The sequence below is a fragment of the Pelmatolapia mariae genome, linkage group LG10_11 (assembly GCF_036321145.2).
Source record: "Pelmatolapia mariae isolate MD_Pm_ZW linkage group LG10_11, Pm_UMD_F_2, whole genome shotgun sequence".
Classification (NCBI taxonomy): domain Eukaryota; kingdom Metazoa; phylum Chordata; class Actinopteri; order Cichliformes; family Cichlidae; genus Pelmatolapia; species Pelmatolapia mariae.
In genome coordinates, this window is record NC_086236.1 from 69,846,623 (window position 1) to 69,990,801 (window position 144,179).

Here is a 144,179-nt window from a genome sequence, read left to right on the forward strand (position 1 = left end):
GCTCAGACCGCAGGGAACATTTGAACTTCAGCTGTGAACCCATACAAACACGACACATCTGTGAGGAAGCACAGGTGTAAATAAGCATGCTTCTTGTATACAGTATGAAGTCCATGCTCAAACACACAGCCACACGCGTGCAAACATGCACATGTATATACAGTTTGTCTTTGTTGGCATGTTTTTACAGCTCAAAAAATTGTTTCCACATGAGTTTAGTGAGGCAAGTAAGTGAAACATATTACCGTAGCAGTAGTCACAAAGTATTTTATAAAGTCAATACCAAGCAACCTCTGGAGCTGGATAATGTAGACAGCACAAATATAGGTTCCTGCGTTACCTGGGTTGACCACTGAAGGTTGTCTCCGACAGTGAGTCAATCAAATTAGCACCACTAAAAAACATGTTTACAGCCTTTAAAAAACAAAACTTCCCATCTGGATTTTGTTAAAGCTTAACGTTAAGGGCATGGTCAACAACTCTGTAACACGTTTGTTATATGTTTTTTGTCTTTTGGAGCATTTAAATGGCAAGTAATATGATTTACCTGCCTTTTCATTTACCACTAATTATCAGCTAATTTCATCTTACATTAGTGTCATGTTTTACCTCACCTACGTGTGGAAGAAAAATAATTTGGCCACATCATAAACAAGTAAAAAATGTGTAAAATATGTTTACAAATTTTGGGGAAATCTGCATCTAAAAGAAAATACAATATTGGCTGATATCACCAGATCAGTAATAGTCTTAAAACTCTTGTACTGATCAGGCTCTAGTGACTTCTGCTGGAGGGAACATTCGCGTATGTGTGCAGGTACACAGGTATAGAAGGATACTCATTGGCAATGAGCGATAACAACAACAACAAAAACAACAATAAAGGCCACTCAAAGAGCTAACAGTATCTGAAGAATGATGAAATATTACTCAGAGCCCTATGACATGCATGAATGAGTCATTTTGTTTGCTCAAACTGCAATCAGCAGTTCTCTTTCTTAATGTTGACATGCTTCACAGATCAGAATTAAGGCAGCTTGTGAAACTAATAACAGAGGCTGAAATTAAGTTGTTTTGCAGATCACATCTCCAATTAGGTGAGACTAAGCTCTGGCTTCCATTGTGATATCACTAAGGTGTAACTGCATCATGTACATTTTTACACACTAGCAAGAAAAAAGGAAGATGAGTCCCACTTTATTCCACTAACACAGGCAGCAAAGCTATAAGTAGCAGCAGAAAGCAAATTAAAAGCGAACAATGTTCATTCACAAAGCTTGCCTCAGCCTGGGAACAGTCGTGTTTGTTAATGTTGGAAAGCCCTGCCTAACTCTTTTACACATTGACATCAGGTGTAAAAGCAGGACCCATGAGTCAGATGTCAGATGCGCCAACCTTTTTCTCTTTTCCCAGCTTCCAAATGAGCTTGGCTCATCTGTGTAGTCTAACACAAACAAGTGGAAGGTTAATTTGCCTGAGGCAGTGCAAAGTGAGTTGTTGACATTGTGGTGTAAAATGAATCTTGGGTTGAGAACAGATGTCTCAGAACCATGTTTCATTTCTGGTGTAACAGTCTGTTGCCACTTCCCCTATGAAGGGCTGCTGACAAAAAGCCTACAACAGACAAATCTATAACATTTTATGACAGTAACCAAAAAAAACAGAAAACACCAAAAACATGGAAAGCAGCAATCACATGTTAAATTTTACCCCAGCCCTCAGCCTGTAGGGTGCACTGATGATTTCATTTGAACCACACCACAAATGCAAGGCAAAATTTTAGAAGCTAGACACTTTGTTTGACAGGACTTACTGTTGTTTAGAAGAGATTTCTCATCACCTAACAGAGCCTTTTATGCTGCTGCTAAAGTAGAACTCTGTTACTTTAACCAAACTGAATGTTACACAGAGTTTGACTGCATGTTGTTTATGTATATTTTGGTCTGTGTGTGATGACAGTTCTTTTGGACACCTGTATATGTGTGTGTATGCATGTGTGTGCCTTACAGTAGCACACCTGGACTGCAGAAAAAAGGTTGTAAAAATGACACATATGAGTGTTTGTAGGTTAGGCTGTAGTAAACGGAGCAGAGTCTGTTCTCAGGTCCACAGGGTCAGATACTCCAGTTTTATTTAAGCTGCTGGCATCTCAGAAATAAGCACAGGGTTTCTGGTGTCGGTGCTGTGCAATCGTAAGATCAACCTTACTCACAGCTTGTCATAAATGGACACTCGGTCGGAACCCCTCTGTGGCACATTTAAGCCAGACTGTATGTGAAAGATGGGTGTAGCCTCTGGGTGTGAAAAGTGGAGCCAAGAAGAACCTTAAAGTTGTTTTCTTTCTAATGGCACCAAGAGGTGACTCCTCGGGTTGTACAAACACTTTCAGTTGTAGAGAAGTCTTTGAGAAAATGACCCTCAGCTCCCTTGATGTGTGACCTCAGTAAATGCTTTCCGTATGAGTTTATGGGCTCAGTCAAAACAGGACTTCATTAACTTTAAGTTAATATAGATATATTAATTGAGCATCCCTTTCAGTGCTCGGGGTTAATACTGTTTTTGTGACTGTCTGTGAAAAGCGCTTAATAAATAATCTTTACATACTCAATGGGCACATTTTAACCTAAACCACAATCTTTTATTAAACCTTACATCAACACAACTGATACTCACAAGTGGATCATCCCAAGTATAAAATCAACCAAATCTGAAAAAGTTCTTAACTGACCCCGTCAAAATTAAAATGATCAGCATTAACATCAACATTATCATGGTTATTTTGTCACTTAAGAAATCAAAACTAGATGATGAATCTGATATCAAAGTGCAGATAAAAGGGAAGCATTTCATATAACTTGTTTTGACTGTCCACCTACCACCATGGTGATATGACTCTTGAAAGCTTACCCAAAAGGCAATTTTTGAAGCTTTCTCAACTGAATCATCATAAAACAGATAAAACAGTCAAAGTATTGATGCTTGTTTCTGTTGTTCTACTTCACAGACTTTAAATTGGTGGAGGTTTGAAACTGATATTGATATTCAAAGTAGTAGGAGTAGCAGTAGCAGTAAAACTATTTGGTTGAGGTTTTCAGCAGGCCTTTAATGCACCTTTTCAGTCCTTTATGTATGTAATCAGTTAACATGGTTCAAAAACAGTGGAAATATAAGGTAGATTAAAAAGTCCAATTTCAACCCCTGACCTCAAAGGGACTTTTACTTGAAATATTGTCATGGTCTGCCTCCAAAAGGAGCCTTGGTTTTCCACTTCTGGGCAAAGCTCTGCAGCTTGACTGCTTGTCACTAAACAAGCGATCAAAATGAGTTTTCTTCGTAGGGTGGCAGGGCTCAGCCTCAAGCTTTATTTAGACTTCTGCAGCAAATGTACGCACTAACTTTCGTAGTACCAGAAACTCCTTTTTTAATGTATTTATTTTTATTGCAACCTTTCACGCCATCAAGTTGTTGTGGTATATATATATATATATATATATATATATATATATATATATATATATATATATACATCATCTGGCCTTGGAAGGACCCTTCAGGAGCAACTGTAGATTTTTGGTTCCCTGCAACTACAGCCATTTCTCTAAAATGAAGTTCAGTTCTAAGGTGCTCTGCAGAGGTACCCCTGCAATGCAAAGTCCGGTGAGAGATCTAAAAATACCAGCAGTGCTGGAAGTGGTCCAACAATACACAAGGAGACGACCTTGAAGGGGACAAACTTAAATCCGGCAGGTTTTCTACTGTATAGGTGGAGACCTGGAACTTTCTGATTGCACCTTCTATATGTCACAGTGAGTCTGTTTTTATATGTGACTGTGGGTAGAGTAATCTATAGATTATTTTGTTCCTGTGTTTCATTTCTAGAGACCCTGTGTGTGGGAGTTTTTTGTGTGTGGAGAGCAAAGAGGAAAGCAGCAGAGCAGCAGCCTCATATTACCTCCTGTTGAGTCTGATTACAACCAGCCAGAGAGAGAGAGAGAAGGGGAGAAGAAGAAAAAGACAAATCATGAAAAAAGTAATCGAGAGAGTGACTAAGTGAAAGGAAAACAAGAGAGAAGTGAGAGAAATGCAACAGAATGACTTTCTAGGAATGAGTGTGTAGGTATTTGAGAGAAAACAAAAGCCTGAGTGTCATCAACAAAGGCTGAAAAGGATGTGTAAAAGAGGAGAGCGAGAAAGACAAACAATAATCAGTCTGGCTACTTAATGCACATAACTGTGATACTGTTGCCTCACTGCAGTAATCGGATTTCTTTAACATAACAAAAATAAACAGCCTGCAATTAAGGCAGGTGATTAGAGAAACCTGAATAACAGGCAATACAGTGGTGGGAAAAAGTCTTTGTCTCTTCCTGCTTTCCTGTGTTTTTATATGTTTGAGGAGCAGCACAGTGGTTATCACTGTTGCCTCACAGCAAGATGGTCCTGAGTTCAATTCCACCATCAGGCTAGGGTCTTTCTGTGTGAGTTTGCATGTTCCCCCACTGTTTATGTGGGTTCTCTCTGGGTACTCTGGCTTTCTCCCACAGTCCAAAGACATGGGGTTTGGTTAATTGGAAACTAAATAGCTGTGAATGTGAGTGAGAATGGTCTAAGACAGCTGGGATGGGCTCCAGTGCCCCCTTGCAACCCTGAGAAGAATACATGGAACAGAATGGATGGATAGATTCATATGTTTGGCACACTTAAATGTTTCAAATCATCAAACAAATTTAAATATTAAACAAAGATAACACAAGTAAACACCAAATGCAGTTTCTAAATGAAGATGTTTATTATTAAGGAAAATCCAAACCTTCATGTCCCTGTTTCAAAAAGTGATTGTCTCCTAAACCCACATTTGGTTGGGCAACCCTTGATTGCAGCAATGACTGCGATCAAGCATTTGCGATAACTGGCAATGAGTCTTTAACACCACTGTGGAGGAATTCTGGCCCTCATTATCTTGGCAGAATAGTTGTAATTTAGCCACGTTGGAGGGTTTTTGAGTGTGATCCACCTGTTTAAGGTCATGCCACAGCATCTCAATTGGATTCCGGTTAGGACTTTGACTAGGTCACTCCAAAGTCTTCATTTTGTTTTTCCTAAGTCATTCAAAGGTGGACTTGCTGGTGTGTTTTGGATCATTGTCCTGCTGCAGAACCCAAGTGTGCTTCAGATTGAGGTCACAAATGGATGGTCAGACATTCTCTTTCAAGATGTTTTGGTAGACAGCAGAATTCGTGGTTCCATTGACCACAGCAAGTCTTCCAAGTGCTGAGGCAGCAAAACAGCCCCAGACCATCACACCATCATATTATACTGGTAGTATGATGTTCCGAAATGTTGTGTTACTTTTATGCTAGATATAACGGGAATCAGACCTTCTGGAAAGTTAAACTTTTGTCTTGTCAACAGGATATTTTCCAGATGTTTTTTTGGCAAATGTGAGACGACCCTTTAGGTTGCTTTTGGTCAGTAGTGGTTTTCTCCTTAAACTCTCCCATTGATGTCATTTTGATGCAATTTTTGCCCAGTCTCTTTCTTATTGTTGAATCATGAACTCTGGCCTTAAGTGAACCATGTGAAGTCTGCGGTTCTTTAATGTTGCTCTAGGTTCTTTTGTGACCTGCTGGTAAGCCACTGATGTGCTCTTTGGGTACTTTTGGTAGGCCGGTCACTCCTGGGAAGCTTCAATACTGTTAGATGTTAGTTAATGTCATAGATGTTTGTTTCTCCAGTGTTTCTTTGGCTCATGGCATGATGTTGAGATCTTTCAGCCTGCTTCACTTTGTCAGACAGGTTCTAGTTAAGTGATTTCTTGATTCAACAGGTCTGCCAGTAATCAGTCCCTAGTGTGTTTAGTGACACTGACCTCCGCTTTCCAAAAAATGTGGTAAATAACAGTTAACTCATGATTTAGCAAGAGGGGCAATTACCAGGTATGTTTGGATAACCTTTATCCCTTAAACACTGAAATCATCATTTAAAAGTTCCATTGTACATTTACTCAGATTATCTTTGTCTAATATTTGTTTGACGATCGTAAACACCTAAGTGTGACATATATGCAGAACACTAGGAAATCAGGAAATCAGACTTTTGGGACTTCAGAGTGGAGACATCATTAGAAGCAAGGCAAAATGTTTCAAAATCATTTATGCTCCATGTGAATAATAATGCTGAAATAGATACAAAGTGAAGTCTTTGAATCTTAGCTGTTTGTAAAATTGAAAACTGAAAGCACTACTTTTGAGCTTTCTGTACCATTAGTCCAAATCATCCAAAAAAAGAAAACAATAGATCTAAGGATATGGAAGAAATCTAATTACTGACCTGCTGCATGCATGTGTGTTTTTAACTAATGGCCTGTCTAACTATGTTACTACAAGGCCTCATATCCTTTGTAAATGAAAATTCAAACTAAAAATAAACACAGCACATGGGAGGTGTTGAGAATCCTAACAGTTACAAAAATACAAACTCTCCAGGTGGTAGCTAATCTTCCTTGGAACTTGGAGAGAAAAAACAAGAAGTGAAAAAAAGTGCAGTGCACTCAGCTTGTGATTAAAATAAATTAGCCACCCATGGCAGCAATGAGCACTGCTGAGCCAGTCAGTGTGAGAGAAAGAAATCCCTTCCCAGTGTCTTTGATTTGATAAGGTCTGACGTTAATGGAAGTCAGAATAAATAATGTTTTTTGCTGCTTTACATCAGCCAAACATTTTTATCCTGGTAATCCTGCATTAATTCATTCTTTCACTTGCGGGTCAAAACAAACAAGCTGTAAACATAGCATCAACATGTTATCACCTCATTAAGTTGCCATGGTAAACATGTTAGCACACAATGGCCTATTTAATATTTGACAGATATGAGGCAACTAAAACCCAGAGAAAAATCTCTGGATATTTAACCACCTGCAATTTTTGTTGTTGTTGTTATTTTACAAAATTTCCAAAAAGTCTGGTACATTTTGACTCTTGAGTGCTGATATGTGTGCGCCTTTAGATCATGTGTCAACCTCAATGACTGGGCAATAAAGTTTAAAACAACTCTTGCCATTGAGTTTGGCTCCAAAAATGAATCCTTCTTGATAGATGTCAATATTATAATTATCGACTTTACAGCAGAAAAACAAAATGTGGTTACTGGTACAAAAGCTGTTTTATTTCGATAGCAAAATTTTATCTTTATAACTGTTCTGGGTATATTTATTTTATACCTTACCTCTTTAAACTGCACAAAGAATTAAAGTTTGCATTGTTAGGTGTTTGGCTGCTTTGAGTGGAAGCTAACCCTATTACTGGCTGTAGCAGTTAGCTGCCTGCTAAACTTAACCACAGCTAACCTGGATCCGCGAACTGGACCCTCGAGCAAGTTTTTTTGGTTTGTTGTGTGTGTTGGTGCCTTTTGAAGCATTTTTAATAATTAATATAATGGCCTGCTGTGCTCTTAACAGCTTGTCCAAGATGGCTGTGCATCAGTCTTGGTGAGTCACATAAAAGCATTTCATTTGCATGTTGCTTATTACTAATTAGCAGATGTCTGTGTTTGTGGCATGCACCCACACAGTTTATGGATGCAGCTTGCTAATGAAGCCTATTAATGTTATCTGATAACTTAGCACTCCATCTTCCCATTAAATGTAATGACTTATGACACCAAAAAACAATGAAATAGTGTTAAAATCAAATCAGCACTTCAATAGGTCACCATGGCTTCATGATTAATAGATTAAAAAACAAAGTAGGAAACTACCACATCTTTATAGAGTTGCAGAAATGAGTCCTAAAACTTGGATATTAATTAGTATTTTTTTCAGTTGTCTGTGGGACTTTAACATAAGCTTTATATGTCTTCATGTTATGTTCGACATCATAATGCACAAGTAACTACTTCTTGCATCGCTCTATATAAAGTATTGTCACGGGAACTTTGTTGTAGTGACTGGTGTGAGTCCATGCACATGCCATCGTGCAGCAGGTGCAGTGCTGGAAAAAAAATACTGCAGAAATCCAGTTCCTTTATTTAGTGTGTATGACGTTTCATGCATGCCTGCACTCTCGTTTAGAGAAAGTGTTTTTTAACTTACATAATTGTACTTACACATCAAGAATTATAAAATTACTTTATCTCTATTCTAGAAAAAAATGTAACTGGGCGCTCCGTCCAGGACACTATGGAAAATCCCACTGGCTGTGATATTGGTATCTTAAAATGGTTTATATACTGAATGTTTTGTGGTTGTTTTTACACATTTTGTATTCTATTATGTTGGTATCTTTCAAAATACAGAAAAGAGTTTGCACTTGGCTCATATTGCTCTGCTGTGGAGTTACTTTGTTCACCAGCAGGGCAAAGAAACCAAAGATAATAAGAAAAAGATGGGAAAAAAACCCAAAACATGAGCTAAAAGATACTAAAATGTTCTGCAGAGCTTTAATTCTGCCTTGACTGAAATATTTCCCATGCATTTTACTGTTGTTTATATGAAAAAAAAATACTGTTGGTTTAACGAAATTTGACTGCCACAATTTAGTTCATATCGCAAAGTTTGTTCTTAATGCTTGAGTGCCTGAAACGCTTCCATGAAATGCTTATCGAGAAGTTTGATGCCTGACATTTTTGTCTGCTTCCGTGTTGCTAAATCTCCTTCATAACCTGATTTCTCCCAAGTTTTTTGTATGCATGCAAATGTGCGGTGTAAGAAAAAGATGTTGATAAAAGACAAAATGTGAAGAAAAGCAACAAGAAAGGGAAATAAAACAAAAAACAAGGGGCAAAGATATTAAAAGAGGTGGAAACACTGAGAAAGATATGAAGAGAAAGACAAAAGAGAGAGATGGGAAAAGTCAGAGTAAAGTAAAAGTAAATGGAGCGAGCTGGAGATGGAAGCATGGAAAGGAGAATACGATCAAATAAAGGAGTGACAGCGGGGGAAACCAGAAGTGAGAAAGCGCAGGAGAGGGAGAGGCTTGGTTGACACATAAAACAAAGATGAGACAACTACAGAGAGCGAAAGAGGCATTTGTGGAGAAGAAGCTGTTGCTGGAAAATGCAGATACACACCTCGGAGAGAGAAAAGAAAGAAGCGCAGGGATTTAGCTTGTGGAGGGGCCAGAGAGGAGAAGGGGGAGGAAGATAAGAGGAGGAGGAGGAGGGAAGGGAAGCGCTAAAGAGGAGGGGAGGGGACGAAAGAGGCAAGGGAGGACCAGTATGAGGAGAGAGGGAGAGAGAGGCAGATACGGAGGTCCACAGACAGCAGCGGCGTGCAGAGTGCAGCATGCAGACTGGCCACTGACGCTGCTGTTGGATTGAACACACATGCAGACACACACACACCCCTGAGGAGTGTATGAGACATGCCCAGGCTGCTGTCCATGGACACACACACACTGGCAGGGCACCAGAGAGGAAATACAGCAAACCCCCGAGCCTGAGGAGCTATGGAGAGCAGCATGTTCTTTGGTGAGTGTCTACATTTATGTGTGGTTGTGGAGTGTTTACACAGAGCACCTCCTCATCGTGTGTGAGAATCAGTGCAAAGTCCTTCCTTTAAAAGCATGGGAGTAAAAGCACAGGTTTCCTTTGCAGGAAAAGAGCGTGAAGTTACAAACCTAAGAGACCTCTTTTTGTCTGCGTGTGTGTTTTCGCTGCTTTATCACAGTCAGATGCAGAGTGAAAGTGTACATTTTCTCCTCTCCAAAATGTAAATATGTTACAGCCTGCTTGTTACTTGTTCTGGAAACTAAAAAAAGGCGGATAGGGGGAGCTGCTCGCTGGAAGCGTGAAGTTGCTCACGGAGGGCTCCTAAAAATGTTGAATGAACCTGCTCATCAGGTAAACGCCTTCCTAAAGCTCATGTATGAGTTTATTGGACTCAATCCTGGGTGGCTGAGAATCCAAGCTTTGGATTTCATTGTGGATGTTTAACCAGCTGACACTCTGGAGGAATCTAAATAAGACTGGAGTCTCCTGGCTTGGGCGCCACTTGATATTCAATGTAGGTTAGTTAGAGAAATTGACGAAAGGCCCCTTCCATTAGTTTTTATGGAGAAGACTGAAGGAGGCTTTGGAAGACTTAATGCGCGAGCGACTTCAAGTCAAGTGCTCTTCTCACGGCTGGCTTACAGTCACATCGGAGGAATAATTACACAGGGATCCGGAGTTCTAAGGGGGCGATTTGTTAAATGAAATACTTTTTTCTATTCAAGGGATTAAAGCGATCTGAAGTTACAGACCGTGGCTTGTAAGCATCAGAAGGATTTTCTCTTGTTATGCCATACACAGAGGAGGAGGAGGAGGGAGGGAGGGAGGAAAGGAGAGCTGGAAGCTTATAAATGAATAAGCTGTCAGGTGCAGAGACAGCTTGAGCTCTTTGAGATCCACAGTCGATGTCGGTCAGGTGTGAAACTGCTGGATAGCGAAGAAAAAATAAAGGTAGTGCAGGTCGGGCTGGATGAGTGGGTTTTAAGTTTGGGCCTGTTTAACCCAAAATCATAAGAAGTGAAAGTGAAAAAGCCAAGAAGAACTCAGAGGTTTCGTCAGAAGGTCACGCTTGTTTTCTCTTCATTCTCATCAGGTGGAATACTAAGAGGCACCTCATCGCCACTGCTCAGTGTAAAACAAATGAAAGGGTAAAGGTCACTGCATACTGGGTGTGCATCGGTTTAGCATTTATGAACGCAATCCTGAGTGCACTGTATGGAGAAAATGGATGGTATATCTTAAAAGATTAATAACGCTGTTTGTACTCTCGCTCTGCATTGCTGCAGTTTTAACTGGAGCTTGTTTTCCATTGAGGTGATTAATATCAAGTGACTTATGCTGACCTCTTCAAAACAAGATTCCAGTAGTGTAGGAATAAAAATAAACAGAGCAGAAACAAACGCTAATCTCTCATACATCACAATCAGTAAATGAACTCTGAGCAGGGTAATAGGTGCTGAGTGTGGGCTGCAATCATACAAGCTATTAGCGCTGTTGAGTCAGAGGCCCAGAAGATATCTAGCCGGTGTGTTTGCCACTGTGGTCGGCGTTTAGCCTCACATAAACGTCTTTTTGGTTAACCTCAGATTACAGAGTGCATGGGAAGTGATTGTTGGAGCCAATTCATAGACAGCTGTGTTTATCAGTGGGCTAAACTCATGACAACTACAGTATGCTAATCTGAAGGGACTAGAGGTAGCATGTGTTATGTAGCTGGAAGCCAGATTTATGCCACACGCCACTGAGATTTATGAAATTTCAAGAGTACAGAGTTTATCCTGTAAAGGTTAATTGGAAAATGGGTGAACGTGTAGCTTTCAAAAAGTAAGAATGTTCTAAATCTACCCTTTGTACTCACTTTGTTCATTTTAATGGGGGTGAAATGATTTTATGCTGCGTGCTTGAAGGGAATTGCTGATCTCACAGCATGTTAAGGGTCACAGAATACAATCAGGAAACTCCGCAAAAACACAAAAGTGTTAATCACATCTGGAACGTCATCAGCATATGAATGAGTTTTTAGAGGAATTCAGATTTATCTAATAATTGGATTTATATTTGCTGAGAGAACTAGATGGCCGCGCGAGAGCGAGCTTGTTATTTTGAGACTCTCTGGCAGCGCTGACTCTCGGTCTCTCTGGGCAGATCTTATCGGAGGAACTGCCAGGTTCAGGACAGTAAGAGGAGGCAGAAGGTGGAGGAGAGCGAGCACGAGATGATTCATTATTAATGCCAGTCGGCGTCCTCCAGACATCATTTTTACTCTCTCCCTCTCTCGATATAGTGCCGCAGGAGTAAAAAAAGCTTGAGCCCCAGATACGCGAATCCTTCAGGAAGGGCAATGCAGAGTCTGAATCACAGTACGATACAGTAACCACACAAACACACACATCTCGTTCAATGAGCTGCTCTTAACATCTCATACTGTGTGTGCTGCAACACGGTCTCAAAAGGAATGGATAAGCAAAGGCCGGTGGGTGAAAACTTGAATCTATTCCGATCTTGTTTCCAGAAGTCAGATCTCATCTCAGCTCTACATCCTTACGCTTATGGGCCAAGCGGGCAAAAAAGCTTCTCCAAAAGCCCGAGGTTGAATGCGTATCAGCTCGATTGTGCCTAATTTGATTCATTAGAATTATGTTTTAATAAAATAAGCCCTAAAGCATGCCTTCAGCTGACATTAAAATGTTATCAAGCTGCATTATGCTGATGTGTTTGCATGTCTTGCAGACACAGAGCATCATTAGCATTGGATTGCACTCATGATGTGTGGAAAAAATGACAGCTGTGATATTATTTTTCTTTTAGCTCAGCTTTGGTCACCGCCTACTCTTCAGGGAAATCTTTGGGTTTTTTAATTGTTATGTTCCCGTACAAATCGTTGACTTTGTTTGCTTGGATTTTGGCACTGGGCAGCATCGAGTGTTTTTGTCACAGCCTTCTGTGGTGAACACAACTGTCTGTTGTGGCTGGAAATGATTTGATGAGACCCAGTGAATCCAAACAGTAAAGCAATGGGCAAAAACAATGAACACTTTGTTGAGCTCGAGGAAGCAAGGTCAAGTGCCAAATCTCTATGAGATTATCACTATACAGTAAGTGACACTTATCCATTTACATACAGTTAATTTAAAATATAAATTAGAAAAGAACGTAGTTCTTGGATTCAGTTTTTTCTCTTTGGACTGGAAAAAAATCCAAGTCCAATGGCTGTACTGTGATTTCAGCTACATTCACATGTAAAATGATCTCTCATGCATAAGATAAGATAGCCGTTATTTGTCCCATAGACCAGAATAAATAAATAATAAAACATAGGAATAAAAAAATCTCAGTAATAAGCAGGAGCTGCTGTAACAGGCTGCCACTCCCCCGGCGCCAGATGTTGAAGCAACACTGAGAGAGCAAGAAGTGGCAAAGGATGAGCAGCGGCTAAATCTAGTGATAGAGATACTAAATTAACAACAATCAAGTGAACTGAAGCGTGACGGTCACTGCTGAGAGCGAGAGCGACGTCAGGTGGACAATCTGAGAAAGCTAAACGTTTCCATTTTAATATCGCAAAATCAAAAATCCAGCGCACCAATAGTTGGGTACAAATAAAGAAAGTAGTATTGGTCTAATTAAAGCAAAATTGCACAGAAACACTGTAAATGTAGCCTATTATCAGATCTTTGCTGAGACTTCATATTATTTTATATTTTATTTGATTGATTTCATTAGTTTCAGATTTTGCAGAGGGGGACAGTAAGCTCTCTTTGCAGTTTTCTGTGTGGCATGAAGTACAAATTTGTGGTTACATTTCATAAACAAACATTTTGCAACCTCAACAACTCATAAATCTTACATTTAGGTCTCGCATACTTGGTGCCATTGCCTGCACGAGAAGCTCACAGAGAGGTCTTCATTCAGCTCCAGCACTTTCCTCACTATGTAAACAGATCAGTACCAGAGAGATTGTTTGGAGGCCACTGTCCTGACATATAACCAGGCTTCTTATTCCAGTGACCTTTACTGTTCTGTTTGTTTGGCTTTTGCTTGTTTACTTTAGTTGTGATGATTTCAGCAGATACTCCTGACAGAAAAATAGACGACTAGGCCCGGGCTGAGGAGAGAACTCAAAGTTCGTCATTTCTGACTTGCAGGCTTTTCAGGCAGTCTTCTACTTCAATATAATGAGTGTGACCCGATGACCTTCCAGAGTGGAGTGACTCTCCGGAGAAAGTCTTGATGCACAGTAGATGACACTGTCACCTGGATTTACTCAGTCACTAAGTCAGGCACACATAAGTTCTCTGACATGTATGAAACATGTATCCCATTTGTGCTTTTACAGCCTCCTGTACCTGACTTTTTCTGTCACTATGTTAAAGTATCATGAAATTTGTATGGTGCTCAGTAGCTGGGGTCAAAGTTTACTTTCCTTGTTGCCTTTTATTGTGACCTTTTCCTGGTGGTGACAGAAGATCAGGTTTAAGAAGGAATGCAGGCATGTTTACATGTGTTTGGGCATGTTGGCCAGGTTGCGATTGTTCCATTACCTTTTACCTTTTTACACCTCAGGCTTAGGAAACTATGGAAGACCTTAATTCTTTACTCTCAGAGCTCTTTAGATTATTAGCCATACAAGTCGCATTGATCTACAATATGTGTGGGAATAAGGCTGGAAACCAATCCAATGCTGTGGACCAGATAAAAAGTTTATTTAATTTATTGGCATGAAATTTTGCACAAAAAAACCCAGGGAATTTGTCCAGTGACCTTGGTGAGCCTGTGACTGTTCATATTGCACCACAGTGAGAAATATCTCAGAATAATTGCATCAGTTCCTGTAAAATTTACAGATATTCAACAGCGGGACAAGTACTCATGTCTGATTCTCTAAAATCACCATACACACACGTTAAAGACGTTTTACATTTACATGTAATGTGAGCTCTCAGAGAGCAGCAGGAGGTCTCTACTTTTTATGTCTCACTCTGTGCACCGCTGCTCTCTGTCACTTGCTCCTCCCCATGAGCACATCAGACGGGGAGAGAGCGAGAGCGCATCGTTACTGTGCCCGGAGAGCATGATGATGTGCAGCTTTAGAGCTGTTGCTAGGCCTTGGTTGAAAAGACGTGATCTGCCAAAGGTGTATGAAAAAGTGACGAAATCTTGTGACAAAGTTGCTAAGACAGCAACAAACAGGTGAAGTGAAGCGTGATTATTACTGCTGTGAACCAGATGGATGTCAGGTGAAGAAGCTGAGAGAGTTTATATTTCCAAAATATCTGAATCCCAGATTTGGAAACGGAATCCTACACAATAAGTGAAAGTCCAGAAAAATGAATACTTGCCTATATGCTAGCATGCTAAAGGGAGATTGTGAATATTACAGAAATTAAATTAAATGGTTTGGACCCTGATGTCAGTATTTAGCTGAAAGCACTGCAATGTTAAGTTATAGACTAGCCATGGCTGGACCCATATTGTTCCTCATGTCCAGCAGGCAGTGACCCCAGCGGTTATGAAGAGAAGTCTGATTCTGTAAATGTTTAACAGAAAATAACTACTTTTTAATGTTTATGATGTCATTTGTCACTTTCATGATGTGTTATTTCTTTGAAAAATAAAGCAGTCTATGATGTAAGAATCAGTATATTCTTTTAGGTGACTGAATATCAAATGCCCTTGATTTTATAGTTAAACCCCTCACTCTTGTTTTCAAATAACAAGAAACTGAAACCTAAAAATTGCCTTTAAATGCCTTTAAATGTCTTTACTACTTCTACTACTACTAACAATAATGATTCAGTTTTATTAATATAGTGCCAAAATTAGTGCTGTCAGCGTTAATCTCGTTAAAATGACGTTAACGCCATAACTGCATTAACGCGGCAAATCTCAGTTAGCGAGTTACCGCGGATCCCTCCGCGCGTGAGGCTGCACAGCGTCAACGCATTAGCGCGGTTAGCTCGTTAATAGGTTGACACCACCTAGCCATCCACGGCCCAGAATACGTGTTGCCTTATTTGTAAGGCAAACACCCCACAGTAATACTGAGAAAATTCCAGCTACACCCTACATCCAAAAAAAGGGAGGGTTAAAAGGGAGTTTTTCCTTCCCACTGTCGCCAAGTGCTTGTTCACAGAGAGTTGTTTAAATGTCGGGGTTTCTCTCTTTTATTGTAGTGTCTTGACCTTACAATTTAAAAAGTATTGAGGAGACTGTTGTGATTTATAAAAATAAAACTGAATTGAATTGAACTGAACTGAATCTGGTCAACCAGTTGAGGCTGAGGAGAGGGGTAATAATAATAATAATAATAATAATAATAAAAACCAGTAGAGTACTAGAGATTGTTGGCAAAAATAAAACAGAAAAAATTTAAGAAAACTAAAGAGATTGAAAAATACTGCATGAAAAATAAATATTGTTTTTATTGTGAGGAATGTGAATACTGTGGATTAAAGATGCTTTATTTATAAGCAACAGATCATATCTCGAATGGTGGAAAGAAAGCTAAGTACAGTTACTCACCTTTGAAAGTATTTCGCTTTTATCCATTTCAGTCATTTTTTCCCCTTCAACATTTAAGGTCGAGCAATAGAAGGCACTGCCACTGATTTAATTTCACAACAGTGCATAAAGCTACAGTTCAAAATATTAAAGCTGTTACTCTTAATTAAGTAATAATAATTCAAAAATCTTGAGCTATAAAACACTCTAAAAGTGACCACTTACGAAAGGCTTTTAATGGAGATGTTTTATGTGTCTCGAAATAAAATTGCTATTTTTTTCCCACTAGTAACTGTGTCAATAAAATAACACAACTTTATTGCGATTTCCTGTTCAGTGATGGAACAAATCAGTTACTTGTATATAAAAAATCTCAGACTTCAACCATGGTGGGAAGTCAGATTTCATTTCCTATCACTCAGCAAACCAAACGTGACCCTATCAAACAAATTCACTTTTCAGTTTGTCACTCCTCATCTCACTGCAGACTAATCTGACACATCATCCCCGGTGTCTTTGAGCGGGCTGTTTTGACTGTGCGCGTCAAGCTGATGAATGGCGGATTTTGGTTGAGAGAGAGGTGAAGCGAGCCTGCAGGCTGACGTCAGGCCGGCATGTTGAGAGATGGCACGGTTGAATGATCCCTACAGAAGGACATGCTTTGTTAAAGTTGGGACTAGGACGTGCCTCCACATGAGAGACGGCATGTGCTCTTTTTTCCAACAGATGGCAGCGCTCCGGCGACTGGAGGGAAAAGACAGAAGACAGAGTGGGAGAAGAGGGGGACAAATTGTGGGTTTTTTTCCCCCCACTTCTCCTCTCATCTTTATGACTTTTGCTTTTTATTTACCCCTAACCACTGCCTGGGGACTGAAACGTGGCAAAACTTGTTTTTATTTGTCTCAAGACAGTGGTTTGATATCGTATCTGCCAGCGCTTTAGAGCCATGCTGGCCCGGAGTTCCACTGTTGTTAAATGTGCAGTGATTTAAAAAAAATCATCCCTCTGGTTTTCATTATAGCTTTACGGAATAGCTTCTTTAATTCCTAATGTTTTGGAAGCTTGTGACCGTTTTTTCTGCTCTTTTTCGTTCGGTCCTGGCCGTACTGAAATCAGTCCTGTGCTGTTTCTAATTGGTGGTTTTAAAAGCACTCTGCTGGCGTGGCGCGCTCACATGACAATAAAAATGAAATATTTACTTTTGTTTTTCCTAGAGATGTGTGGGCCAGACCTCACTTGCCATTGACTCATTGAAACGTTGCGCTCGCTGCAGTCATTCCACGTCAGCTATTTGCGGTGACGATTTCAGAACGAGAACATCTGTTTTGAAGAGATAAACATCATTGTAGAATCACACGGCGGTTATCTGCATATAAAGCTTGCTCTCGGTAGACAGTTTGGGTCTTATTGTGATTACAAGAAAGAAGAATTCAGGGAATTCACAAGACTGCAACCTGAATGAGTAAAGTGAAACACTGAAACAACTCACAGAGTGTTCTCTTAACCGTGTAGTAATGCACATTAATGACTGCACTTGCAAGATTAGAGTAAGTAAAACAGTTAGAATGCACCCTTCTATAATGATATAACTTGTAATGGTTATTGGCAAATTGTAGATATGATATTGATCATGGAGGTGAGTTCTTGACTCTGAAATCAACAGCCATATACCTAATGGTAAGTTTCCACAGGATCCATCATTTCCACGCTGAGTTTATTATCTGTGCAACTAGCTGAGCAATTGTGGTGCAGCTGCATTTTATTTCTGAACAATAGAGCAAAGAGTTGCATAATGTTGAGGTTTAAACTACTTGACTTGCCTCTGAAAACTACATAACTTGATCAGCATGGATTATTTCTCATGTTGAAGATTTTCAAGAACACTTTCTTTGCAGTGACAAAGAAAATCTGTGAAACAGCCATGGTGTTAGTTTAAGTTTGAAATTCAGGAGCAGAGAGTCTATCAGATGTATTCATCCAATCAGGTGCAATTGTAGAAGAGGCTGTAGGGCATGTCATATGACGTTAAACTATTTAGTGGCTCACTGATCAAGCATCCAAGGAGCATGACCCCTCTTGTGCAAAAACGGCTGGGACATGTAGTAACAGTTTCATCAGCTTTGGCTGAAAGCGAAAGAAAAATGCTGACTTAAGATTTAAAACAAACTGATACAGAGAAGGATGACGTATATATTTATAAACAATTTAAAACTGAATGTGTGGTATGAATGACCGATCTCACATAGTTTGTTCTTTTTTTATTCTGGTTGCTGTTCCTCTAACACACGGCCACAGCTTTTCAGCTGTGTCCACACACAACAACAACAACAACCCCAACCTCAGGTCCCGGCACGTTTTGTACAAGGGAGGCGTGGTGAGCTGATGGAGCTCTGGTGTGTCAGCCTCCCCTGCAGCCGTGCAACAAACCACGCCCTGCCAAAGAATGAAATTGTAAATCTTATTAGTTTGTTTTTCTTTAAAAAATTGTTCAGTCTTCACTATTGACAATATATGAAATCCAACAGCGATGTTGGATTTCTTTACCTAGACGATACCATGTTTAGATGAGAAGGTGGAGTTCTACTGTAAGTCATCATCATTCCCAGGCGTTGGTTACAGATCTGTGTGTTGAGCAACCAACCAACAAAAACAGCCCTAACTTTAAAGTTTATCAGCATTTAGATGGATAAGTTCTAAAAACAAACTTTCCTACGAACTCCTGGCACACTTTCTCGTTTCGGTCGCTCTGTCTAGCTCTCTCTGGATTCTGTCGTTAGCCGCCAAACACAAAAGTTTCTGCACCTCATCGCTGGACCACAGTTTTTATTTGTGTGTAGGCTTTTCAGTTAGTGACAGTTTTCAAAAATGATTCTTGTGAAGGAGTTCCTCTCATGACCCCATCCAGTGTTGTCATTCCCTGGCTAATTAGTGGCAGTTTGTTGATTTTTGGCTCAAATCAGCTCACTTGGAACGCTGACAAAAGGGTACTAAAAAAGTACCTGGTACCAGGTAGTACAACCTAATGGAAAACCCTATAGACCAAGGGTAAGTTGAGTCAAGTCGAGTCCATTGCATGCTAGTGGAAAAGAGGCTATAGAGTACCAGGCTCAAAACATCTTTTGCCTCAATAGCCATCAGAAGTACCGCACTGTTTAGAACTTTTGGACTGTCTTCATTTTTCCCCCCGGAGGTTAAAAAATGTGTGTTCTTCAGCACAGAACAGCAGAAGACTTTCATATTCTTCTTCAGTTGAGATGTGATTAAAAGTTCCAGAAGAAGGTTGCAATTGGACCTGAAGTTGAAACAATGTAATCACAGTTCAGTGTTAAAATATAAAAATCTTCAAAACTGGAGAGAGGAAATTAGATTATGATGAGTTTGCACTACCATAATAAAACCATTGCTAGAAAATGATGAAAAAAATTACTTTGAAATAATGGAAATCCCCCAAAGGGCATCAAGGTTTTTCCAGCTTTAAAACATTAAAACCAACCCAAGTGGAGATTTGGGGGGGATTTCCATGCCATCAGATGAATTACAATGTATTTCACAAGCTGCCAAAAATACTTTTTTACTTCTGGCATTAATTTAAGTTCAATCAATTTTCACTGTAAGCTCTGGAGCCGATGTAAGGAATGTCTTGCCTTGGCAGTTGTGGTGGCTGAGGTGCTTAAGTGGTAGATTAAATGATTTGTACAAACTGAAAGCAGGGACATCGTGATGTCGTAGACCTGAATAAAACAAGCACTGAAGGTTAATTTAAATGTACGCTTCCAGATTTCGGCTTGTGCATCTTGCCCTGTTGCTGTCTGTAGTTCAACATGTTGCCTTTGCTCTCCCTCCTGCAGGTAACACATGTCAAAATGGCCTCATGCCTGCATTGGTGCGTCCCACCCTGCCTGCTGTCCAGACCTCGCTGGCCATGAAGCAGTTTCTACCTATTCCTTTGGATACAGCCTCAGCGGTCAGCCTCTTTCCAGGATTCAACACAGTGAGTGGCATCCTTATCTCCTTGTGTCATGTGATCGGCTTGCTGGTTTTCAGATTCTCTTTGACTCCTGCTAAGGTCACAGTGAAGGACACCCTCTGTGATCTCAGCAGCAGAGACAGATTTTGTATTTCAGTGGTGTTTTTGCCATATTTGTCAGCATGTTTGTTTAAGCTGTTATTACTGCCTCAAAAAGATACAATGAGGAGCTTTTAGCTTTGAGGCAGTAAGGTCCAACCTTTTTTTCCATGTCTTTTTATCAAACGCTCTTTCACACAGTTGGGCATAAACCATTTAATTAGGATGATTCTTTCAAAGCTTGAATGTGAGTTTGAAAGGGAAGGAGTATGTATAATGTGGCTGACACTTCTCTGAAAAGGCCTATGTCTTTCTGTGGATTAATGAATGCTTTCTTATGCAAACATTTAGATAGAAGCCATTTACGTTGATCTCCAACCATTTCGTTGTATATCTATTATAGAACCACACATTTTGTCTTTTCTCAGTGCTCCACTAATGTGTTTCTGCATTTCTATATGTGTGATTATTGTGATTATTGTGCACTTACTCTGCAAAGAGTTAACCTAATCCGTTTTATCTTTATGTGATTTATAGACAGCTCTGCCTTTAAGCTCCAAGTTCAAAACTCATAAAAACAGAGCAGGTTACTTCTCTTGGAAGAATTTGTCTGCAGAGGACAACTCATCTCCTTGTTAACATTCACATCTGTTTTTATTTTTAACCCAGACGCAGAAGACGATGTAGCTTACTGTAGAAAACTGTAGCTTACTGTAGAAAATGCTGAAAACTAGTGTTCATCCAAGCAGTGTAAAATGGCACAATCCAAAATGTGTCTTCAAAACCAGCCATTGTTTCTTTTAAAAATATGGCTTCTTAAGTAATTCTTAGAGCAAAGTGAGCCTGCGCAAGCATGCTTCAAGATGCACTCATGATGGTAGCAAAGGTCCGGCTGCAGAAATGTTGCAAATAATTTGGCTTCATTTTATGTATCTGTCTTTGTCCAAACAGTTTGCTGATAATCACCAAGATGTTTCCTGGAAAGAACTGTGTTGTTCGCTATTAATTATAGGAAAACAGACGCAGTGTTCAGAGGTTACTTTTTCAGACTTGTATTTGTGAGTAATTGCTGTCAGATCGAGAGTCAATGCACAGCTGGTCAGCTGAACATCAAAAACTGTTAAATTTGTTTAGAAGCAGACAAACATGAAATTTCTCTCTAATTAGTAACTTCTTACAGAATCACTCGCAGAAAACTTCAGAGAAAATATTAAGACTTTACACTCAAAGGGTTTCCAATCGTTTTTCACATTGTCCATTTTTCACTAATGTGTTTGGCTCACATTCTTTCTTTGTTGTTCTTAATCAGTGCTGGCTACATCCATAACACCCCTTTGAAAGCTTCTAAAACTTCAAAGCATCTAACATTTTTGACCAATGTTATATACTTGTAGACTTGTATACTGTACCTCTTTTCCAAGAAATGTTTTCAACAGTGATGAAAACAAGATAAATCTGTACTTTCATTCATTGTATGGTTTGCAGCATTATTTTGAAGCCAGATAACAGTGGTGGGCTGCAACACCACTGAAATACCACAAATTGTTACGTAGATATGTATGCATGTAGTGGACTTACCGAATGCATAAGTTAATAGGAGGGATACAACCTGAGTATATGACAAAATCGCAAATAATTAAAATTTAAATCGAGCACCTCTTCTGTGAACATGATTTCTACTTGAGTTAAATACGGTTTTTATTGCATAAGTGGTAAAAAAAACCCAGTTCAGATCCCACAATGCAGTCTCATGGCAGTTTGTCAAACACTCACAACCTATAATCTATTTTCCATCCTTATTTTCATGTAGCTGAATGTGATTTTTCATCTGTCCAGTCTCACATGTACTATTTTGAGTCCATGAACAGCACTATGAATAAATCAAAAACAGAGTTTGTAGAATTGTAACGATCTTGGAAGTCAATATTTGGTATGACATCCTTTACTCTTCAACATAGCCTGAACTCTGTGGCTATGTTGTAATTTCTTTAAGACGTCTTCAAAAATAGTTCTCCAGGCTTCTTGAAGAGCATTCCAAAACCCTTCTTTAGCATTAGCTGCCTTTTGTTCTATTATTTTGGCAAAATGATCCCACACTGCTTCAATAATATTGATGTCCGGGCTCTGGGGAGGCCAGTCCATGACTGATAGTCTTCCATTGCGTGCTTTTCTGTCTAGGTATGCTTTTACTTCACTGGCAGTGTGTTTGGGATCATTGTCATGCTGAAAAATGAAGCTATTGCCAGATACTTTCCAGATGGTATTGCATTGTTGATACTTTTTTAATGTTCATAATTCAGTCGGTTTTGGCAAGATTTCCAAACCATGACAGGCCCTTCACCATGTTTTACAGATGCTATAGACACTTGCTGTTGATGACTTGAATGAAAAATTTGATTCATCATTCTATAAGATCTGTTGCCACAGATTTTTGGCCCAGTTCTTGTGTAACTTAGCATACCTCAACCTTTTCTCCCCATTTCTTTTCTTAAAAAACAGCTTCTTGACAGCCATCCTTCTTCTGAAACCATTTCTGATGATGCTTTGGTGAGCAGCAGATGGATCAGCTGCAGGGCCAGAAGCATCTCCCAGATCCTGTGTCGGGTCTTTGCTGGATTCTTTACGATTTCTTAAAGATGTGACTTTCACATACAGTTGGTAAATGGCCTGTATTTATATAGCGCTTTACTGGTCCCTAAGGACCCCAAAGCGCTTTACATATCCAGTCATCCACCCATTCACACACTGGTAATGGCAAGCTACATTGTAGCCACAGCCACCCTGGGGCGCACTGACAGAGGCGAGGCTGCCAAACACTGGCGCCACCGGGCCCTCTGACCACCACCAGTAGGCAACGGGTGAAGTGTCTTGCCCAAGGACACAACGACCGAGACTGTCCAAGCTGGGGCTCGAACCGGCAACCTTCCGATTACAAGGCAAATGCCCAACTCTTGAGCCATGATCGCCCCCAGTTCATCTGCCGTAGATGTGTTTTTAGTCTTGCCATGTCGTTTGTCCTGTACCTGTTCCACAAATTTTATTAAGGACAGATACGAAGAGATGTTAAAATAAAGAATGAAGCCACTAATGTCCAAAGATAAACTTTGAAAGACCTTCAGAGAGCCTGGAGAACTATTGCAAGCTGCTTGGAGGCAAAATATAAAGACATGACAGCACAGTACTGTACAAGACATTAATGTTTTCTAAAAAGTAGGAAAGAAAATCTAGATTTGGAAACTGGAGGGTTGCTGGTGGGGTGAACCAATGTACTTTTAACACCAGATAACAAAGTTAAAACACAGTAGTTTCCACTTCCTTGTAAAGCTGTGGTTTCCCGGTTGCCATGGTGACACATCCCTACAAACTATATACTGCAGACACAAAATGTACTTCATGGCTCTAAATTGAAAAAAGTGGAGGAAAATGGATGAATGGATGGCAAAGCAATGCCGACTGTTACAAAAACATGTTATTTTGTGTCAGTAGCTCCATGGAGTTGTGGCGCTAACTAGCTGATACAACAGCGAACTCTGGCAAGAGCAATGGTGGAGGGCTCTACGTTTATTTAAATATTGAGTAGTACACAAACCAAGTCACTATAGGAACTTACTGCTCCCCAGATTTGGTATACGTAATTCCCAGATACAGGCGATTTTACTTCCTGAGGGAGTTGTCTGTTCTTGTCTACATTCTCACTCAAGCTAATGCTAAGCTAGCACAGACTTACATGGACTTCCACTATATCAGTTGTTGAGCCTTGGTCATACGTTTTTTCCCCACCAGTTGCAATACCTCACCAGGGGATCAAACACGCTTAGCAAATACAAAAATATTACAGCCACAGATAGTGACAGGTGGTCACTATTTCTGCTGCCTGCATGTACACCACAGAAACAAATCTGTCCCAGACCTGGAGTAAGGGTCTGTATCCACACGTGGCTCTTTGGAGAAGTTGCACATTGAATCTCATTGTACTGTGTACAGTGAAAATGAATCAGAATCAGAAGACTTTATTTATCCCCAAGGGGCAATTAACAAACAACAGAGCAGCATAACGTTGAAGATAAGGACAATAAGAACAGGCAATAAGAGTGAAATAATAAATACACAGAATATACAGTATATACAGTTTTAAAATTACACAGTGAATACATTCATTTCAGTTAAATTCACAAAGGAATATAATCCTTTGGTAATGTCTCTCCTTTGTCGTTGTTGCCCATACTTCTGATTGAAAGAGCCCCAGAGGCAGAAATTACGTACTGTGCCTTTAAACCAGCCTGTCTTTCACTTAGTTTGAAAGTGAAACACAGGCTCCTGATGTGAAAGGAATTGTGTAGCCTCTTGTTTTATGAGAATGAATCTAGTAGCTTGTGTACAGACTTCCTACTATCTGCTAGGAATAATTCTTATCTGAATTATTATTACATCAACATAAGAAAATGCAAGAACAACTATTTCAACAATATATTGGTTCTGAAGTCAATTTTCAAGCAGAAATCCTAAAAACAAGTCATAATTTGAAATTCTATTATGATGTTAAACTGATTATCTCTGGGTTTAGGATCGCTATTCATCAGTAATGTTTTTTGTTGCGGTTGTAGGTTTAGTTTTGACAAACTAAAGCACATCAAAACCTAAACTCAATATATAATTTATGCCCAGGTACTCAAAGCACTTTCTAATTTCTTCAGTGATTGTTTTGCTGTATACCTATTCTCTATATTTATCTGTTAATACTTTTCCTTTTAAACAGTAACAGTAGTAAACAGCTTTCTGTAATGCAGTGATAGCATGTGGCTGCACAGACCTTATTAGATTTGTGACCTGTGAGGAGCCACCTTCTAAATGGAGCACTCACCCGATGTGCACTTACTGTAGCAGGATGTGTACACCCGTATGGATCTATTGATTTTTCTTTTTGAAAGTAGAAAGTAATTATGAGAAAAAAAAATGTGGCCTCACCAGCTCAAGTCAACGAGGACATCACAAAAATACATTGACTTCTGGAAGAAAAGAAAAAACTCAAATAGATAACCTATCCTAATTTCTTTCTTTTCTTTTTTCTCCTTGCTGCCCTTTTGAAACACTGGGATAGCTCAATTCAAAATGTGCTCAAACGAAAAGGGCTGAAATATGGAGCACAGCTGGATAAGAGTGAGGAAAAAAAAACATGAAGGGTGAAAAAAGTGGGACATCACAGAGAAAAGCCCAGATAACCCATGGGAAGACAGATTGTTTCTGCAAGGAGAGTTTCATGAGAAAGTTCAGGAATACTGTGTCCCTTTACTCGCCCTGTCTAATCTGTATTTAACAGACTTGTCTGCAGATAATGAGTAATACACTGGGAAGCCTCCAAATGGTGGAAAGCTGATACTAGATTAACACAAAGTAATCACCTCTTGCACTCTGTCGCACAGACACACTAACACACACCATCTCAGTCTTTCAACCTTCTTCTTTTCTTTTGCGAGCTTTTGTTTCCCTCCTTGTCTCATGTTCTTTCAGACTTTGCTTTGAGCTCCTGATTTCTTAATCACCAGAAGAATGTGGTGCGCTTTTAAAAGTTTGTGCACAAGTAGAAAGTTCATGCATATACTGTTCTGCATGCTGTTGTTCTGCCTATACAATCCCTTTGTAGTGCTTTCAGCACCGGTGTAAGTTTGGATTCAAAGGTGCAACAAAGGAGCCTGTTTGCCAGCTCACAGGTCTGATCAGATTTCTTTATGTGTCACACAGCAGGTGGTGTGCTGAGTGGGAAGAGATATTTTTCAACTTATGCAAACAGTGCTGGAAATATCGAAGAAGAAGAAGGAAAATTCTGAATTCAAGTAGTTTCTAAAATCACAAGCACAAACAGTTTTCTATAATGCTTGCCTTTATTTTTCTTGTGTTTACTGTGAAATTAGGAGTAAAAATACAACATTTCCGCCTAAAGTCATAGACTTTAAGTACTAAGCTGCACAAGTGGAAATTTAAAAAGAAGTAAATCACATAAGCAACTTTGTTAGGATTAACTAAGAAGTTACTTTCCCCCTTCTGCACATGTACGATATGTCTTCACTCAAGCAGATTATTAGAGGAGCTCTGATTTTAATTGTGCACAGAAACCAAACAGCTGTTTGATTCGGCGGAGCAGATTTAGTGAGTTACGGATCAAGCTGAAGCTAGTTTCCATCTGTACTCCCACTGAAAGCAGACGCTTTATATCTGCCCAGATGAGGTCAGATCTTCTTATGCGCCACCGGGGCTCAATAAACATTTAAGCTCCCCTTTTCAAAAAAAAAAAAAAAAAGCCACATGATCCTATAGGTGATGATGACAGTTCTTCCATTAACGCACTGCAGCAGTAGGAACACACTCATTCTTGGTAGGATTTGTATTATTGGATGGATTGTGGTAGAGTACAAAAAGAAATTGTGTAAGTGTTTGCATGTCCACACCTGCATGCAGAGGGAATAATACCAAAGTCTCTTGTTGGGGCTTTGTATATTCTTGTTCTAGGATGAGTGACACATTCAGGAAGTCCTTAGCCAGAGGGGAAGAAACAGCGTTTGTTTTCTCTCTCTCGTCTACTTTCTTTTCCCCCAGTGGGGCGCCTTGATACAATAAAATGTAACAGGAAATATGTGGCTTCAAGCCATAGAAGAAGACTTCATGCATGCAACTACATGTGCTCAGAAACGCACGGGGGAGAAATTCTATTAGGACAAGTTTTCCAGTTCATAAGGAGCTTTAAGACACACACAGTGATGTTAGTAGTTCAGAAAAGGGTGAAAATGAGAATGTTGTTATGGTGTAATAATATACGGCACCTTACATAATATTTTACTATACTATTCCCACTTAGGTAAAGCTGCTATTTTTTTGAATATTTGTACCATTGTGAGCAAAGTTGCAACAACAATTAATATGTATTACTGATTTTGCATATGGATTTTTTCATTTATTCTATACAGATGTGATTTACTTGATTATCCAAAAACTGCAAAAAATGTACACAAGTAGTAGAGTTCTTTATTGATTTTGCTCTTGAAATATAAGTTTTTCAACATTGTTTTGCTGCAATTATTAATACAGCATGATAATTCAAATATATCCAAGATTATTCTGAATACAATCGCGTGTGAGATTGTTTAATTGTTCAGTATATTGATGCATTTCACAGTGAAGATTCGTTTTTCTTTCTATCATGAGAGTTTTCTTGCTATATAACAAAATTGTTTTACCTTCATGGGGCTGTCCAGATCTGTGCCTGTATGTACGTGTGTGTGTGTTTTAAAAAATGTGGTTCTGCAGACCCCCTACTATACCGGTACCTAACAAAGAGATGGTTTTGAATCGTCTGAGAGGTATTTCTGTCTGCCTGTCTGCAGACAAAATTGTGAAAGATGCAGTCACTCTTTGAGGTTTTAGCTGGTGCATTGTCATTACACGCTCCAAAAAATTAAAGGAAGACTTTGAAAACATCAGATATTAATGGGGAACATATTGTGCGTGATATCTATACTGATATGGTTTGGATAATGTGTAAGGAATGAAAGGACGCCACACTGGTTGATGGAAATGAAAATTATTAACAATCAGAGGGCTGAATTTAAAAGAAAGTGGAAAAAATATGCAGCAGACTAGTCCATCCTACTCAAAATGGTACTCAGCAGTTCATATGGTCCCTACATACTTGTGTGTGTCTGATATTCTCATAATGAGATGACAGATGGTGTCCTGGGGAATCTCCTCCCAGATCGGGACCAGAGCATCCTTGAGCTCCTGGAAACTCTGAGGTGCAACCTGGCGGCGTCAGATGGACTGAAACACAACGTCCCAGAGGTGTTCTATTGGATTTAGGTCAGGGAAGACGTGGGGGACAGTCAGTGATATCAATTCTTTCATCCTCCAGGAACTGCCTGCATACTCTCGCCACATGAGGCCACACATTGTCATGCATTAGGAGGATCCTAGGATCCACTGCACCAGTGTAGGCTCCAAGGATTTCATCCCATTGTCTTTTTTGAGCAGTGTAGTTACTACTCAGGATATTATGTGAATGATCCAGTTTGTCTTTTGTCTGATCCTTACCAGTGGTAAGACTTGGTCCAAAATCCATCAGTCAATCCATGATTGGGAACCCAAAGTCACTGGTGCATGTCTGTGTACAGTAGGAGGAAATAACAGAACATGCGAACTCCACACAGAAAGACCCTAACCAGCCTGTAAGGACTGAAGTCAGAATCATCTCGCTGTGAGGCCACAGTCCTAAGTACTCTACCACCATGCTCACCTTGGCCCAGATTAAAAGGAGGAAAACGACTTTGGGAGGATTCTTGGCACCTCTGTGTTTTTTAATAGAACAAAGCTACACTTTAGAATTTCATTGCATCCAATTGTCACTGAAATATATCAACCATTCTTACTGATATGAAACTTTAGAAATGTCACCCAAATTGAAAAAACAAACACATTTTTTGCTCCACAAATGTACATTTGTTATGTTTGTTTGTTACAGCTGACACCTCACAATACTTGAAACACACACACAGAAATGTGTTGAAGATAACACACAGTTCCTTTTCAGCAAAAAGGCCAGTTTGCAAACAGCTTTGAAGAAGTTTTTGGAATTGCTCTGCAACTTTCAATTGATTCAATCACAGAGAAGTTATTGAAATTGCTACCTTGAAAGAAATGGAGCAAACCAGAGAAGAAAAGGGGGGAAAAGGAGGGAGCGCGTGACAGAAACGGGAGAGTTTTGGAGTGTAATGAAAGAGAAAAGTGAAAGGGGGAGAAGCAGTTTTCGGTTTAACAGAGTGGAAGGCCCTGTCGAAGAGGAGGTGTGTGTGTGCCAGTGTGTGTGCCTTTAGGTTGTCTTTCTTTGGCTCTGGAAATAAGATCTATCTTGCCTGGAGCTTACATTTGTCTTGGAGAAACAATACAAACTCTATTTCCCCCTGCAGAGTAATCAGGAATGTGATTTATCGATTCTGGGCACAGATCTGCACGCTGGGAAATTGCTTTGTAGTCCTGCAGCTGCAGTGACACACCGGCCTCCGTCTGCATTCAAGACAACATCACAGTCCATTTCAATGTGTACCTACCCTCGCTAAGTCAATGTTAGCATCAGTGACTGTAATGGAAATGTGCTCTTTGACAAAGCACATAACACAGTGAGCAGTAAAGCTGGAGGAGTTCTTTTGTTTATTTGGGCAAAAGTCCTCTTTATTTTCTGCATAGTTTTTTGGTGACTGACAAGTGGAAGACTTCCAAACCAGCCCGAGCTCCAAATCTCTGCACATATTTCAGATTTGCAAATTGCATTTTATCAGCTTATTCATAATCTCCATCTTTGCTGACCTTTTCACCTTGCTGCAGTGTTGTACAGGTGCACTCCAGGAACCTGTGACATCACTGCTGGGTGCATCTGTAGATTGTAAAAAAAACACCCACTTCTGAACACATGTAATGACAACCAGCAGCAAAACTGTATTTCAGCCTGGTGTAATTTACTCTTTTTAACTGATGATTGTGGAGCAACTGCACAGACAATGTCATTAAAAAACAATCCTGTGCAGATATACATATTAGGAAAGAATGTTTAAGACATGTTAAAGCTTTCTCTCTATCTAATACTGGCAAAAGAAACCTTGTGATATGCACAAAGCATCTGACATTAAAAAAGCGTCTGCCTGCAATTTCACCAAGGACCCCGAACTTACACAGAATGAGAATTTTACTCCTGATGTTTGCTCACCCTCGAATTTGTTGGAACAGAAGCTCCTTAGTTGGTATGATAAGAGCAAGTACAGGTGATGTCCATGTGCACATCTGCAAAAAAGCCTTAGCTAGAACAACTTCTAAGGTCATAATATTGTGGTGTTTACAGCTACTTATGCTCTCCCTGAGCAATTTAACAACAATGTTCTGCTTTGAGATACAAATAATTTCAAAAATAACAATTATGTTATTTCTTAGGTTAGATTATAAGGGTTAGGTTATAATCTACCCTAATCTAAACTGTGGTATTGTTCTATATGGAACTCTAAGACAAAAAAAAAAGGAATTATAGGGATAAAACACACTTAACGATCCAGCATCCACTCCAACTCTGCAACTTTCATTAAAATTGTTGCCTCATAAATGACAAACGATTGTTCAAAGCAGGCTTTGTATGATGATAAAAAATAAAAAGAACAAAGGGTGAGTTAAGCCTGCTTTGCAGACTCTCATTTGATTTATACATGTCCTATAAACATCTAATGGACTCTATAAATTGTATTCCTGGGGGAAGCATGCAAGGCCGCAAAACAACAGCGAATGATCAAAGGTAGAGAGAGTGAGCGGACCACCACAGTGCCAGCCGCTGCCTTCCAGCCAGTCACACCTGGAGCAGAGTGGAGTGCATATCTGTTTAATGCGTGGCGCAGCGGTCCTTATCATTTAGCTCGTGCTCTGGGGCTTTTTAACCCCCTGAACTGAGTGGAAGCTTTATGTTGGCAGAGCTTGTCTCGATGTGTTCTCCCACGATAATATTTCACTCTTTTTGGGTAGCTGCCAGCTCACCGCTCTCTCTGGTGGAATGCAAAGAGCTCAAGATGATTTTTTATGGAGGTGTTTAGTGCCAGCTTCCCAGGAGAGCTGATGCTATAGTGCAGCGTCTCCTCGTTGTCTGAGTGACCTGCTCGTACTGTACACTACAGTCGGGCTAACAGCTCTCAACGCTCATCCGAGTGTTTAAATTCCGAGTGTTTAAATTCTGGGAAGTATCAACTGTTTAACAACTGAATGCCAGGGTTTGAGAAGAAGGACAGTTTCTCCTCCTGTGTTTTAGAGTTCAGGATATAAATGGAAAGAAATGGAAGACGGGTACAATCTGTTTCTGATTTGATGGTGGTGCCATGTGCCTGGGCTCTTTGAGGTGATAACAAAAATATGTCAACTTTAACTGCCCATCTGGTCATCTTAAAAAGCAGGAATACTACTCAATTTGAGAATTCAAGACCGTATGTAGCAGTTAAAAAAGGCAGAGTGTGTTTCTGATTTGGATTTTAGAGGAAGTTGGTCACAGAGAGTATCTGGCTTTCTGTAAACAACAGTAAAAGCAATAGACATATAGAGATTTGAGGTTCATTGAAACTGTCATCTCATAGCCTGACTAGTTTTAAAGAGCTCATGTTTGTGCAACAAAAGCACCTGAAAATGCCGCAGTCCTTTCCAAAGTCTGTATTTCTAGTTATTGCACGCATGACCACAAATCTAGACCAGATTATCACGATGCTGACGCGGCTGTTTTGGGAGGCGGGAATGCTTACAGTTTCGGATCATTATTGCAGCAGTATGCTTACCCAACCCTTTTCTTGACTCGGGGGATGTAGTTAAAATTTAATCATGATTAGCTTCAACTAACTAAGTTACATTAAACTTTACTGTCTTAACTATGTGACCATGCTATGGTTCAGTTAATGGCTAAACTAGTTCTCACAAAGGCACACAACCACCCAACTACACCAAAGACAAAAAGCAGCTGAAGTCAAAGAATTTCATTTTACAGAATTAGGCTGTTATAATCAGCAGAAAGAATGTTTGGCCAATGCTTAACTGATTCATATATAAAATAAATGATCATATAAGCAATCTGACATCCACTGACAATTTAAAACCACCAGTTAACCTAACATTAAGATTGTGGGAGGAAGTTGGAGCACCCAGAGGGGCTACAGGGATAATATGCAGGCCCCACTAAGGGCTCAATCCCAGACCCTCTTGCTGTGAGACAGCAATCCTAACCACTACACCACCACTTTGAGTTTTGTGTCACTGATTGGTGAAAGTCCTGATTCTTTTCACCAGGTTTCATGCACTTTCAGCTCTTCATGGAATGAGTGGCTTGGTGAAATTGCTGGGGAATTCAGGTGGTACTGAATGAAGTCTATAACTGACATTTTTGATCTTCCCCCATATTAGAATTTATAAAACATTTAAACATTTTCACAGTACTTTTTTCATCTAATCTTTAATAAAACTGGCACCAACAATCTTCCGACAGATGCTTTCCTGAAACAAATAATTCCTGTTTGGTAGCCTCAGAGGAGTTCCCGAGGTCATTAAGTCAGTTTCATGGACTGTATACCAACTGCTTTTCTACTCGAGTATTTATAATGGTATATATACCATTATAAATTCAACTAATCATACAAGCATTTTTTTCTATACTTTTGCAATAGATGCATCAGCGATCAGCTTGTGCTCACGCAGGCTCGAGCAGCAAAAGATCAAACCATCAACCTTCGTACTAGAAAACTACCTGTGCTATCTCCTGAGCTGCAGTCACTCCTAATCACAAAACTAAAGGCTGCACCTTAAATCTGCATTCGTCCTAATAATCAGCAGGGGGTCAAACCTCTGGATGGAAAAAGATGTCAGATTGTACAGGAAAATAAAAAGACTCTTTGGCTCCCTTTCTCTGTCACTTTATGGACTCTTGTTTTACTCACTGCAAGAAAAAATTCATTTTTTAAAATTATTTTGGTCCTTTTTTGATCCTGATTAGAGTCAAAAAGAATAATGAAGATTTAAGGCAGTCCTTTGTTATGATTATAAAGTCACCACTGTATGAGCATGCAGTGTCAGATTTACCCCTTATGTCAAGAAAGCCAAAACACTCAGTTTAAGTCTTTACAGTTAACTAACCAGTGGGTGATGTCATAATGTCTACATTTATCTAGATCAGTCCAGATCTAGAACAGTTGTCCACTGGGAGGCACTACAGAACCCCCCCCCCCCCCCCCCCCTTTTTTTTTTTTTTCTTGTCTACTGTTATCTTAGGAAATCCAGATTGGGCCTGACAGCCTCTCATGTGGACGAGATTTATGTGGCCACTCTGTTGCACTTAGTCTGAAACCATAAATACTTTAAACATAGCCAGAGCTTCATCAAATTTGGCACTGATCATCTTTTTTTCCTCTTTTAAAGTTTTCAGAATAATTTGGCAGTAACAGCAACTGAAATCTGTGGCAAAGTGAAAAAAAAGTACATGAACTTTATGAATCGACTGGGGATGTCTTACTATCGATACCTACAGCCACGTTTTTCACATTATCAGATCAAGTTGCCATAGTGACTATGGCCCGCTCATCTGCTGGGGCTCCTCTTCACAGCGTGAGCTATTTTTAACGGTGACATTATAAAATGAAAACTGACAGGAACTAATGGTGTCACTGGGGAAAATACTACTGAGGAACAACAACTGGATTTTTGTAGTTAACAAAAAGTAAAACTTTTTTTTTTTTTTCATCACAGTAAGCTGGCTAAATAATTTATATCAATAACTTATTTGATTTGAAGACTTTTTTAAATATTTCAACTCTTTATGTAGGTAGTTCTGTGTTTTATCGTTTGCTTATCGAATATGATATTTTTTAATTTATTCAAAATATTCAAATAGATACATAATTGGTTTAACTTCTCACAGCTCTCAGTGCAACCTGCTCCTTTCGATCTAAAAAGATTTGAAACCACTGACCTGCAGTGGATGACTGATTCAGCACAGCTGTATTAAATGTGGAAAATACCAAACGATTGGATACAGCCCGATTAAATTTTATCAGCTTATAAGGAAGAGCATTTGTGTCACAGTATTATTCTCTCTCACGTTAACAGTGGTTCTCCCTGCAGACCTAAATCTGATGTTAATTAGCCAGAAAACTTGAGTTTTTTTCTTTGCTTTCTGAGCTCAAACTTAACCAGAGATTCTGCCTCACAGAAGTGTTTGCATCATTGAAACGTTATTAATTCAAACACTGCAAACACAGCGTTGGTAAATCAAGTGCTGCTGCTCTTAAAGACAGCTGTTTTTCAGTTTCCAAGAACTGAACATCCTCTCAGATTCAGTCATTCAAACATCCGTCCCTTAGTAATCTCCTCCACAGTGTGTGTTAGCGTTAGCTTCGTGCTTTACCGTGTTTCATCGTCAAAGCAGAACCAGCTGGAGCGCTAGTGGGAACAGTTTGCACCTGCAACACCATCGTTCCTTTAATGAAAAGCACACGAGTTCCAGAGGGAGAATTCAGCGGTGTCTTTTTTTGCACGCAGACAAGGTTGACTGGGGATTTACGAGTGTGACGGACTCCCAGGACTAAATCATAATTTTGATGAGGGAGCCTGCGGCTCGCACAGCCTCGTGCCAACAACACGAGGTCTTCGAACACACCCTGTTCGTCTGTAGCGATAGTTCCCCTCCGTTCTCATACATAAATTTTGAGTACTGTTTTTCTCTCCATGAGCTCACAAAAATGTGTCCCCTGCGGACCCAGAGAACTCAAACAAGGGCCAACAATAAATCATTCATACTGCTCCTATCAGAGGGTGGCAGTCGCTGTGGAGTTAAAGAAACTGGGCTGAGACACTCAGTGGTTTAAATTCCTGCTTTGCCTGGGAAAATACAATACTCAGCTGACATTGTGTGCAGTTTGAGAAGAACACATAACCACAGGGGAGGCCCCCAAATTTCAACTTCTGAGCGAACACAGTCCATATTTAATAGCACCAGGCTTTACTGTAACAGATAACATGTAGACCTGGATAAATGAGAAGCAGGGAGGCTTTGATAAAGAGCATGCTTGCTCAGCAAATGTTCCCAGCATTAAGCAACGCTAAAGAATACCAACATCGGTGAAAGTAGGATTAGAAAGTTGAATCCCTACAGGCCCTTTGAGGAGTTACAGGGAATACGGCGTATTGTTGCGTTGTTAAGATTCAGTGTCTGCAGGTGGCTCATGTATTTTTATATTGGAGGGCATCGATTTTGGAAATCCAATAGATGGCCACACTCCTCGGGCTCCTCTCTCATTACCACAGAATCCGCCTTGTTTGATATTCATGGTGGAATATTATGAGAAGATAAATCGTTTAATCTTAGATTTTATTGAACGCTGTTGTGAGTGAGACACTCCCCTTCATTCTGTGGGAGTAGCTGAAGCAGTTTGACAGAATGACGGATTAGAAATTAGCCTGCAAGGGAATTTAGCAAAAACACAATCGAACAGCAGTTCCAGTTTGGTCATTTATATGCAAAAAAGACTTTCATTGTCCTGACGCTGCACTTTTCTTTAGCTTAATAAAATGCATATTACAAGGTAAATACATGCAGTTTTTGAGTACGCACTTATTCTACTTTGTCTTCATACAGTTTTTTCAGTGACAGTCTTAATGCAACACTTTTTCAATAAAGCATGTCTAGTGTATCCATAGCTGATGATTCTGGACGATAATTTTCCATCGCTGACTTTTTAGTATTAGCATATATGTTAGCTGATATGGACCAATAAGGTTTTCATTTTTTTTATTTAAAAATTGCATCTGGACTGAAATTGTATTCCCCTAAAATTTACAGCTTTACTCAAAAAAAAGACACATTTACAGGCAGGGTTTATAAAACGACGTCGACAGAGAAAAAGCCAAACTCAAGACTTTAAAATGTGCGTACATAAACCGAGAGTCGTGTCACGGTGTCTATAAAGTCTGTGCTTTTGCTTTTTTATTAGGGTCATTTAGTAGTAGTAGTAAGTGCTTTGAGGTGATCGTTGTTGTGAATCTGGTCTACATAAATAAAATTGACTTGAACTGAATAGTAACATAGTTTGTTGAAGAGTGGCTCTAACTGTTTATGATACTGTCAGCTCTGAAGCAAATGTGCTAAAGAAGCACCACAGCTGAGGACAGTGCAGAGTAAGTGGTATCTTCATGTAAGCTGCTTACTAGCTTGTAGACAGTTCACTGTTCTTTGAGAATGAAACCTTTCCTTATATATATATATATATATATATATATATATATATATATATATATATATATATATATATATATATATATATATATATATATGTGTGTGTGTGTCCGTGCAGTACTATATGTGATGAATTTGTATTTGAAGATTCTTGGTCTCGCTTTCAGCCCCAAAATACAGTGCAGTGTTAGTCAGGCTCCAAAATTGAAATGGCAGCTAGCCCTGCCCACATATTTTAACAGATGTTTCATATTTACACATCGGTACTGTGGTGGTACTGAATAAATATATCTCAGTGATAAATACTGAACATTTTATGTTTGTAGTTTTCTTCACATTGGCTGTCTGAGATGCCATTGCTATTAAATCCAGAATTTTACTCATGATACAGGTGTGTTTATGTCTAATGGTAAAAAAGCAAAAACTGGTGAAAAAGATTTAAATGACAACAATTTTGGAATTTGTCTGGTCTTCTTAAAAAAAGGTCTGCAGTCAATCTAGTAGCCCTATATGACGTTTCAGTGATTTGAGCTAAAATCCATCAGCTGACAATGAATGATAAACACAATCACAATATATTTTTTGTAGGTATTTAAATACTAAACATGCAATTAAATTAAATCTGGCTACAGTGGAGGCTTCTGTGCAAAGAAATTATGATATTTGCAGACATGTAGTTAAAGGCAGTACAACAAAGCCTTAAAGAAGAGGTGGAGCCATGCCATGAGTATTTCTTGAAAGTACGTTGGGGCATTTAATATTTTTCTACAAAAACTCAAATCTGTGAACAATCAAAATGCCAACATGTTAGCCCACCCAATTGTGTGACCCGTAAAGCTCAGTGCTGAAAGATTATAGGTTTAAAAACTCATGTGCAGATGAAAGTAGGACCTTCATTGATTCAAGGACCAAGATTAAGTATTGATCCTGCAGAACCTGCACAGACACAAAGGTTTTTGTTTTCTCATAATGCAATAATGTTGCCCAAAAATTAGAAAAAAAAAATTACACTTATATTGTTTACATGGAAATCTTTTTTAAAAGCTTTGATTTAAAAGACAGGGAGGCTCGTCGGCTTGTTGGCCAAAGAGAAATACAAATAAAGCTCTAATAAAACCAAATTCAAACATAATTACTTTAAATAGCCACAAGAGCCGAAATCTAGAATGTTGTAATAATACTGAATGGGATGTAATGGCTGAAGGCTGTGGGAGGACCTGGCGCAGATGGGGGTTACGGTGTTACATTTTTATATTTCATCTCACCTGGACTCACGAGTGAGTGTGAGGCCGCCAAATGCCTGCTAAGAGCTTGCCCAGTTCAATATTTCATCCTGATGGTGGCCAGTGGTTTGAGAGGGGTCAGTGGGGAAGAGCAATGGGAAAATGTGAAGGGAACATACATACCTGCTGAATAACACCATGTCTGTCAGAGAAAACTGCAAAGAGAATGCAGGGAGGAAGAGTGCAGAAAAAAACGAGGTTCGGGGTTAGCGAAAAATGGAGAAAAAAGCTGAAGTAATGGAAGGTGGAGATATGTTCAAGCAGAAGCAAAGAAAAAGCAACAATATGTCTTAGAGAGTGAAACCAAAGAGAATGCAGTGTTCGGCCTTCACTGTAAAACTCATCCACTCACAGGGAGCCTTTCTTTTCCATAATTGCACTGCTTAAATCCCATCAATAAGGAACTTTGCTTTAAAAACTGTGATGAGTTCATTGGAAGAAGTGAACCTTTAGTTACTTGTACTTCTGTTAATCCATTTTAATCAATTTGACTTGCAGAATAAATGTGGAAAATTACAGTTTACTCACTTTGTTGAGATTTTACCATCTGAAGAGCCTCCACTCAAATGAAAAGCAGGTAAACAAATATAATCACCAAGTGGAAACAGACTTTCCCCAAAGGCTTTAAAGAGGGAAGCTTAAAGTTTTAACAAGGTCAAATAGATTTTTAGTAACCCGTTTAATCCCATCAGAATATGTACAAAGAGTATCAAGGCAGAAAGTGGCTTTTATGAATATTATTCAAAGTGTGAATTTTCCTGCTCAGTGAAGCCCTCAACAATGAAATTGTTCTTCCCCCCCCTTTTATCTATCTACAGTGAATGTATGTTGGAGTCATTATATTCATTAGACTTCACATAATTGCTCGCATAAGTAAATGGAGCATGTGTACAGCAGAAACATGCAGGCAGAAACATTACAGCCACCCGGCCTTCCACATAATTGGGAGGAATAAAGATAACTTTAATCTAAAGAATGAAAGCATGCAAAACTCTCTGCTTTTTCGTTATTAAATTATAAATAAGATCGTTTTAATAGTGCTCTTTTTACTTCATTTAACAAGTCGTGGAAGTTAATGGAACATAGTGCAGTGGGCAAGCGACATCTTTAACAGAAACACTACGGTGCCACTGGGCAAAGTCAAACTGCCAAAGTCAGTCTCTGTAGGGAGCCATGTAAACGTATGCAAACAGTAGCTTATTAAACGAATGACCACCAGCCAGTGGGCACAGATCTACTTTATAGTAAATGCTCTGATAATTAAACATAGTAACACAGATGCTATCTGATGAAAGGCAAGTAAGGGATGACTTTAGTTTGGAATGGCTGATTATACTTAGATGCAATTTTGTCCATGTGTCCAGACCAAGTGTCTGTATTATTTGAGAGAAAACCCAAGCTGGCTCTGGTCAGTACAAACAGTACTGCAGGTCTGCAGTGTGGCCTGGCTTGTGCGTACATTGGTGCAAAGTCCTTTAGATACCAGGCACGTAAAATGCTGTGATTTTAGCCATTCCCCAACTCTCTGTGAATGGTTCTCATGGCCATTGATCAGTGGTTGCTGATCAATGGTCATGAGAATTTGCATATTAATGATGAAGGAACTGACCTGCCAGCTCATTGTTCCTTCAGTGGTGCTAGTTTCGGTCATTATGCAAAAATGTACTGTTTATAAGATTGTGGAATCCTGCAGTCATCTGAGACTGAAGAAGTCACTTGGATGAGTGACGAAACGTTTCTCCCACTGAAAACGTTACGTCCAGATGAACAGAATCAAACTTTGGGGATATATGTTTTTTTTCCACCAAGCTCGATTTTTCCAATGTATCGCATCTAAATAAAAAGATCTGACCAATCAGATCACTGCATTTGGCAACAAGCCTGCCCATACCTCAAAACGCGCACTGGTACTAAACACACATAGATGCTGCTCTGAGCAAATGATTTCTCTGCCTGGATTAAACCATGAAATTCTTCCTGCTGCTGTTTTCCTTTGAGAAGAGGATGAACCCAGATTCTCAATTTCTTAAATTTTCTTGTTTAGAAACATGAGGACCAGCTCATCATGGCTTAATCTTTGTTTTTGAGGACAAATTTTTCCTCAAAAAAGAAACATGTTTGGTGTGTAATGGTCTAAAGTCTCATTGTCTATTGCTCTGTTTTGGAGTGAGAAGCTACTGGACTATTTTGTAAGTTAGCTTGCTTAGGTTGGTGGAGGTTAGGTTTCTTCTGCAGGTTTGGCCGTCTGTTACTCACTAGCTGTGTGAGCGACTTTTTCTGCTCCTTCTCAGCAGTTGCTATATTTATAAATTTTATGTTTTCAAAACATATAGTAAAAGGTTATCGTGTCTCTTTAGTGTTCCATTTTAATAATAAAAAAATAATAAAATAAAAAAACATATATTTTTGTCTCCACTCACTCACATTTAATTGCTTATTCATTTTCTCTGCAAAGCATGTCCTTTCTTCACCACATTTCTATTTCCCTTATGCATACCTAATGATAATGGGCATGCCCATGCATGAAAAATGACTGGAAGATAAAGAAAAATGATACCACTTAATATTTCTATTTACACATTTTAATTAATTTACCAAACAAGATTATTTTTAGGTGTTTAACCTTTGTTTTGTTTTGATTTTTTTTTATGAGCGCCTGGAGTGGAGTCCTTTCTGTGTCGCAGCAATCTACAGTGTTGTCTAATGATGAAGTAACGGACTGGGTCAGGTGCTGGATGTAATTGGGAGACACATAGAGAAAAGAATTAGGTTTGACAGGTCATTCATTCCACTTTAGTAAATAGTAAGCGAGTTGAATGATGGTGAACAGAGCATTTAGACCTCATTGACCAGTCATTCTCTCTCCCTCTCTGTATCATGTTTAAACACCATGTTAAACATATAAACATATTTAAAATACAGCACACTGTGTGCGTAGAGCTCCTGTCCTCTGTTATGTATGCACTGTGTATGTGGGATTGGGCAGTTATGTGCTATCTTGCTGCTTAAAGAATATGCATATAGATCACTTTAAAGAATCCACATCTACAACTGCTACAAATATAGTGAAAATAGCAATAACATCAAGCTATAGCTATTAAGATTTAACAATCCTCATGTGTGTACTCATGTGTTAATACATGATGTGTGTTCTTTAAAAAAAAAAAACATTAAAAAACTAAGTGGGATACCACAAAAACTTGGGACAGTGCAGATTCAGATCCAGTCCTATCTGTTGAGCTCCAGTTTCTAGGACAGTGATGTTTTCCAAGCCATAATCAGGTATTTTATTATTACACACTAAATCCAAAATCTTCATGTATGAAATATGGAGCCTGTAATGTCAGAAGAGTCGATTCTTTTTCTGTCCAAAGAGTCGGTGGATTTGAAAACCAGGAGTCCTACTTCCAGTTGTGTGCACAGAGAGCAGATTTCCACCTATAAGAACCGCTAAGCCCCAATCTGTAATTTGTTTGCTCACATAAATTATGTATATACATCCACATGCATAATGAAAAGGTCTGAGTTATACTGCATAGTAAACCAGCATTTTGTTTTTTGCTTACAAGATGATAAAGCAAAATAGAGACGTGCTCTACTGGTGTAAATCAGCCAGAACTGCAACACATCTGAAATAAAGCTTACAAACATACGTAATCTGTTTGTGTTAACAAAGTACCAGTTTCACAGAAAAAATGTGGAAAGAAAAAAAACTTTTTGTTTATATGTGCTCTGTGTGTGTTTGTTATTTGTAATGGGGTATTGTATTATAGCCATACTAATGATAATCATGCAAATTAAAATAAAAGAAATGATCACATTATGTTCACATAATATTATGGTAAACAATCAGGTGCAGCTGGGAGCCGCGGTCCTGTTTATGACGGCTCTCTTCCCTTTCAGTAACTACTTTACTGCAGCTTCAGCTTATCTGCACACTTTATGGCTGACTAAAGTAAAGTGACTACCACTCACAGCATTCAGTTTTCTGTGGCTGTGAGTACTCCTCTCTCTCTCTCTCTCTCTCTCTCTCTCTCTCTCTCTCTCTCTCTCTCTCTCTCTCTCTCTCTCTCTCTCTCTCTCTCTCTCTCTCTCTCTCTCTCTCTCACACACACACACACACACACACACACACACACACACACACACACACACACACAATGGGAAAGACTCACCTCCAGCAACAAATCTACTAAACTGAGTCACACAGGTGCAGTTAGGCTGTGAGGCACTGTGGACTTCTTAATGTAATTACCAGTTTGTTCTCTGCCCTCTCTCTGAGGCTTCTCATCACTGAGCTACAGCGAGCTGCTCTCTTAAAGAGCGCCTCTGTGCACTACACCTTGACACACTGGCCTTATATTTTGGCTGTTCGGTGTATTGATGCATGCTCAATCGTCCAGGTAAGAAAATCCCAAAAAGTTGATTCTGTTCATCTGGACGTAACATTTTGAAAACCCTCAGTCCAGATGAACAAAATCAGCTTTTTGGAATTTAGCTGCGGTTTATGGAGTTAGAATACAGCTTTTATCATTTTTGCTTCATTTGTTTCATATGTTTCAATATATTTTTATTTTATTATTTCTATTGTTCATATGTGATTTCTTTAAGTTCTGGTCATTATGTTTTGTATTTCTCTCAGTCCTCTGCACTTCCTATTAGCAGTCTAGCATCTATTCCACATATTTCTGTATTTTATACAGCTGGTACGTGTACTTTGAAGCAAGCTAATATACTCCAGGTAATTTTTTAGTTACCCTAACATTGGAGATCAGGATTAGCGGGGACATAGAGCTGGTTATCCACTCACTAAGTTAAACCAGGGTTTCCCCTTTGCATTCACTCTAATGCGATGTTGTTGGGAGCATCTGATCAGTCACAGTTATTGAGAAGCTTTCTGGCAACAAAGTGGGTAATTGTGCAGAGGAAGATGAAACTATATTATGGAAAAAAAATCAAGAGATTATAAACACAATTGAAACAGAGACTGAAGCAACACAGCGCTGCAGACGAAGCAGAGGACAGTGAGCGCGTGTGAGAGGAAAAGCACTGTAGAGTAATATAAAATTTAAAGTGTGCATTTTAAACGATTGGTCACTTCAGAGCAGTAATGTGCAGCAAAGACCTCAGAAACAAGAAGGAGCACTCAGAGCTAAAAAAAATAAAAAAAATAAATTAAACTAAAATCTTAATTTTATTGCTCTGTGCACCTACTCACCAGATTAATGATTTTCTGCAGCATTAAACTTCCGTTTTATTTGCAACAGTGTTGCATTTTACTGTTAAATTTCTATGTTCTTTAAATATTTTTAATCATTTTATCAACATCATCAACATCTGAATCGGTGGCACTCATAGGGATCATTTTGTATGCAAGTCAGATGACCTGCAAAACATCCCTTTTTATATAAGTGAACACAGACAGACAGGGCTACATGCAAATGGAGGACTGACTGAATAACAAGACACAGGTGGGAGCAATGAACCACACGTGAAAACAATGCCAATTCTCAACTGTCTTGACATAATAAAGATGAAAACATACAAATGCAACACACTCATTTATCTCAATTGTGAGGATTCAAATCCAACATAAAGGTACATATACAAATGCTGTTGCTCACAGAGAACAGTGACAAAAACATTACATTAAATGCAAGAATCTCCCTGCTGGGCCATTATTAAGTTATTGGTATTGACTTACCAGCCTCCTGCAGTTACATTGGAGCCATTTTACGGTGTAGATCAGTAAAAATGTGACATACTGCTGCTTCAAAGTGATTATAATCTCCCTGAAAACAACTCAGAGGGACAAATTAATCCAAAATGTCAAATAATTGATTATGTGATGCTCTGTGTGTGTATTTCAAATCCAGCCTATATGACTGGCACTAACTCCTGCTGTCACACACAAACCCATATCGGCGAGTAATGGGATTTGAATCCTTGTGAAGCCAGAAAAGACAGCACTCAGTGTGTGTTTCTGACCCTTTTACCAGCCGTCCGCTGTAAACGTCAGCCAGTGTCGACCGCCATCTCAGCTCATCACTGTCATGTCCTGTCACATTATCCGGCAGCGCTGAGTGGGGTAGCGTCAGCAGCGGATGCTGTGCTGAACTTTGAGATGGACAGGCCTTCTGTGGGCTGTCAGATAGCATCCAGCAAATGACCTGCTTATTCTCCCTCGCTGTCGACACTCTGCCGACGTCTCCCCTGACACAAACACATCAGTGGAAATCAAACACAGTCCGAGGAATGAAAGGAGACACCCACAGACAGAGCGCCGGGGGGAAGAAAAATACATTTACTTTTTTTTGTAAACAGGAGAAAGAAACAGAAAAGGCTTTTCTTAAACTTAAATATAGACATGTTTAATCTCACATTAGGCTTGCAATCTTAAACCTGCAACATTCACCTAAATTTGCGTTATCAACCCTGTTAGGGATGTTTACGTGACTGCAAGACCTATTCAAAAAGCACCGCAAACATTTCTTTTTCTCTAATTGCAGATTGGTTGTGCTCGCCATCTGCTCACTGATCGGCTGTGGTGGCTTTACGGTTACCTCAGCCCGGGGCGAGAGGCTGTTTCGAGGCAGACAGCTCATCAGGATGATTGACAGGTTTTGGTGCTGGAACTCGACCAGCTGAGGAAAAACTGCATATTAGAGCTTTAGGAAGTGATTTGAAAGATGACACTGAATTTGCTGCAGCTGGAGATGGTGCGCTGCACACTGCTGCAGGCTTCAAAATGGGAGTCTGTGATATGCCTTTGGTGTGTGGGTGTTTGTGCTTTGCAAGTGGATTATATGTGGGTCGTGGTACATTTGCTCCGGCAACATTTCGGTCTCTGGCAGGCGTGGTCCATGTGGAGTGTGTGGCTCAGTGGGTGGTTGAAGGGAGCAAAGCTCGGGGAATAACATAGCTCTGGCATTGCAGCTGCTCTCTGCAGACGAGCCCCGTACACATCGGCGTGGGGAGGAATTAAATGATACATGACAGGGGGATTTCTTAAAAAGATACGTGCGCAGTGGCGATGGGGTTTTCGATGGAGAATTGTTGATAAATTAACAGCCCAGCCAAGAACAGCACAGAGGAATAAATTCAGATAGAGAGTCCTGAGTCTCCTTTTCACCACTTTATGCCCGATGATTAATGATATTTCCACGAATAGCTACAAAAATCTTCACTGATTATGCTACTTTTTGTGGCCTCGTCACTGCGGATTCATTTCACAGCATCTGCGCCAGAATGAAAGAGGAATAACATGTTTCTCGCCCAGTGCGTGTTTCTAGTAAGAGGTCACCCATTCTCTTATGGCCCAGATGTTTTTAACTGGCGTTAGCTTTCCACAGCACAGGCTCCACTTTCCCAGCGGGCTGCAGCGAGTGTGGTTCTCTGCTGTAGAGTTTCCTGAGCCAGAGAGCCTCGCCAGATCCGTGTGTCATCCTCTTCTCTCTTTCCAAATAACTTGGGCAAGATTTACAGTACAAAGGTAGACCTTTGCATAACTCTGTCTTTCTGTCCAATTCAGCAACAAAGTGTGTCAGGGCAAAGGCTGAGGAGAGTCCCTTCTCTGTTAATGCAGTGCAGAGACAGTGTTTTAATGTTTCCAGGCTGATCTTCGCCAGGCTTCACATTTCACTGCGTAATACCGAGTGTGTTTCAGTTAAAAAAGCGGCCATTATTTTCTTTTGCTTGCTTGACATTGCCTACACGACTAATGCACTTCAGCAAACATGTCTGAAACGTTGACATTTTCTTCCAAGTCAAGACTGTTTACAAACACTGCACTGTAGATGTTAATGTTAATTCTACTTACAACAGTAGTTGAGTCAGACCCTCTTTTATAAATCAATAAATGTTGATATTATTGCAATAATTGAAGCAAATTCATGAAAATTTGCTTCATCAATTTAATACAATGTTCACTTGTGACCATTTGCACCTGTGTTTTTGTATGTTTCCTTTATTAGTCTATGACAGCAGTGTCCCATGTTAACAATATACTTGTTATATGCTGATATACTGATCCCCATACTGGTTTGCAGAATCACAGGTTCAACGATGCCTCATGATGGAATACCTTTTTATAGAAAAATATAAGTTACACAGACTTGCCCTAGCTACAAACTCCGTTGTGGACGTCTGACAGACATCATGTAGATGATCCCATTTTCATTTAGGAACTAGTTTTAGACTCAACGTCTAGAAAAAACGCTCAGAAGTCCTTACAAAACTGCTGTAATTCGTCATGGCATAGATTCAACTATCCATCCATCCATCCATCCAGCCAACTTCCTCCGCTTATCTGGGGTCAGGTCACGGGGGCAGCAGCCTAAGCAGAAAAGCCCAGACCTCCCTCTAACCGGTCATCTCTTCCAGCTTGCCTGGGGAACACCGAGGCATTCCCAGGTCAACCAAGAGATATAATCTCTCTAGCATGTCCTGGGTCTGCCCTGGGGCCTCCTTCTGGTGGGGCATGCCCAGAACAACTCACCTGGGAGGGCACCCAGGAGGCATCCTTATCAGATGCCCGAACCACCTCAACTGGTTCCTTTTGATGTGGAGTAGTAGCGGCTCTACTCTGAGCCTCTCCTGGATGGCTGAACTCCTCACCCCATCTCTAAGGGAGAGGCCAGCCACCCTTTGGAGGAAGGCCATTTCCGGCACTTGTATCCGCGATCTCGTTCTTTTGGTCACTAACCACAGCTCGTGACCACAGGTGAGGTAGGGACGTAGATCGAAAAACTGAGAGCTTCACTTTTACACTCAGCTCTCTCTTCACCACGACAGACAGGTACAGCGTTCGCTTCACTGCAGCCGCAGCACATCGGCACATCTCCCGCTAATGCTGGAAACATTCCTAAGAATATTTTGGTTTCATTTGGTCCATACTGACAAGATAGCATCACAAAGATGCAGCAGATTTGCAATTTTCCTTCTCCACCACATCCCAGAGGTGCTCTGTCCATTTGAGATCTAGTGATTGTGGAAACTGTTTGAGGACAGTGAAATCATGGTCATGTTCAAGATACCAGTCTGAGCTTTGTGACATGAGATGTTATCCTGCTGGAAGCACCCATCAGAAGATGGGTACATTGTGAATTGTAGCCTCAGTTTTCTGTTCTCAGCTGATAGGATTCTACAGATTGTTGTGCAGGAAAATCCCAGTAGATCTGGTTTTTTGGAAATAGTTAGGCCAGCCAGTCTGGCGTCAGCAACCATTCCATCCATCCATGTTCAAGTTACTTGAATCCCCTTTCTTCCATTAAGTTCCAACCATGTGGCTGATTACACACTTGTGTTAACTGACAGCTGAATAGGTGTATGTATTGAAGTGACCAGTGTAGACTGGGCTGTGTAGCTGCAGGATGCTAAAGAGTTTCTTTCTTGATATCAGAAATGTTAGAACCGCCTTTGTGTTTCTAACATTTAATTTTCTTTTTATTTTCTGTCAGTACACTCTTCATTAAAGCTGATAACATATTCCAGTTTCCCATCTGTTGAGTAGGCGTGTTAGGTCATTCTACCTGCTGAGAATACTGGTGGAGATGGAAAAGCTTTTATTAGTCTGCCCTCTTCTCTGCTTCTGTCACGGAATAATCAGAAGTCATGGAACTCAGAATAGCTGCATATTTCAGTGTAAATGTAAGTATTTTTCTACACAAGAAAAGAAACTTTGCCTAGGTTTCTCGCACCTTAGACTGTTTGCATTTTGTTTTCCAGCCAGTCTGGAAGCACTTTTAAACAACCAAACACACTTAAAGTGTCACATTCATCTTTAGGCAACATTAAATGTTTCAAACCCCTTAGGGACACTCTGTAAATACACACAAGCCTGAAACAGGGAAAGTGTGGGAACTTTTAAAGTCCATTATTCACTTTCCTTTTGGCTCTATCCTAACTGTTCCCCTGTGTTTACCACCTTGTCCCTAATTTTGATTCCCTGATATTTAATAGTGTACAGTTAGAGTGCCCCTGGTTTGAAATTAAGTAAATAAGGACCGTGTAAGTTAACCAAAAAATCGCATTAACCCAAAACAGGATGTTCAAAGACAATAAAGGTAAACTGCAGAGTCTGATCATGATAATGATGAAACACAGTTGCACCCCTCACTGATGATTGCTACAGTGGAGTGAGGATTGCTTTGTGATACTGCTGATTGTCTGTGAACAATAGTGAGTAATTTGTCAGAGACACGCTCATTTCTGTGACAGCTCAACTGGTATAATTTTTCTTGTATTATTATTGCAAGACTTTGATTGCCAAAGCGAGAATAATAAGCGATTTCAACTCTATTTGAGACAAACATTTCATGAAAACACAAACAACACAAACTATATTTACAAAGGCAGGGCAGACCAGGCCAAAAAATACTGAATTTGTCAAAGTAAAAGCAAGCATGTGTTATTACACGTACTCTGCAATCAAAATGGATTTCGATGTAAGACTGGGGTCTGCAGGGTTTTTTTTTTAAATTTGCTACCTAAACTTTAGATGGTTGTGTTTAAACTTTTCTTTTACCTTGCGGTCATCTGGTCATCTGTGCTTTATACTACTAAGTTAAAAACCCTGCTGTAATACAGAGAAACCTCCAATGAGCACATGACCCGCACATGACCCCCTATGAGCAAGCACTTGGCAACAGTGGCAAGGAAAAACTCCCTGTTAACAGGAAGAACCGTCTGGGGGAACCAGGCTGAGCGGTTGGGGGTAAGGAGGAGGGAGACGCAGCAAAAGACACACTGAACAAGAGAACCAGTAATTACCCCGTCTAATACTGATGATCTCTAGAATATACGCTTGTTACAGTGTAACACGTCATCAGGGCATTTGAGTCAAACATATTATTAACTTCATAATAGAATTAAAATCTAGTCATGACTAGAATAGTTGTTAAATCTTATGGAAAAATAGAGATTTTTGCCTTGAATGCTCAGTCTGCTCAACATCTAAACAAATTTGACAGTCTGTAGGCTAAATATTTTAAAGCTATGCAAGTAGATACAGTTACAGTAATGTGACTGCTTTGACTATTGCTTCTGTTTGCGATACAGTGGGTAATAAGCGGTACTTTTCAGTATTACAATGATCTCCACCAAGATGGCAATTGTGAAGCACTTCTTGCATTAGGTTTTATGATAGTCTTGACATTTCTATGTCCGTAGTCTTGGTCTCCCCAATACTTACAGATTTGTCCTGCATATAGACAGGACAAATCTGTAAGACGTGTAAGTTAGAGCCAAAGGAAAATCCACTGCAGTTTTCTTATTCTTATTCTTAACTTTTGGTGAGTGAGTTTGCATTTCCTCTAGGATAATGCAAATATTTGAATTTCAAATGAACAAAAACAACATTTCTGATAAGATTTCTGTCAAATAAGGCAACACAGATTCATTCTCTTCGCTGCTGACAGCCCAGTCGTGCTTACTGTTGTGCATTTGCAGTCACTCGCTAAAGTTCTTTTCTCTTCCAGGAAAAACTTTGGATCATGACCTCACAGTTTACTTAAAGGGCATATCTTTTAACACACAACTCTAGGGTATACACTTGTTTTTTCATTTCTCTGTTGTGGTTTTGGTGACTTTATAAAACTACACTAAAAGCACCAAACTCCCATTACAATAGTCTTTCATTAAAGCAGCACATCTGATTCTGCTCTGAGCCTGTTGCCTCTGGCTAAGCTTCAACAAATCGTGCTTCCCAGACATTGTCTTGGGTTTTAATCAATAAGAAATAATTCACATGAACTACGTTAGAAATCAGAAGTATAATTCGCTGCTCCAAAGTGCTTTACTCTGCTCCAGAATATTTGCTTCACCATTAGGTCAGTGTGAACCTGCTCATCCTGTGTCTAGGTTCCTGGAGGGATCTCTATCATAAGAGCAGGATTTCTGTCAGGATGATGTCTGAACTCCTCCTCCGCTCTTTTGTTCAGCAGTTTTCTTCTCCCACTTTTCCTGTGTCTTCCCTGGAATTTTCCATTCCCTGTCTTACGTCAGCTATACTCAAGTTGCCCTCAGAGAGTTTACCTCCTCTTGAGAACGGCTGACCTTGCGGCTACTCTGCCCACCCACTAGGCATTCGTTGAGTCCCAGCAGAGACACAGTTTTTAGCCGGTCTTTTCCAGATTGTTGCTGCCAAGCTGCTGTAACGTTCCAGTCATTGCTGTCACCTGCACACAATTACTGCCCTTCCTGTTTAAGTCCTTTTCAAGTTGTTTGTCTGACTCCTGCTGCCTGCCCATGGCTGACGTGGGTGAAGATCAAAATGTCAGTAATCATTGTCAGTATAGACCATCAAGAGGTAAAACTTTAAAGATGACCAAGGATTTGAATTTTTAAAAAAGCCAACTGCCTGGTTCCACTTTGTGGCACCGCTGTTCGTCTTTTTCTTTTTTTTTCTAATCCCAATAAAAAATACATCAAGCTTCTTTTTCTACCTCTGCACACAAATACTTTTAAAGTAATGCTTCAGTTCAGCTGAACAGCTTCCACAGAAAGCGACAGTGTAACATCACTGTGCCCACCTTCTGCAGCACAATTGTCGAGGTGTGTTAGTTAATCCTCCCACGCGGAGCCGGCACCTTTCCACTTTCCCCAGCCAAGTGGTGCCTATTCAGACTTTTTCATGAGAGAGGCAGATGTGTTTGTTCATTCCCCAAAGCTCTGTCAGCACACAGAGGGAGGCACACACACACCAAACAGACAAGCAACACGAAGCTGTGCAAGTTCTAAAGCGGAGAGTGTTCGCAGTCGCTGTGCAGCTGAAGGGCTTTTGCTCATATTTGTGGGGTTTGGGCACCGGTATTCTATCTTCTGTCAAATGAACAAAGAATTGATCGCGCTAACAGTTATTATCTGTGCACAGCTTGATATCACTTATGCCTACACACTAAAGAATTGCAGTTCACAATAAAGCAGCTGCATTTCCAATATCCAGAGAGTAACGCACACTACTTTGTTTTTACAGTGCTTTTGGGGTTTAATGAGTTGAGCTGAAAGTGAAAGAGCAATTTGCTTTTTTCTGGTCTCTTTCACATGTGTACAGTACATGGAAAGTAGAGAAAGCAGCAGCAATGTTGGAAGCTGGAGCCTATCCCAGCTGTTGTAGGGCACGAGGCAGGATATACCCTGGACAGGTCGCAAATCTACTGCAGGGTCAGCACACAGTGAATAGCTGTCATAAAGGCAGAAAGAAACTATGGAGACCAGGAGGCTGTGAACATGTTTATTTCTGGTGTTAGCTCCTTTATTCTCAAGCGATCACCACAGCAGGTAGTTCCATGTTTGATTTGTCAGATTTTTTTTTACCAGATGTTCTTCCTGAGGCAGCGCCAAAGGTATTTGTGTCTCTTCCCAGAATCAAACCTGGGAACTTTTGATTGTTAGGCAAATGTGTTAACCACTACACAGCCACTATGTTTATTTTTGCTGTTAAGTTGTGCATGTTATGGTCGTCTACAGAGATTTACCTGAATTTGGAGCCAAGCTCAAGTGGCCATTCAACAAACTGCAACGAGCCTGCCATTGGACAGTACATTATCTGAGATTTGGTAGGCATAGGAAAGATCTCACTCACCTTTTAGCAAGTTAAATTTAATGTGCTTTCAGGTGAGAACATGCTGTTAAAAATAGTATAAAAAAAGCCACAGGTGTCCTTTAACTGTTCCCTTGAGAGAGTTTGCCAAAAGCCATTACTGTAAGATTAGTAAAGAGTGGTGGCGTATGCCTAAAGTAAGCAAATAGACCATTAATTCTGTTTTAATGTTTGAGCCAGAAATCACCTGTTGAAGGGAAAGATGGATGTCTGGCTTTCTAGAAAGCCCCAGGCAGCCTGTTTTCTTTTCACAGTCAAGCGAGCGAGCGGAATGAAGCTGATTTACAGGTCGGCTTTAGCACCGTTTTAATTATCCTCTCTCTGTGTGTCTCTCTCCATCCTCCAGATGGACCCGGTGCAGAAAGCCGTCCTCCATCACACCCTCGGACTCCCTCCCACCGCCAAGAGGAAGCATGTCTCCTGCAGCGTTTGCCAGCTGAGGTTCAACTCACAGGTGAGGAAGTTTTCTTCTGAAGAGGAAAGAAAGTTCAAAAGTCACAAGTACTCCTGCAAGAGATGAACACTGAAAAGAAAAAGAAAGAAATGAGAAAAATGGCATCACATCACAACCTGCAAAGGAGAAAGTTTAAAACTCTTCCTGCCCTGCTGTCAGCCATACTGTCTTAATGCTCTGTTGAAGTTGAAGGTATTCTATTGCACATGGTAACACATACTGTCACTGTGGCTAAAGGGTAAGATTAAAGGGTAACATAGAAGTTTTAAAGAGAAAAAGTGGAATTTTTTTCATTCACTGTGTGGGGACAGTCAAAGAACGATTTAGCAGTGTATTAAATGTGTGTGCATTTCGTGCTCTGTTAGGGTTTGGTGTTAGCTGTGAACCAGACAAAAGGATGATAGATATAAAAAAATATCTTTGTGATGTAAATGAATGAAACACGACAGAATGACAGGAACGCGGCATTCTAATAACCTTACAAGCCACTGCGTACTTATTATTAAATTATTATAGACTGCATATAAAAAGATGGCCTTGATCTTAGGGTCTGAAAAGTGAAATCAGTGTGGGTGGGCCTAAAACCTGCTTTCTTTTAAATGCACTTCAGTGGGGAACCGCTAGGTTAGCAAGCTGCATAAACTGCATGGGTCCAATGCAGTGCAAGTGAAGTCATCTCACCAATCAGAATCAGAATAGTTTATCAATATCTGAGGAAATTATGTGGTCACAGTTGCTCCATGACAGTAAGAACAGAAACTAACGGAACTATATTAAATAATAAAATATATTATAAAGTTACAAAATTTAACAAAACATGTCTAATAGATACAAATAGCTCTTATTATGATTATCGCAGGATATTGCTCAATTTAAATATATATGGCTGACACTGAGATGCACCTCATATCATACTGTACTTTCTCATTTTCTCTGTAGTAGAGAAAATACAAGCTTCTTGTATGGTTGGTACTGCACAGCAGCCAATATTAATTGCATCAATAGGACGAACATGGTGGAAAGGTCCATGTCAGTGAGTCCAGTTAGTGCAGATGAGATTTACCAGGTGGTGACACTGCCCATCAGTTGAAGCGACCACTCCCCTAACCAGGCTGCAAATATTTCAGTTGCATTTTAACATACAGCTCTATGGTGTCTTTTGAAGTCATCCTCGAGTGGCACCAAGACGAACTGCTTTTTTTTCTGCTTCAATGTTTCTTCATTTTTCAGCCCTGGAGGTTTCATCTTGGTTTGCAGATGGAGCCCAGATTGTCTATGATAAATTGACTCTTAATTAATGCCTACCAGGGTGAGTTTAGAGTTGTAAGCATTATTTTTTTCTACAACATGGTATTTATTTTGCAAATCATAGTCCAGTGTTACCATATGGGTGTCTTTGATTTCTGTGAGCCGGGCTTTAATTCTGCAAAAAAACAGAAAAAGCTACATCTCCACATCGTTGCTTTACAAACAGCCTGCATCGGTGCATCATCTTTGGCTCTATGGAGAGCATGAATTTAAAGGGTTTATGGAATATTTCTAAATCTGATAGAACAGGGTGTGATTTTTGCCCTATATCAGCTGAAATAGGGTGTGCCATCCACAACAACAACAGTTGGATAAGAAAAAGAAAATGTAGCCTATAATTTTTTGTAAAGCATATTCATATTCAAAATCAACACGCTCGAAACACAGAGTTAGAGCCACCTGACACTCTTCTGGATCATGTTTGACCTACAGTTCAGCAGCTAAAACTGCAGCTGAGTTCCTGTGATTAAATCCTGATAATAATTCCTGTCAGGCTTGTCTCCTGTGTGGGGAAAACTTGCTGGAATCCACGCCACACCTGGTGGAGGAAATGTCCTCTTCACACCCCAGGAGAGTCTCCATTTATCCACTGAAAAACACAATTAAAAGCCTCACTACCTTGTTGTGAGAGAGGTGAGAAATAGTGAGGAAGAGAAGGAGAGAAAACAATTTGTGTACCAAACAAAAAAGAAAAAAGCATAGTGCTCACCTATGAAGCAGAACATGTACAGATAAAACTGTCATGGATATTCACAGTAGACATACACTACATACATTACTTTTTTACACCAAAACTCAGTTTGTACTGGTGTAACATGTTTGTAAGTCTGACCCATAGACTGCACATAGATCTAAAAAGTGAAGCCAACATTAGAGGACAACACTTGATTATTGCCTCAAGAACATTTCCTAATGAGTTCATGATCGCTATCATAAGTTGAAACCTTATTTAAAAGAGAATTGTGTTCATTTTATGGACTGATTTTGGTTAGTGAACGCCAGGCTGGCGTTTCTTCATGCATTTCTCTTCCCATCATTCTCGTACGGGTCAATCTCAGTTTGAGAGGTGTGCCGCTCTTTTTAGCGTTTTCTGACAGTTTAATCTGATCTCCTTGTTCTTGAGTGCAACCACTGGCTTTCACCTTGTTGTAAACTCTCTGTGATTACACTGATGAAGACATCTTTTAATTGTAGACATCGACAATTATTAACTCGACCTGCTTGAAAGTGTTCTAGACTTTAACAACAAAAGGATTTTGTGATTATTCAGTGTTGTTGTTTTCTGCGGTCTTCTGATGTTGCTGAACTGGATTGTTGTGGCCGGGTTGCTGAGCAGGACGGTGCATTCCTTCTTTTTACGATGTACCAGATTGTTGATTTGGTTATTTCGAAAGTTTTTTGCTGACTCTCTGATAGTTTATTTTGGTTTTTCAGTACAGTTATGACCTACTTCACTTACATCAACATATCTTTAGAACTCATAGAAAGAAGCCCAATGAAAAGATGCCAAATGCTAATTTAATACTTGGAATAAACTTCAAATCTTGAATCTGTTTAATTTGTCATGGAAAAACACGGGGCCAGGGCTCATTTGGCTGTAAAACAATCTATCAGTCAACTGTTCAGTTAAAACAGTTAATTCAATACTTTTGATAAAACTCTTGTATTAAAGTTGAAAGTCTGCACTTTAATCAGATCTTGAATATTTTATGTGGTGGTGTACAGAGGTAAAAAATCTAACTATATACGGCTACAATGGTGGTAATGGTTTCTAACTATTTTTTTCTGTTTTTGGATATTAATAACGTCAGAGTTATCTTTATTATGGCCAGTTACAATAAAGATGTTTTAAAGTGAAATAAAATACCTGTAATGGACAGAGGGTGAAGTAATGTGCATAATTTAAAGTGATTCATGCAAAGCTTTTGTAGTTCAAAAAATATCCACACAAAATGATTGTTGGGTTTTTCTCTGTATCTATTATTGTACGATCTACTGTACAATATAAAGCGCCTTGTGGCGACTGCTGTTGTGATTTGGTGCTATATAAATAAAATTGAAGTGAATTGAATTGAATTGAAAATTGGAAATACTGATAGGAACAGTCCTTTTTTAAAAGGGGTAATCATTAACCTACTAAGACCCGAACTCTTCCATGGCATGCATTTTTAAGTTCTCTTTGATATTTGGGCTGATTGGGACCTCATGAATGTAAAAACAAAGAATTGCCAGATTTTTTTTTTTTACCTGATTCTTGTTTCTGACAAAATTGAGATCCACATATGAGGACATTCGTTTTAAATTTTAAAGGAACAGTGGCAGTAGAATGTCCTCGTAAGTGGATATCAGGCCCTTGTAGAGAAAAATTTGTGTTTTTAGGTCTAGACAACCCAAAATGTGATGTCCACATATGTGGACGCCAGGTCCTAGGAGGTTAAATTTGTGTTTCCAAATCATCTGGAGAGATTGGATACAAAACTTTACCATCTCGACACGTTGAGGAGTTTCAGAATGCCGTGTAGCTCACTTTCGCTCTACAAAGCTCATAACAGCTTCAGTATGATAGGATTTCTTGTCCTTATATTTGTCATCATTACATTGAGTTTCAGTAATATATATCATATGTTCCAAACCGAATGTATTTTTCCCTTCATTCGATTATATGTGCTCGCTCTAATATGCTGTAATGAAATGCATGGCAATGCTATTAGCTTGCCAAATTTAAATGACGGACAGGCAGATGGGTTTCAGTTCTTGCTGCACCTGATTTCCATACCATTTTCAAAGTAATCAAAAAATTTAAAAGGAAAATCATGGCTCCTGCTGCATGCCGTTAAACCAGCTGTATCCCCAAATAGCAGTGTCGTGGCTCCATCATTAAATGAGTAATCAATCCTTTTCAAACACTGAATGGGTAGGTGATTGCTCAGAATGAGATTATTATGTTTTACATGGGGAAATCTGCCTTAGAATATATTTACTATCCATCAGCTGCTAATTTAAAGCTTCATTAGAGAAATAGAGCCTGTGTTTAGCTGTCAGTGGACAGGTAGCACTGTGAGAGAGGGGGGGTTGAAAATGAACTCAGGGGCTGTTTTCTTCTATTTTATTCAAGGATACAACAGGGAATTGTTTTAATTTGCTCCAGTGATCGTTTATCATAAATGTGAGATGATGCAGGGAGGGAAGCTCGACCTGTCCTTCAAACTCAATACTGAAACATTCTGAGGACGGAAGAAAGTCGGGTTAAAAACCAGTAAATGGCCTGAGATCTTAAAAAGAAAAAAGAAAAACACTTCTCAGCTTTAATGGATTTTAAGATCTTCCTGCTTTACTTTGCAGTCATGTTTATGAGTTAGGGTCATAAACATGCCTCAAGTCTGCAATTTGTTAAGTGCGAGTGAGTCACCAGATAGTCTCATCTGCTCCATCACAAGAAACACTTTATTTCCAGTTTACATCGGCTGCATTTCAAATAAGTCCTTCATTTATTTACCTTGACTTTTGTTTTTGTGGATTTTATCCAGTTAACGTTTTAGCCCTTTTACAAACTAATAGGTTTTCTTTCTCAATATTCTCGCAGTAAGCGTGTCAGGAGAGGCTGAGACTTACCAAAATGATCATGAGTGACATTAGTTACTGTTTTGTGTGTGTGATACAGAGAGAGCAAGCAAGAAAGAATGTGAGCCAAACACACACAGAGAGAAGCTGCTGATTATTAATTCATATGATGATGGTGTTTACATAAGCAGAAAAAAATTCCACTGAAAATTGCTTTGCCAACCTGTGCAGGATTTTGGTGCCAAGTGCAAAGGGAGGGAACAAAGGGGTGGGAGGTTTAATCAAATAAGGTAATGAAGAGAGAATCGCTGGTATTTTGGTACTTGTTGTCCACTGCTGCTTAATGAAAACCGCTCTCATTTACTTCATTAAATTCCTGCAGCCATCTGAAGAACACATGTTGATAAGTCTGCAGCCTCTGGCCCGAGAAGTGTCATGCCAAAGTGCAGTAACATTACACATGATGTTCCACGTTGTTTACCTTTTTCAGTGATGTGCAAATGATGATGTGCAGGCTGTTACAGAACAGCTACAGCTACATGCACACCCCTGTTCTCACATTTATAAATCCTGCTATTTGCACTAAGGAGAAATAAACACTTTATGTATGTCACGACCTTGTTTTACTACACAGTGCACGAATGCTGTTGTGTGCACAGTACAATTTACTTCCTTGTTTTGATTAATTTGTTCCATTTAGGTTACCCAAATCTGTCTGACCACATGACAAATGTTATTTGTCAAGCTCTGAGGATGGCCTGTTTTAATAATTATTAGGTTCTTGTCTCGCTCATTGCCTGCCTGCCTTGCGACCAGGGTTGACTTTTTTGTGTTTGGGAGCTCAGATAAAAGCAGGAGTCACTCAGGAACAGACCTACATAGAAACCAGAGTAAATTCACTTGTTGGGCCCCAACATCATATGAATTGATGATCTGAGAACTTTTATGTCTCAACGCTCAAATAAAAACATTGAGCAACATTTGAATAAGAGTGGGTGTTTTTTTTAATGAGAGCATCACGTATGTAATACGAAAGATACATCAAGCTTGCCTCCTTTATGCCTTAAAGAAATGAGAAACCGGGAAATCAAGCAGTCCACCTGCTTGTAGGCAATTTTAAATCCCCAGTTAACCACATGCATGTCTTTGGACTGTGGGAGGAAGCCAGAGTACCCACAGAGACACAGGGAGAACATGCAAACTCCACACAGACAGGCCCCAGGCAGGATTCAAACCTCGAACCCTGTTGCTGTGAACCGTTACTTAGCCAGTACTCTGCTGTGTTCTGTGCTGGCTGTCCTCACCTCCAGCTTTCCGCCTTTGCACACATGATGGAAACCACAATCTTCTTAAAGTGGTCCTGACTGAAGTAAAGGTTGTGAATGATTTATTTGACTTGAAAAGGAATCCTTTCTTTAACCAGGTGAAGGCCTTGGTGAGGGGAAAAAACATTTTTGGACATTCATTTACGCATCCACTGATTTATTTTCTTAACAGTGTATCTATCTCGGGGTTCTGGGGGGTTGTTGTCTGGACAGGTTGCCAATATATAACCTAGGAAACAAGCACAAAGACATAACCTGCAAGAAAGGTGTGTGCTGATGTGTGTACATGTATATCCATATGCCTTCAAATCAGTACATGGGAAAAAAAGGCTAGGAAATGCTGATGAGCCCATTGTTTCCTAGAGTTTATGTCCTAAAGCATAATTAAATAGTCATGCTGTGGAGGTCACTCTTATTTTCCACTTCTGGAGCTCTTTTCTCTCCGTTTTTCACAGACAACACAGTGATTCTGTGTTGCTTACTTTTAAGTAAACAGAAGATTGTTTTTTGACCCTGATCTCGTGTTTTGGGGCCTTGAGTATACAGAATACAGCTTTCACAATTCTAAAGAACAAACCTGATGTTTTATCGTGTTATTACGTCACCACTTTTCCCAGGTTTGTGAGGCATACTGAAAATGATTTTTAACTGATAATGTGTCAGTTGGATGCAGAAAATTAAGCATCACCACTGGACTCTATCCAAAGAATATGCTGTTGCTAAATCAAGTGCATTTTCATTCTTTAAATCTGTGAGTGGCATTAATTGGGATTTTTTACTCAGCACTGGCTGTTCCAATTCCCCAATAAGTCTATTTGGGTTTGTGCTTTTGGTATTTTATAACAGAGGGTTAAGCAGGATGCTCTCTCTGTTGTTCTGTCTGGACTGTGTGTTGTATGGTCAGCCTGTGTCGCCCATCATCTGTCACTTTCAGAAACCAACACTCCGACATTCACACTCACTCCATGCCATGAAGGTCCAGCTGTGATGATGAGTCAGGCTTTGTATTTGTGTTTTGATCTTAACGTTTTCATTTCTTATTAAACCCAAAGCAACACTATAAATGTATTCATTAAGAGGCTGTCTGAAAATGTGTGATATCCCAGAGTTTAAAAAATTATGGCATCTTCTTCCTTTTCTTTCTGAGTATGAAGGACAAAGCTTTTCAGTCCACCCTGTGTAGCTACTGTTTTCTTCAAAATTCGTACTGACAAACCCTGACGTTGATGTTATTATTATGACAAGTTAACATGTCGGTCTCATGTTGGAATAAACACCGTGGTCTCTTTAGGTGCAACACAACAATAATAATATTTCCTTAAGCAGTTCAGCAGGAGATGAGATGGAACTGCCCTCTCTCAGATTAATGTAAAGCTGCAGCTGTGCTAGCTCTAATAAATGCAGACAAAGACAACTCTACAGTTTGGTCTGTTCTCTGTGATTATTGTGATGGATTTTTTATTTGACATTTTATCATGCACGTGCACAACAAAAATAGTATTGGTGAAAAGATGTGAGTGAACTGGTATAAGTTTTTTTTTTTTTTTTTTAAATATCACGTCAGTGAATAAAAATAATCTTCCCATCATAGCAGAAGAAGACAAAAACAGGAAATCTGGAACATCTACTTATTGCTTTTACTTTTTTTTTTGCAAGTTATTGCAAATCCACCAAAAACCTTTGCACACAGCGTATGAATTAAAACTGGGCTTAATGTTCCTTGTGCTCATGATGACAATTAATTAAGGCTTTAATGGCAAAACAAGTTTTAAAAAACTATCAGTAATGCAGCCTCTGAGCTATCAGTGACATTTTTAATTCACTGCTCTGGCAACATGAATTGTCACCACTTTAATAGTGTTTTTATCATTATTGTGTTATTAGTTGTATCGGCATTATTTTGTGGAAAAGAGAAATAATTTCCTCTCCGGAGACCTTGCTTAATATTCTCAAGCCTGTTCTTTTGTCCCCTTCCATGTTTTTCCATAGTTTGAATAACAAGCAGCGATAACGCCTGAAGAAATACTATTACGTAGCTTCAGGAAAATGGAAAGCAATTATAATTTACCAAAATGAAGAGCCAAATGCAGACTACTTAACAAAAAGTGAGCTTTAATACAAAGCCTACTGAACTTATAGAAAGTCAGAGAAAACAAACTCCAGAAGGCTGATAAAAAAAACAAATGAAATATAATTGGAAATAGTGAGAGGTGGAAAACAGAATGGCGACTTAAAGCGGAGCACAGGACCTTGAATTCCAGCTCTTTTAGCTAATTATATACACTTATGACAATATTTGTCATTTAAACCCAGATTAGTTTACTTTATCATATTTATTTTGGTTTCTGACTAGTTGTTACCTGACTCAGATATTTTTGCTACATTGTATTATTTACTGACATACATCAATCTACTTCTTAAAGCTAATTGTTATATTTTTGTTGTGTTTATTTTTTAAATTGCTGTAACAAAAGAATTTCCCAAGTCAGTGATAAGTGAAGTATATCTTACTTTATTTGAAGACTTTCAGTCTAGATTTAAAATTCATCATAGAATAAAAACAACACTAGTGAAATAATGATCTTCTTGTGGTCACTGACAGTGGGCTCATCTCTCTGCTTGTCCTCATAGACCTTAATGCAGCATTCGATAGTCCTATTCACAACATTTTCCTACAGAGACTAAATGACGCAGTATTAAAGGAAACACATTGCACTGTTTTGAGTCATATCCATCTGACTAGTTCAAGGGAGTCTCCCTTGAATACAGATGTTATTCTTGGAGTTCCACAGGGTTCCGTGTTGGGACCAATATTTTTTTCCCTTCTCTTAGGGATGCATGAAAAAAGAAAGTTTTTACATTTCCATTGCTGTGCACATGATACCCAGTTCTATTTATCAATGACACCAGATGACAGAGATCAGTTAGTTAAACTACTATCAGGCATGTATTAAAGAGAAAAGGATAAGCAGTACTTGAGTACTTAAACCTGAGATTATAATATTTTGTCCTAAAACCCTCAGAAAGGTGTCCAACCACATGCTTACTGCGGATGGCCTTACTTTGGCATTGCACAGCAACACTATGAGGAATCTTAAAGTTATTTTTGACCAGCATATTCTTTTCGGTGGGTACATTAAACAAATAAAGACGCACTCTTTCATCTGTATGATATTCCTAAATTTAGAAACATACTTCTTCAGAACGATGTTGAAAAACAATTTCATGTATTTGTTACTTCTTTGGTAGATTATTATAATTCCTTCTTATCTGGCTGTTTTAAACATTCTCTGAAAACACTGCAGTGAAAGTACTAACTCGAACTAGGGGGGCTTAGTTAGTACCAGAGGTTTTTAATTGGCTCCATATTGAAACCAGAATTTAATTTAAAATCCTTCTTCTCACATACAAAATCCTGACACATCAGACCCATCATATCTGCAAGAACTGAGAGTATGATATTATCCCAATAGAGCATTTTATTCTCATCCCAGCTGACCTAAGGTAAAAATTAATTTCATGATAATTCTAAAGGCCGGTAATACAACAGCAGACAGAGAAGGCAATGAAGAAACCGCCTTGATAAGAAGGAGATTTTGTTACAGCAGCATAATGTTCACAGTTCAGCTGCTGATTTAACAATCTGCCAGTGAAACCTGTCAACAAGTTATGGCATTAAATGGAAAGCGCACCTTTAATTAATATTTATAGATTCGATTTGTGCCATTCATCAGTTATGCTGATTGTTTTTGTAAGCAAAGTGATAAAGGAGGTAAGAAAGAAACCTTTAAAGCACTTTTCCTTAGTACTTAGCTCATTTAAGCAGTTCTTTTTAAGACTGTCATTCAGATATGTTTAGGTCACATCACTCAGTTAAAAACCTTCCACAACAAATTCGACTACTTGACTGCACCCACTGACAGAAACGGGCACAGAAAAAGGACATCAGAAACACAAAGCAAGATCCACCTGTGTAACAGGTGAACACCTGTTTTCATCAAACAGTAGCTGACTTACTTAGGCTTCAAGTGGTTTTATACAATGCGTCATAAAATACCTGCTTTCCCCTTCAACTTTACGTTTCAGTACTTTATCAATACTTTGCTACTTTCGGTTGATTTCTTATTCACAAAGTTCGCCACAGCGGGTACATCTACCCGTTTGAGATTTTTACCCCAAAGTCCTTTCTGACACAACACAAAAGGGATGTGTGTCTCCTCCCGGGGGTTGTGTTAATCCATATCAGGAGTAAAGGATCTCTCAATCCAAAAAAAGCAAAAAAAAAAACAACCCCAAAACCCCCACCATAAACCTTGAGTTATTTATTGGTGCCGTGACTCTGATTTTTGGCTCCTGGGCTGGTGTGGAGTGATTCAAGAGAATCATTGCCTGCTGGCCCTGTTCTTCCTGGACCTGCTCTTAGTGTTCTTCATGGTGTTGGCTGCAGCAGCATTGGGAGTGAAATCAAGAACTGCAGCTGCCCAGGATTTGGTGAGGAAACACATGAAGCAGCTTCTTCCTCTTAGCGAACAAATGAAGAAGCTTCAGGAGTTGTTTTAAGAGTTGGGAAGAAAAAAGGGATTTGTTTTGGATTGCTTGTTGGACATCTTGATTGGGACAACTCAACTCTTCATTCAGGGACGCTCAGCATCTGCACAGTTTTGGACAGTTTCTTCATTTATGACATATATAATGACTGGAAAGAGACTCCCACATATATATATTAATAATCTTGGGTGTCATTGTTTTTCATTGATCTTGCTTTGCCTGATTAAGACTAGTAATAACAGCCACATTTTGTTCATCATGAGGGCCGAAGTTGACATGAGTTGGTGTCTAAGGAAAAAGTCATTATTTTAGTCTTAAAAAATGCTTCATAGTTACAAGCTACAAGAGTGAAACACAATTTACTGATGTATTAGAATAATTTATTAACATAAACCTATTTTTTCTTACAAAAATAAAAGTTTAACTTCAGTAGTTAAAGTTACTGATGACCTGTACATGTAGTACAGTAAATAATACATAAGAATGTCATACAGATATTTTACTTTGGATTAAACATTTATTCACAAATCAGTTTAATCCTTAAAAATTTATGACCCTACCCTACAGCAACAATCTGTGCAGGAACCATCGAGTTGGATTTAACTTTATTGAGGGAAATCTAATAATAACTCAACAGCAACCAGGTGTTGGCTGCAGGCTGGTACCAGATGAAAATGTGTTTTAAGAATGTGTTTATTTTCATTTGGTTTTGACGTAAGTCACAACACATTTGAGTCACACTATGAATCAGACTTGGGAGCGACTTCTTGCTGTGAGACTTGCCCTTGCTCCCCATCAGACTGAGGCCCGCGCACTGGCTGTTATGGGTTAAAACAACGACTGGTGCTTCTTTCTTGTGACTTGGAGTCATTTACTGGGGTCTTAACTCATCCACAGGAATGTGAATGGGTGGGTTTCTGGTTGCATGCACTGTGTAAGAGACTCAGCTCTTTTCAAAATAAGAACTTAAAATCCCCTAAAACAACATTACTACAGACTTTCTGAGTTCTATTTTCATAGCGTGCACTGTCATGATACTACTGGATAGAAAGGTTTGTATACACACTGTGTAAATCATAAAGATTTATGGCAGGCTGAAAATGGTGTATAAACTTAATACTACACATCAAAGTGGTAGATGGTTCCATCTCCATTAAAAAAAGAAATCTGCATATGAAAAAAAAATACAATGAATAGATTTACTCTCCATTGCATCAGTTTTGGGCTTTGGAGATAATTTTATTTAAATATTAAATTAATGTTGGATTGTGAACTTTCCCCTGTATTGAAAGTTTCATCTGCTCTGAATAACCAAAAACAGCTTTTCTGTTTATGGAAGAAATGGGTCATAGTCTTATTTAAATGATATTAAATTAATTGAATTGTGAAGTCAAAACTAAATAATCTTCTTCTTCAGCAAGACAGTGGCCAGTATAAGGATTCTGGTTATTTTCCTTTGAATTTCCTGACTTCTGTACAAAAGTTTAATTGAATCAACTGAACTTTTTAAATATCCCATACATGACTGAAAAACTGCAGTTGCTGAAATAACAGTTACTTCATAAGATTTATTTAAAATTGCTTTAAATGCATAGACATACACATAATCAAAATAGAATTACTATAACACAAAAAGGGAATGAAAAGTAGGTTATGTTTTTGTCTGTTTTCCTCACAAAGGGAATTTTAAAACTGTTCTAAAGTTTCTAAAATTTTATCAGCTGGTTTCTTATTTAGGCTACAAATCTAGTAGCTACAGAGAGCATTAACATTTATCTTAAATCACATTTCTGGTCACCTAGACCGATATTCACTCTAATTTTAGACTGCACTAACAAATAAAGGAGATAATTGGGCCTTTAGAGTTTAAACACACCATTTAAAGTTAAATGGGAATTTTACAGTGGAGTAAAAATGAAACTGGAAATGAAACTAATTTGAGGTCTGAGAATAAACTAAAACTAAATAAGACTAAGATCTTTTATGCAACAACAATGAGATGGCTTTTTATTAGTGTCAGTTATCTATTCAAGCTGTAATTAAAAGGGTCAACAAGGCATTTAATATACATATTTAGAAAAGAAAAACGTGTGTAATGTGTAAACACTGGTTAAAGTAGTTGTGCTGATGTGTCTTTGTGTTTTGACCCTTTACTGCTGTGGTTTTTCCATTAATATGGTTGCACACCTTTCACAGAAAAGTTGCTAAATTCTCGTCATAACTTTTCCCATCGTGACTCTGAACCTTATTCAGGCTCTATGTAGACAAAACAATCAGGCAACATGCCAGCCTAATGTCACGGCAAAACAAAGCTTAGAGTTTCCATTTTATTTTGCCAGCACTTTTATTGAGGTTTACTTATGATGCACAAGGGGGCTGAATTGTTCACGGCTGTTGATGGATACACTGGAATTTAAACTGTGACCTTTTGGTTTCCAGCAGCCTCTCTAAATCCTAAAGAAACCCTGCAACGCTGGTTTGTTTGATGTGTTTTCACCCCTCGCAGAGCACCTGAAAGGGAAACAAATGATTTCCATTCTAGTTTTAATCATGCATGTGCCAGACTCAGAGTTCAGGCAATTCTTCCACTTCATTGCTTTAATGAAAGATGAATTATTTCTGTGGTTGCATTAAACACCCATCCATATCAGCTGTGTCTCATGACAAACAGTAACTTATGTCTTTGATACCTGGAGGGTGATGAATGCGGGCTAAAATGAATGGTTTCTTGCCAGAACAAGATGCACACGCTCTTTGAAAAAGTGAGGCTTCATCCAAAAGTGGTTCCTAGGATGAAGGGGGAATGTTCGAGGCACTCCAGCAATTTCCTTTGCCAACAAAATTACTGAACTATGAGTTCTTGGCAACTTTATGCACCTAGTGTAATGAAACCTCTTTACTTGTCTCATCCTATTAACTTGTCACATACTCTAGTGCACCTTCTCATGTTATTCGCCAAAGTTCACAGTCTGCACACTATATTGTGGACCATTTTAGGTAATATACTGAATGCCCAAAAGGCATGTTACAAGAACTTTGTTATGTGATCCCGAGTTCTTGTTTTTCTTTCATTTAAAAATAATCCAAACCGCTGCACACTAATTACTGAAAAGGACAGAAAGAAACAATATGCTAATCCAGAGATACTACCTGGAAAGGGCTTTCTATCCCAGCAGTCTTTGGTAAATATCCCCACCGCGGTGCATAAATAAAACTGCTTACCGGTGTCTTCTGGGGATGCATGCTTGGCGTATTTATTTATTCCAATTGGATCCGTCCTGAAACCTTCATTCCTGCCACAGGCAAAGTGCGCAGAGGTAAACAAGGGCAGCTCAAAGTCTTTGCATATGTCCCCCTTCTGTGCGACTTGATGAATCTGTTGTGAAGGTGAATCTTGGTGGCGTTACGTGCTCAGACTTTAAAACAAATGGCCACTGCATAAATTAAACTTCATGGGTCACAAAGATTTCTTAATCACTGACATCAAGTTATTATTGTTGTAAAATATATAGTGTAGATATGTAGATGCATGGATTTTGATATAAATAGCTGATCTAAATGCCCAGGTTTCCTCCCCATTGTGACTCTAGTGAAAATGGATGTCCCGAATACGATCATATCAGGCACACAGGTGTGGGTGAGCACAGAAGCCCCACCCACCTGCTGTTCAGACCTTCTGTTTGCAAGACCAGCAAATCAAATGAAAGATGGCTCCAAGGGAGAGAAGAGGAACTAAAACATCTTGTTTTAGTCCTGTCTTCCTCCCCTCACCCCCAGCCGGTCATGGCAGATGGCTGCCCTTCCCTGAGCTTGTTTCTTCCTGTTATTCTGACGTTTTTCTTTCCCCCTGTCACCAAGTGTTTGCTTGTTTGATTGGTGGGGATTTCTCTGTATTATTGTAAGGTCTTTACATTACTATATAAAGCACTTTGAGGTGACCATTGTTGGGATTCAGTGCTTTATAAACAAATTGAACTGAAATGAAATTGAATTCAGAGAGAGGGTGAATTAAAGGGCTGCAGCAAGGCTCCATTTAGGATAAATAAAAATTGTTTTGATCTGTGACTCATGCAAAGTTGTTCTAGTAGATTCCACAAATACAAATCTGGAGCTGGAAATAATCATAACAGGTCCCATTTGGCGAAAGTAGCCTCATATTTAGACTTAATGATCATTTCATGCAAACTTTTATAGCTGGAGTAGCCAGAAAAATTCAACTTTAGCAGCTATCCAGGAGGTGCAACAGCAACTATATTGTTGATATAATGAGCTGATTTAGCAAAATTCCTCTTATAGGTAAAATATTTGACATCCAGGCCTTATAAAATAGTCATTGGCTGTGGAACAACAAATTAATATTTGATCCAAAAATGCTCCCTTTACTAGCATATGTGGAGGAAAGGTAGTAGCTATTCAGTCAGTCATAAACCACATAAATAACTTTGAAAGTCAGTGGTACCTGGGTGTATTAAACATTTAGCTTTAATACTTATTTTCTAAAATTGGCTGAAACAAAATCAACACTTTTTGCTGGACTGCAAGGGATATTGAGCCTGCTAATTATGTTTAGTCTGCTTCATTGACCCTGACTGTGTTCTTTTAGTTTTCATATTTTAATTCATCCAGACTTTGTAGCCACTTTCCCACAGCCTGTTATTTGTTCTTCTCACAGAGCCAGGCCCTGGCCCACTACAAGGGCACCAAACATGCCAAGAAGCTAAAAGCCCTGGACGCCCCGAAGAGTAAGCTCAAAGGCTCAGTGGTCACCAAGGAAACCGCCAACCAGGAGATGGCCAAGGGCATCAACACCTCACAGGTCCCCAACAACACTGAGAGGAAAGGTTTGTATTTTCCTGCCTGCATATCCTAACGCAAGACCTTTGTTGTTGTTCTTTATGTAGATGGAGCCCTTCTGTTGGGAATCGTTATTAAACCTCCAAGCCTTCCTATTTGGCATTTTTGATTTGCTGCACTCAACTTGTAATCACTTTAGGACCTGGATAGACTCACTCTTGATTATATCAGTCCTGTGTTGGCTGGGTTGGCAATGGGAGGGATGAGGTAGGGCCTAAGTGTGCTTTTTGTGTTATCTAGTGCTGACAGGCAACAACACTTTGTGACAAAACATGTTATGCCCGCTCATTTGCATGAGATGATTCCATTGGTGCAACGTGCTGGGCAACTGGAAATCATTACATGGTAATCTGGCAAAAAAAAAAGAAAGAAAAGAAAACATCAAGCTCAGGCACTTTGTTACGTGCACTCCAATATTCCTGCTGTTTACCTTGCAATATATTAACCAAAGCTGAAATGACTTGCACCATAACTTTCCACTGCTGTAATATCTTCTCTGATACATTACAAACAGATGTGAGGTGTTTGGGCACTTCTAATGGATGAATCTAGACTATAATTTTTGGATTACACCTCACTTCCTGGTACAAAGCACCCTGTTGCTTTTTTTGCATCTTCCTCTTCTGGCTTTCTACTTTGCATCTGCCCTTATTCCATTTTTAATTCCAATTTTCTGGTTCACATTATTGTGTGTGACTCTGTGTATCTTAATATTCATCATGTTGCAGCCAGGCGGCTTTCTAAATCCAGTTATCTTGGCCAGGTGTTTACTAAAAAAGAGTCTGGGTCTCTGTGGTATTCGCCTGCTTAAAACATGTTTAAAGGTAAACACAAACTAACTGCAACTTTCAGCGCCTGACAGGAACCAGATGCACAATATATTAAATGGTTTTATCTTCTGTGTCCCATATTGGCCCTGTGGAGGATAACGTTTTTGGCACCTGAAAGCACTGCCGAGGAGCCCTGCCCTCTCTGTCTTCTGAAGCATAATATTCCTTAAGCTGCCTATTATTATGTCATAAAATTGGCCCAATGAAAGTCTTCCCCTTCAACTGTAACAATAGAAGTTTTTTAGAGTAATTAGAAACACATTGAGCTATTCTGTTCTGGGATTAATTTCAACCTTAAACCATGTCTTCTTCCAACGTTCCAAAGTATTTAAATTAGGAGCACATTTCTGGAGTGCATTTTGCATTGTGACCTATACATATGTAGAACCTTATACAGCCCTGACGCCTGAAGTTTAAAGCACCCATGTGACATGTTTTGGGTTTTTCCCCAAACAGAGTTAGCCTCATCACTGCCTCACACATCTGCATTCTAACTTGCAGTTACTTTGAGATACCTTCAAATAAGAAGCTTCCTCACTGCCCATCATTTTTAGTTACTTGACAGAGTCTGTGGGTTCTCATTCATCGAGGTCATGGTATTCTAAGGAGCTTGGAGGGACAGTGACTGGACTTCTATTTATACCAGGTTTTTATGCCTGGGATTCTCCACCATTTGGTTGTAGAACTGAAGAAGCTTCTCAGATGAGAGATGAAAAGTCCAGTTCAGCTTTTTTCCAAGATCCTTAGATGACTTGACAAAGCCATTTCCTCAACTTTACGTCTCAGGAACAACCCAACCCTAATTTGAATCCCTTTCCCACACGTCAGAGGTGAGTTGAAGTTGTAATGCTTAGGGCCAACCACAAATTGTGGAACTTTTTAGCTTTTTTGTTAGCATTCGTTGATGGTACATGTTAAAAACTAGAAGAAGAACATTTAATTTAAATTTAGTGGATCCTTCCTGCCTCTCAACCAGGTCACATGAAATTTAAGTTGATAGTTTTTTAAACAACATAAACACAAAGAAATACAGATTTAACGGCCACAATAAGTTATTTCAGAAACAGTACTGAATGAAATCTCTGTAAAATCTATAATGTAAGGGAGTTTGCTGGATTCTCTTCTTTTTCTGGGTCTGATTTGAGTTCAAACTGGAATGAACTCCAGGATTTTGTCAGCCGCGTGGTCTACAACCACATTTGTAGACCTTGTTGAAGCTAACTAACGCCTAATTTTTGGCCAGTTGACCAATTAGAGTTGACTGCGCTCATGGAGAGCAGAGGGAGGTCTTAAGGGCACAACAGCTAAACCTGCAGCTGCAGCATTTCAGGAAAAGATTACAAATTTTTAAAAAATGGGTGCAGCAATGTTTTTTCTCACATTGAAACATGCACATATTATAGTAGACTCACAAAAAATGAACCTGTTAAGCCACATACGGGCATTTTAAAGAATACTTAAGGTGAAACGTTATATATCAATGTTTGAAAACTGTGTCAATTCTCAGGGGGAATATCCTGTGAATCTGTCTAGGGTTTGGCCCCATGATAGTCTGCGTAAGCTCCAACCCCCTCGTGGCATTTGAATTGGATAGGTAGTTAAGAAAATGGATGAGTGGAATATCCAGGTTGCTCAAATAAGCCGGATAACAATTTTCTTCTGTATCCCCTAAAACAGTATCATAAAAGAGCATTAACAAACAGGCAGTTTAATCTTATATATTTCACATGGTGCACATCATGTGTTAGTCTTTAAGTTATATTAAGAGCTTCACACCTGGCTGCAGTCTGTCTCGTACCCCGCAGAGTTACTTAACTACTATACAAATGTCAAACCATTAACAGAAGCAATTTGCACTCAAGCTTCCCTGAAGCCAACCCACACTGCAGTCTATCGACATTTACCGTAAAAGAGGGGATGTGATGTGATGTAATGCTAAGTCGAGCTATGACTTTGGAGGTCACACATCTGAAGGGACAGTAGTTATAAATCTTAAATGCATTTCAGAAATTATGGCTAAATTTACAATACTTATATTACGCGCTAAGTAAATTTACTTTGAGCTAAAAATCTAAGTTTCTCGTGTATTTATGTCACAAAAGAGTCGACACACTCTGACCAACATAGGAAACATGTTATATCTAATATTCTTAAATATTTAATGCACTTAATGTGTTTTTTTCCCCCCGGCTGCTGCTGAGAATTAAATTTTAATTAAATAGTTATTCACTGTTTACTCTTTTCATGTGAACTGTGGGAAGTTCATATTTAGTGGGAGCTTTGAGCATTCAGGACTCAGTAATTAACCAGTTGGATTTGTAAGAAATCAGGTTTTACAGAAGAGTTTTTGTGATTACCCTGAAGTTACTTAAGAATATGCAATAGCAGATATATATGTTTGAAAATAACGCTTACAAAGTTAAGTTGTGAAGCAACTCCTGTCATCTTTTGCTTCCATCGAATTTTTAAATTTCATCTTGAACGAATCCCACATTAGATAATGAATTCATCAACATGTAATTTTGACAAACATTTCGACTTAATTGCTTGTCATTTTTGTCTCCACTTTTATTTCATAACACAATTTTTCCTCTTGAGCATTTCTGTCAGTCATTCAGGACAAACATGGCAGCGGCGGTTATGCGAGTTATCTGAGTAAAGCAGCAGACAGAAGCACTAAAGCCCCGTTGATGAAATGTCACAATGAAACGTGTCTTCTGAAATGTAATGGCCACTGAGGAAGAATTAAACTGTAAAATAAACAATTTGAAATTTTAAAATAGACACAGCTGGAATCAACATGAAACAATAAATGTTGGACTGAAATAAGACGAGGTTGTCTTTAAACACTGATTATTTATGTTGCTCTTTTAATTAGACAATAAGATTTAATAGGCTGTATCAATAGACCACTTGTGATTATGGAGCTGTCTTTGGCTCATGTGATTGTGGAAAAGCTGTTATTTATTTTTTGTATTATACACTAGCATCCAAAAGTTTAGACATATTAGCATGTCTAAACTGTGCAGTGAGTCCAATCTCTTGACTTTATTTATCATCTCTGTACATGACTCCTCATGTTTATCCAGCTGTAAAAACGTGTAGCCTAAATTTTACCAATTGTTTTCATATTTTGTCAATTAAAATGTCCATAGCTATCCACATTCTATTAGTTTTGATACACCTCAACATTGGTGGATCTCATGGATGTATACAAATAAATGGCTGGTCCTGAGTCCCTCTAGCTGTGGATTCCTAATCCACAAAAAGAAAATCCAGGGAGGAAAAACAGAGACTTTAACAGTGTGTTTGGACAGAGTTGTGTGCTAATGCTGCTGACTTACTCTCACGCTTGACCCACAATGAGAAATTAGCAAACAACAGAAAAAAGTAATGTGGTGAGACGTTTCCAGAACAAGCAGAATATCGTTTTTACAGACCTAAAGGTCGAATGTGATGTGCAGCTGAGGAAAACAGAAGAGCTTTGCCTTCAACATAGTAGTAGTAGTAGTAGTAGTAGTAGTAGTAGTAGTAGTAGTAGTAGTAGTAGTAGTAGTAGTAGTAGTAGTAGTTCAGTAGTAAATATCGCATTGCAGAGTAGTCTCATGTGGTTAATGATCTTAATTATTTACACCTATTAGTGATGTTGATAGGCTAATTCATAAATAATAGGCTGTATCACCTTCATTATAAGGCCCAAATAAATTTTGTGGCTCCGACATTTTTTTGTCAAATTGGCTCCAAAAACAAACAAAAAAGACTTTTTTATAGTAAAGTTGCTTTTTGAAGTAAGAGCAGTTTGATCATTTGTAATATTTATCACGTATGCTTGTTGAAGACCACCTTAGCCACACTAGCCTGTTTCCTTGCTGTGCGTTTGTGTCCATCATTGTCTAACATCATCAAAGTCAGTGGTTTTTTTTCTGTGAAGTAGAAAATGACCCTGTAGAAAGTCATTTAGAAGTGACACATCTGTGATTCATTCTTTCTTCAGCAAGTTTGAAATGAAAAGATGACTTCTAATTTACCTCCTCAATCTCAGTGCAGAGTCCTGCTACACAGCATATCAAACCAATATAACTCAATCTGACTGAAATATTTCCAAAGATACAGTAACTATGAAAGTCAGCTAGGCAGCGACGGTGATTGAATATTTTTCTATAAAATCATACAGCCTTTAGTGGAAAAAGCTGATAGATGTGAAGACATTCAGACCTTAAAGGAACAGTTCCTCCTGAAAAGCCATCTGGATTGCTTTGATGTCAGTTTTGCAGATATCTCTGTAAAAATGGTCGCCTTCTCTTGAATAAGATTAAACTAAATATCACTTGTGGTGTGGTGCTTAAAGTTGCAACAGTAATAAAACCAAACAAAAAGAAAAAACAAATTTGAAAAGCTGATACAGTTAAGCTACAAAGTTTGCAGATTTTTGAGGTCTTAATCCCTGCAATGAGTCGTTTTCCCCCACCGACCCTAGAGTGAGAACTGCACTACTATGCAAAAGAAAGTGTGCATGAACAGTCTCATGTTCCTGACACTGAGACACGATGAAAGCATCGATGATGGCTCGTTGACAGGAGTTGTCCTACTAATGTTCGCCAGCTGTACACTTTTTTGCGCTGGCTGAAAATAAGTGTGCAGCTGGTAATCATCAGAAAGTTCTTCAAACTTATATATTTTATGCTTTGAAAATCACAAGGCAAACATCCTTCAGTTGTATTATATTTAAGGGAAGAAAGGGATCTCTAAACACTGGGCAACTGACACTGAAACAATTTAAAGCGCAAAATAGCGCTGCACGCCAGAGGGAAAAGCACGTTTTCTTGAGATAAAAAAAAAATAAAAGGCCAAACAACAAAGGTAGGGCTCAGACATTGACCTCCTCCCACTGCACCTGAACTGAGATACTCATCTGTAATGGACTCTACACAGCTCTGACATTAAACTTACACTCAAGCCTGGGGAAAATTGTAAACACATTATACACAGACAGAGACCTCTGGGACCTTAAACAACAAGCTGTCATAACCACACAGACAAATGGCTATTAATCATTTCAGTGCCCTTAAAAAAAGAGAGAGGAGAAAAAAACAACAACTATATTTCTATACAGCATCTCACTATCATATCTACAGCTTGCGGGGGTGGTGGTTTGTCACAAGTGGCATGGGGTAATGAATATTAATGTACTCAGATGTCAAAAGAATTAATTGTCGAGGCGGGTAAATGCTGCATTATCTGTAAGGCTGAAGTATTTGATGGTATATCAGGGTCACAAAGCTGGCGCTAATGAAATGCCGAGATCACAGAAGAGTAATGGCCGTGGTGAGAGTCGGTGGAAAAAGGGAGGCAGAGCTCGGTGCACGTTTGCAGAGTGGGCTTTCAATTAGATTGTTTTGCTCTGTTAACTACAAGTGAAAAAATATATGATTTCCATTATAATTTCAGTACAACAGATCCATGGTGGAAACAATGTAATCTGATTGCTCATTTCTGTTTGGTAGAAATACATCTGATTGCAAGTGTTCTGTAATGAGAGCTCTGCAGTTGGGTGAATATTTAATTAATGCCGAGTGTTTTTTACTGTTTTGTTTGCGAATACAATATGAAACTTTTGAAGCTGGTTAAACTTGTCGACTTATGCACCGGGTTATTTTTTACAGCACCTGTTCTTCATGTTTCTGCCTGTTGCCCACAAACTTTAAATAGCAGGAAAATGAGAAGACAGAGCTGAAAATCTTCACCCTGCAAGAATTTTCCAAAAAAGGTCCATTTTCAGTTTTCTCCCTCCTTGATATTTCTCTCCTCTGCCCCTATTTCTCAGGATTCCTCTGACCCAGAAATTGATCTCACTGCTCATCTCAAAGGATATCTCAAATCCAAAAATGCATCTCAATGAGAGAGGAGGTGTGCTGGAGCTATGAGCCTGGATGCATAAAAGACATCACGCACAGCTGGAATATACAAATAATAGTGGGAGGAGGACTCCACGAACAAGCTTTGCATTTGTATTCATAAGCTGTTTTTGCTATTAACATTATTTACTGCAAAAATCACACTTTCCTCCCTTCACCTTTGGTGCGCGTGTGGGTGGGTGTTAAAACAAAAATCTGTGATATCTGTCACATTCTGCCATGTTGTGGATTTAATTAAAAATAAGCTGCTTAACAAAACAACAGGTAATGCAGCTGTGGTCCACATCACATTTAATTGACACTGATTTAAACTGACGGCACTGCAATAAACTCTCCGCTCTCCTCTGATCTCATCCTGGCCTCCTCTGCTTCTCAGGTGGGCGGGACTAAGACCAAAAGTGTCAGTGTTTCTGATTGGCCAACATGGTAAGGGACTTCATCCCTGCCTGCTGGTTTTGCGTGAAGTTAACAGTATTTCAGTTGTGTCATGTGAATTAAGATTTTAGCAGTAACTAAAAGTAAATAACCCCTTCTACATACAGATGAGGACAAAATAATTAGCCACCCTATGAAATTTAAATATTTTTCAAAACATTCCTGTTTTGTTTTTTTTAACAGAGCAAGTGATTTTTAACACAACATTTCTAAAAACACTAGTCTTTAAAAGCATAAATTATTTCTGTTTGCACACAATGACAGAATTATAAAAGAAAAACAAAACATAATCAGTATTATTAACATTTTTTACTGATCGACAGGACAAACCACTGCTGTGATTTAACTGTATATAAACTTCAAGAAGGGTTTGAGCTGTCACTTGAAATAAATCAGTTTAAAAATAAGAAAAAAAATGCTATGTTAATGTTCACAAAGCAGGAGATGGAGACACAAAGTTATCACAGCGTTTCCAGTTGTTAAGAAGTAAGAAGTATCGTCAATAAATTCAAAGAGAGCCACACTGTACAGAACAAACCTGGCAGAGGAAGGATGTGAAAAATTTCAAAGATTCTGGAAAGAAAACTAGTGAGAAATGTGTCTTAAGACCCCAGAACAACTGCCAAGACACTAGTGAATGATACAGCCAAGTCAGGAATTGTCATCTTAAAAAAGGAGAATAAGTAGAACCCTGGAGGAAAACTGCACATTTGCAGAAGAGACACCTTCAAGCTAAAGTTTGCTAAGAACAACCTGGAGAAAGATTATGCAAAATGCATAATGATTATGCATAATGTAAGCTGGTCTTTGGGTGGACAAAACAAGAGCTCTTTGTCCACAGAGACACTGCCAATGTTTGGAGAAAGAAGGGAGAGAAATACAACCCAGAGAACACTTTCGCCTCAGTGAAGCACGGCGGTGGGAGTATTATCCTGCAGGGAGGCTTCAGTGCCTCTGTAACATGGTAATCTCATGACGGTGGACAAAAGAAAGAAGGAAGTAAATATTCTGAAAGAAAACCTCAAGCACTCAACGACCAAAACTGGCTTTGGGTCGTTGTTCTGGTGTCCAACACAACAGCGACCCAAAACATTGTTGACTGACCTGCACAAAGTCCTGAATTTAATCCTTATGAAAGTCTTTGTGTTGAACCGAGGACAAAGAACCATGCTATAAAACCATCAAATGTGGAGGAGCTCAGAGATTTGCCAAAGAAGAATGGGTCAGGATTGTTCAGGAGACGTGTGTGAGACGACTGCAGGCTGTTATCCAGCAAAGAAAATAATTCTGTCATCAATCTGTACGCACTAAACCTTGAGAGCATAGGGTTTCTTCATCCTTCAGCATGTAAGGAAATATTCTTTTTAAACACACTGCAATAATTCAACTGCTAATTTCAAATTAGGTCAGGTTAACCAATGTTTAGATCTTTCTAAAAACTCTAAATATTACACTGAATTACTGTGAAATTGCAAAAGCATGTTTGTATATTTAGTGATTATAATTCATTGGTTTAGCTAAATGTATTTGCAGTTTAGGGATAACATTTTCCAGGCTTTTTGAAAGCCTCTCTAATAACCAGTGCAAGCAAATACCACTTAAAAAAAAATCAGCCCATCGTTTATGGGTCTGCTTCAAAGTGTGTACTTACATTTATAGCATCTAAATTCTTTACATCATAATGTTACTGTACCTGCGTACTCTATGAGAAGAATGTGCAACTGGACACTGTAAGATAGCAGATTAGCCAGATGACTCAGCCGCTGCCTGTCAAGTGTGTTTGTGCGCGTCCTTACACCAGCACCAGAGAGAGCAGAGGTAAAGCGAGAAAGGCAACGTGGGGGAGAGAGAGAGAAATGCCCATAGCACAGCCCACCATCTCTCAGTTCCAGTCCAGTGCCTGAGGAAATGTACCCTGATATTAGCTATTAAAGAGCAGATTGTCAGGGGAGCCATGCCAGCACTGACAGCAGCTGTACAATGGGGCAGGCTGCAGGGAGGCAGGAGGCTAGCTCAGGCATTTTTCCTCTACAGACTCTCTCTCTCCTCAAGTTCCCACCGGCATCTGACACCCTCCACCACCCTTCCACCCCACCCCGCTCTAGCCTTTGTGCATCCATGTACACGTGCAAGCTCGGAAAAAGCCTCTAACAGACGTCAGAGGCAGCAGCATACCTGATGAGCGTGTGACCAGATTGGCTCCATACCTGCGCAGTGCTGCAAATGTTCTCATTTGTGAGGTTTCTGCACGCCAACGTGTAACCACAGGAACATTCCAATAGAAATTAGATACGGATCATTTGCTTTGGAATGAAACTGGAAAGAGATAAATCTGTGTGAATTCAAATCAATAACCCCTGCTGTGTTTAAGTGTCTGAGATAATCCAGCTTTTTTCCCCTTCGACAAAAACAACAAAAAAAAAAGATGACTGCAAGCACTGATGCACACTTATTTGTAAATGCAAATTTGTCATCTTATCAGTCTTCTGTGCTGGAAATATTCAGCCTTGCTCACTTACTCACTTTGAATACTGACAAGAGGGGAGGAAAAAAATCATGGATGTCAAATGAAATTTGACAGAACTCAAGGGCCATGAGGGATTTATGTCCTTTAAATTGTGACAGCATATAATAAGGCCCAATCATTTTAATTAAAGAGCTTAATCCAGCTTCATTGAGGAAGGTAATCAGATCTCTGGGGAGTCTTGTGACTGCCCGAAAGCTTAAACAGGGCGGAAAGTTTTCCGAGCCACGTTTCTCCTCTATCGCCACAGGAAATGTCAGGGGAGTCGGGAGAGGTTGGGGTACAAACAGAGGAAAGAAAAGAGGCTGTGTCCTGTCTCGAAGGGTCACGGCTCCTTTCCCCATCTGCCTTTCGCTCAATTCTCTTTATCATTGTTGCCTTCACCACTCTCAGCCTCTCAGATTCTCCCTCTTTAATTGTGTCCTTTACTCGATTGCTCCCTTTTAATGTTATCTCTTTCCTCTCACCTTCACACGCCCCTCTATCTACCCCCTTCTGTCATTCGTCCTCCTTCTTTCACACACTTTGTCTCCCATTGTTTTGGTCTCACAGGTTGCTTACTTTTCTCATTTCACTTTTTATTTAACTTCTTTTTCTCTCGCTCCAACTCAATCTTTCTGTGTCTTCAGCCCTTTTGTTTCTTCTCCCTTTCTTTTACCTGGCCCTCAATATTTATCTCTCTCTTTCTCTCCCACATACCCTGCCCGGCTCACCCATACCAACTTTAGATTGATCACAGTCATTACCTCCATTAATGAGATGGGATTGAGTTCTTAACTGGGCCTTGCACAGCCAGTTAGGTCACACTGACTGGGGATATGGATTACAAGAGGCTTCCCGGAGAGCAGGGCGTCCTAGGCCAGCCAAAGTACACTTTAATCACCTGGCCCTCGAACAGCAAATGGCTCTTTAATGACACCGTGGTAGATGAGTTCACCCCAACACAAGGGCAAATACATGCATGACTTAACATGGGATGGGCTCACCAACCAGCTTCTATAGGAAGCAGATGAAGAAGAACCTTACAGATTTCCTTTGCATTTTTATCAAATGTTAAAGGTTAAATAAATCCACGAGCTATAATTCACACAGCTAAGTAAAATTTAATGTATTGATGGATTTGATTAAGTAGGCTTAACATAAAGACTGGAAGCAGGTGGAAACTTCTATCATCTGTGCAAATTAAAAAATATGCCTAACAACATCTCTGAAGCTCACTAGAAATGAGCCAACCCAAAGCTTTAAATCCTAAATGAGATATTATGTTTCCCCAGGTATGGCCACTCAAGTATATTGGTGTATGTTTTAGAAGTGTTTTCATTTTCTATGGAGAAAATAACATTGTATGTGATTTATGTACTTGAAAACACATGGCTCCTATTTTGAAAGTTCAGTTGCTGCTAAGTAGATAGTCCTGGCCAATAATATCTTGTGTTACTCTACCAATTGTTGTGGTAGCATTAACCTGGGGCTGCACTCCAGAGCCACTGTTCCTGAATGAAGCTTGCATGTAGTAAAGTGTAGTCTCTCTAAGTGGAGGTCCATACCAGCCAGAACCTGCACCAGGTGGAAAACCACTGACTGAGCTACACATTGCTGCAGAGCAGAACCAGGACTATAACAATTCACAATGCTGGAAGTGGAGTTCATCTGCAGGATTAAACACTCACTTGAGAAGCAAGCGATACTGACCTTTCACACAAAGCACTTGGCAAGTAAAATATTTGCTGAGGAGAAGCTTGTGAAGAGAAACACAAAAAAAATACATCTGTGGAAATCACTGAACATCAGCATCCTCACCTCATGAGGAAGTTTTGGCTTTACTTTTTCTCCTACATCTGAACAACCCCCCTAGTAGTTCTTTAATGTTGTGTTTACTGATGTTAGCAAGCTGACACTCACTATTCACTACCACATAATACTGGAACTCTATAAAGGAGCGCTTTATCTCGTGGAAGCTAATTATTTCCCTCTGCTTGCAGCCGCTGTTTTAAACTATACCAAACAGATCTGTCTCTTTACCAACTTCACAAAGAGAACTGGTTGATGTCTCTCTGAGGTATCAAAAAACAAGGATGTTGCCAAAATGTTGAAGTTTTGTTCAACAAAAGCACCCTGCAAAGTTGTTCATTAGCCTGTCAGTTTTCTGACTGATACAGAGATTTATTCTCCTACGATGATGTTACTTCTGATACACGAAGGACAGAAAATCCCCAGTATAGACCCGAGTATCTCTGATTCTGGTGGTGCATCTAGTTCAGCTCTCTAATTGTGAGAACCCCTGCCAAAATCAGTTAAATGATAACTCACAGGCATAGAATTGCTGGCTCGCAAGAATACTAAAACCTTTACGTGAACTTGTTTTGAAACTGCACTCAGACTGCTCACCACGCCATTGAAAATCTGCCCAGAGAAGCAGGTGTGATGGCAGACTTTTGGTAGCTGGTGAGCGCAGCGAGGCTGCCCGAGTTAATCGCTGTGATTTCAGGTTGTTTTGACGCTTGGCAAACCCAAGCGGACTGGGAGAAAGTGGTGGGTAATTGCAGGGGGCAAAGAGGTCGCTTTTCTGCTCTGCTTGTGGCATAAACATTACTTATCTGGACTGGGAGGGTCAGCCGTATCATAAATAGTTAACTAATTAATTATTGTTGTTGTAGTAATGGCTTGATGGGATGCAATGTAAAGCCACATTCATGCTGAAAATTGCTGTTAAACCAGTTGAAGCTCCTTGTGTTTAATTTAGCAGCGGATGCCCTTACTCACACTACTCCAAAGGGATTTTTTTGTCTCCTCCCAAGATCGACTTTTTCTTCTTTGACAAATTAATTACTTCTTTAGGTATGGTGGTGTTTTGACTGTGCTGTGATTGACAGGACTGGGTAGATTTTCTCGCCCTTGTACAAAGTCTGACTTCAACTCGAATGAAAATAGGATATAGGTTACACACAGCTAATTGGTGAAGTTATTTCCCCCTATCAAGTTGAGTTTAAATTTTTAAGTAAATGTTTAAGTCATGTTTCTAACTGCAGAACCTGGATATTATAGTCTTTTAATACCAGATGTTCTTCCTTAAATCATTCTGCAGGCATCCAAAGCATCTACTGACATAACAGAAGAGTTTAGATATCCTCACGTGCACACTGTGCCATGCTCAAAAATATGAAGTTAGTATAGTCGGTAAGCAATAGATAGCCTCTAACCAGGGTATCTATTGAGATCTGAGAGGACAGATCAGATAAAAGAACTGCAGCAACACAAAAGTGATTAAACTGCTGAAAATCAGCAGCTTAAGTCAGTATCACTTTATAATAGCTATAATTAATCAATGGCACTTTTATCATTTAAACTTTATTCATGAAAAAATTGTATATCAATTTATAAGTATTGGTTGTATAAGACTCTTATCTGATGTCTAAAGTTGTTAAATATGTTTAAAATACGATGTACACATGTTTAACAAACAGGTGGTGGCAGCACGGTGGTTAGCATCGCTGCTAACGATGAAAGAAGGTTGTGGGTTTGAATCCACCTTTTGGCTGTGGCCTTTCGTTGTGAAGTTTGCATATTCTCCCCATGCATGTGTGGGTTCTCTCTGGGCTTCCTCCAACAGTTAGTGGGGTCGGATTATATATTACCTGTAGGTGTGAATGGTTGTCTGTCTCCATGTGCTGGCCCTACGATAGTCTGGTAACCTATCCTGAGTGTGCCCCACTTCTCTAACGGTAGCTGGGATAGGCTCCACTGGAACTGGATAAATGGAGGAGAATGGATAGATGGATAACTGTTCAACAAATATTTGAAGGGTAATAATAAAGTTGGAACAGGAAAATCTTCATGTGTTTTATGCTCTGTTATTTTGACACAAAGGCATCTGTTGTGATGCTTACATCTCTGATGAAGTCTCAGCTTTCTTTTTGTAGATATACAAAAATCGATATGTAATCATAAATGATCAAAATTATAATATTTCTGGCTGTCTGAGGCTAAATTTCTCCAATTCAAATTGAATTGAATCGAATAGTGGATTATATCAAATCGGGACCTTGTGAATAGGAATCAAATCGATTCTAGAAATCAGTGACGATACCCAGCCCTATGTGCCAGTGATACAAATCACATGATTGTGCACCTGGAAACTGATTCATGTTGAATTTAACTTTCACTCGTTGCTTTCTTCCCGTTTACTAACTGGTTGGCTGGTTTTTAACTACTCATATGATGTCGTGATAATGGTCTCAGAATTCCGTGACACTTGCATCAAACGACTTTGTGCGAATCGCACAGAGCTTTGACTAAACACTCGACTAACAGTATTATTTGATGCTTATGCAGTGAGAACAGGTTCGAATGTAATTCTTATTCTTTCTTAACAGCTCTGATCAAAGGCATACTACAAAATGAAATTCATAAAATAATTTGATTATACAAAATTAAATAGAAATAAAAAAGTAAAATTCTTATCATTTAATTGTTAATGCTGTGATGGATTGGGTGTACCAATGATAGCAGCTCAACCCATCACCCATCCTCCTGCAACCCTGAATTGGATTAGAGGTTTACAGAAATTAATGGATAGATATTTGTTAACAGCAAAAGCTGCTAGCGATGCGCATCTAAATGATGTTCTGCGTGGCTTTTTGGAAAACACTGTTTTAAAAGTAAGTGACTGCTTTGAATTTTGCAGGGTCTTATTTATACGTGAAGGAGTCTGAGGAGTGTGAGATTGATAAGCAGATTGGTTCTGAGTTGTCAGCGGCTCGGTTAGACTGCCGGGGTAAAGAATAAATCCAGTCTCAGGCAAAGCTTTTAGTTTCAGTGTCAATCTGTCAGTCACGAGCTGATCAAAACCAAAGAATGAGATCAAAGGTCTGAGCAGCTGTAATGAGTTTCAAACAGTGTACGGCTTCAGAGCAGACGCCCGAGAAAAAATAGCTTCAATGTGTTCTCATCTCACGGCGTCAAATACCGCCCCGGCATGTGACTGAAGATTGCACTGTCATTTGTTGGTTATCTTTAGGTGCTGAAAGCTGCTTGGCTGTGTGTGGTTCAGGTTGAAATGTGATCTTTTATGACATTAAATCTGCTCAGTGGAAAAAAAAACATGTTTACCCACGGTGCACTGTTGTGCAGGAACAATGCTAAAAAGACACAAGCAGCTTTTACAGAATGGCAGGATTTGGCACCATGGAAACGAGAATGCGCCAATAGTTTTCGTAGGATACTGAAATGGTGTGGATGTTGAACACCAGCAGAAAATGGCTGACTGGGATGCTAACACTAAGTATTTTTCCTTGTAAAATAGGAAAGATGATTTCTAAAGCTCTGAATCCAGAAACATAAAATTAACTTTCCTATTTTTCTTCTCTTTCTTCAGCAAGATCAACAACAATCTTATAAATTCTAAAATCCCCTATTTTGCTCTAAATCCCCTCATTTTGTTCATTTTTCTGTAAAATTAGGAGGAAATGCAACACAGCATTGTAAAATTAGAGGCTTTTCTCTGCACAGTGTTCAGTTGGTGTGCAAAAACCCTGTTAGTAAGGTAATGAGGTCAGACATCTGGAGGGAGATTGCCCTTTCGTGTTGATCTGTTGAGGTGCTTCAGGATCGAGCGGATTCTCGGATGCTTTCCTGCAAAAGTATTCCAGGCATGTTCAAGGAGAAGAAGAAAATCCTTCAGGCAGCAAACACCCGAAGGACTACATATCCCAGCAAGAGCTGAGAGATGTGGCTCAGGGGAAGGAAATATTGGCCACTTTGCTTTGCTGGCTGCCACTTTGGACAACTGTGAAAATGTGGAGAAAAGTGGTTGGATGAAGCATTTATTTAAAAAAAAAAAATTACAATTTTAAAAATAGACGTTCCTTGTGGCTGTGGAGAAGTAGATTCATGGAGTGGTCTGTGTTTTTGTTGGTGGCTCAGAGAAGACAGACATGCTGCATGAATACAGTCAATGCCAGGAAAATTAGTGTGGTTTCCAATCAATACTTTAATGGACAAAAGTGTACTGTCTAAAATTTACAGTTAGAAACCATTCAGCACTCACTAATTATACGCAGTATTCACCTGATGCAATCATTTTAGATGTAAAGCATATAAAGCTCTGTTGCTGGAGGTCTGCTGCTTTCAACTCTGATATATTTTGTAACCTTTGGCTGAAGCGATCTCAGTCACGATGTACGTTCGGAGGGTTTTGTGGCGCCAACTGGCGACATCTCCACTGGGATAAATAAGAACCATATATAATGGCCCACAAAAATAGCATGACATAATTCACTATTGATTTGCTCTCCTGGCTGGCTGATCTTCATTTTGTGACGCTGGAGTGCGGGGAACTGTGAGGCATTGGCATCGATCAGACGGAGCCGCCAAGGCAAAATTTCATTTTCGCAGATGTGGCAGCAGTCTTCTGTATTCCATACTGTGACACGTGGTGTTGTTTTAAGAGTCAAATATATTGATCTGCTGCTGTGTTTGTTCCTAAAAATATCAGACATGTCTTTCAGCAGCCTCTTTGTACACGTTAATGTGATCTCTCATACAAATAGCAGATTAGAGGTGCGACTGCTTGCATAGTTTGTTTCATATTTATGTGCCTGATCTGGCATGTAATCAGTAATCCCCTGAACAACTCATCTTGGAGCAATTTTAACACCTTAGAAATCAGATCTTCTTGCCTTTGGTCTAGAAAGTCAGAGAACGATAGCACGGCTTGAATCAGTTTTTGTGCCGATGAAGTAAACATTTTTTTTAAACTTTAGTACTTTCTTTCTTTCGCTTTAGTCTTCATTTTCTACTAAGTTTTTCCATGTTTAGAAAAATGTGATATTTACAGTGTTGGGCTGTACTAATATATAACAATAAAATTTACATCCCTGGTTACTGAGCTTAGAAACTGTGGTGCAGGTGTGGTCCCTGGCTAAGCTGCAGGGGAGGGGTGGTACAGAGACCTTAAGCGGGCGGTGCCGGGAAGGCAGGTGAGGCCACAGGTGGTGACGATCTGCTTAATGAGACGTCTCTTTTCTTATAGTGAAGCCGGAGACTGGAGCGGGAGATGTGTGTGCCGAGACAAGCTGCGAACAGACTCAACCTGTGAACGTGCTATTAAAAACCCATAATCGTGACAGTGTGTTGGGTCCGTCTTTACAGAGACTAAGCTAAAAAAAAAAAAAAACAGAAGAGCTGACTGTGTAAATCAGAGACATCAAACTTAGTCCTTCAGAGCTCAATTCAGTCCTTTGAAAAGTTTTAATCTAGTCTGTATATCACTTTATGTTTTGGTCCCCCTAATTGTAAGCACACCCTGTATATGAAAAATGGATATCAGTTCCACATGTAAAGAGTGAAATCATTTGCCAGCAGTGGATAACTATTGTGTTTGCAAAAAGAATAAGGATCATAAAGAAGTCTACGGCTCCTTTGATCTGTAACCTCAGTAAACACTTGATCGTCTTTTGTTCTCATTGACTCGTTTTAAGTATCCTCAAATTCTTCATTATGCTAAACATAATAATGACTGTGCTCATCGGCAGGCAAATCTTCTGATTAGCAAGGCAGCACCTCTCCTCAGTCGGATCCTCTCCGTACTCCTGATGTCTTGGTTTAACAAGCTAAGACAGCAATAGCAAAAAACATCAGCTCAAAGTTTCAGAAATGTAACAAAGCAAAACAGTGTGTGACAGCATGGTTGCCAAATCCATCTTTTATATGCAGTCTGTTGTTGTAGACATCAGCAATATCTACCACAAAAGGCAGGAAAAAGGGAAAGGTGATTTCAAGAGGTTCCTAGACGCTTGTCCAAAAATTTGGGTTATTACCTCAATAGTGTTAGGGTTGGTCTGAAAGTTTCTCACTCCAAATGCTGAGAAAGTAACACAAAATCCACAAAAAAAAAAAAAGAAATTTTGCAATAATCCCAAGTTTTGACCAAAAAAAAGAAAAGAAAGAAACAAGAACAAATGTTTACTGTTGGAAATAAGCTTCCAATGAGAAACAATATTCAGTCCTGAAAGAGTGATGCATTTGCTATGACACATCTCTGTTTTGCAGGAACACACACTGAGCCATCATATTGATGTTCGAGGTTTTGAAAAAACTGACTACAGCACAATATGAGATTCAGCTCAGATAAATAAAGCGATGGAGCAAAAGGCAGTTTAAATTTTATGAGCAGTCTATTTTAGTGGCAGAATGGTACATATAATCTATGTAATAAAAGGTCTTTTTTTAAATAAAACGTACCACACAGAGTTGTCATGTTCAGGCCTGTGAAACAAACTGTGTAAAACTTTCAGACACACATGCAAGAACAAAATGAAAAGATTCTCTGGTTTGCTTTACACCTGGATGGATGGATGCATTTTGGTTTAATAAATGACCCAGGAGTCATATCCAGGCTTGTGTGTTGTGAGTTGGCTGTATGGTAGCCAACTTGTATAACTGTAATGAGAACGCATTATCATTATTTTGCTTGACTGAATGACATAATGGCTAAACAGCTTTAGGACTTCAGTTGCGTTTACTCTTTCGATAAAGTTAAAGCAAGTCAACAAACGTCTGTGCCTTCATGTGATTCTTATTTCCCACTGTGGCCTTTAGTGAAACTGAGGTTGACACCCCTTGTAAACTGTTACACATTCCCTCAGCTATGAAGTTCACATCTTGTCGCTTTCATTCATCAGTTAAAATCTCTTTTTGTTTTATCCTTCAGGGCACTATTTGTGTTATCATGTCAGAGTCTCCAGTGAGTGTGATGGTGTTTTTCTGAGAGAAACACTGGAACAAGTGACAAGAGCAAGTCTGATGGCTGCCATTTGAAACTGTTGCACTTGCGTTCTGTGTGTTACTGGATGGTGATGCACATGCATTAACTTGCACAAGTGTTTGGAAGTGCACGTTTCCATTCTGTTTCATGACAGATGTCTCGAAACCGAGCAGGGTTTATGTTGCCAAAGTCACGTTGCCATGTTTATCTGCAGTATATGTTTAAGGCTGTTGTGACTGTGGAGCTGTTGCTTTCGGTGCAGTTTGTTTCTCCAAGTTTTAGCAACAAAACATGTTGTGTTTGTAGCTTCTCAACCGCTCCGTATGTGCTGATTTTGCAAAATGACGTCTGTCTGCTCCTAAACAACTAACATGTCTGGATGGAAAAGCTTTTGGATGATTGTTTTTCAAGGATCAGCTTGTATATAGTTTGTACCGTTCAGCTTTGTTTATATAATTAATAGAAAAAAATAACTTGATCTGAATCCAGCCATCATAAGCCATCATTTCCAAATCTCGGCTTTCATAAATTGAATATACTTTGAGGTTTTAGAACTAAAAGCTGGCATGCCCCAAAAACAGACCATGTTGGAGTCTTGAGCTGGCAAAGCAGGAGCAAGTAGGGGGAAGAAGCTGGAGTAACTGGTGGAGAGTGGACGGGCACATGAACGGTGTTGTTTTGGTGTGAGACTGGAGCGGGCAGTGAGCTGTGAAGAAGGACAGAGCCAAGTTACAACTAAGAAAATCTTTATAAAAGAGCCAGGAGTTGCTACCACACCGGTGATGCAAACAGTTTGGCAGGAAGTGAGTGAAAGGAATATAAACACTGCAGCTTGATGAGTACTTGATTGAAGCCATGTGCGGCAGTCCTGGTGCCGGTGGGAGAAAGCCACACCCAGGGCTGCACACAAACACTAGCCTACCTTCTCAGATTGTGCATCCTTGATTCCTTTCCTCACCTCATCTCCATGTGTGTTAATCCCTCTCATCAAAGACTCAGTAGTGGAAGAGATGCAAGGAGAGAGGAGTCGAGCTTTACCACGTTTAACAAAACGAATTGTGCTAGCTTCAGAGACATCATTTTAAAGTGATTCAGGTGAATCTATTAAATATGACGTGTGGCTCATCTACACCATCTACCACTGCGAGTAGCACTGTTCATGTCTGAATATAATTAGGCCTGCGGTGAATGAAATTCACAGCGTGGCTAATTGTGACAAGAAGATGGAGCTATGATATATTCATGTTCTTAATTTATAAAACACACATATAGCCTAGACACACAAACAGTGAAGGGCAGACAGTTTGATTACACAGCTGATCACCTTAAATACCTGAAACAGCTCATGAATACATATCTGCAGAGTCCCCCTCCCACCGTGGTTTTTATTTGAGATGCAGCTTTTTCCATTTGCAATATGATACAGATGCCTTGCCTTCAAGTATCAGTCAATACTAGTGCTGAACCAGTTCCAGTGGTAATTTAATGAGTTATGAAATATTGTTAGGAGTTAGGAGATACTCTAACAATGTATCCCTAGTTTGTGTATATTCTGCAAGGGGTGTTATCCTTAAGGATGGCACACTGAGACTGATTTCTGGCTGGACACGGCACGCAAGAGGATAGAGAAAAGAAACAAAGCTCATGAACATAGAAAAGGAGAAGAGAGAGAGACAGAGGCAAAAAAAAGTAGGGCAGCACTGCAGGCATGGGCTGCATGACAGTGTACAGCAGTACCTCTTTTACTTTAGATCAATATTTCATGTTATGTTCTTTAATAAAGCAAACAAATAAAATAGAAATGATCCTGTGAAGTCTCAATAAAAACACATTAAGCCACCTGTTGGGTGAACACCACATGAATAAAACATTTCTGTCCGTGAATGATGGATGGAGCAATATGATTCAAACCAAATGCATTTCTTTGTGTGATTTATTTCTCCCTACAGATGGCCTCCCTGGAACAGCGCCCCTAGCGTTTTCCCCCGTGCTCAGAACAGCACAACCCCTGGCATCCTTGGCGACCCCTACCACGCCGACGCCAGCACCTGTGGCCTCGCTGACAGTGCCGAGCAGCACGGCGGCCACAGCCCCAGAGACTACCTCAGCTGCTGGGGGAGAAGAGGGGCACTCAAAGCTAAATTCCCCATCAGAACCCGACCTCCCGGAGCCCGATGCCGAACCCGAAGTGGAGACAGACGCAGAAACGGAGGAGGAGAAAGCTCGTCGTCTTCTCTACTGCTCCCTCTGCAAAGTGGCAGTCAACTCCGCATCACAGCTGGAGGCTCACAATAGCGGTGAGAGACGTGTGCCAAGATTTGCCGCAAACGTGGAGAGTTTGAGTGGATGACAGACCTTTTTTTTCCCCAAACTTGAAACAAAACAACAAAAATAAGGTTGGCTCTGCTGTACGAATGAGGTGTTTACCTGCTGGTTGTGTTTTTCTCAGTGAACACGGACTCTGCATGATTGTTTCATTCCATGTTGTGCAATTTCCATGACAGCATCTGTGTTGAAATGATTTTTTCAGTGAGTCAGTGCTTTTTGTGGGGAAGGTTGTTATCTGCTGGGTTCCTTCAGTGTTCAAGCGTTTGTTTGTCATTATTGTAGAGTTATCTCCGCTGTCTTCAGCAATCATTCCGGGGCTTGAAAAAACACAATTCTTCAATTATCCTTCGGTAGTTTCCATAGGAACCTTTTATCAAACTTTGATCAAGTATTGTGAGACATCCTTGCTTTTGAAAACAAAGCAGTTATTGTTTCAAACTAATTTCTCATACTGCATTCACACACAAACACACACACAGACACAACACAGGGAAATGACAGTACACCGAGTCATCTTTGCTTTCAGTCTGAGGTTGTTCCTCTGCTTCTGCCTGCGATATCTTTGTGTTTTAAACATTGACTTTAATGAAAAAGTTTCAACAACATAAAATAGTCAAATAAAGATTTCTAAACAGTTTGTCCACCATGAAAAACACTGAACACTTACTGAAATACTCATCAAGCAGCTGGATTTCGCAAGTGACCACAAAGCTCTACACGAATTCACACAAATCAAGCTTCTTCATTACAGAGTATTTGGTCATCTCATAAACATTCGACCAGCTTTGCAGCCCGTTGTTGTCAACAGTATTTTTAAGCAGTTGTAAAAGCTAAAATATTCCGTTTGCTTTTGATTAAGGAAAAGTCCGTCTTTGGGTTCAGTGCTTGAGTTCAATTGGCAGTGACAGTTTTGCATAAACTTGGATCTCCTTCTTTAGCTCTTCAACCTGTTGGATTACACCATGGAGCTACAAGAGCTGGACCTAAATATATCTGGATTAAACGAATGGCTTTTAAATAGCAGTTGCATCGTTTGCCTGAAGTTTGCCCAAAAATCATTTTAATTTGAAATGTAGTGATTTCCTGCTGAATAATGAAAAGCTAAACATGCTAATTTACTGCATAAGTGCCCCATATTAGTGACATCTGTGTTGGTGACTTGAGCTTCTGTTTGAGTGAAACTGAAACAAGTTCAGAAGAGTTTTTGGCTGAACCAGTGAACCAGTCTTGGCCCTTGTAGCTAAGTGCTCGGGGAGGTATCGTTCCAGAGAGTGACGTACAACTGGGCCCTTACTCCCCAGCCCTGAGGAGTATTTGTTCAAAAGGTCAACTTTTTCCTCAGTGAGGACTGTTCACTTACTTTGATCTGTGACATAAGGATAATATAAAAGTTGACCCCTTTCCCTCAGGTGGCCTCTGTTGAGTCAGATTCATGTACTGACCAAACTGCTTCCTGTTTGAACCTGCAGGTACGAAGCACAAGACGATGCTCGAGGCCAGGAGCGGCGTGGGTTCCATCAAGTCTTTTCCTCGAGCAGGAGTCAAAAGCAAACTGGCTACATCCTCCAAATCATCCACAGGCCTGCAGAACAAAACGTTTTACTGTGAGACATGTGACGTGCACGTCAACTCAGAGACTCAGCTAAAACAGGTGAGAGATATAAACGGAGCCCGAGACACTCGCTCAGTAGTAAACTGGAAAATGGATTTCTGTGTAAAATTGATCACAAGATCTTATTAAACAAGCAAAGCCGGATACGGATTAGACTGACATAAAATCAAATTTTTTGTAATAATATGGCATTTTACTCAACATGTTCATCGTGCATTATAAATATCAAAGAAAATTAAAAGTCATCATCTAACGTCTTTTTTTATTATTCAGTGAATCATTTGGCTTTTGAGGGAGCAGTCTAGCTTTTTGGAAAATATTCTAATTTGTGAAAGTATTGATTTTATTTCCATATCTGTCAACCACATTTCCTGCATTTGGAAATGGAAATAAAACCCAGTGCATGACATACAATAGCTAAATGAAGCTTAGCTTCATATTTACATTGCTATTATTAAAAAAGGTCTGTTTGAAGGTTTACCACTTTGTTTAATGCCATTGTGACTTTATTAGATCAGACTGGGGGAGGATATATAATAAGTTAAAGTAAAAACAATATGTTTGATTGAATAAATGTGTATCCAAATGAGTCATTTCACAGTTTAGGGGAAAGGAGGATGGCACAGTGGTATTGTGGTTAGTGTCAGTGGTTTGACTCTCCTGATCAGTTTGTTGTGCGTAGTTTCCATTTTCTCCTTGTGCCTACAGTGTCGTATGGACTGTTGAAGATCTGAAACACAGGATGCAGATAACGCAAACAAAAACCAAACTACTTATAGCTGAAAAAAGGTCAAAGACACAACACAAGAGCAGAAAATCCAGGAAGATAAACACAAGAACAGATTATAAATAGTAAGCAAGGTAGCATGGAGAAGCATTCGCAGACAGCTTGACAAGGACAAAAGGAAACAAGGCTTTACATACAGTACACAGCAGACTGATTACTTATGAGAAACAGGAGGGAGAGGAAAACAGGTGAACACAATTAACAACAGGACAAAACAGTCAGGGAATCAGGGGAAGACAGAAAGGAAGCAAAAGTGACACACGACATGAAGGAAAACAGGAACTAACCAAAGGAGACACGAATACCAACTCTAAACAAAGATAAACGAGGACAGGAAACAAACACAGTACAAACACATCTCATAAACACAGTATGAGAGTGAGAAACTCTGGGAAAACTACGACTACAAAATAATTACCATTGGCATCTCCTTCTTAAGAAACCGAGATGTGTTCAGGTGGTTTGGCCTTGACACCATCTGCTACTGCACTGCAGGCTGACGCATGAAGTCTGTGTTGCGGTTGGTGCAAATCAATTGGGAGGTCCTGGTTTCGGTGGTTGCCACAGGGCGCGTCCTCTCTGCAGTGATCTGACCTCTCCAAAGATCGCCAGGCAGCACAAGTGCTTTTCCTTTGTCTTTGCCACAGGTGTGAGTGTCTGTTTTTCAGTGCCATCTGAGAATGCAGATGAAGGCAGAAAAGCACAGTACCCTACATTATTATTTTAACCCTAGAACACTATCGCTAAAAATAGTAACACCATCACATCATTGGGTGATTTTTACCCAATATAATATACCCAACAAAAAGTACTTGTCATCAAAATATATAAAATATATGACAACACATGACAAATTAGAGTGGTTTTCTTTTAGTTTCAGCTGTGCCATATCTAACAAAATGGAAAAAAAGTTTCATGGGGGGACCCTAAAAAATGCTCCAAAATTTCTGGAAAATTAGCAGTTGGAGAACAAAACAAATCCTAAACAAAAATATAATGATGCTGGAAACTTGGTCTTTGGTCCACCCATTCCTGGGATATTTGAGTCTTCCCTGGTGAAGGCACAGTCTCCTTGACATGCCAACAGCTGCAGGAGAGAGAAACAAAAAATGGCATTTTTTGAGTGGGTAAAAATGACCAGTTGACTAAAATATTTTTTTTTACCATATGAATTCCCTTGGAAATCACCACTTGTTGATATTTATTCATAACCACTGCACTAAATAAGGATAACATGCAAATTCCAGGACCACTCTTACTTACCTATTCCTTACATGCAGTCAGTACACACAGGGTAGTAATGGCGTGGACACACCGGTCGACGGCAGACATGGCACCTGTATCGTGTCTTCCTGTCCAAGCCTGTGGGGCAGTCAGCACACCTCACGAAGGGACCACTGCTTTCTGCTGCCACTGGTCCTGCCTCACCTTCAAGAGTGCCAGGGGTAGGGATGTCGAGCACGCTACAGATCAGGACTCTGAGTTGACGTGACAGATTTGAAGAGGGGAGCCTCTGCTCTGCCCATGGTTTGATGAGTGCCAATGCCAAAGCCTGCATATAAGGCCTCCTCTGCATTTGGTTGTCACCTCTCTTCATTGCATTCTCATTGTGAATGATCCATGAGTTTATCACACCAGCATTGATCATGCCATAGAACACGCAAAGGGGCCATCTCTTGGTTTTTCTTCCACAACCATAGTGAGCGCACATCTGGTCAAAAGTATCGACACCTCCCTTTGTTTTGTTGTAAAATTCAGTCACTTCGGGAATTCAATCACTTCGGGCTTACGAGTGGGTCCTATGCTTGGTTGTCTATGCATGGATGACAGGAGCAGTACAACCTTCTTTTTTGAAGCTTTGTCAGGGAGGAAGGACACCAAGGTTAGTTCTTTGGTAAAGAGAAATGCACTGGAGCCTGGCGCGTGATTTTCTTTAACTTTCATCACTTGTGCGATCTCCCTTTTGTTTGCTTTTATTGTTCCCACTAAGGTCATGCCACAGTTCTGCAGCAGATCAATCGCCAGTGGCACAGAAGTGAACCAATTATCAGTGGTCACATTCCTGTTTGTATGGTGATATTGTTTGGTCAGCTCCTTGGTGAAATGCTGGCCAAGACTTTGTCCATCCTGTCGTTGTGTTACAAGTTTCCCCAAATATGGTATTCCTGTCAGCAGGTACTTGCTTTGGGCATCATTGGCAAGGACAAGCTTGATACCATATTTGGCAGGTTTGTTGGGGATGTACATTCTAAATGGACACCTCCCTCTAAATCCAAGCAACTGTTCATCTACAGTTATGTTTTGACTGGGCACATAACTTTTTACAGTTGTCAATGAATATTTACCATATATTTCTAATGGGAGCAAATTTGTCCATGGTCTGTCTTTCTTGCCGTGTGTCAGGGTCATCAAATCGGAGACAGCTAAGGAGGAATGAAAAGCGACCCTCAGGCATAGCAGCAGGGTACACAGGTGCAGCAGTAGCAGGGTTCCACATTTCTTTAGTAGACAAATGGTTGTCCATCTGGCAACCACTAAAGATACAAATCCCTAGCATTGCACGCACCTCTGCTGGGGTTGTTCTCTGGAAAGTACCTGTTATCTTCCGATACTTCACAGCTTCAGCATCAATACGGATGTTCGTCCATGTCACAATTTCGTCGATGATTTGGTCCTCAAAAAATAATGTGAAACACTTCTCAGGGGTGTCAGCATTTGATGCTTCTGGTGTTGGTCCTGGTGTAAAAGCAGGCATGATATTTCGTGCAGCTGTCCTGGTAGCTGCCAATGTCTGAGGCCGAGAACTCCACTGGAAACCAGAAGTACTTCTGTAAGACTTGTTTTGGAGTCTCACAATATAGGCCATGTCATCATTCACATGGCGGTGTCCTCTCCCCCTGTGACCCACATCAGGCGTGGCAGGGGAAGTAAGATGGGCAGTAAACCTAAAGGCAACAGGTCCTGAGGTGGGAATTTGTCTGGTGGTCAGTCTACTTGAATCATGATGTCGCTTTTTTTTTTCTCTGATGACTTGAAGTGCTAGGCTCAAAGCCATCACTATCACTGTCATCATCACCCGGTTTTGGAATGTAGTCCACGTCACTGTCGCTGTCATACATCTCTTCTGCTTCCACATGATCATCTTCATCACTGCTTTCCCTGAATAGAATCTCTTCTATTTCCTTTTGGGTCAAGTACTTCAGTGGTTTCCTTTTTGGCATTTTTTTTCCCTAGAGGAGTGCTAGAACTTCACCAGCTAGCTATCTTGCTAGCTATTTGCTGAAAGAAATAATGTGCACAGTTATCTAGCTAGCTACATAACATAGCTTTTAGATTTAAAAAAAAAGAGAAAAAGAAATCTAATCAGCTAACAATTGCCAAGTTAAACAAACCTTACCTATGTGTTACTCACTAGCTGGGATGCCAAAGACACTAAACCTGCAACAGGGTGACAGCTGTAGTTGAAGAGGGACAGTAAATATGGTGAGCCTGAATGTTGTCACCCTTGAAATGCGGCAAGATCGCCTGATTTTATACACTAACACTATCACCGGGTGAAATCCACCCAAAACCTACTTTACCCTCTATCACTATTGTCGGGTGAAATTCACCCGAACACATGCCTGTAGGAAAAAGCGGGATTTGGGGTAGGGAAACACCCACGCCTTCAAAGACGTCAAAGACAATGCTGAAGCTACCCAGGGACCCACCACACTCAGACAAACGCAACATATTGAAAATTATGTAAATACATTTGCTCAGGTGAAAATCACCCGGCGATAGTGTTCTAGGGTTAAACGTATTACTATAAAACTTGCATTTACCTGCAGCTGCTGGGAGAGCAAATTCATCCTTGCCTCGAGATATGAACCTGCCTCTTATGGATGTTTCTTTCAGTTGAGGATTATTTTAGATTCTTTAGTGATGTTTGAATGTCTGAATCTGAAAAATGGTATTTTGTTCCTCTTTGAAAACGAACTTATTTAAGGTCACATATGAGCCAGACTGGATTTTAAGAGCAACTAGTAATGAGTTTTACCTTTACTCCTGTTGGATATCTGTCTGAGGTCTTTATGAATGCAGAAATCCTTAAAAAAAAAGCTGGTTAAAGTGTGCGGTCAAGGAGTTGCCTGTTTTAATTCAAGATTAAGTGAGGTACGATAAGAGGTGACAAAGATGCAACTGTGACTGAAATAGCTTCCTGTGTATCTTTATAGCCCCTGCGGGACACTGTGCAAATCTTCTTTTCTTGTAGTGCTGATCATTCTGTCATGTGGGGGAACGTCTTCTACAGTAGCTGAAGACCACTCTGTTTTGTCTGAGCTAACCTCGAGTTTTCTCCCTGAAGACAGACGGGATTTGTATGAATTTTTCATGCGAGGACTTTTGCCGAGTACTTCTGAACAGCAGCAATTCTCTGTGAAAAGAATCCAGCATGACACATTTTAGTTAGAGCTGAAAGCAGAAGAAAAGTGTGATTGTTAAGCCCACTGCAAGGACTTGTGAAATTTAGACACAGCCAGAAATTTGCCTTTTGTTGTCAGCATGTACCCACTCTGAATTTGCTGGCTTTAGGTCAGACTGTATTTCTCTGTCTTCTATTTTATTGTTTTATTCAGATCTGGCCCAATGCTCCAAGGGTTTCAAAATGAATTGTATTTAACAATGGAATATGCTGTGGCATTTAGTAAAAAGCTCTGCAGTGTAACTTGCAGTGATAGAAGTGCAGACATTTTCACCACAGGTGTGAAAACCATAAAGCTGTAAGATCTTTTGCCATGGGTCAAGAGGTATATTTTTGGTCCTTGTACCTCCTTTTCTGTTCCCCGTGTTCACTCCTCAGTTCATGAAAAGGATGTGAAAAAACACAGAGGTGACGATGATGAAAAGAGCTCAATTTTTCTAGTTTTTCTGTGCAGTGGCCCGTTTATGGGGGTATTAGTGTAGCAGTATCATTTGCAACTGTGTGCCTATTCTGAATCTGCACTGTGTGTGCGTTGTCTGGTTTGTTTAGGTGTAAAGAAACCTTCAAATGTCTGCTCAACTCTGAGCACACATCAGAAACGTTAAAACATGATTTATGTTTATCTCATTAGTGTGATTTTTTTTTTAACCTTTTGTTTGTCTTAGATAACCTATGAGCAATAAATAGCAAAATTACACAGATTAAAATGCATATATGCAAATTCATATTCAGTTTTTAGATTTTTACATTTGTCCGGAGGTTCAATAAACACACCAGTTTTTAAAAATGTGAATTTTCTGGAAACTATTTCATGGTTCAGACGTTACAGGGTTAAGAAGAAAAAAATAAATGTACATTTCCATCTCAGTGATGCCTCCCAATCTATTTTCATTTGACTGTTTCTGTACAAGTACAAACCGTATTCACATTAACAGATTGGTGCACACATTCAAAACACTTTACCACATTTGCACATTTTATTGCTGCAGTACTGCAGTTTTAGGGTAAGAGGCTGTCTCAGACAGATTGTTATGAAACTGAATGTGGATATTTTTCAGTAGAGCATGAAGAGGACTCCCTGCTCTGTGTTGGAGGTGGTTTAATGATTAAGTCAGAAAAACAAATGACTTAATAGTCCTACCAAACCTGCTCTGTAGCATAAACATTTTTTTTTTATTCATTTATACGAGTTCCCTGATAGAAATCCCAAATAATCAATCTGTTTGTGTTATTTTGATGCCACAAATTTAATATTGGAATAACTGCAGTAAAAGTGTGACTCGTTTTGAATCTGTCTCTCATTTCCAGCACATCAGCAGCCGACGTCATAAAGACCGAGCAGCAGGTAAACCAGCCAAACCGAAATATAGCCCCTACAGCAAACCACAGAAAGGCCAGACCAAGCAGCCGGTGAGTCACTGCACACCTCCATTATCTTATCAGCAACACGGGTCCAGACTACTGCGTTACAAAGCAGGATTTAGCCAGATTTAGCCCTGGGTTTTTTAGCAGAGATACACCAATTTAAATTTTCTGGGCCGATCCTAATTTTAGGAAATATAACTTACAGCGTACACTATTCTTTTCTTTGTGGGAATTTCTAATTTATATTCACAGTAAAACACTAATCATGTAATAACATATCAGTTTTTCTCCAACTGTGCTCCAGGTTAGAGGAACTTTTATCATTCTTACTCAAACAAATCTCGGTATAAACTTATTCTGGTTAACGGTCAGAGCAGAAAAGAAGTAACTGTAACTAACTGATCTAACATGCTTTACATGTTTGTCTCGTAATGCTACTCCGTGGTGGTGTTACTGACTTAGCCTCACAGAACATGTCAGAGTTACAGCTGATAAATGGTGAATAACACTTATTGTACCTGAAATTAATGGAATACAAATAAAGGAAATCTTCTATGAGCAGACGCAGGTCGAGCTGTAGAAACTGAATGTTTCTGCCTTGACGTTAACAGACTATTATGTATTACATGTGTTTTATGGAATATCTGTGTGCCATTCATTTTTTTGTATCGATTTAGGTGTTTACACAGCACATTACTACCAAGCGTAACAATGGCAGGTTGCAGCAATCAAAGCTCAGCTTATAGACCAATACATTTGACCCTGACCAACGGAGCTTTGTGTTAACAACCTAAAACTCCAGTTTGAGATTGTGGTTATCATAACAGCAGTTATCAGCTTGCTTTGTTAATCCCCCGTAAAAAAGGTGTGTTTGTCGTGTCATTTCATGTCTCTGTAAAAATGGACTGAAGTGTTGCTTGCTTTGGTCATAGAGGAACAAGTGATGCAGATCTTTAAATATATATATACACAGGGAAAGAATATATGAATAAAAAGAAGGCAATCGAGTCATGCTGGCAGAAAATGGTTAATCCTGTGAATTCACAAGTTAATATATGGATTTTGCCACTGTCAGTGCTGCTTTTTATTTCTGATACATGATAGCTGCATATTAAAGGTGTGAAACCTACACAGTGCGTTCAGGTCTGACGCACTCCTTTAGCCCAATGACAAAGGTGTCAAAACACTTCATCTAGTTTTTCACAAGATTAAAGTGAAATAAATTTTATTGACTGAATGTTCTCTGCAACAAATAATAGACTAATTGATTTTTCTAATCTGTGCTCTGTTGGCTGCGACTACAGCAGCGTAGAACAGACGTGGCAGCAGATTGGGAATTTTCTGCATCACCAACCGAATGCATGCAAATTCCAGACAGTTTGTGCTGCTCAGATTTTACTGCATGGCTTTATTTAGCAGTGTTACTAACGTGCAGCCCATCAAGCTCCCTGTAAAATAAAAAAAACATATTGCACAAAACTATGAGCAGAACTCGCTCTTGACCATGTCACATTTAACATAGGTCACCATGGCGACCTAGCCAGGCAAATAAATAAAGCTGTTATCGTGAATTCTCTGGCTTTAGGCTCAGCACACCTTACTACCCCATTAATCTCCAACTAACCCCTCGGGGTATGTTGATCTTGCTTTGTTATAAAGGCCATCGGTATCAACACAACAGGCAAAGTGACTCACAGCTAATGGGCTCCTGGAAGACCGACTCATCAACCCATGAGCAGCAGTTTGTAGATCCTTTGTCTTTCTCTCCTTTTCCAGCCTCTTCCAGGTGCTGCAGCTTCTTGTTGTCGTACTTTGTTTTTGTGGGAAAGAACAGAAAACAAACCAACACTCAGAATTTCTTTGTTTGTCAGCACAAAATCCTGCACATCTCTACTAAAGTGTTTTTTGATTAAGCATGCTCAGTCCACTCGACGGTACCTGTTTCAGTAAAATGTCAGCTCTCATAACAGGATCACCCCTTATCCAGCTTTTATTAAAAACCTGTGACAATGTGCGATGCCATTTAATTTGAAAACTTGATATTTTATTGACAAAAATGGCACGGCTGAAGGCTTTTCTGAGCCAGCGTGCTGGAGGTGGAATGCAGGCTCGCGTTGAACGCTGTTTAGAGTTGATTGTAAATGTCAGTTTTAACTTATTTGGAGTGCCCCAGACTGTGGTCTTCAGCATCACAGCAGTTCATATTAGAGTCAGGCAAGCTGACAAACCGCAGAGTAAGAGAAATGCACTGAAAAGAAAACTTTCAAATACTTTCTTGAGGTCATTGTTTAACTTTCTGGCATTCTGTAGAAAACTCGATCTCTCTCGCACTCCCATCGAGTTGAGACAACTGCTAAAGGATTTTTGAGTGTCATATGACACATGATTAGCAGCATGCAATAAGGAGCCATATGGAATCAAAGTGGGGAAGATAAAGGACAGCCGAACTTTTCATCTTACAAAAGAGGCACCAGAAAAGCGCATTCATCACACCCACTGTTTGCTGAGACGAAGCATGGGGGTTACCAGTGTGGGGGAAATGACTTTTTCTGAAACCCATCATTGACTGAGTTAACGGAGAGGAGCTTCTCTGATGAGCACAGAGTAAAGAATGCATCCCACAGGGCTTCGGTGCCTGAATCAGTGATTGATAATCCATGACAAGTGCTGCCATACTGGTGCCATGAGAATACTGATACCGAAGATTAAGCCAGATAACTTTGGTGACCTTTAAACCCTTTTTTTTTAGGCTTTTGTTGGAGGTCAGGCACTGTTTGTGTCCCTGTCACATCATGAGTTTTTAGTCATTTTCCTTCTCTGTTAAAACTGTGAGTATATTATTAAAGCAGTTATCTCATTTTTGGACATAATCTCGACTATACGAAACACTGCCACTGAATTATTCTCATTATTAGGTCTGCAGAACTGGTTAGTAAGTTGAGTTGATGATAACGCGGCTCAACACACTCTCATCTCAGCTGTGGCAAATGCCAAAACTGTTTTAATTAGCAGCTGATTTCTGGCACCTGTTTGATGCCCCATTGAAGTCTCTTGCCTCATCTCACAGCCTGAGCAGTGCTGTCAGTTTTCTGCTTATATGCATTTTATTTACTACAGTTAAGTTTATCCCAGTTTAGAGCTTGAGTATGTTGCAGACACCACAGCACATCATCTGCCTCCGTTTCACCCTCTCTTTTTGTTGTGCTGCCCCTCTGCTTGTTCTCCATTGCTATAGCTCCATGAACCTTCCTTGCTCCATAATTAATGACCTTTGCCCAACATACCCGCTCTCCCTGCTCAGTAAATGTTCAGACCATCTCAGCTTTGCCTCTCTAACTTTAAATCCAAACCGCTCGACCTGAGCTGCCCCTCTGATACTCTCATTTCTGAAAATCCTGTCTCTCCTTGTCGTTCAAACTAGAATCTTAGCATCTTCAACTCCAGCCACTTCAGCTCTGCCTCCTGGCAGCAGAGCAGCTGATTTTACAAAGGAAGATAAAACTGGAATATTAGAAAAATATAAAGAGCTCAAACACAGGATACAGACTGAAAGTAGCACAGCGGCTGTAGAGAGAACAGCGGTGTGAGCGTGTGAGAGGAAAAGCACTGCACATTTAGTTTATTTAGCCTATTGCTGTATGAATGTGTGAGACCTTTAAACAGTTTGGTCAGTAAGACTGGAAGAGCTCTATTAGCTTAATAACGTTTACCCTATTCTAAGCCACAAAAGAAATCCAGCATAAATGCAGAATGTGGAAGTTATTAATATCACAACTCTATCATTAAACTCTGGGAGAATCTGATGAATTAATATTGAACATTTTAAATAATTAGACAGTCAATGTACAAATTCAGGAGGTGCAAATAGATGTCCGGCTTTAGGATCACGTTCATGCTTATCCAACAAAAAATAGTTTCCAGCCAACAGAGGAAAGAATATCAAGGAATAAATTTGTACTTTTTTTCATCATTTTTTCTGGAAATTGATTTTCTGGAGAACTGATTGGTCAATAGGTCATGATGTCATACCTATTGATCACTAATCTGGGATGTAACTTGGGGCTGGAGCCCCCTTCTATTACAGGAAATCCAAGGTTAACACTGAAGTTACCTGGAGAAGATAAAATCCTGTTTCATAATAAAGGCCTCTGGTCTCACAACCAACCTGTAAACAAAAACAGACAAACTTAAGCAGGAAAAAGTAAATTTAGTACGTTCAGTGAACAAATACAAAGAGTTTCTGATGTGGTATGCAGGACGTATTTTAATTATCCAGCAGTGTGCTCCGTTGATTGTTGAATAAAATCTTTGAACGTTGTAAAATGTCGGTCCAAGCAGACCGAGCAGGATTGGTAGTTTGTCTAATTTACAAACAGCAAAACTTGTCTTGATTTTAGCAGTTTAATTTAGATTTATGCTCCTGTCCTGGACACCTATTTGCAATAACCAAAAGCCATCTTGTTTTTTTAAAATTAAAGAATATTACATTCTTGTATCGCTGTGAAAACGTAACATACTAGGAATTGTATCCTGCCTGGTTTAGAGTATATGTTTACTTTGTGTGACAGCTTTGCAGAGATGTCTTGATTATACCGTTCCCTTGCTCTCTCTATCCTGTGCACATATAAGGCTGTATTAACTCTCTTTTCCCCTGTCTCCACCAGATAAAATTGATTTTGGGGAAGGAGCGCCAGTGTCAGCCTCTGACCACACAGATCATACCTGCTCACCTGGCGGCAGTGGCAGCAGCTGCCGCAGCCATCGGCAACTCTTTCACGCACCGCACGAACAGCGCCACTAATCACACCCCGACCCCTGCGCTCTTTCAGACACAAACCCTGCCTGCTGCACTGCTCCGCCCAGCCCCCGGGCCTGTCAGGACCTCCCATCCACAAGTCCTATTTGCCCCTTATTGACCCGTTCGACCCAGCTGGAGCTACTCTGCCTCTGCTCAAGGAACTGACCATACGGGTCACCCAGACCAGGCCAAGGAGTGCTTTCGGCAACCGTACTGCTTCTATGCATCCAGAATACTGAACATCATTGTGTCATTATCGGACCTGTACTGTTTCTCACCTCTCCTCATGTGGATTAACCTCCATTCAGAGCATCGGGTGCTTTCTCATGCTGGATTTATTTCTCTAATCTCACTGGACTTTACATGCTTTCTGTGCCATCCTGCTGCCCATGGCTCATGCCTAGACCCCGGACTTGAACCTACATTGTACCGCAATAATATATAAGACTAACCCCGTGAACTATGCAGTGTCATTATTTCATGAAGCGAGGCGCAGTTTGAGCTAAAATATGGTGGGGATATGCTTTCTGTAAAGATGCAGCGTGGCACTTAGATCACTGCTTTGGTGGAGGATTACTGTCACTCATAATTTAAAAGGTTGTTACAAATTGTAGGAGTGAGCAAAGCCCTCCTCTGTTCCTGTATGCACTTTAAGCCCCTCCTCCGTTGATGTCTGCATTAGATGGTTAGACTATGTTAGATGGTTAGTATATGTCGTACTGTGTGTTTTTTGTATCCGTCCTTGCATAAGTGTGTGTGTGTGTGTGTGTGTGTGTGTGTGTGTGTGTGTGTGTGTGTGTGTGTGTGTGTGTGTGTGTGAGTGAGAGAGAGAAAGCTTTCCATCCACCATAAGCCATCCCAGTCGATATCCAGCGCACATTGTCACTGACCATGTCTCGGGCCAGAGGGACCACAAAGGCTTGTCTGTGTTAACTGTCAATGTGTAAAAGGTGAACAGTTTCAAATAAAAGAGCCCTAATTTGTTAATGCTGGTGGCCATGACCAATTCATTGGATAAAATCACACGTGTTACAGTGTAGGTATTCATATGAGCTTACAACATTGAATTACATCAGCAAGTTCTGAATAATTTTTAACAATATTTGATCAACCAGTGTACAGCTGTGTAATTTCAATAATATTCATCCAGTTTTCAAACATTTCTAAAGAACACCACTAAAGTGAAAAGAAGATTATTTCCATGTGCAATAATTTATATGTGCTGCTATGGCTCTGTTCTGAGACCTTCCAGGCCTTCCACACGCATACAAGCATAATGGGATTCTCACATGGAAAGTGTCACAAGCATTTAATTCATTTTTAATAAAAAGCAGGCGGGTGAGATGGGTGGTGCTAGAGCCAGCGGGCGTGGTCCTGAAAGAGACTTGCAGTTCATGCGCATGAGTCGAGAACACGCCCACCCACGTTGAAGATCAAGAATATTGGACATTCGAGTTGGAGACATGGAACTAAAATATGAGATCATGCTAAACTTCAAGGTGACAAAATGGGGAAAATGTAATTCTGGCTCTGGCAGAACAGCCACTGCTGTATAGTGCACATATTAAAATTTACAGGGACATAAAGAGATTATTTATGAGCCGATAGTGTTGGAGAAACCTGAAAAACAGCGAACAGTTTTCAAGGAACAAAGTAGGAAATGAAACTATTTCATGTTGTCAAACTCAACAGTGTTGCTAAGTTGATTCCATCTTGCAGCTGACTGATGCTTGCGAGATAAATGGTGTCAAGCAGTCTGGCTGCAGTGGAATTCTATGTGAAAAGTGTGCGAGGCTTGGAGAGCATAGAAGATCCAAACACATCATGAAGAAGATGAGCAGGATTGCAAAGTGACTTGCAGATGCCGCAGCAACTGTAGGCCGGGTAAAACAGCTTAAATAGTATGCCTTGAATTAAATTTACCAACAAAAAATATTCTACCTGAGCCTTGAGCTGATGTGGGTTGGAAATAAATGTCATCACCTATCTGTTGGGATTTTGGGCTAAGCTTCACTTTGTGGCTTTTTAAAACTAATTCTACGCTTTATTTGTATCTATTCTGAGCAAAAGTCACGTTCAGAACACACGATCTAGAGACAGCAAAAATTAGTAAATGGAAATCTTAAATCACTGTACCTAAAAAACAAAAACCACATATATACTCTGGCGCAATTAAGGATATTCACTCTATTATTGTTTAGTTTTTGCAAGGTTTGGATACACAGAGCGACAGTAATGCACATGCATACACAGTCAGAATACAAAAATCAAACTGAAAACTGAAGAATTAAAATTCATCGCAGAGCACCATCCCCACAAAAAACAAATATGTTTCTGAAGAATGTTTGCTCCCCTTATTTGTATCATAGTGTGTTACTACAGACACAAATCTATAATCCTGAGGGTAAATATGCTACCGGCACATTTGCATTCTGCTGAAATATCAGAAATATAATGTTGCTTTTATCCAGGGTTAGCAAGCAGAGTTGATTTATTTTTAAGTGACATGAAACTTATTAATTCAGTGCAAAAATTTGCCCAAACAGGCTGCTATGGTGTGACTGACAGATGATTAATTGGACTAGTAATACAGCAAAGCTCATGATCTTGATAATTAGCTGAATGTAGTTATGTAAAGTCCAGCCAGTCAGGCACAGAGTCATTTCTTGTCATTTAAAATGGAAAACTTTAAAACTTTGAAACTGTAGTTCAGATAAAATGCTAATGAAACATTGGTGAGTTTAGCGTGTGTTAAGCAAAGTGTACACTTTGCAATTTCTTGGTTAGTCCAGAGGTGCGCAAGGATCTTGGTGATGCTGTTGGCTGCGATCATACTGTGAATGAGGGTAAAAAATGATCACTGTCTGGAGTTAAAGGGAGCAATTAATGAATTAATAACAAATAAATCAAACCAGGCAGTTTAATAAATAACAATATAAACTGAGTTCCTTTTGTATGTGCTTCTACCCAGACGTCCTTCTAAGTGATAGTATAGAGATCAGAAAATAAATTCATCTCATGGTCTCACCTGCAAGCTATACACACATCTGCTTATTCCCCTCATGCCTGTTCTGTGTTCATTCAGTTGTCAATAAAGTTGTGCTCACTTCAGCATCTAGGTAGGGCACAGGAGCAAAAGCACAAAGTAATTTAACACGCAACTTTTCTCTCAGTAAGTATCGCCAAGCATATATTGCACGGCTCTGCATATGTTTCGCTAAAATGATCTGGTTATTTCACACATACACAGCAAACTGAATGATAATAATTTCATGCTGTGTGAGAATACGCCGTGTTCAGACACATATGTATGTGTTCTATGCCTTTAAGCACTGTGAAAAATCACACTCAGGGATCAAACCACAAACCGTCCAATTAGCACACAACCTGCTCGACCGTCTGAGCCATCACAGCCTGGTATCGCTCATACCGGGTTAGTTCAAGGGCGGCAGACGTCAGTTTGAATTTAAATTGATGATGCTCACAAGAAGTACTTGCCAATCGGAAAGTAGCCACAATAGCTCATGCAACATCTGCTTATATATCGTGAAATGTATTTGGCTAAATCCACAAAGAACTAAACCTCAGAGCCAGCAGCCAATCTATGGGAGAAGCACAGGTCAGCTGACTACAGCCTGTTCAGAGTCTGGGTGAATTGGAGCTCACAAGTTTGGTAGTTATTTTGAGATGACTCATTTTTTTCCCCCACTGAAAACTGAACCGCTACCAGGATCTTATGGTTCCTCCACCTGCCAGAGCCCACTTTGAGCCCATGTCATTTGTAATGGTCTTGAGAACAAACAGCCCAAAACAACACCAAACAGACTGGATGTTTTAAAAAAATAAAGTTGTAGCAGCAGGAGCTATGTTTGTATGACGTCATCGTAGTCTAGCATTCAGTAGAAATGATCATTGTACAGCCTACATGTACAAGTTTATTAGACCTATGCCGCACAGAGCTTGCAGTAAACTAAACAAAATTCTGAAGTCTTACTGTGTGTAGACACCTTAAGGGACTATTGTCAGCCATGAATAATTAGACATTTGGTACTCTCTAACTATTAGTGGCAGCAGGGCGGCAAATGTGGGAATGAGTCAAAATAAACTCGAGTGTGCGTGCTTATGGTAATGAAGGAATATGTCAGCCAGTGCAATGCTGTGGCTTACTGAGCTAAATCTCTCCTTTTGGACAAGACTTCTCCATCTTTATTCTCTAAGACGTTCTTAAAAGCCACAGTAACTGGCCATTAACATTTTTCTGCCGACATTAATCCGGTTCTGTCAAAATAAACATGACAAATACATTTTACTGCGTGATAAAAATGAATGCATCCTTTAATAAAAACTCATATACGTGGCAGACAAACATTAACAAGTGAGCGTGCAGAATTCACAGACAGCGTGGCATGCATGCACACACACCATAAATACACCAATGAGGTCTGACATCTCAAAGCCCCGATGGCTTTCTTCCATCCAAGAAACAAAATCACTGGCCAAAGCAGGGCTGAGAGCTTTAACATTTTGGAGAGACTGCAACTCACGACAACACCATAACTCTTGCACTAGGTATTAAACTCAGTTGTTCAGTGTGTGAACTTTTCCATAGACCCATAAGCTCATTCGTTCACCCCTCGTTTGTAGCACATCTAGCCCCAAACTCCCTGACGCATGAAAACTGGCTCTCTACCCAGACGAGGGAGCTTCTTTTCACCAAAGCTCTGCTCGCCCTCCAAAACCAATACAGCAGGCCGCCTGAGGACCAGGCCGCTGCTCTGTGAGTTGAATCTCTGGCCACCGTCTCGCTCCCATTTAATCTCACTGGAGCGATGATCACAAACATCTGTAAGTGGGATGCTCAGCTTTTCTATCTGCTGTTCAAGAGAGCTATCAGCAGAAAACAGCGCCTGGCTCCTTCTCTGTCAGCGGGGAAAATGCTGCGAACAGCTGGACGTCCAACCAAGCGAGCACTGGAATGTAGATTAGGTCTGAGTGTGACTCAGAAAAGAGAAAATCTGCTCTAGCTGATGACCAGATTGAAACCAAGTGAACCTTATCTAAGGCTTGTTTCAAGACAATGAATTCAATAATGAGCAACAAACAGTGACATGAAGTGAATTTTTAATAATTCACTGCACACTCTATAATTAGCATGAAAATGGGAAAACAACATCCTCGGTATTTGTTTTTATCTAAGCTCTCGGCATCTATTTATTTTCATTTCTCATCAGGCTGAGGAAGTGAACCCAGCAGCGGGATTGTTTTTATTTGTTGTTCAATGTCAAAAAAGAAAATGAGGAATAAGTAATCAACCAGTTTCTCCAGTTTTCTTACCTTTAAATTTTCTATAAAATATTATCTTTAATAAAACAATACATTATCAATAATTCCATTTTTACCAAACATTAAATTTAATGTATCCCAAATGATCCTTTCTACACTAACTATTGCAGGAGACATGTTTTATTTATTTTTGCACTTAATTTATAGTCGGAGAATTTAAACAGACCAAATTATTGAAAATAACAGAAGCCACAAGATCAGCAACCACTTTGTTAGGTACACCTTAGGTACATGCCTTCAGAACTGCCTCAATTCTTCATGGTGTTCTTCAGCAACAAGGTGCTGGAGACATTCCTCAGAGATTTAAATCCATGTTCAAGAAACCCGTTTGATGATCTGAGCCTTGTGACATGGTGCATTATCCTGCTGAAAGCAACCATCAGAAGATGGGTGCACTGTGGTCATAAAGGGATCTGCATGGTCACCAAGCCATCATGGCATTAAACAACGCTCAGGATGGGAGGATGGGTCCATACTTTAATGGTATTTGTCCAAATGTTTCAGCAGAAAAGGTCAAAGTCTTACATTGTCCAACTTTGATGAATCTGTGTGAACTGTAGCATCAGTTTGCTGTTCTTAGCTGACAAGAGTAGCACCTGGTGTGGTCTTTTGTAGCTCATCTGCCTCAAGATTCAGCGTGTTGTGCATTCAGAGATGCTGTTCTGCATACCTTGACTATAAAAAGTGGTTACTTGAGTTTCTATTGCCTTCCTATCAGCTCGACACAGTCTGGCCATTCTCCTCTGACCTCTGGCATCAATAAGGCATTTTTACCCGGAGAACTGCTGCTCACTGGATATTTTCTCCATTTCGGACCATTCTCTGTAAACCCCAGTAATGGCTGTGTGGGAAAATCCCAGCAGTTCAGCACTTTCTGAAATGCTCAGACCAGCCCATCTGGCACCATCAGTCATGCCACGTTCTAAGTCACTTAAATCACTTTTCTTCCCCATTCTGATTCTCAGTTTGAATTTCATCCTGCATGTTTACATGCACTGCGTTACTAGATTAACAGATATTTAAGTAAATAAGCAGATGAACAAACGTACCTAATAAAGTGGCAGGTGATTCAACTTGTATTTTGAGCCTAAAGCCAGTTTTGAATGTCACAAAGTCTCTCTATTAACCTAGTCTAATCATCATTGTAACCCATGCTGAACACCTAACCCGCTGTTGTTTGAGTTTAAAATCAGCACCAGCGTTTCATTAATACTCGTCCTGTTAATATGCTTTAAGAGTGGCCCCTATATAGAGTGGGATAGATTGTTAGCAGCTGCACTACCTTATGAGAAAACCAGCTGACCCACAGATAACACACTGGTTCTAGTCCTGGCCAACATTCAGGAGAACACCTGACTTTAAGGGGAAACAGTTGCCTTGATACTGAAAAGCAGAACAGTTCACTTCACTGTCCCACTTCCAAAAAGAACAAAACACACAGTCCAAGGCAAGGATCAGCTATGCAACAGGTCATCTATGTTCTCAAACATGCTGACACCTGCAACAGGGAACAGCAGTTGTTTTCCCAGACCCCATTCGGAGTAGGCCGCCAATCCCACCTTTAGGCGGCAGCATGGGCCCTGGCCTGTGCAGAAAGACAGGGAAATGTAGCAGCAGTGTTTGAAGTGTGAAATATAAGTAGAGTAAAGTATAAGTATAATTAAATGCACCTGCCTTCAATTAATTGCCCCTTTGGGATAAATAAAGTCTTTCTGATTCTGATTCAACCCAACCAATCACAGCCATATTAGTGCCAATGTCCCACAGCAAACACATGGGAGTCAACTGCAGGTGATACCAGTCTGCCATGTTACACACAGATTGGTGACTTCAGCACAACAGCACAAACGGTTGCTGCAGGAATTCACATGTGTTGAGTAATTATGCAGAAAATGCATGTACTATATAGATTTCTATGCTTCATCCTGATAACAATACAATGCTTTTACCGCAGCAAACAGAACAGGGGGCAGAAAATTGATTTCACTTTAATTTTACTTTATTTTCTGGGTGCTCTTCATTTTGGGACAATTGCAGACTTAAATGAGCTTCTGGAGTAACATATTCAAATGTATCAAGTTTAAAGTCTCAGAGTTTTTAACATGGCAGCTTTAGAACAGCAGCACTGAGCATGCACTCAGGGGGAAAGTATGAATAAATATTGCTTTCTTGCCTTATTTGTGACATATTATTATTGTTTTGGATTTTTCATAGTGTGACGTGTTCCTCTCAGCTGTCTGTTCCAGAGCCTGGAACAGACAGCCTGGGTTAGCAAACACGGGGATAACCGCAAACTATGATATCCATTACTTCTGATTTTAGGTTGTATTAAGCCAGCTAACACAAGGAAACCCTGCCTGTGAACTTGCCCCTCAGGGCTTGTGCTGCACAGTCTGAGCTTTGTTTGGAGCATTAACAATGAGGACATCTTTTTTTCTCTTCCACACACAAAAATGTCAAGAAAAAAAAATGCCACAGAAACAGCAAAGTGCATGGGATTAAATTTAAGCAACGCTGCAATAAGTCACCAAATAGAAAGAAACACAAACTGTTATATTCCTCTGAGCTGCTGCTGATGATTTTTGTGTGTCAGCTCACTACTGGGGAGAAATAAAATGGTAATTTGCTCTGATTATCTGACTGTAATAATAGTTTTTAAAAATATGACTGGCATTTAGTTGAGGTAAATATACTTTTCACTTTTTGTTGATTCAGAAATTAACAGCCATAAGGTGCTGGTAACAGAAACAAGAATGGTTATAACATTTATAGCTTAAGAACCTGGAAAAACTGAACTGGCACAGAAAAATCTGCTTTGTTTCATTAGTTTTTAATGGGCAAAACCTGTATGTCATTATCATCAGGCCTGATGAAGCTGTAGGCAAAACACACAGCTCATTATGATCCAACAATATAAAAAGGATTCTTTTCCAGCAAGGCTGTTGTCATGGCTCTTGAGTCATAATGATGTGACATTTTCAGCTCCTGTGATTAAAAAAAAAGAGTGCTATCCTTGATAGATTTGACATTTCCTTATTCACAGTGTCATACAAAGAGAACAATGGAGTTAAAGAATCAGCTCATCGACTTGGTTATCTGCTTATGACTGAATTACAGCAAGTACTGACTGCTCAGCCTATAAAAAATAATAACCACACAGTTATTTATGGCTGTTGCCAAATTTACAAGCCCGCAGTAACTTTTAGAAGTTTGTAGACATCTGGTTTTTAAATACTGGGCAACAGATAACTGGACAAGTTATCTGTTGCCCAGTATTTTTACACACAAATCTTAGCAGAAAGAGATGTTTTAAAGACGACCTAAATGCGGCACACAAGGAGACAGATAAGCCAGCAGCAGGCACTGAAGTTGATCTCACTACTGTGTTTGTCCCTTTTGGAGAATTTTAATGCAAATATCTGATGAATAACATTTTTACAGTAACTTTGATGTTAATTGTACCAACAGCCAATCATCGTTCAAAGTGGTGATGGTCATAGCAGCAAAGCCGAGGCTTTAAATCAGGGGTGGGGAACTTCAGGTCTCAAGGGCCGGTGTCCTGCAGGTTTTAGATCTCACTCTGGGTCAACACACCTGAATCAAATGATTAGTTCATTACCAGGCCTCTGGATAACTACAAGACATTTTGAGGAGGTAATTTAGCCATTTTCATCAGCTGTGTTGGATCAAGGCCACATCTAAAACCTGCAGGACACCGGCCCTCAAGGCCTGGAGTTCCCCCACCCCTGCTTTAAATGGTCTTTTCACAAACCAGTGGGTGTTGTCATGTTAGCTATGTCCATCCTGTATATACAGAATAGGTTCATATAGCTGGCGATCAAAAATCAAGGACTATTTATACACGAGGAAACGATTAGGGTGGAGCAGAAAGCAAAGGAAAGAAAACAACTAAAGACGCGCACATAAAGGGATTCACAAAATAAAACGGAAAGTGTCATGGCACAAAAACAGCAGGAATACAGAAGGGGCAAGAAATGCAATAAAACACAAAGTTAACAATAAACATAAGTTAATAATGAGAAAGGAAAGTGTTAAACTGAATCACATCAGTGGTACTAATCACAGTGAAATTTCAAACTAAACATTCAGTGTTTTTGGAATTGTTAAACTGATGATTTCATCTTCAGCTGCATGTGGTCTTCAGCTCTTATTTCAATTCTCTCTACAGGGAAGTGATTTATAGCCAGGCTACCTGCTTGGCACAGTTGGAGTGCGCTCGCTGGCCAGGTTACGCTGTCAGATTCATCACTTTGTGTTTTCCTGTCACTCCGACACGAAAGAAGTTCATTACTTTTCATTAGTTGTATCGAATTGTTTTTCATTTTTCATTTTCAGCCGGTTGAGAGGAGAACCCCTAAAGGCCACAGCACTCAGGATGTTGTAACACATACTCAACATGAGCTGCGCTGACAATCCCTCGAGGACTCCAGGCAGGGCCAGGCAGGTCCGGGCAGCCCATTTCCATGTCCTTGTAAGAGCTTTGATTCAACATTGTGATAAATGCCTCAATTAACATTCCAGTCCATTAAGGCTTTGACATTTTTACTTCATCTGGACATTCACGGTTTACAAAGACACTCGCTCCCGGCCAGCGATCCTCTTGAAACACTGTCCCGCTTGTGAATTTGAAAGAACACCTGCGTTAAAAGCGCCCTGGTTTTAGTGTCCTGTGTGTTTTGATGAGTGCTTTTAGGCTCCAGTAACAAAAGACAAAGATTTAACGAGAGGGGAGGTGTGCAGAGGAGTCGCTGAAAGGTTTGCTCTCAGAACACCTTTGCAGTTTTTTCAAGAGACTCACTAAAGCTCAAAATAGGCTCAGTGCAAACGGTAGGTGACTTAATATACGCACACTCACACTGTACAAACACAGAAATGCACAACACATGCACATACACACACACACTAACCATCTACCCATCCATATCCACCCACACACAGTCACACTGGAATGATTTTTAATAGCAGCACCTGCGGTATTCAATGGTAGATTTGCAATAAGAACATCCTATATACATTCATTTTGAGTTGGGTTCACCAACCTTCCATGAAAACAAATTCCCATGGTACCAAGAAGCTAATTTAGGCCATTTCAGTCAAAGTTTTTTGGCGTAGAACTTGTAGAATGGAGCAGTGTCATGTACAGATCACCACGCCTATAGGATAAGAAAAGTTTATTACACTTGTACATATTTAATCAAATCAGGCACAACCTTTGGTGATATTGGGTTAATACTATCCCAATAGCCTTTCTGGTGTTTGCTATTTACTGAAAAAGGACAATAAACCTGTGATATGCACAAATTCTGCAGTGCAAACACAGCTACAAACTGACTTTATAATATCAATATAAAATGACTCACTGTACTATAGAGCAGCATTAGCTGTTAACTTCTGTTTATGTCTTTGTCGCACAATAATAACATGAGTGGTTAGCCTGAACATAATGACAAAGTTTGTTGCTTCTTTATGTTTACAGTTTTAGGTAATTTTGGAATATCTCGAACTGTTTTCATCCCTGCATTTGAAATGGTGTACATTTAAGTATATGTCTGTGCTAAAGCCTGTGTGCTGTTATGAGTAAAGGGCCTGCATACACTGTACTTGCTGCACCACTTTGCCAATGTATTCAATACAAAACAGTTTTCATGCCATTAAAAAAAAAAAGTCCTGGAAATGTCCTTGGAGAGGAGAGCCTCCAAGCTGTCAATGAACAGCATAGTTGCTGTTTTTGTGTGGTCAGGGGCTTTCTAACGTCTCCATCACTGACAAAGCCTAAGTTTTACGCTATAAACAGAGAAGTGTTTACATTTGTTTCTAGGGCTGGAAGTTGTATCACTGATTGCTTTAAATAGGCAGTGTTAATGATGCTTGAGTTCATTTGAATGACCCACTGACAGGGTTTGCTCAACTTTGTAAAAGGAAAACTTAATAATTCATAACCAGAAGTAATCAGCTTAAAAACTAATGAGATATTTACGATTTTTTGGCTTCTCGTGACTTCAACCGCTCAAACACAAAGCACAACATAAATGTTTATGTGAAAAATATAAACTTAGAAAGAAGCAGAAGTCAGCAGTGCATACTTCTACTTTTTCATCAGTCACAATCAGTCAGATTACAAATGTTTATGATCACAGATTACACATTTTGACCCAAAATTATAATTTTTTTAACCCTATCAACACCATTGTAAAACAATTGTATCAATTTGCTCTCAGGAATGTGTAAATGTTTTGTTTTTGTTTTGTTTGTCTTCATTTAGTATAAATTAAAATGAACTCAAATGTGTTTTGGTTAAAGTAACCAAACTGAAAAACAGACCCGACTTGCAGATTAAATTTAATAACAAAAAGGTACTGAAGTGTCTCCCTGTTGGATATTACCTTCCATCTGGCTCTTGAAAAATCTCTGCTGACAACGCAGCTACATGAACACTACGAGTGCAATCAAAAAAGTTTTAAGGACTAGTCTGACAGCTATGTTATCACAGTGCTCATGAATATAGACAGCATTGCCTGCTCTCGTTACTGTGACTGACACAGGTAACCATGTTCCTCCCTTTGACTCTGGTGGTGTTTGCAGCCCACGAACTGTACATTCATAATAGCACAGAATCAACCAATGATGGCCGCATAGCACATACGAGATCTTTTCCACACGGCAGTGTAAAGACAGCTTTGTGCTCTTCTGTGAATCAATGTTGAAGGTGCCTAAAAGAGCTGCACAGACCCTGCTGAGGGCAGTGAATGAGAAATCCTCTAACAGCTCCAAATGCTGCTGTTGAGTTCTTCCTGACTTTGAATGGAAGTTCTTAGTGATGACTTTACAATGGCATCCAGCTGGAAAAGGAACGAAATAAAACTGAGAAGCATATGATCTTTACAAAATGGAAAATGAATGAGCCAGCTCCCCCAGAGCTAATGCATCCGTGTGAGGAAAAACATAAGATTTTATTTCTAAGCTGCTCTGGTTACTGAGAAAAATCTAAAGACAGGGCACTGATTCCCCCAATCAGCGAACGTTATGACAGGGAAATGTTTTACCCGTTGATGCCTAACTTGAATGACTCCACTGAGAAATCTCAACTTGGAATCATCAAATTTTAACAGAAAGAACAGGATATAATGTGGAGCTGAAAGATAGTGACCAGGAAAGAGGCTTTAACAAAAATCGAACCTGAGCTGAAATTGAGGGAATTGTAGGATCCAGAGGTTGTTGATCTTTCAATGTGCAATTCAGACTCTCAGAGTTTATAATTACTGAGGGTGAACCAAAGGCATACAGAAACCCAGTGCAAGAACTTAAAACTGATGGTTGTTTGATTTTTTTGTGAATATTAAGAAAAACATGACTGGACCGTCTAAAGAAACTTTATTTATTTATGAAATTTTACCTTGGATTTCATTTCACATGTATGTCAGGTATGGTAACTTTGTAGCTAATGAGAGTGGACCCAAGCAGTCCAGATGAGGTCCCTCAGTAGGGAGTGCCACACAATACAATGTAACAAAGCTGGTGACTGGAACACCCTTACTGATTGGGCTTTGTGATTGGCTTCAATCAGGACAATTATGAAGCTGTGGTGGAGAGGAGGTCATTAAACAAACTGTTATCCCCTGACTGGACAAGCAGATGATCATCTTCTCTAACAGGCAACTTCAGCTCCACTGCTACAACACAGTAATGTAACCCATTATTGTGCTAAAATCAGTAATCACATCACGGTTACAAGGCTAGATTATTACCTGTGTTGCAAAGTTTACTTAATTATCTGCAGGATGGGTGGATAGAAACAAAAATCCGTGCACATACAATCAGCTCACTGGGAGGAGGAACAATCTACAACTTTCGAAGACTTGAGGCATTAGTTTTGTTTTTACTGGACGTCACCACATTAAAGTAACTACATACAGTATGTATATACAGTGGAACCCCGACTTACAAAATTAATTCGTTCCAGAGGGTCTTTCATAGGTCAAAGTTTTCGTAAGTCGAAGCACCTTTTTCCATCACCTTTTGAGTGAGGCGATGCTGGCTGAAGACGAAGTTCTTGGTGGAGGAGGAGGTGGCGGAGGTGGTGGAGGCTGAAGAAAGCATACATATGCATACATACGTACGTGTACATGTACATAACATTATGGAATTTAATTCTAAACATTAAAACTAAAACTTACATTTACGTTAATGCACGATAGGCTAATTGCTAACTGCAACAACAATACGTCTTTCACGTGGAACAGCGAAACGCAAGTACGAAAGCCAAGGGGTTATCACATGATTCGGAAGGCATTCTGGGCATTCTGGGCTCAGCCAATCAGAGCCAGCGGATTTCATTACGCGTGCATTTTGCCGTACCACGGGCAGAAATATTGCCGTTAAGTGCCTTTGTAACTTGAATTTTTCGTTAAATGGGGTCTTCGTAAGCCGGGGTTCCACTGTACAAAGTTAGCAAAGAACCCAGAGTAATGTTAAAGCTCACTGTATGTTGAACCCTGCTAAACAGCCAGAACCTGATCTTCAACACGAAACAGTGATCTGGAGTCAGTGTTGTTATCAAGAATTGGACACAGGTAGGACTCACACACAGCGCTCCGAATCAAAGTGCAGTGTGTTTATTTACAGTGAATAACAAAAGTTTCCAAATGATCAGAGCAGCTGTGACACTCCCAGACTCGCCTGTGGCTCTCCACAGTTTTCAAATAACAGGTACGGATCTCTGTCACAGGGAAGCGGAAGCATAAACTCAAGCCAGGTTGCACTAACTGTTGCGAGACAAGGATCCAGTGAGGACTGAAGATCTGCCATTCCCTTTAGAAGAGGGGTTTATATTGCTAACTAAAAATTAACAATATATTTTAGGCTGTGTAACACTCTAATGCTAAAGTCATATGTAGTGAATTGATGTCTCCACTGTCACGGCTGGGGAGCAGTCGTGTGGAGTATTGAAAAAAGGATCCAAAATGCAGGTACTGGCTGGGGTGCGAGTGAGTGTTTATTTACAGTGGTGATAAGGTGACAAAAAGCTGGACCAGGCGACGCTGCTGAGGAGGCTGCTGAGGAGGCTGCTGCAGGCGACGCTGCTGAGGAGGCTGCTGCAGGCGACGCTGCTGAGGAGGCTGCTGCAGGCGACGCTGCTGAGGAGGCTGCTGCAGGCGACGCTGCTGAGGAGGCTGCTGCAGGCGACGCTGCTGAGGAGGCTGCTGCTGAGGAGGCTGCTGCTGAGGAGGCTGCTGCAGGCGACGCTGATGAGGAGGCTGCTGCAGGCGACGCTGATGAGGAGGCTGCTGCAGGCGACGCTGATGAGGAGGCTGCTGCAGGCGACGCTGATGAGGAGGCTGCTGCAGGCGACGCTGATGAGGAGGCTGCTGCAGGCGACGCTGATGAGGAGGCTGCTGCAGGCGACGCTGATGAGGAGGGAGCTGGACCAGGCAACGCTGCAGCCGGAGCTGGACCAGGCGAGGATGAAGCCTCGGAGGCTGCAGCTGGCGAGGATGATGAGGCTGCAGCTGGCGAGGATGATGAGGCTGCAGCTGCCGGCTGGACGGGCTCCTCAGGTCCTCCAGCTGCTGAGGCAGGAAGCAGGCTAGGTTCTCCTGAACCTCCAGCTGACGAGTCTTGGGGCTGGACGGGCTCCTCGGGCCCTCCAGCTGACGAGGCAGGAATCTGGACGGGCTCCTCGGGCCCCCTAGTCTCAGAACCAGTGGGCACTGGAGCCCCTGGCACACACAGGACAGAACCAGCAGGTGCGGAGACCGCTGGCAGGAACAGAACAGAACCAGCAGGTGCGGGGACCTCTGGCAGCGACAGAACAGAACCAGCAGGTGCGGGGACCTCTGGCAGCGACAGAACAGAACCAGCAGGTGCGGGGACCGCTGGCAGCGACAGAACAGAACCAGCAGGTGCGGGGACCTCTGGCAGCGACAGAACAGAACAAGCAGGTGCGGGGACCGCTGGCAGCGACAGAACAGAACCAGCAGGTGCGGGGACCTCTGGCAGCGACAGAACAGAACCAGCAGGTGCGGAGACCTCTGGCAGGGACAGAACAAAACCAGCAGGTGCGGAGACCTCTGGCAGGGACAGAACAGAACCAGCAGGTGCGGAGACCTCTGGCAGGGACAGAACAAAACCAGCAGGTGCGGAGACCTCTGGCAGGGACAGAACAAAACCAGCAGGTGCGGGGACCTCTGGCAGAGACAGAACAGAACCAGCAGGTGCGGGGACCTCTGGCAAAGTCACCGGTAACTGGAACTGCGCAGGGCACTGGTTTTGCCCCGGCAGCGCTGGCACGGTACAGTCCTTAGCTGGCGTCTTGGCCTCCAGGGGTCCAGAGTCGGCTGAAGGCAGAAACTCAGCCTCTGGGGAGGCCCTGGGGCGAGTAACAGTCTCTAAATTAGCCAGTTTCTGAGAAACTGCAGTTGTTTTAATGGGTTTGTCTCTCCGCTTTAAATGGGTGCTAGGAACGGGATTCAGAATGGGTGGCAGACACAGCCGCCAGTATGGAGGGAGCAGGTGACCAGGCTAATGGAATAGATCCAGACTGGGTTAATGAACTGGCTAAAGGCTGATGTACTGGTTGAAGTGAGACTGGAGTTGGTGGTGGAATGGATGAAACACAGTCAGTTACTGTTATGGATGTTTTGAAAATGCCAACTTGTGAGAGGTCAGTTACCACGAAGGTAGGTAAGCGCCGTGTACTGTCTCTACTCTCACCATGAACAGCCCCAGAAAACACAGTCTCAGAAGCACCAGCGTCCTTTGAACTCACCACAGCTGGTCGCACAGTAGTTCCCGAATCCGGCTGTGGGGTGAAGCGCCGGCGGCGCAATCGTTGTTTCCCCACTGCTGACGGCTCCGACGAGCAGGGCAAAACCTCTGGCGGGTCAGGCCGTGAAACCTCCGGTGGGTGAAGCTGAGACGGCTGCTTCGGGACGGTTGTAGTCCGCTGTTGCTGAGCAGAATCCGCTACTTCCCGAGCTTGCACCGCCTCCCGGGCTTTATGCAACTCAGAGATTAAGTCCGTAAATCCCCTGACCTGGTGGAGGTAGGGATTTCCGGCCAGGATAGCCTATCCCCACAACCTTCGCTCGTGCGTTGGAGGTGTGGGTTACCCAGTCCACCAGGCGTAGGGCGCGTGTGAGGTCGCTCTCCCCGAGCAAGTCCGCTGGATCCATCTTGTGGTCGCGTCGTACCGTCACGGCTGGGGAGCAGTCGTGTGGAGTATTGAAAAAAGGATCCAAAATGCAGGTACTGGCTGGGGTGCGAGTGAGTGTTTATTTACAGTGGTGATAAGGTGACAAAAAACAGGAAGAGCAGAGCGGGGGGTAAACAAACCTAAACTGGGAAAAACTAAAGAACAAAATTTAAACCAGACACTCACGGGAGGAGGAGCAAAATGCACAAAGAGAGATGGCAGAGAGACGCAGAATGAATACCGGGTAACACAGAGTCATGCAGACTGACATGGAATTAAACAGACAACGCGACAGAGAGCACAGGAAAACACAGGGCTTAAATACACAGGGAGTAATCAGGGAATGGGCCACAGGAGGGAGATACAGCTGGGAGAAATTAGGCTAACGAGACAGGGGAGTGGTAAAACTGCACCCACTGACATGAGACATGAACTTTCAGAATAAAACAGGAAACTAACAGACAGAACCAGACAGGACACTGAACTAGACAGGCGGACTTATAAGTAGACACAATAACACCATGGACAGACAGAGGGAACACAGAGAAGTGGAAGCAGGCAGGCAAAGAACAGAAACCTAACAAATGGCAAAATCACAACAGAATACATACTTGGAATGAACAAAAGCATAAGGAAACACAAAACACTGAGTCCTCAGACTCAGGACCACGACATCCAGGGATTATTTAATGAATGCAATGCATAAATTTTCTAAAAAGTAAGAAGTAATATGTAATATTTTGGAGTAACAACACCAGACCAATCCCCAGCTTCATTCGTTAAATGGACAGGTTCACAATTTTACTCTCTATTGGTAAATAGACGAGCACTTCTAAAGCACTTTTCTACCCAAGCATATTCTACTTTAATTATCCACACACAGACACACTCCAATGGATGCAGCTTGGATATTTCAGTATCATGCCAGAGGACACATGTGGTCTGAAGGAGAAAGTGCTCAAACCACCGATCGTCTCGATTTCCTGATTTTTGATTTTGTTAAGTGTAAAAGTTAGGGACCTGGCTACTTTAAAAGACATGTGAGTCAACAGTAGCAGATAACTCGAACTCTTGGCTGTGTTTTGGTTTTGATATCTTTTGGATTATTTGTAATTTAATTATAAGACAAATAATATGACTTCCTGTGAGCTTGTTGTCCTAGGAAGTCTGGGCTCCAGTTTTGATGAGTGAAATTCGGTTATTTTATTAGAACGTTGCTTAGCACCAGCAGTAGGACGCAGTAAGATGGTGTATGTGCACCGTCAGTTTAAAAAAAACACGTTGCTCACTAAGCTTGTTAGCGGCAACCTTTCATCTAAATATGGATATTCTGGATCACGGACACAATCACAAGCAGTGGGAAAAATATCAAATGAAACTGTTTTAAAACGAAGGAATTTAGTAAATGAAGCGTTTATAGTTGGAGTTATCTGTGGTACACTGCATTTATGGCGTGAGTAATCAAAGTAAATGATCACAAATTAGTAAAAGTCAAGCCTATCACTTTAAGTCCTTCATGGCTTTCAGTGTTGAACATAAAGAGTTATTATTCGACATGATTCAATGATTTATTGAATCCACAATTTCATTGTACATGTACAATGACAATAAAATGCTATTTTATTCCATTCAACATGAAACAGTCATCATTTCTGGGATGCCTGAGTATTCAGTATCACTGCAGAGGTTATTTGGTAACCATTAGCGTGCATTACTGAGTGACCTAAGCCCCTCAGTAATATCCCTGCCTATATGATGTGCACATCAATTATCAAGCAATTAATAATTGGCTCAAACAGATGTCAGTCAAGCGAGACGGATACTTTGACCCTGATGAATAACACAGAGCTATAAACACACGGCGAGTGTGTCTAACCGTCCGACCATGAGCAGTCGTGTATGAACACATTTGCGAGGTGCTATAAATTTCAAGGACAGGGAACTAGTAAAAGGAGAGCTTTCATGACAATGACTGACTCATACATCAGCCTGTAGGATGGGTAGAGATACTTACACTGCTCCATTTCACCTCAAGGAACCAAATAAGCACCCAGGTAGAAGACATTAGCAGATTTAATTTGGCCCATATGGAGGGAAAGTATCTGTTAAGGAGCTGGGAATACTTGATGAAAGATCTACTGGTACTATGCAAGGTGGCAGTGGCGGGTGGTGGCGGAGAGATCACAATCTCTTAATACAACCTTCCTGCGGAGTGAAAATAGCTCAGCTCAGAGAGTGATTTTATCTTCTGGTAAGGCTTATGGAGCTTATTTCAGTCAGGTCAGTTGGTGGAGAGATGGACTAAAGCTCTCAGAGTTCAGGCTTTTATTCCTCCTGGACCAACTAGTACTAGAGTGAGTACTCATCTTTCAAATTTGTGGCGTTTTGGATGAAAGTGGACATTAAGTTGTAACCGTTATACAGTCTTACACAGATACCTGAAGATGTTGTTGCTGAATGAAGATTTCTTTGGGAAAACAAAAGAATTTTCACATTAATGGTCTTGTTTTTGCTTAATAAAAATGCCACTAAAGAGGGAATTAATATTTTGAAATTAGCCGCTGTATTTTTTACTCTGGTATTCATATATTATAGTAGCACCTACTTTACACTAAAACTTTCAGTGTCTCTTACCTTAAAAATTCTGATGATCGAACAAACAAACAGTGCTTTATATCAACGCCTTTGTTATAATACATCTGTATTAATGATAATTGTGATAATTAAAGAATTTTAATAAACACATGTCAACAATTCTCATCTTCCTAGTTTGCCTGTTTCTCTTTCAGTGGAGACTTTAGTGCACCCTCAGCTTCTCTGCACACTTTCTGGTTGACTAAAGTAAAGCGATTACCACTAAGGGCATCCACTTTTCTGTTGCTGCAGCAACTTTTCTCACACAGCAGGAGAGACTCATTTCCCACAGCAAACTCACTAAACCTGACTGAGTGACAGAGCTGCAGTTAGGCTTGTTAAAAGAAGCACGGAAGTTGAGTGAACTGTTGAGAACTTAATTGCTAATTTAATAACCCATTTGTGGTCTGCTTGCTGCCTCTACTCTCCGAGCTAAGGTTAGCTGCTCTGTTAAAGAGAGCTACTGTGAGTTGTGTCTGTAATTTCAGGCTTCTGCAGGTTGTGGCTGGTCTGGTTGAATAACCACAGCTCTCTTTAGCTCCAAGGTGTGTTGAATTTTTCCTTTATAAGGAACAGTAAAGTATGTTTTATGTTTTAAAGTATGGTTACCTTTGGTTAGCTAGCCATTTGTTTTTCCAAAGTCCTGTAGATATGTCCAGTATCACTGTGAAAAATGGTTGACACCAATAATTACTAAGTGAAAATCTGATATCTTGTCTACTGATTCTTCTTTTTTTCTGTCTTCGTGCAAAAGTAAGCCAAATCGTTGGTGTGGGAATGGTAGCAATCTGCTTATATGCTTTTTTGCTTCATTAGCAAGAAAGCAAAAAAGCATATTTTAGTTTGATTTTATCTGACTTGATTCAATTCCATTTTATTTATCAGGTAGCAGTTCTCAGCTTTATGTTTTAAGTCAAAGACTCTACGATTAATAAGCAAACCCTAACAATCACAGGGCAGACTGTAAACCAAAGCATGCTAAAAATTTACTGTAACATCTGATCACATTTGGGTCCAAAGTCTTAGTTAACTTTACAGCAATATTTGTTCAAAGTCTTACAGTCTAAATCAAAAATTTTAATTTCTCAGTTCAGTCTACATTTTAAATTAAATCTTAGAAGTTAAAGATAAATCCATCCATTCATTTTCTTCTACATGATCAGGCTGGGTTGCAGCAGCTGGTTCAGCAGAGAAGCCCAAATCTCCCTCTCCCTAACCACTACACAGGCCAGCTAAAAGATATAATCTCTCCACCGTATCCTGTATCTGTACCTGGGGGTCTCCTGGTGGGACATGCCCGGACCACCTCACCAGGGGGTACCCAGGGGGCATGTTTGTCAGATGTCCAAACCACCTCAACTGGCTCTTTTCACTGTGGGGGAGTAGCAGCTCTACTCTGAGCCCCTCCCCAATGGGAGGGATGTTAATTAGCTTTACAGTTAATTGTGAAATCTATATTTACTCGATGAAACTACATTTTCAGCTAATAACATGTATGTATGAATGAGATATGTACACAGTTTAGCAGCATTACCCATTACCCAACCATACAACCTAGCCAAACCTACCAGTGCTGTGTTAACATTGGCTGGGTTTGCTAATATTGGCTATGACAGACCGCGTGTATTTGGCAGCTTGACTCCATTAAATCTCAAAATAATAGCATACTGAGTCAGTGTTATTATCATTATTGTGGTGCTGATGTGATCTCTGTCTTGACCAAATCACAGGTTATTGTGCATGGTTGCAATAAGTTATGCCATGTCCAGTGACATAACCTTTGTAACCATATTCCTGCTTCTGTTATGAAGTGATGTGAAGAAGACTCTAGTACATGTTTGTTTAGTTTGAAACATAAAGTTCATAAAAATACAATAACCATGAGAAACAGGACCACGATCAGAAACACGATGATGGGTCTGACAAAGACAAAAGGGGAGGGCAGGGCTAGTTATACACCAAGGACTAACTGGCGATTGGAAACAGGAGAAGTGAGGAGGAGAAATTAGAGAAAAAAACCAAACTTAAGCTCAACTTAAGTTGAAGAGTAATAGAATGATAAGGCATCAAAACAGGAACCCATAACTCAGCTTACCAAAACAGGAAAATCTAAACTTCAACAGAATCTAAAATCCCAGGATCATGACAGTTTCTCTCTCAAATGCCGACTTTTAAATTAAAGCAGAAACCAAAAAATGTATCTCTCAAAAGTACTTTATAATATATACATTTTCTCCATCTCTCAAACCCTTAACTCTGTCCAAACCCATCTCAGCTTATGACAGCACACATTTTGCAAACTCTATCTCAGGTAGAACAAATCAGTCTCATTATGAAACACTTTTTTTTTCTTTGCATGGAAATATGTCACCATGTGGCCCGTGTGTAACCAAGGTGGGAGACACTGGAGAGCTGGGTGGATTAGATAAGCGCTATCCACATAGTGATAAACCACAGGCGCTTATGAGCCGGGGCTGCTGTGGTTTGTCGCTGTGGTAACGGTTTCCTCTGCACCCTCTTTAGCCTGCAGGTTGTACGTGGATGAAATATCTCACAGCCTGTAGCCGAGGACTTAAAAGTTTGCAGAAGTGCCCCTCCCGGCCATCACTGGAACACTGCACATCACAACATCACCAGGAACATAACGGAAATATTTTCAGTCAGCACAGTTATCACTGTAATGAGGCTGTCACCGTGGCGACATCCCGGGGTTACCGGTGACAGCCAGGACAGGTGACGCATGCCGTCGGCTATGGAGATCACAGCAGGCAACAGCCGTGACTTTCAGGAGGTCTCACCTTGTGCTCTGCCTCAGCATATGAAATGCGGGCAAGAAAACAACACTTTGATGTTTCCTGTCTGATGACATTTCTGTTAATTGGCAGGAAAAGGTGGAAAAGGTTGCTATTATATTTCATAACATTTTCATATTTCTCTTTTGCTGTTCACTGCAGTGACCGGTTTAATGAAAACATTTTTGCCGTCAGGGCATGAAGCTTTTGCATTTCTAAACATTTTCCCTGGGAAAACTAATATTTCTGGCAACACCAATAGCACCAAAAGTGATATTTGATACATAGTTAATAATCAAAGTCAATCAAAGTTGCTGCTAAACCGGTATCATGTTATGGCTTATATAAACAAACTCACTGACTAATTTAATGGCTGATTTCTCCTGGGCTCAGCACCAAATAGATCGTTTTTTGTTCTTTACCTACACATAGTAGACAAAACCGTCCTGCTCCATGAGTGCAGCCAGGACATGCAATGACTTGTGTTCCTGTGGACTTATGTGCAATTTCCCAATATGAACATACTGTCTTTTCACTTATTGATAAATTCAGAGGTCTTGTGAATAATGAACGTTTCTCTCGTTGCAGGTACTTGTTGACTTTCTAACGCGATTGCTCCGGTAAATTACTCAACTTAAAAACTGCAGACGTAATGTATCCTAAAACAGATTGCCTCTGAAGTGAATATCAATGCAGTAAATGTATTTATTTTCAAACATTCCTTTTGGATGTGTGGACTGAGGATAATGGCAGATAAATACAGTGCATTGCTGCCCCCACATGGTCACCAGCATGAAAGACAGTACTGGATGAAAGTGGTAAAGGATGTCTAACTGAATGAGAACAAAACGAGTTGATGTATTAATACTGTGTGCTAAATACATTTTGCAGACCTATATAATTCCCCATTGGCCCTGAAGGGAATCTTTGTCCTTGAAGCCTTTCACCTAGTTTGGGGGTCCGCCCCGAGTGCTCCGATTACCACGGGGACCACTGTTGCTCACACTCCACATCTTGTCTAGCTCCTCTCTCAGCCCTTGGTACTTCTTGAGCTTCTCATGTTTCTTCTTCCTGATATTTTGTTGTTTTTGGTATCTCGTCAGAATAATAAACATGGTTTAAATTAATAAGATATGCATATGCATAGAGATGATTGCAAGTCAACTATACCTAAATATAATCATCTCTGGCAGGGAAGTTAAAAGGAAGAAAGGGAGCTAAAATTGATTTTTTTTTTCAGTATGGTTAAAGAAGAATCATCCAAAGCTACTCTATTAGAGAGGAAAAATAAAAATAGATGGAGCTGAAAATGACCATAACAGGTTCAATCATTTACCGGATCATTTGTGTGGGATGGACATACCTATGAGAGCTGTGGATTTTTCTGTTTCCCAGATCACATACTTTTGCGGTGATTACCAGATATGGTCCTGAAATTGGCCTCTCTGAAGTGTTTTTTTCCCTTCATGAAATGTCAGAGGAACAGACTTCAGAGACGTCTAAGGGTGGGCCTCGTGCTCTAAATGTTAGACACCAAATAAAAAGCTTATATAGAAGCCGTTTGGTGTGGGGATCGATCTGTTTTTAAATCAGCAAGATTTTTTTTAATCCCGCATTCATCCTTCAGATACAAGATCGTTTGGCTTTTTTGCTTGTTTTATGTGACACTTCTTTTTAAATTTCACTGGAGATGTTCAACTGAGGGAAGTTAAACATTAAGATATTGTGGAGCAAGGTTTGCACTGATTATTGATCTTTTTTTATTAAATACATTTCTCTGAAAAATTCATTTTGCTGCTTTCCATTTCAAAGTCTAAAAATTAAATTGGTGAACAACGTAAAACTAGATGTGCATTTCTTTGTTTTCTTTAAAGACAAATTTTCTTTGTTGACATAGTTTATTGCACTTGTGAATTAAATGTTTACACTCAAATTGAGTTTTATTTCCAGTACCCATCACTCAATAAATAAGAAGAAGCTGTTTTCCCTTTTACTGAATGGAACAGGAGTTTCCATTTTTACCTTAGGAGCAGTGCCAAAGAATATGACGGGCCAGATTTCTATCATTCGCAATCAGTTCACATTCTTACAGATAGCACTAAAAACTAGTAGGTCTGTTGGGCCAGTGGAGTTACAGAGTCTTTAATACACGTTGTTTAGGTTTGTGGCCAAGATTTTACTTCTTCTTTATTTTCTATTTGGAAATCTGCAGACGGTCACATCCTGCATGGTTCACAAAGTGATTTTTGCTGCCGGGTAACTGTGGAGAGGTTGACAGCTAAATTCAGTTTTAAAACCTTTGACGTCTTTAGGCAAGAAGAAATGTACCTCACTGAAGCCAGAGAAGTGAGCATTATATCTGTAGATACAAAAACCAGTCCCGACATCACCTTCACGTTTCATCTGCTACAATATTGATAGTGGTTCGTTTAAAAAAGTTGTTTTTGAAGGACTGATTTGCATGAAAATGTAACGATAACAATTAACATTTGAGCTTGTTCTGGATTTGAATGCACAAGTTTTTGGAAGACTTCTTTATCAATACATGATACAAAACTTGATATTTTCTATCATATCTTCACAAATATACATGAAATAAAAATAAGTTCTTGAGAAAACATCACAGGCTAATATGGACTGGATCCAGGGAATCAATTCAGGCATGACGTGGAGTGATTTTTCAGTATTTAGACAGGAATGCAGATTCAAAAAAGAACTTCTATGAGAATCTATGAGTGCCACATTTTGGCTGTCACCATCTTTGTGTTTACAAACCTGATGTGAGGAGCGAGACATGGCTCTAACTCAGAAGACATCCGATGATCACCCTCAATCACAAAGTAGCGGTCCCCTAAAGCAAACCCTGCTGTTCTTTAGGGGAACGCCATGCTTGAAACTAACGACTGACACGATGTACTCATCATGAAAGTAAGCACTGCGAGTGAGTATAGACTTCTATACAACTGGAATTCTTTTTGTAGTTCATCCTGCTGCCCGTTAGGGGTAACTAAAAAGGAAAGAACGTTTGCTTCACTTCAAGTAGCCAAAACTCTTTTTGTAAGTCTTTAATCGTGTTGTTTAGTGAGCCTCACGTGGCCATCTGAGGTACTGCAGTTTTCTCTGTTGGCTTCATTTTTCAGCCCTGGGGGTTGGTGCTCAGCTTTTGAGTGAAAACTGCTGCTTTTTTAGACTGAAATCTGAAACCAAAACAACCCTTTGGTTCACTGAAGATGTAACACGCTAAAGGAAGGCCCTCTGCTATGAATTCCATTCCAAGCGAAGTGACAGTATTAGTTCTGGACCAGTTTTTCAAAACTTCCTCTCCTAAGAAAACCACCAGAGAGATTCTGGCCCACTTAAAAAGGCCTGTTCAAAGGGAGAGCTCAGAGAACCAGTAACAAGTCCGTGTTAATTCGGTCAGAGAGGGAGAAACTTCCTTCCATAGGATGATTCAAGTTATTTCCCTGGACATAAATAAAATTTCCAGAATCATCTGGTGGGCTTGATTGACAGTGGAAGGTCAGAAGTGAGAATCTCCCAGTGGAAAGATTGCAATCACAAACTGTGGTCAATATTCATTTTATGTTTGAACTTTTCATCAAAGGGCTCGGATTTAACTTTCTGGATGAAGTGTATCGACAGCTTTTCCAGTGAAGCAGAATGTGACATGGTGACTCACATTCTGGCCCAACGTTTGTTTGAAGATTTTCTGGCAAAGCTCGAGGCTTCACTGCGACAAGAGCAGAATGCCACTCATCTTTGTCGGTAATGGTGTTTTTAAACATGACAAGAAACAGAAAACGTCAATAATTTCTAATGATGAGGATAACACTCAAAGATTATTAGAAGGTTAAGCTTTAAAATATAAGAAGCTTTAAAATATATGTGTTGTAAAAAAAGTAATTTCTTAAGTTGTATTTATCCATATCGACAGTGTTGTTCAAGTGAATTTGTGCCACTGGAAACTGCAATCTCACTACCAAGTCCCTTCAATAGCAGTTATACAGACATTGATCGAATAAACAATCAGACTTCATCAGCAGACGGAGTTCCTCCAGATGTCATAGATTTATAGACCTTTTCTTTTATTTCGAAGCACTTTCCGTTGGCTGATGAGGATGCAATATTAAAAAATCATTTTTGTTTTATTTTTCTAAATCAATACTTGAGTTGAAGCATTTCAGTGAGGTAAATAAGGTTTAGTGCTGCACACTGACTCTAGAAATGAAGAGAAACCCCAAAAGAAGCAGAAAAAAGCACAGAAATTATTTTTTAACGGATACATTTTTCAACTTATAACAACTATGAAATGTATTCTTGAATAAAAATATTTCACTGCATAAGCGGATTTATTGATAGATGTAGACAATACGCCCGAGCTGATAACTCCAGAATGTAATTTAAAAAATCCATGAGGGAATGCAACAGCACAAACATACAGGTACAAAAGGCAGAAGCTTCAAATATGAGAATCTGTGATCAAGTATTTCAAGTATGTGAGTCTATTGCACCGTTGGATATTAACAATAAGTATTGCACAGTGAAAAGGCACTACAGCTTAGTTGTCCCCCCCCCTCCTTTGTCCTCCTGTTTCCCCTCCAGAGAGGAGTTAAACAGTTTGATGACGTGTGGGACAAAGGAGTTTTTAAGTCTGTTGGTTCTTGACTTTGGGAGAAGCAACCTGTCACTTCTTTGCTGTGGTGCTCCCCCAGCACGCCACAGCATAGAAAAGTACTCCAGCAACCACCGACTGGTAAAACATCCTCAGGAGCTTCCTGCAGATGTTAAAAGACCTCAGCCTCCTGAGGAAATACAGTCTGCTTTGGCCTTTTTTATACAGGTGCTGAATGTTGCATGACCAGTCCAGTTTGTTGTCCACCCACAGCCCGAGGTACTCATATGTGTTGACCACATATGAGTACCTCTATCTGAACTGGCAGTGGACCTGCTCTGGGAGGTCGGGAGGTCCTGCTCTGGACCTCCCGAAGTCCACAACCAGTTCCTTGGTCTTTGAGGTGTTGAGTTGCAGGTGGTTGGTGTGACTCCATGTGACAAAGTTCCTCACTAGACTCCTGTACTCCTCTTCCTGATCATCCCAGATACACCCCATGATGGCCGTGTCATCTGCAAACTTCTGAATATGGTGTAATTCAGAGTTGTAGCAGAAGTCAGAGGTGTACAGGGTGAAGAGGGGACAGCACAGTTCCCTGTGGTGCTCCTGTGCTGCTGACCACAGTGTCAGACGTGATGTCCTTCAGCCTGACGTACTGTGGTCTGTCGGTGAGATAGTTGGCATCCTCCACTTGTCTGTCTGCATGTCTTTTTTGTATTTGGGATTCTAGTCTATTCTTTAAGTTCTACTTTTCCACGCTGTTGGACTCAATTCTGCTGCCAACACTATGGACAAGTCACTTTCTTGCCCATCTTCTGAAAGCCAATCGAAAGATGAACCACCTATTACTTATCTTATACATTAGTTGAGTAAATAATTTACTACATGAAGTAAAATACATAACTAGTGTATAATTAGTATGCTAGAAATGACATAATGCAGTGTGAATCATTTGGTTTATCCACATTTTTAACATGAGTTCAGACGGAGCACATCATAACAGCTTGGCACTATTTTGTACTTATGTATTTATCTATTATTCTTTTCTTTTCTTTTCTTTTAATATCTGTTGATGCAACTGATTGTACAGTAAAATATTTTTAAATGACAATTTGCTTAAAATTCCTTCAGACACCTTTGAGAATATGCAAAAATGTGGCTGTGCTTTGTTCTACCTCCTGCAGGAGTATCTTAAAATATACATTGTTTCAAATTTTACTACAATTGAAGAAACAGTGCTTCTGAGAACTTCTGACAGTTCAGTGGACTGACAAGACTTTATAGAAATACTGTGAGAAGCAAAAGCAAACTCTTTCTCCATAATGTTGGAGTGAAAGTTGAAATCTTAAAATGACTGACTTTGTACCAGTAGGGAATGGTTTGTAATTTTGTTCAATCAACCTTTTATCACAGTGCTGTCAAGTTGAGGAGCATCATCAAGTTCTCCAAGAGGTTTTTTGCCACTTTAGCCTCCAATTTACTTGGATATTTATCCCTGTATTATACAGCCTTACCACCCTTCTCTCTATCTGCCGCTTCTCGCCTCTGCAGTGTGTGGGCAGAACTCGATGAACAAGCTGTTAATAAGGTTTAAGAACTGTAATTTGAGTCCTATCCAAACGTGATCAGGCTGAGAGTTCAGATGACTCATCTATGTGGACTTTGAGGATAGAGATTGTTGAAGTGTCAGGATGTCATCGAGCAAGATGCTGAGAGAAGAGGCTGAAGATGGGAATATATACTGAAGCACGGGCCTGGAAGTGACAAGAAGTGAGCTCAAGTGAGAAAATTTGGTTGGATGGTGGTGTGAATGGATGGGTGTAGACCAAAACTCAAAGCTCAAGTGTGACAAATTGGAGGTGTGAAATTTGATATGTGTGTACAAAACAAAGCTGTTGACCTCAGTAGACTACATTTGAACTCACCGGTCACTTTACTAGGTGCACCTGTTCAACAGCTTAGTGACGCAGATATCTAATCAGCCAATCACATGGCAGTAATTCAATGCCTTTAGGCATGTAGACTTGCTGAAGTTTAACCTAAGCATCAGAATGGGGGTAGAAATGTGATTTAAGGGACTTTTAGAGTGGCATAGTTTCTGGTGCCAGACGGCTCATCTGAGGATTTCAGAAAATGTTGATCTACTGGGATTTTCCCATGCATACCATCTCTAGGGTTTACAGAAAATGGCCCAAAAAAGAGAAAATATTCAGTGTGCGTTAGTTCTCTGGGTGAAAATATCTTGTTGATGTCAGAGGTCAGACATGGACTTCTTCAACTGATAGCAAGTAACCTAAGGTATGTACATTTGGATGGTAGGATCAGAATTTGGTGTAAATATTGGGGATGCTCGTGTTGGAGATATTTTCTTGGCACACTTGGAACCCCTTAGTACCAAAAGAGCATCATTTCACCTACGTGAGTATTGTTACTGACCATGTCTATGCCTCTATGAAACCTTGGTGCTTGAAGATGACAGTGAGTTCACTGTACTCAAATGGCTTCCACAGTCAGCAGATCTCAGTCTAATAAGAGTACCGTTAGGATGTGGTGGAACAGGGGTTCATGGATGTGCAGCTGACAAATCTGCAACAACTGTGTGATGATCTCATGTCAAGAAGGACCAAAATCTCTGAAGAATGTTTCCAACACCTTGCTGAATCTATGCCATAAAGAATTAAGGCAAATGAAGAACCAGCATGGCATTAGCAAGGTGTAGCTAATGAATGGACTGATGAGTGCATGAGCACTTTTTCTAGTAATATTAACCATATAGTAAAAGCCACATACACATAACCAGTCACTTTAAAGCTTTTTAAAGATGCAGCATTCACACAGCAATGACGCATCAAAATGTATCACTTTATCACTTTGACTTGCAGCCTGAAGAAGCTGCAAGTCATTCTGCCGCTAGATTGAAATTGTAATTAAACTTAACTAAGATCAGTTTAATAATTTGTGATTTTAATGACTGAGACTTTGATGCTGACCTGTACTACAGAATATATAAACCAGGATATCTCAGCCTTATTCATTTATTTATTTATTTTACCTTTTCTATGTCAAGTGATTTGTGGGTCACTGCAAAACACACACACGTAGAAAAACATATTTAGTATACACATTCAGTAATGTATATACCTTTACATATTGTACATATATTTATTACTTTTTAGATTAGCCATTTTTATATTTTGCTTGTTTTACATTATTGTATTTTGCACAACTCTGTTGCTTGTGAAGCTCGCACACAAGAATTTCACTCACATGTACTGTACCAGTGTACCTGCACATGTGATGTGACAATAAAAGTGATTTGATTTGATTTGAGATGCACAGCTAAATTCACAGGAATTTTTAACTTATATAGTAATTATTTATATCCAATATACAGAATAATAATTATTGCATATTTAGAATAATTATATGAGTAATATGTACAGTATATAAGTGACTTCATAGTGTAGTGGTTTACACATTTACCTAACAAGCAGGAGCTTACTCACTTGATCCTGGGAGATGCAAATTCCTTGGAAGGTGTGTCGGGAAGGCCATCAGGACTCTGCCACCTCAAATATGTCACTGCGTGCTGACCTTGTGAATGGGGGAACAGCTGAAAGTACTTTTTAGTATATATGGTGTCTATAAGAAAAAATATGAATGTTAGTATCAGTAATGTTTATATAGATGTATTTTTACACATGTGCATGTTGTACTACAAAAACCAAACAAAGCTGACGGCATATGCATACAAGGAGCCAAATGCTTTGGCCACAGAGGTGTGGACTTTAAATGGTTTAGATAATGCAGAACACTGGTCAGGTCTTCTGACACATCACACATTTGTGTCTCCATAACATCCAGCATTCAGTATCTTAATTTCACAAAATTACCTGCAAAGTTGATATTCTACCCATCATTTTAATCTTGACAGCTTGTGTTTAGTTTATTTGGCATGCTAGAAAACAATTACCTGGTAATTATACGCATGATGATTTCAAACCTTAACAAACTCTTCTACAATGGGAGGGGTGTAATAGGACCTTTGGTGGGGGGGGTGAAGTTTCCAGTCCATCACAGAGAGAAAAATGACGACAATAAACACTCTCACATCCCTACAGTCAACTTCACACCATCAATTACATGGCATGCATGTCTTTGGATTGCAGGAGATGAGCATAAGCCAAAGTGATATCGTCTTGCTTTGGCTTGTATGCAAAAACCAATAAGTCAGGTACATGTACACACATCCAAAGAGCAACTCAAGCAAATCCAGTATGACTCCAAATCTCTGAATCCCTCCAATCCAGTGTCAGTTCTGTTTGACATCAAGCTAAGATAGGCCAAAGAGGTTATTGTGATTGGTCTGACTTGCCTGTTTATTAGGATTACACAGAACGTTATGAGTTATTAAGTATTTTATATAGATCCAGTCATTTTTGTTGAGATTCCTTATGACTCAATGTGAGATGTGGCCAAATTGGACATTTTGCGTCATATACTCACGAGGATATGGGCCTGACATGCAGTGTCAGACTGCTCCTCATATCACAACATGTTCAGAGCAAAAAGCTGTACAACAGACCTCTTTATTGGATTTATTAAGTTGTATTCAGACACTCAAAACTGATCAGCCCATCACTAGTAATGCTGTTTTTACATCATTAAAATTCATTGAGCTGTAAGAGAGACCACCAGTTAGGTTAATTATGCTACTTCCTTATAGCCATAAGGTTAGCAAGTCCAATACAGTCCATCATATAAAATCGAAGGGCAGTCATCAATAATTAAAACATGATCAACACTGTGCAATGCAATAAAAGTTCCTTTCAAACACGACCATGGACCATTTCTGAGAAAAGTAACAAGACACCAGAGAGGGATTTTGTTAATAACACTACATATACCTAAAAAGACCACCACTGCTTAACATTTGACCAGTTTGTGACAAGGTCTAGAATGTAAATAAAAGATAAAAGAAAAAAAAAAACGCAGACCTATACTGAACTGTACAATTGTTCGGAATCTCTAGATAAATTTCCTGGTGAGCTTGCGAGCTCTGCAAGCTGTACTAAAGGAAGAAGACAACATTGCGACATTGCACCCTATAACAACATTAGAGTTTTTCGTTTTTCCCCCCCCACAGACTCGTGACATGGGGTGATAGTCCAATTTTCTGTTTGTATGCTGTCTGAAATTTTAAAACTACGCCCCTCCTTTCATCTACATTACCCAAACTGATGCAGGTTGACTACTGGCCTGAATGGAAACAGAGCAGATTAGATAAGCTGAAAGTTTAAACATATCGCTAGTCATACGTTCAAGTCTTTGCAAAACACAAAACAGAATGTTCGGCACTCTTACAGTTTCCTGTTGATTTCTCTCTCTACGTCACTCCAATTTTTTACTATGACACTGTGATGACAACATAAGAGCCTTCTTTAGGTCAAATTTTCAAGTCCTCTTTGTTCAAACTCCACATTTTCGGCACCACGAAGGCTTGTTGTTGGGTATGATGTACAGAAATCTGACAAGCGTTGCTCTATACATGGCTGCACATACTGAGGAGTCACATGTGTATAAAGACCGTTTCTTTTTTCCTTCTTCTTCTTCATGCTAGAATTTATTCAAACACCAAACAGTACCCAAATTTATTTTCCACAGTCTCCCCTAAATGAAGTCTTGGAGGGATGCATCTTCTTGTGTAACAGATGTGAAGAGGGAGGGAAGGGTTGTTGGTTTGCACAATAATCATTTCCTGGCACCACTGAGACACCCAAGTGGCTCACAACAAACAGTCTGAGAATCCAGGCATCTCAAGATGGGGACAATTTGGTTTTTTCCAAATAGTGAGCAAAAAAAAAAAACAAAAAAAAAAACCCCGAACAAAAAAAGATTAACACACATACGCACACACACACACGGGCAACGAGCAGCCGACCCTGCCAAGTGGCAAATGAGGCAACACCTTCTCATCAGAAACTCATACAAAACATGATCACACGCTCACGGGTTTTTCACTCGCTCATCTTTCTTAACCAGGGTTAGTCTTCCAAGTGAATATGAGATAAAAATGTGTTTTTCTTTTTTTGTCTTTTTTTTTTTCTTTAGGCGTTGTAGTGATACATGCATCCATTATACTGATATACACTTCTTAAAAAAAGTTAAAAAAAAAAAAAAAAAAAAAAAAAAAAGAGAGGACATCAAAAAAAAAAAAAGTATTAGAAATGCAGCTATACAGAGTCTTTTAGCTATTCCAGGGGAGTGAGGTTGAAGTCAGGTCTGACGTCAGAAAGCCAAGAAGCCCGATGTCCAGATGTTGTTCAGGTGAGAAGGTAGGGAGGAGCCAGAAGGAGGAGAGGGCATTTGTGTGGGGAGCATGAGCAGGAAGAGCTGGGTTAGTTAGCACAGCAGGGGCGGCTGGTGGGCTGAGCCGTCTCTGTCAGGTCCACTCCCCGGTTCCGTCCGGTGCTGGCTCCGGTTGCTTGAGGCTCATTCTTGGGTAGTTTCTTTGCTGCAGTGAGAAAGACAGTGGATCAGTAATGCACCTACAGAAATTTTAGAAAAGCAAAGACCACAACCTGACAGGTGATTACATCAAAAATTATTTGAAGAGTAACTTCAAATAAGCCCATTATTTTTGATATATTTTATATAATACCTAATAATTTTTTCCAGTTGTAATTTTAGTTTTCAGAGATATATTCGAGATAAAATGTCTTTCATGTTCGAGTCGGTTTTGCAATAATGCTGTCACCACCTCCCTCTCTGTTTTTGCCCCTCCACAAAAGTCCAAATTCCCTTCCCAAAGCAGCGTGTCAGGGTGAAGAAACATTATGAGAAGTCGCTTTGAGATATTAATTAACTTACTAAGCAAATAATATGAGCCCTAAAATGTATTTTTGAAAACCCCTGAAAAGTATCTTGCACTGATTTCTGGCACAGCCTATATGTCTGTGTGAACAGTCACACCCCAACTGTTGCAACAATGCTAATGTCAGGGCAGGAATGCAGCTAACCAGCCATGCAGACATGACTGGTATTGTTTTTACTCGGTGAGTCATTGTCTCATCATGGCCACATGTGAAAACCACCTTTGTGCTAGTTCTTACTACAATAGGTCTCTAAGTACTTTGGCAGGTGTTCATTTGTCCAGGGATAGATTTTGTCAACACGACGTCATAACTTGCCATGATCTAGTCATGACACTTTAGAGGAGTGTGGCTAGGATCAAAATGAAGGTTTAGTTGGAAGATGGGTGTGGTCCTACACCTCAGTGGCACCGACGCTCTCACAGCCAAATGGTTTCCATTTTTTTCCCCTCCCTTTTATAAAGACTGATCCGCTTATGGTCTTCTCAAATACTTTCTGATAATAAATTATTTTGCCTATTAAATGTTTAGAATTTCTCACACAGTTATGGCAATGTGTCCATCATCAGTTAAAACATCTGCATGAAAAAGCAAAAAGCACTTCCATAGAACTGAGAGCAACTAATCAAGACCTTTCGCAATTTAAAAATAACTTGGCAGCGCTCTCTGGTGGACGAACTGTGTACTGCCTCAGTGATTACACCTCAAACTGCATTTTACAGTGCCAGCTGGCACACCATATTCTGCAAGACATTCCACCGAGTAGACTAAATAAATACAAAACTCAACTAAATATAGTTAAGCTTTCAGAAGCTGCATCACAGTCCCGACTGCATCTCTCAAACTTCCTTCAGCAACATGAAAGCTTAGCCACGCGTCACCACTCTGAGACCAAAACTAGATTCAGATTACAATATCTGTTCAAATGCAACATTACTCGAGGTTGCTGACAAAGTTTTAACAATCGGGGATAAAGATGGACGACTGAGTGAGCACTATACAACATATAATTTCAGAACCTGATGGATTAACTGCTATGGACCTAGTTGCAAACATCCTGCGTTACAAGTATCCACCATTTATCTGTGAATACACGAGTCATTTAGCAGCTGCTAACAAACCACACAGTTCACTTTAAAACCCGCCGGTTCTTGCTAACACTCTGCATTATTGATCCAGCTCATTAATGACAGATGATCACCTGCATATAAATACTGCACAAACTCATTTAATATTTGCCAGGTTTATGGATTGAAGACAACCGACTGCCCAGTAGTGCATTACGGTAGCCTATTATTACACAACCTGCACTCAAATGCACACTTGGATGAAGGCAGTAAGAGCCTCTTGTGCACTTTATCATACAAATGCACACCCTGAGATGAATCCTACAATATTATATTTACACAACACGACAGGTGCACAGCCACCATCATTTCCTGTTAGTAAGGATACTTCAGAGACATTTCAGTGTGCTTAAATACTACAGCTAGTGACTGGCTCTGAAGGTCACGAGCAATATTTCACTTCATATTTGAAGTACTGCGGTGGAGACACTTACCAATGGCCATGAAAATCTCATTCACGTTCATAGAGGTCTTTGCTGATGTTTCCATGAAAAGCAAGCTGTTGTCATCTGCGTATGACTGTGCATCCTGTGAAGGTTACACCAAAATCATTAGTTTTTCATAGTTTGAACTGACAAAGCAAGGAAGCAGCAGAGAAAGCCAAGTAGGCATGTTCCAAGCAGAGGATGTTTTTCTCTCTGCAGATTATTAACGACAATTATTACAAGAATTATTTACTGTTAGCTTCAACAAATCCTGCCACAAAGTCTACTTTATTTGACGATGACTTTGCGGCTCTGCTCACATCTTGAAGTTAATTAAGAAGACAAACCTGGAAGTCCAGTGCTCTCTTGTTTGCAAGATCAGCCTTGTTCCCAGCCAGGGCTATTACGATATTTGGACTGGCTTGTCTCTGAAGCTCTTTAACCCAATTCTTTGCCCGTACAAATGACTCCTGGAAAACAGATCAGGGAGGGGTAAGTGGAGGGGCTCAGTTAGTGAAAATAGCAATAAGGCCTGTGTGATGGACGATAACAGGGAGACTTTCCCATGATGTCCGATTTGTCTGTCTTTTAAAGAAAGTTCCAGGGGACACAATCATTATACTGATGCTTTTGATGAGATATTACAGTAAACATCACAGTGTGCAGAGGCTGTACTACAACGACTTATGCAGCACAATAAACAAATGCTGCATTCAGCCCGATCTCTTTAAAACAGGGGTGTCAAACTCCAGGCCTCAAGGGCCGGTGTCCTGCAGGTTTTAGATCTCACCCTGGGTCTACACACCTGAATCAAATGATTAGTTCATTACCAGGCCTCTGAAGAACTTCAAGACATGTTGAGGAGGTCATTTAGCCATTTAAATCAGCTGTGTTGGATCAAGGACACATCTAAAACTTGCAGGACACCGGCCCTCGAGGCCTGGAGTTCGACACCTGTGCTTTAAAAGATTACCACCTTTAATAATAATAAAGAAATGTCAAAGCGCTTTATAGCTTTCTGTGCTTTGCTTTTATTAAAAGATAAGGGGAACGACATTTCTACTGACTTTGTCACTAAAGTAAAACCTATAGGAGAGAATAATGCTGACTTTAAACTCTGATCAGTTCTATATTCTATTTGACTTGTATTAGCTTTTACACAAGAATGACCCACACCTATCCACATACATACAGTAGACGAAAGGAAAAACAGTCTCTCTACATCCACATTTTAGTCATGCATCCAGAGGCCAGGAAGCAATTCCAATGCAACTTTCAGGTAATATGATATGTACGATAAAACTAGATTAGCTGCTCTCTTACTGGCAGCTGTTTCATTTATTTATCAGTTTGTTTAAAATGCTATGGATCGTGCTTTTCCTTTTTTCTCTCATTGGATATTGTTATGCTGGATCTCCACTGTACAAACAAAAATGGACATCGGCATTTGTGAAAGTAATCCCTGTGAGCCCAAATCTCAGACTTCAGGTTACTCTGTTCAGCCACTCCCTTTCTACTCTTGGTCCTGTATGTTGTCAGTATTAATCAGCCTTATGGTCACATCAGGCCCACAGCTCTGACTGAACACAAACTCCACCCACCTGCTGTTAGAACGTTTTGTTTACAAGGAATGAGAATTGTTTGAGATTCATTTTTTAATTTTCTTTCATATTTTTTGCTAAAATTCTTCCATTTTTAAGGTTAATTTTTTCCACCTAATGTCCAACTTTCTGTTTGAATTTGGTATTCTGCTTTTGCTTGGCTGTCACAGCACTTTGTAAACTCTGCATTTACAGGTGCTACACAAATTAAGTTCTTATTGTTAAAGGGCGGAGGAAGCAAGTTAAAAGAGCTCGTCTCAGCTAGACTAGAGAAGAGCTGAGAGGTTACATCCACTAATGTCCAGCAGAAGGTAAACAAGGAGGATCTGGAACTATGAATCACACAAAGCTACTCTGAGTTAAGAATAGGAGCATGAAGCTGGAAATTAGCATAATAGGTTCCCTCTAGGGCTGTTGAAGCAGACAAACATTAGAAACAGGACAAATCGTTAACGTACACACAGTCTACATATTAAACAGAGAATATGTTCTCTTTGTCATGAAAATATCCTGACATGTAACCCGTCCCTGACAATGCCCCCGGGAGACATCTAAGGTCTAAGCACTGTCTGCAAAACATTGTCTGTTGAGTGATGAGTCATTTCTTAATGTGTCAGGATACCAAAATAAGGTTCTGTTTTTAGCTTAACCACTGCTTAGAAATATTAAGGTGGAAAGCCCCACTACTTCCTCATCTTCGACAGCAAAGTTGTTTGAGCTAGCAAAGGTAAATGAAAACAGGTGCGACATAAGCCTGGAATCTGACAAACCTCATTTGTAATATCATAGACCACGATGGCTGCCTGTGCACCTCTGTAGTACATGGGAGCCAGACTGTGGTAGCGCTCCTGACCGGCCGTGTCCCAGATCTCAAACTTGACTGTTGTGTCGTCCAAACATACCGTCTGAGTCAGGAAGGCAGCTGCAGGGGCACAAAGCAAACGGACCAGTGACAAGTGGGTCTTTAAATACTGAGCTACACAAATGTGTTTCAGTCAAGGTGACATGGCCCAATGTTGGAAACCAAAGGAATGACATTAAACATCCACAATCAAAATGGGTGTGATTTGCTCAAAGGCACTTTTAAACCACATGTTAAACCTTAGTTTGAAAACTCTGCTCCGTTTTAACTGAAATGAGAACTGTGAATAACACTTAAATGTTGTTTTTACCCAATCAGCTAACGCCAGCAGACCACTGACTGTAAAGGACTTTTTTTTATCTTAACACACAGCCTTGGACACAGACTAGTAGCGGTGGAATGGCAGGATGATTTGATTATTTTCAGTAGTGAGTACAGTAAAGGTGTCACCTAGCGCTGAGGGTGAGATTAACCTAATGGACCAAATTATTTGCATAGCTGCCTGTTCTTATAAGGCATTTTTATATTGACAATTCCTCACATTCCCCCTTTTCCCAACTGAATCTCATACTGGCTACGTGCTCTTTTGAGGAGTTCCAGTTTCCCCTGGTGATATTTTCTCTGTTTTACTCCAACACACCGTGTTGATTCTATAGCCTTACTTCTTAAATGAACTTTAGGCTCTGGGACTATGACTCTTAGTACAGCTATCTGCATGTAGCCATTATGTTGTCTAGCATAACATTTAGTAAATATTCCATTATGTGGTTTACTGGAAGTCTCAGAGATGGCCTGTTCACAGAGCAAAAACAAACACGCCAACACTGACTTATGATGACGTAAGGATTACGTACCTCCAATTGTGCTCTCTTGGAATTCATGAAACTGACCCTTAACGAAACGAAGTACAAGGCTTGACTTTCCCACCGCGGACTCTCCTAAAAGCACGAGTTTGAACTGGCAAATCTTGTTGCCTGCGTTTGGCCCATTGGGTCGCGTGGCTCCGCCTCTACTTGCCATGTCACACTGTCTGGTCTCGTCCCCGGGATTTGAAAAACTGTAGAAAAACACCTGAGCAGGAGAAAGAAAATAAAGCAAGGTGTCATTATAAAAGAAGATCTTATTAACTGATACAAAAATTAAAGATAATAAGAATTTATGTAGTAATTTTGCCTTTGCGAAACATTTAGTCCCTGCAACAACCAAAGTGCCAGTTCAGGGTTTTTCCTGTATTTAATACACTTTGGGGAGAGGACAAAATCTCTGGAAGCCACCAAAGTAAAATAAAAGAAACAAAAAAAAGAAAAAGGGAAATGCATCCCCCTGGTTAAGTAATGTAACATGCTCATTTTATCAATACACAGACCAACTGTCAACCCTAAAAGGCAGATTGTGAACCAGGACAAACCCTGCAATTGATCAGTGTTTTAAATTATTCAGCTTTAGCCTTTGGTTAATGACCCACACCACTATTCCTAAATCTAAAAATACCGCTTTTAGAACTCTTCATAAAAAGCTCCCGGAAACTACTTTTTTAAATGCATAGAGCTGCGTATAGAGCTGCGTATCAGGGCAATTGATATTTAATCTGTTAAATTTTATAATGTTGTTTTAACTATATTTCTTTTAAAATAAGAAGTCCAAATCCAAAGGCAAAATGTCACGGCTGATCCCGTAAACATGAATGGAAACTTACTCTAGTTTTGTACAAATTGACACATTACACATAGTTTCGAATTACCGGACTCTCATTCAGCTACAAACATTAGTTGGATGTCCGCTATAGTAACAAGCAGCAATAACAGATTTAGAGAACTTTGCCTGACAGCATGTTCAAAGTTTCGGAAACTGATGTCATACATATATTTATACTTGTGTCTCTAACGTTATTACCCTGTACCAGTTCAACAACAATTACAAATGGCAAGTTCAACTACTGTTCTGGCTGCGAAAACCCCAACAATCACACACAAACAACGTGTGTGCGTGTGTGTGTGTGGCTTCAACTACGTGAGGCAGACAGAAAGAGGATTATGGCACCAGTCTGGACACATGTGTGGGAAAAAGTATTTGGGTTAATTTAGTGGTTTTGTTGTTTGTCTTTCATGATTTTGTAGTCAAACAAACAACAGCCACAACAACAGATTAGCTCTGTAACCTAGACATTAACCATTTCCACCATCAAACTAAACACAGAACATCGCTCCAAAAGTAATTGCTGTCAACTTCGAGCGTCGAAATCGCGTTACGACACAGAGATCACCACAAATAACCTGTTGTGTTGTTGCCGAGTGGATCGTTTTAGTTGGTAGCAACTGCTAGCGTTAGCAACATAGCTAGCTCCTAAGTTCAAAATGCCTAGTCCAAAACCCAATCTGCGTTTGTTATAAAGCATGATTTCGCTTGATTAACGCTGGTGTGAGTGCGGGTAGCAGCATACCAATCAAGCTTATACGCAATAAATATGACACTTACATAAGTTCTGAAAATGCTCAAACTCAGATGATGGAGGTTTGGGTGTGTACAGCTAGTGACAGCTAGCTAACGTTAGCTCCATGACGGTGAATTAGTGAAGTAGCTTATCAAGCAGCGTTTGAAAGAGGACTGCAACTGTTTGTGATAGTAAAAGTGGATTAATGCTAATGTGTGGGTGATCTAAACGTGATGATACCTCCAGATTTATCAGCAGAACAACGTTAACTAGGCTAAGTTGTACGGCCCTTCCAGTGTCGGCTAGCTAATGTTAGCTAGCCAAATAATAGGTACTGGGCAGGCTAACGTTGTTCAGCTGCGGCCGCATCGGGAGGAGCCCTCCAGATAGCCTACAGCTAGTCAGCTAAAGCTAATATTAGCTACTTACCTATCAAAAACAGGAGCGTAGTTAATGGTAAAGGTAACTCCAGGACAGTATTTGCAGTACTTCAACGTACGTTCACAGTGTGTCGAGTATCCAACCAGCTGCTGTAACGTTAGATTTCATAAGGCTCTGCGATCTCGCTCTCCCACTTCTTTCAACTTCCCTTTTCGCATTGTACGAAGGATGATGACAGATCGTATGACTGGAATTCACAATCCGCCTGCGTATCAGGGTGGCCAACCAATCACACGCCAGGATTTATACCAAATTTATTGAAATATGTCTGTCTCCAAAATAATAAAAGAGAGTATTTACATTTTTGTTATCTTTAAGCTAGTGAGCTAAAAGCAGGGATTGCGGTTCAAGGTTAATGCCACTGACTCAAAGCAATAAATACATAAGACATCGTGTTTTATTTTGGACAAGTTAGTCATTCACATGGTATCCCCATTGGTTATCACAAACTTTGATTCGCTTGAAAGGTATTTTAAACCAAACTACAGTATTAAGTTGAATTGCTGAACTATGTTGCTAGGCAACGGTACTTAAACGGGTGCACAGCTCAGCGTCCGAGCACGATAGAAACCCGTTTGGCCTTAAAAACGTCCCATACCTAGTTAGAGACAAACTTTAGAGACAAACGTTACAAAGGCTACATTTAAATTCATTATGACTGACATTAACACGTCTAGCGAAGTGAAATGTACCGACAGAATCCGAAATATACCGAAGGTAAGTCTATTTTAAGATAGCTTATCCTATGCTATCGTACTGCTATTGTATTGTTTTAGTAAAATAGACCTTTATTTCTCTAATACTAACCATACTGGACTTTTTTTTTCTTTAATGCAGGCCGGGAAACTAATACCTCCAGGAGACAGTGTCAAAATCTGCTTACGAGAAGTGGAAAGAGTGAGTTCATTTTTATGTGTTTAGACATGGCATTCAGAGCATCCGGAAGTGGGGATAATTGTGGGACAGTTCTGAGGCGCAATGATGGTAAAAGTATAAGTTCCAAGTGAACCCCCCCCCGGAAAAATAACTTGAAGTTCTTTGGACGACTCCATCTATTATCTCAATTTAAAACAGTTGTTTTACCTCTGTTGGGATTATTAATCAGATTTTTTTTTTTTAGACAAAATGTGTGAAATTGTGGGTTAACTCTTTCCCTGCAATTTTAAGCCCACGACTCCACCGGTGGTGAGGAAATTCCGCAATAGCAACCAGCCCGGACCAGGAACTATCAGAGTCCACACAGGGAAGGCAAATGACCCAGATGTTGGCAGCACTCTTGTTCATGGTGTCATCACCAAAGCACCCCTCACTGTGAGTATGAGCTTCCTGGGATTGTTAAAGGGACAACAGGGAAGGTTTTTAACTAAACTGAAATTTGATAGGTTGATATTTTGTTTAGATCATGACCAATGACTCATGTATTGCTCTGCTTGATAGTGGATTTAAGGCTCATGTAACTTAAATGGAATTGACACAATAAATGAAATGGTATTTATATAGTGCAGAAAATTACATATAATATAGTATATAAAATTTTCTGGACACACTGTATATTTTTTATTCCATATATATGGAATTTATTTATTGTGTTTTGTTTATACTGCTGTACATCTTTGATGTATGGTAGTTCTACAGTTTCCTTCACTATTTTACAAAGTATGACTGTGCAATCACAATAAAAAGTTACACTTGAACTAGCACTTAAACTAGCACTTACTACAAACAATATCCTGTATGTAACTGTGTACAACTGTACTGTTGTTTAAGTTGGACTCTGACTTTTACTTAAGTGACTTAAGTATGGAAGTAAGTAAGTCTCACCACCTTACAGTTGATAAAGTAGTAATAGATTTCATTTCAAGATTTGGAGGATGCTCATATGTGAATTCTTACCTTTTGTACATCAATTTATGATAAAACAAAATGGCAAAAACATTGGCAAAAGTTCAAACTATCCTGGATTAAAATACAGTGAGGCTCTCACTTATTCTGTTTTTGTTATCCCTGTTAAGTTTGTGTTCAAATGTGTATGATTTACTTTTGTTTGTGCTCTTCATGATTTATGACAAGCTTTAGAGTGCAGATATCAGATATAAGGCTACTTTTGTGCACATTCAAAACACACACATACAGTATCTGTGTTTTGGGATGCTCTTTTGGACTTGAGCACATATCAACTGAGATTGATAATGGTCAACAAATTATAAGGGATAGACAATATTAATTTAGGATTACTTAGAAAACGATCAACAACACTTGAAAAAGCACTGGCTCACTACTTACTGGCTTTGTCGTAGAATGAAAAAGCCTAATATTGGACATTCTCTTCCATTTTCCTTCTTTTCTAACCTGCCTGTGTGCACATGGCACTAGAGGTGAAGCGGTGCAGGAGGATGTATTTGTACGTTTGTATGTTGGAAGTAAAAACGACCTACCCCTGTCAGAGGCATTTATTGTACTGCAGTATTATAATGGTTTCCCTAAGTACGTCATTTGCTTTTTTCATGATTTTATGTTACCCCTCAAATTGAATTTTTATTAAGAAGCAGACATTGATGATGGTTTTTATATTTGCTTTCTGGAGTTTTCTCTGTATTCACATCTGTTTTGTGATGTCACCGTGTTTGGAAGCTGGTGCACAATGTTGCTTTGAATAGAAAATTTAAAGTATACAATGACACATTTAGAATACTGACCGACAATAATTGTTTTACATTATTCCTACAGGGTGAAAGCTTGCTAAATCCATCCCCAAAGACCTTGTTCCAGCAGAAGTTACAAGAGCTAAGTGAATCTGTATATGCCTCAAATAAGAAGGCTCCTCTAGGCAGATCATGTGTCCAACGTTCTGAACTCCCCCCATTGTATAATGAGAAAACTACATTTGGCGTAAAAACAGTAAAAGGTATGTATAACATTAAATAAGTCAAAAGCTAATAAAACAACAAGAAAGTTGGTTTAACCTCCTAAGACCCGAACTCTTTCATGGCATGCATTTTTAATTTCTCTTTGGTATTTGAGCTGTTTGGGACCTGATGAATGTAAAAACAAAGGATTACGTGATTTTATTTTATTTTTTACCTGAGTTTTGTTTCTAAGAAAAATGAGATCCACATATGAGGACATTTGCTTTAAATTTTGATAGAACAGTGGCAGTATAACATCCTTGTAAGTGGATATCGGGCCCTTGTAGAGCAAAATTTAGTATTTTGGTCTAGACAACCCAAAATGTGATGTCCACAT

The 144,179-nt window shown here is 39.9% G+C and overlaps 3 protein-coding genes across 3 annotated transcripts in view; 2 read left to right on the plus strand and 1 right to left on the minus strand.

Annotated features, from left to right (window-relative positions):
• Nucleotides 1-9,230: 9,230 nt before the first annotated feature.
• Nucleotides 9,231-101,571, plus strand: znf385d (zinc finger protein 385D). Its single transcript, XM_063487980.1, has 8 exons — nucleotides 9,231-9,465; nucleotides 19,836-19,978; nucleotides 51,058-51,165; nucleotides 66,580-66,748; nucleotides 87,179-87,526; nucleotides 89,027-89,208; nucleotides 95,730-95,831; nucleotides 100,451-101,571. The coding sequence occupies exons 1-8, from the start codon at nucleotides 9,444-9,446 to the stop codon at nucleotides 100,700-100,702; spliced, it is 1,326 nt and encodes a 441-aa protein (XP_063344050.1). The 5' UTR covers nucleotides 9,231-9,443; the 3' UTR covers nucleotides 100,703-101,571.
• Nucleotides 101,572-131,762: 30,191 nt separating this feature from the next.
• rab5ab (RAB5A, member RAS oncogene family, b) lies at nucleotides 131,763-141,119 on the minus strand. The gene is made up of 6 exons (XM_063487007.1): nucleotides 140,925-141,119; nucleotides 138,919-139,135; nucleotides 137,973-138,124; nucleotides 135,949-136,071; nucleotides 135,611-135,704; nucleotides 131,763-133,691 (listed from the first exon to the last, which is right to left on the minus strand). Exons 2-6 carry the CDS (start codon nucleotides 139,082-139,084, stop codon nucleotides 133,576-133,578), a joined length of 651 nt encoding a protein of 216 aa, XP_063343077.1. The 5' UTR covers nucleotides 139,085-139,135; nucleotides 140,925-141,119; the 3' UTR covers nucleotides 131,763-133,575.
• Nucleotides 141,120-141,460: 341 nt separating this feature from the next.
• Nucleotides 141,461-144,179, plus strand: part of efhb (EF-hand domain family, member B) — a 9,300-nt gene continuing 6,581 nt past the window's right edge. Inside the window, exons 1-4 of the mRNA XM_063487848.1 lie at nucleotides 141,461-141,653; nucleotides 141,774-141,833; nucleotides 142,104-142,247; nucleotides 143,664-143,841. Coding sequence (XP_063343918.1) covers nucleotides 141,591-141,653; nucleotides 141,774-141,833; nucleotides 142,104-142,247; nucleotides 143,664-143,841 — 445 coding nt within the window. The 5' untranslated portion in view covers nucleotides 141,461-141,590. The remainder of the gene's footprint in view (nucleotides 141,654-141,773; nucleotides 141,834-142,103; nucleotides 142,248-143,663; nucleotides 143,842-144,179) is intronic.

Coding starts and splice junctions, on each gene's coding strand:
- znf385d (XM_063487980.1), top strand. CDS start 9,444: ATGGAGAGCAGCATGTTCTTTG. Junction 66,749..87,178: donor CAACAACACTGAGAGGAAAG/GTTTGTATTTTC, acceptor TTCTCCCTACAG/ATGGCCTCCCTGGAACAGCG. Junction 87,527..89,026: donor GCTGGAGGCTCACAATAGCG/GTGAGAGACGTG, acceptor TTGAACCTGCAG/GTACGAAGCACAAGACGATG.
- rab5ab (XM_063487007.1), bottom strand. CDS start 139,084: ATGGCAAGTAGAGGCGGAGCCACGCGACCCAATGGGCCAAACGCAGGC. Junction 138,125..138,918: donor CCAAGAGAGCACAATTGGAG/GTACGTAATCCT, acceptor GTGCCCCTGCAG/CTGCCTTCCTGACTCAGACG. Junction 133,692..135,610: donor TGAGATTTTCATGGCCATTG/GTAAGTGTCTCC, acceptor TTCTCACTGCAG/CAAAGAAACTACCCAAGAAT.